The sequence below is a fragment of the Meleagris gallopavo genome, chromosome 8, assembly GCF_905368555.1.
Source record: "Meleagris gallopavo chromosome 8, MGAL_WU_HG_1.1, whole genome shotgun sequence".
Lineage (NCBI taxonomy): Eukaryota > Metazoa > Chordata > Aves > Galliformes > Phasianidae > Meleagris > Meleagris gallopavo.
This window is the reverse complement of record NC_139411.1, coordinates 7,344,729-7,488,003: the sequence shown is the minus strand read 5'-3', so window position 1 is coordinate 7,488,003 and position 143,275 is coordinate 7,344,729. Positions and strand designations below refer to the sequence as shown.

The 143,275-nt window shown below is 40.4% G+C and overlaps 4 protein-coding genes and 2 long non-coding RNA genes across 20 annotated transcripts in view; 4 read left to right on the top strand and 2 right to left on the bottom strand.

The window, feature by feature from the left end:
- The window catches only part of CCDC6 (coiled-coil domain containing 6), a 48,361-nt gene extending 32,478 nt beyond the window's left edge, over positions 1-15,883 (top strand). Inside the window, exons 6-10 of one of the 2 annotated variants that reach the window (XR_014884696.1) lie at positions 798-954; positions 4,135-4,235; positions 7,860-7,984; positions 8,336-8,430; positions 10,342-10,486. Coding sequence is in view for 1 of the 2 variants with exons in the window: in XM_085229412.1 (XP_085085538.1) it covers positions 798-954; positions 4,135-4,235; positions 7,860-7,984; positions 10,342-10,533 (575 nt within the window). In the remaining variant the exon portion in view is untranslated. Of the gene's footprint in view, positions 1-797; positions 955-4,134; positions 4,236-7,859; positions 7,985-8,335; positions 8,431-10,341 lie in introns of both variants that reach the window. The other variant, XM_085229412.1, reaches the window with a different exon arrangement.
- Positions 15,884-29,283: 13,400 nt separating this feature from the next.
- Positions 29,284-50,816, top strand: SLC16A9 (solute carrier family 16 member 9). Of its 7 annotated transcripts, none has more exons than XM_085229990.1 (8): positions 31,761-31,898; positions 36,258-36,317; positions 36,665-36,782; positions 37,462-37,690; positions 45,850-45,993; positions 46,881-46,976; positions 48,689-49,597; positions 49,892-50,816. In XM_085229990.1, the coding sequence occupies exons 4-8, from the start codon at positions 37,495-37,497 to the stop codon at positions 50,068-50,070; spliced, it is 1,524 nt and encodes a 507-aa protein (XP_085086116.1). In that variant the 5' UTR covers positions 31,761-31,898; positions 36,258-36,317; positions 36,665-36,782; positions 37,462-37,494; the 3' UTR covers positions 50,071-50,816. The 7 variants fall into 7 exon arrangements, with proteins under 7 accessions (XP_085086113.1, XP_085086116.1, XP_085086111.1 ...); XM_085229989.1 differs by having other exon boundaries at positions 31,823-31,960; XM_085229987.1 differs by lacking the exons at positions 31,761-31,898; positions 36,665-36,782 and adding an exon at positions 29,284-29,388.
- Positions 50,817-55,387: 4,571 nt separating this feature from the next.
- LOC104911921 (protein FAM13A-like) lies at positions 55,388-85,700 on the top strand. Of its 6 annotated transcripts, XR_014884887.1 has the most exons (13): positions 55,388-56,224; positions 56,950-57,070; positions 61,024-61,219; positions 62,284-62,372; positions 62,945-63,302; positions 65,624-65,795; positions 66,013-66,222; positions 67,713-67,896; positions 73,555-73,690; positions 74,845-75,063; positions 76,998-77,114; positions 80,937-80,998; positions 81,705-85,700. XR_014884887.1 is itself a non-coding variant. In XM_085229995.1 (12 exons), the coding sequence occupies exons 5-11, from the start codon at positions 63,273-63,275 to the stop codon at positions 80,949-80,951; spliced, it is 966 nt and encodes a 321-aa protein (XP_085086121.1). In that variant the 5' UTR covers positions 55,548-56,224; positions 56,950-57,070; positions 61,024-61,219; positions 62,284-62,372; positions 62,945-63,272; the 3' UTR covers positions 80,952-80,998; positions 81,705-85,700. The 6 variants fall into 6 exon arrangements, 4 of the variants coding, with proteins under 4 accessions (XP_085086121.1, XP_085086122.1, XP_085086123.1 ...); XR_014884886.1 differs by having other exon boundaries at positions 55,389-56,224; positions 76,998-80,998; XM_085229995.1 differs by lacking the exon at positions 76,998-77,114 and having other exon boundaries at positions 55,548-56,224.
- Positions 85,701-87,050: 1,350 nt separating this feature from the next.
- On the top strand, positions 87,051-97,649 carry LOC116216878 (uncharacterized). Of its 2 annotated transcripts, XM_085229999.1 has the most exons (12): positions 87,051-89,264; positions 89,741-89,800; positions 90,103-90,201; positions 91,360-91,440; positions 91,513-91,560; positions 91,870-91,962; positions 93,544-93,596; positions 93,668-93,750; positions 94,032-94,328; positions 95,029-95,094; positions 95,622-95,831; positions 96,355-97,649. In XM_085229999.1, exons 2-8 carry the CDS (start codon positions 89,789-89,791, stop codon positions 93,675-93,677), a joined length of 396 nt encoding a protein of 131 aa, XP_085086125.1. In that variant the 5' UTR covers positions 87,051-89,264; positions 89,741-89,788; the 3' UTR covers positions 93,678-93,750; positions 94,032-94,328; positions 95,029-95,094; positions 95,622-95,831; positions 96,355-97,649. The 2 variants fall into 2 exon arrangements, 1 of the variants encoding a protein (XP_085086125.1); XR_014884888.1 differs by lacking the exons at positions 87,051-89,264; positions 89,741-89,800; positions 90,103-90,201 and adding exons at positions 90,680-91,029; positions 91,686-91,732 and having other exon boundaries at positions 91,870-91,961; positions 93,547-93,750.
- Positions 97,650-105,561: 7,912 nt separating this feature from the next.
- LOC104911922 (uncharacterized) lies at positions 105,562-116,725 on the bottom strand. 2 transcript variants are annotated; one of them, XR_794277.3, is made up of 5 exons: positions 116,521-116,725; positions 115,613-115,748; positions 115,384-115,484; positions 114,314-114,388; positions 105,562-110,286 (listed from the first exon to the last, which is right to left on the bottom strand). It is a non-coding gene; the product is annotated as an uncharacterized LOC104911922 (long non-coding RNA). The 2 variants fall into 2 exon arrangements; XR_014884772.1 differs by lacking the exons at positions 105,562-110,286; positions 114,314-114,388 and having other exon boundaries at positions 115,255-115,484.
- Positions 116,726-123,201: 6,476 nt separating this feature from the next.
- Positions 123,202-134,735, bottom strand: LOC146543849 (uncharacterized). The gene is made up of 6 exons (XR_014884778.1): positions 134,572-134,735; positions 134,232-134,345; positions 132,658-132,818; positions 128,375-128,432; positions 126,776-126,954; positions 123,202-126,123 (listed from the first exon to the last, which is right to left on the bottom strand). It is a non-coding gene; the product is annotated as an uncharacterized LOC146543849 (long non-coding RNA).
- Between the last annotated feature and the right edge of the window lie 8,540 nt (positions 134,736-143,275).

Below are 143,275 nucleotides of genomic sequence, written 5' to 3'. Positions count from 1 at the left end.
AAATAACCAGAGAGTAATAGATCACTTCTTTTTTTTATTAACAAGGGATCCATTATATACTCGATCAAATATTAGAAAACCTCACAAAATATGTTACACGTACAGTAAGTTCTGTTTTATTGCAGTAATGTATCAATATGCTGCAAGGCTTTCCTTGATGTAATTTAATCGCTTAAATGATCTGGTAAATGACTTTTCAAGTGATGCTTGATGAACTCTTTTTAGAATTGCAAACTGAGGTTATCTTTTGATTTAGAGAGTAAATCACTGCTTAGCTTTTGATACTGGTAGATGTCCTGCTGGCCAATTGAAAGCATGCTATAAAATATTTTAAGATAGCAATTTAATTGAAGTTGGAGTATTTTGTGTTACAGAACTTGTTTTGTGCTCCTTCCCTTGAAATATACCTTAAATTATTTCTTTAGTAAAATTCTTATAGATGTGCAATAGTTGAATGTGCAATTACTTGAATGGGGCAGCAGTCAGGGTACTGACTTCATGGTTCATGGTTTTGGTTTTATCGTTTTCTTCGTGACTTTTTTTCTTTGCTTTTTGAATTTGTTTAAGTACTTGAAACTTCTTTAGCTTTTTACGCTTGCTTGTAAAATTGCAGTCAGACAGCACTTTGTTTTAGTAGCTACTGTTACAAATTAGCCATAACAGTAATGTCTTATGGATGAGAATCTCGATGATCCATTCTGAACATTTTCTACACCTTCCTTCTTGAAGTAGTGGGGTAAAATTCCTGTCTCTGAAATGGAATTTGAATCAAATTTTAACAGAATTCTGAATTTCAGATTCGGAGAAGATGGCACAGTATTTAGAAGAGGAGCGACATATGAGGGAAGAAAACTTGAGGCTTCAAAGAAAATTACAGAGGGAAATGGAGCGTAGGGAAGCACTCTGCAGGCAACTGTCAGAAAGCGAATCCAGCTTGGAAATGGACGATGAAAGGTGTGTATCTTGTAGCTAATCAGGTATGTTGGTATTGAGCTTGTTAATAATTATGTGTGTTGTGTTTTACGTGCAGAATAAGTACTCATGGAAATAACTTCCATATGGGTTTCATATATGTATAAAATTTCAGCATGGTGCAGGAATACTTTGGTAGAACTATGTCAAACTTGTGTAAAATTGGACTAATTATAACAGTGAGAATTGAAAAAGTTACTTCTAAGGATTATTTAGGGTTTTGATCATGTATATCGAAATAAATATACCTATATGATTGAGCTTGAGGATGCTTAAATCATGGTACCGTTATTTTTCCTCTAACATGATGACTGTAATGAATTCTTTGAGGTAGGTACAATATTCTTACTTGTGGCAAACTTTTCTTTTGCAGAAAATAGGATACATTCTGCCAAATCTAAGGGAGTGATATATAAAGCCTTAGAGAGAGGAGACATTTCCAGAGCTGATGGGTTGTTCTTGAAGTCCAAGACATAACATGCTTGGTGTTTGTTTTTTTTAACTCTACTGCGAAATGCATTGCTTGCGCTGTCCTTACAGATAGTCCAGATCTTTTTATCTTGGTTTTACGTAATGCCTTTTAGTTTTTTTTCACGTGATAGTATTATGACAGCGTTATATTTCGAAGGTGATGTTATCTTATTTCTTCTAGCATGCCCATTATTTGTTCCAATTTTATGTTATTTTGGATTTATGGTTTTAAAAAACAAAACAAAATAAACCCACCCTCACCCTGTGATGTGTTCTGCAGATACTGAGATGATGCTTCTTGTGTCAGCAGTATATTTGTTGTGAGACATAATCTACCAGAAAAGAGTTAGATACTTTGCTTCGAGAAGTGCCCTTAAAATACAAATCAATATTTTCATTTTAATGAAATGCTAGGCAACTGATGTTTGTTGCAGTAGAATCTAGTGTCATGATGTAGTTAATACCATGTAAATAAGGGTGTAGTGAGAAACACAGGATTCTGGTGTTCAGATCTAATTTTAATAGCCTGACCTTTTCCACCAATACTTACATTGCAATAGAAATAGTCAGAATCTCTATTTATATGAATTATCAATATTCATCTAAAAATGTGACATACCTTGACTTTTTTTCCTACCTTTTCCACATAGTGATAGTAGTAAAAATGTGGAAAATAATTAAATAAGAGATTTCATTGTCATATTGTTTTTTTTTTTTTTCTTTTTGGTATTGCAATAACATAAGAGAATCACTCCAAAGCAGGTGTTTGCACTGTTAGTAATGTGAAGTACTTAGGCATGTGTTAGCGTGGTTAGTCTTAGAAGGGAACTGCATAGAGAAAAACTGTAGAACAACATGCAGTAATGACTTAAAATTGTAAATCTGTCAGCTTCCTTTGTTTTCCTAAAAATGATCATGCTGACAGATCAGTTATCCAGATTTTTTAGTTGCACTGCTAGTGGATGATACTTATGTGTGTTTTTTTTTGTGGATGGGGTAGATGAAGATGCTTTACTGGATTAAAAACACATAGTTCTCCCAAAATTTTCTGAACTTGACAGCAGAACCTTTCTTTTTCCTATTACTGAAGAAAATAAGATGGAGATTTCTAAACCCAAGAGGCATACAAATGGTATGTAGTTATTCCATTTGGTGTGCTCTAGGTGACTAGGAGGACTAGACTATTTATCCAGAATAAGATTGAATCGTAAAGACCACTGCCTTGCTGTAATACATATATTGTCTGCATTACAAAGTCTTTTTGTGTTATGAAAGTAACCTAGTCAGTTCAATTTTGCCAGTGCTGCCATTGGCATCTCTTTGGGAAACTGGTATTTAAGTAAAGCCCTAATTTGCCAGCGGTTGTGCCTAATGGCAGCTACTATTGTTACTTTATCTACCTAAGTTTAAACCAACTTCAGCATTGCTACAATCTGTTAGGTGTTGTGGTTTGGTGACTGAATATTTTGATTAAAAATTAATTAAATGCAGTGTCAAAGCATTTATCAGATTGATTAAGAACTGCCATGCAGAGCTCAAAGCTCTGAGTTCCATTGACTAGAAAGATATTATAATATTTTTTTTTACACTTACTGAAAGTAAGTGTAATAACTAAGAATTTCTGAGCAGCACAGTGGTAGATGGAAAAGAGTATTTAGCTAGCTAATTTTGCCTGCTGTTCTGTGAAGTCCAGTAAAGAAACACAGGTAGATGTGCTGTTAATACGAGGCTGTTGATTTGCAGCCTTATGTACAGGCGGAAATGAGCAGAGAAACTTCTGATCTACACAGTGATTGAAAAATCTACAGGGAGGAAGTGTAAGCAAGTAAACCTAAAAGCTAACATTACAATGCTATGGAAAAAATACACAAAATTGCTTCTGAGATAGAAACAGTGAGTGGAACTAGGAGCAAGTGGTATGATTCTTGTCCTGTTATGTTGAGTAGGACTAGCACTTCATGGTTGTGAAGAAACTTTCCTTTATTCAGTGAAGAAAGTACAAATAAAATAGCCACTAAAATAGTTACAGGTGGAATAAAATGCCACCTGTTTATTTTATCAAAATGAAGTGTGGGAGGCATCTTGATACACAACCTACAAGTATCTAACAGGTGAAAGTGCATTCAAAATAGCTCTCTGTTCCTATGGCAAAAGACATGATGGGCAGATGGCTTAATGTTGAAGCTAGATGAATTCAAATAGGAAGCAGGACTATGAGACTGACCTGCTCTTGTAACCAACTGTCAATACTTGAGTGGCTTTTCTCCCTTTTTTGTGATTAAAAATTAATGCTTGAATGTCTTTCTGGCAATAGGTGCATTCCTGTGAGACAAGGTACTGAGTTCAATGTAGAAATTCTAAAATGTAATTGTAAAATGCAAGACTGTAGTGTAGGTCAAATGGAATGATGTGGTCTAAACCCCTGACCTTAATATATATATTATTCCAATTGTGCACAACTTGTACAGTTCAACTGCAAATGACTGTAAGTCCATCTGTTTCCATTGGTAGCTAAGCCAGTATTTGAATGTTCAGCAATGAATTGTTCCTGTCATGGCTTCCCTAAAGGTGACTGGTGTCCTACACTAATCTCATGTGACTCTTACAGGAATTGAAAATGCACAGTGAAACATTTAAAGCGTGGCACATTTTAAAAGTTTAATCTAATTATTCTTTGCCTTTTTTTGTTAGATATTTTAATGAGATGTCTGCACAAGGATTAAGACCTCGCACTGTGTCCAGTCCTATCCCTTATACACCCTCACCAAGTTCTAGCAGACCTATATCACCTGGTAAATATTTTACCCAGTTTCTAAAATTTTTGTATGCATCACATAGTAATGTGCCCTGGGTCAATAGCCTTTCAAAGCTAGTCTGGGGAAAAAGTGCATTGTAAATGTAATAATAGATTTGCCTTTAATTTCTTCTACTGCAGCATGTGTTTTGAATGGTTCTGTTTTATGCTGTGATCAAATTATTAGAGGTCAGTTAAGTAGCTATCATTTTAACTCCTCCCTACCTCCCCTGCCTTCCCCATAGCTGCATTGCTTTCATTCCAGTACTTATCCTGATTCCCCTGACAGACTAGAAGTGAGACTGCTGTTGTGCTTTGAATCAAAATGTCTTGTAGAAATCTAATCTTGGCATACTGGAAATAAGTTCATTTTCATTTCTCTTCACTAGAGAAATGGCTTTGACATTGCTGCCAATTTATGTTTTAAAACAATAACAATAAAATTAAGGATTTCTGTCCATAGTACTTTATGTATTAAAGGCAAACTAACCTTTTCTGACTATAATAAATGGATTATATAGTCCTTGGAATTTCAAAAGAACCTGAATGGATTACATCTGACCTTAGATGATTTCATTTTTAATTACTGAATATATTTTTAAGTCAAAGGAAGTGTATTTGTGTTGACTTATATAAAATTCATTAGAAATGCCACTGGATATTTGTTATAAATTGTTGGCCGTGGATGATAGGTGATGGTCACCTATTCATTTGCATTTAACGAAGTGAATCCTGCATGCTCTTGTTTACAAAGTTCACTTTTAGAGCCTGTCAGAGTCCTACCATAAGAGCAAAGGAGATGTGCTCACTATTGATACATTCTACAGAGTGGGATTTAGACATTTGATTACATAGGTCTGCTAGAACATAAATAGTGTGTTTAAACTCTTTAGATTTCAAGATTGACTTCAGTTTTTCAGAAAGACTGAAAACAGTTTTCATCTTCATGTGGGTAAAAGAGCAAGCATGTATTTTTCTGACTTATGACTGATAGTTTAGTTTTTTTTAAGAGATTTGTTTGAGAGGTGAGCCAGATCACTTGGCTTTTAATGTTCTACTAGATATGCTACCACAGAAATGATACGTACCTTCTTATCCTTTGCCTCTGTGTGTGTGTACAGAGATACAGCCATACTAAAACTGTTCTCTAGCAACTGCTTTGGACGGGTATCTGTGCAGGCTTCATAATAACCCAGTACTCATTTACACATTGCATCTGCAGTCCACACAGTGTGAAAATAATAATAAAAAGTATGTGTGGTGAAAATTCTCTGGCAGCTTATTCTAAGCTTACATGCTGGATTTCCTAGAAATGCATGCTGATGTTTCAGAGCGGGAGTGCTCTTTTGGTTCATTGTTTCTGCACTGGGACTGTGGCAGGTTCCTTGCTTGCTGTGGGCTGTTGGGTCAACTTGCCTCTGCTCATGGGAGGCAGAGTCCTGCGTTCTTGTGGGAGTTATTCCTACAGGCAGGGGATGCTGCAATGCAGTCTGAAATGGAGTTAAAAATAGCATGGCTGAAATCATCATTTCCAACAGAGCTCACAATTTTTTTTGGTGGTTGTACAGAAGATATTCCAACCGAGCACTTCTGCACAGACAGCTATATTGCTCTCCTTCACAACTGATAAATTAATGTCCACAGCTGGAAAGTTTCAGACTTCAGAAAAACAAAAGCAGCAGTTTGCTAGAGAACTAATGAGATCACTAGGGAATTTCACACAGTTGTCTGGTATGTATGAAAGTAGTAATTAATGAAAACAGTTTGTTTTTAGAGTGAAGTAGTAAGACTGCAAGAAGTATCAGCACAGAAAATACGATAAGTGTTTTGCATCAACTGATTATATGACCTGACACATTGGGTTTTTTGAATAAATGATTTGCTTGAATTTTTAGAGACATAATTTGAAACCAGCTAAAAATGGTATAAATTTGTGTTAGTGAGTTGGGATTAACGGGTCAGATTCTGGCTCCTTATTTTTGAAGCCTTTTGAGCTTGTGTGGCTTGAGATGCTGCTTTTGAGGACTCTTTCAAGCAGCACGGCTGCAGTTTATAGCACAGTGCATGAAACTGCTATTCCTAGGCAGTTGGGGAATGGTTGCTGTAATTACTGATTAGTCATTGGTGTAGTTAAAGTGTTGTATGCTTTTCTTCTGCAGCCAGGCTAGATGGGTATTTTAGGCTGCAGAGCTGTGGATGAGCTACCTTGCATGTACATGCATTACTGTTATCACTGATTTGTCTGCCATGCAGATTTGCATTTCTGAAGTTTTTGAAGCTGATGTATCCCAAAGGAATCCAAAATTGTAATATTGCAAAGATGACTTGACATGTTAGTTATAAAATATGTGCTATGCAGACAATTAGATTACATAGTCAAAAATGAAATTAATTTGTTATCTGAGTTGTTTAGCTACTCTAAAGTGATGGATTTGCTCACAGTTTGCACTAGATGTACATTGATAACAAAGCAGAATTAAATGTAGAATAGAAGGAAGCAAGCGTAGCATAATATGTTTTCTTGTACAGCTTTATTAGTGATCTGAAGCTTTTTTGTTGTTTGTTTTTGCTTTTCTGAAATGTCTCATCAAGTACAGGCACAAAAGAGGGTATATGCAGTTAAGGACAAAGCTTTAGTGATGAGGGTGTGTACTGTATCTTTACTTACACTTGATTGTGTTGATGTAGTGTGAGAACTGCTAAATTCAGTGAGGTGTTGTAAAGCAGTTTTTAATTTCTAATAGTAAGCAGCTGAGAAAAGAGTTGTCTACTATCTTACTGACATATTTTCCAGAAGGTGAGGGTGAGCTAAAAGTTTTTGAAAGCTTGCTGTTTTGAGGAATAGTCAAAATGGTCTGAACACTTCCAAGTTTGAATTTCATGCACTTAGCTGCTACTGTTTCTTCTCACCTTGGTTCACCATACAAATACTCTGCATTTTTATAAACTGGGATTTACAGAGAGGAAGTGTTGAGGTGGGAGGACTTGATATTAGCACTTCTGAATATTATGGTCTCTTTAACACATTGATAAAACACATTGTAATTTTAGATGTTGGCTCTTAGTGTGGAATATCATCCCGTAACTCCAAAGATCTTTGGGATTCTGCCTATAAACACCAAGGCAAAAAAGTAGGCAATCTAGGCTGCTATTGGTTTGGATGCAGAGCTGCTCTGCCTTGAAGGAAGCACCTCCAGCCAGTTTCTTTGATGTAGTTTTTAATGTCCCAGTGCTAGATAGCTTTTCCAGACACGACATGTCTACTTCTTCAGAATGCATTTTGTCCAGGGAGTGATTTGTTCCAAGGAGAGATGGAAAGTTGCATGGAATATCTGTGAACTGAAGGTAAACTTACAAGGGAGACTTGTTTATGTTAAGTGAAAATGCATGTTTAATGCTGTGTGATGTGTGTTTTCAAACACCTAGTAGTTTACTACAGGAAAAGAATGAAATAAATCTTGGATCACTCTTTTCAGTGCAATGAATTTTTTTAGGTGTCTAATTTGGCAGCAGTTATTTAACTCATCATTGTTTAAAAATGATCAAAAAACACTCCTAAAACCCCTTTTTTTTAAAAAATAAACAAGAATATTGATGTTACTTTTTTTTTAACAACTTTTAGGTCTGTCATATGCAAGTCACACAGTTGGTTTCACACCACCAACTTCACTGACTAGAGCTGGAATGTCTTACTACAATTCCCCAGGCCTTCATGTGCAACATATGGGTCCATCCCATGGTATTACAGTAAGTATTTTAACAAAGCAAACAGTTGTTGCCAATGTCAGTTTAATTTTTTGTAAGTTATGATTGCTTGTCCTTAAGCTTTGTACAAAACAGTTTTTTTGTGTTTGTTTTTGTCTCCTTACTCCAAGATATCTATTGCTGCTTTCTTCAACCCTGGTTTTCCTCTTCACCCCTCAGAAACTGATTCTTTTTGAAGAACCTTATTTTCCGCAAAAGAATAGGATGTATTATCATCTTAAGGACAGTAATAGGTATCATCTTATGGATCAGCAGGCAGGATGTGAGAAGTGATGTTCTAAGCTACTGAGCCTATCACAGGAAGTAAAAACACTGCTTTCATTTTTCTCCTAGTCTCCACCATCTGACGGATGAGTCATCTGAGGTTGCTCCAAGCTCAGGTTTTCTCCAGGATGGCACACAATGCTACCACCATGTCACTGTAACAGGCAGTTAACTCTTATTTTCTATTCTCATTGGCAAAGAAGAAAGTTAATATAATAAACATTTGCTAGGACAATTTCTCAGTATCTTTCAACTGGATTTATTTCCTTTTTAACACTGTTATTTAATGCATTTCTACCTAATTGAGTTTCTTCTCAGTATTTGTGGAGTTTTATGAGCAAACAGAGGCTGAGTATTAACCATCTTTGGAAAGATGGCTTGTAGTTGGTGTGTCAAGACCATTTTGATTTTTCTCAACAGATATGGTTGAGTATAAATATTATTCTGTAAGGTGTTTTCTCATACTTGTCGTTCTCAGATGTGAAAACTTGTTTCAATAGAGTATTTAGTAGAATGCTAAAATATGTCTGTTTCTAAAATTGCTTAGGTAAACATGCTAAAGTCATGGCTAATTCCAGTGAACAAATGGAAGTGGGAGCTATATACTAGTACTTAAAACAGGAGGCTGGAGCTCAGCAGGAGGGTAGAATCCTAGTCCAGGTCCAGCCCCCTGCTGTAACTAACCCCAGGTTAGCCACAGGAAAATCTTCTGGAAGACCTAAAGCCTAGTTTTATAAGTAAGTTTTTGAAGGAACTTGTTCTCTTCAGTCTCTGTGGAAATGCTAATTCTACTCTTTCATCTAATATAAATTAATTGGGGTCTCACTGAGTCACTATAACAAGGACAACTGCTAGGACAAAATACTGTTTTGAAGAAGGTGCGTTAAGTGGCTCTTGGCTTTGTGTTGATGCTTAGGCCGGTTCCCTTCATGTTATTAGATGTATGCAAAGGCAATAAATGATTTTAAAATGTTTCAGAAACATCAGTCAGTTGTTGATAATCCCTTGACTTTTTCCGTAGAAGGTACAACTAATCTATTGTACATAGTTGTGCAGACAAATAGATACAATATACATTTTTTGATCAAACTGCTATTTGCTTCTTGGTTCTTCATTTTTAACATCCATTATGGAATAAACTGAGTTTATATGTGAAACATTTAGTGTAGCACTGTAACCATTCTTCTCCACAGAGCTGATTGACTTTGGTTGGTTATTAATTGTGGGTGGGTGGTTTGTCATACCATGAAGTTCCGTACTGGTAAGTAGTGACCGTTTCAGTTTCAAAACTGCAGAAGTTAGTTCTGCAGTGTAACTTACAGTTGTCACATTGCTAACTTTTAAGATTCTTTTCTCCTCACTGGCTTGTAAATATAAACTGGGTTTTAAATCTTTGTGTTTAAATGTAGAGGCTGTGGCAGATCTGTGATTTGTGTTGAGGGGGGAGCTTTCTATCAACTGCTTTCTTCTGCAGCTCAAGGGATTGTGGTCTTTGTTGTGTGATATTTGTTCTCAGAGTAAAAACTCGAGTTATGCTTCAGTCTTGCTCCAGTATGCAGGTTAGGAGTCTTTAAGAATGCTAAAGATTCCAGGCAAATGCTTTGGCATTCAGGACATTCCCACACTCAGTCACATACTGCATATTTGGACTTGATGTGCCAGCAGTGTAAATTTAAAAGTTCATCAGTGCCTGCTGTTGGGCTAGCACAACTGAGAAGTACCATCCTTTCGGCGTCTCTTCAAGTCTCTTTTATAGGTTGCAGATCATCAGAGGTAAACATATGTTCAGGACATAATGTCTTACTTTCATTTCCTGCAAGCTGACTGGAAAGAATGCATGTTTTGTTTGATTTCAGAAATACTTCCATTTTCCTTTGCTTTCCGTTTTAGAGAAACAATGTATTTTACATAAAAAATTGTACTGTGATTCTTGCAGTGTTTGAAAGTGATTCTCCCCATGTAATTGTTTTTTTTGTTTTTTTTTTCCTTTGCCAAGCTCAATACATTGATTAGAGGACTTGCACCTAAAGTTGTTAAGGAATGCGTTAAACATAATTTCAATATTTGTTCTGCAGAGGCCTTCACCACGAAGAAGTAACAGCCCTGACAAATTTAAACGTCCCACTCCTCCTCCTTCTCCAAACACGCAGACCCCCGTGCAGCCACCTCCGCCACCACCTCCTCCACCTGTGCAGCCTACGGTCCAATCCGCAGCATCGCAGTCAGCCACTTTTCAACATTCAGTGCATCCCTCCTCTCAGCCTTAGTGCATGTGCTCAGCAGTCTGTATGTCAGAATTGGACTCATAACATGGAGCAGTTTACTAAAGCCAAAGGCTTACTTGGCATATTTGGATTTGACTTATTTGCACTGAGGTTATATAGGCTTCACTGTTAATTGTGTTGTAAACGTTTGTATAAAAATGCAGCCAGTGTTGTGGGTCTACAACACTAACTTAACAAAAATTTCCATCAGTGTTTACTTGAATTACATGTATGTCCATTCTCTGGCTGGAACATTTGCAACTCTGTTTGGTAATACGGCATTATGTCGTTTTGCTTGGCTCCAAAGCTTCATTTTCCTGGCTTCTAGGTTTGTAAAATTAAAGGGATACCTTTCTATATTTTTTCATGACAATTTGCATAAAGTGAAAGGCATGATGGGCTATCTGATAAATTCTGAAACATTACAGTGTTTTACCAAGCTTGTGGAAAATTAGCACTACGTTTCAGTCATTTGAAATAACAGCTTCTAGCGCAAAAGTGAGTCAGTCACCCTAATCAGTGCCCAAGACACATACTCTATTGTATTACATAGTAAATAAGCTTAATTCAGCACACAGGACACATCCATACTTCTGTTTAAAAACACCTCAAACGTATGGTGCAGTCTGAATTTTAAGGAGAGGGAGCTGACTTGCTGGAGTATATGGAATGTACAACTTGTGGACCTTAAGATTTGATTATTTCACTTGACGTTTACATTAACCTGTAAGCTGTCCATACGGTGTGATCTGTCACAGTTAACTTAGAGCTCTAAGTGTGGTCCTGCCCACAGGTTACTGATAGCTGATTGAAGTGTGCTCTTTGATTTTTTTGCTGCAGAAGGCAACATGATTGTAGAAAACAGCTGATTATTTTTTTTTCCTTGTTAAAATATATTAATTGTGATTTCCCTAAAACAAAGATTGAACAAGTATTTGAAATGTTCAAGTCTGTTAGATAATAAGATATACAATGAGCATATAGGAATATATTGGCATAACAGCCAAAAATGTTGTATTACTTGGTAGAAACAGAGTACAAGAAAGTAGCACAACATGGCACTAATGAATGCTTATTTAGCAGCCTAAGCCGGTACAATGTATAAAGAAATGTGTTTCAAATACATTCTTTGCATTCATTTAGCACAAATAAATTGTTTGGTTTCACTTTGCAGTGGAACAAAGTGTCACTTCTTGGTATTGACATCTTGCTCAGTTTTATTTTTCCTGAGGTTCCTGTTGAGTACTGAGGTTTATATATTATTGATGATTTCAAGTGGTTTACCTCATCTATACGGATATGTGGGCCATGGAAAATGACAAGAGAATGTTTATTTTATGAGAATATGTATCTGGCTATAATCAGAGCAGAACGTGAGTAATTTATCTTTTGTTTACAAAAATTTGTTTGACATGCCTAATGCTTTATTAAGGACACTTTTAAGAAGGAAGTACAGCATTCTGGTAGTATAGTAAGACTTGTACGTATATTTTCCATGTTTGCCACTCAACTATTCAGTAAGAGTTGGAGGCTGAATATCTATAAAATCATTGCTCTGAATCAAAGTAGTAAGTTAAAACAGTGTTGTTAAAGGTTCAGCTTAAGGCAAAACTAGAATTTATTCACTGTATCTATGTAGTTTCGGCTCATAGAGAATTTAGAGAAATGCATACCTAGCCTATTACACTTGTTAAACCAGTATGGGATCAAGTGCATTATCAAATTACTTTGGTTATGACAGTGACTTTCTGATAAAGTGATACTCGAGATTGTGGCAGATCTACAATTCAACCAGTGCTTCTATCTGAAAATAACTGCCCGTGGCAGGTGCTCATTTTTCCACAGAGGAAATGCAGCTGTGAGCATTGCAATTAAACACAGCTCCTGAATTGGTGATAGGATTGCATGTGAGAAGATGACAGGCAGTCAGAGGTGAGACTAAGGTCAAGATAGGTAGGATTGGTTTTGTAAGCGGAAGACAAATAAAAAATATATATTCTTTTATAAGCAGGATTCCAGCTAGATCATATCACTGTTAAAAATGGTGTCCTCCTTTCTGAAGTGCTTTGAGATTTTTGGCCGTATGGCTCTATGGAGTGTGAGCCAATAGTAGTACTAGTATAAATGCTGGGGGTGGGGGAAGGCCTTTGATAATGTTGTATAAAGACCTTAAAATAGAAATTTGCCTCGAATAACATTTGATGCATATTCCAAAACTGAATTTGTGTAACTCAAGTTCAGCTGCTGTTATGAAGTGTCTTAGTGAATTCTCCATACTATTCCAATGGAACTGTTACCAGATGAAAGTAAAGAACTGCCAAATGTATACTAAATCCTGAAAATGTAACAAGCCACTAAATTGGCCTTACCTAATTAAGAACGTTGAACAAACTTGTGCTTGCAATCAGAAGTGTTAAACTCTATTTGTAGACTTTTTGAAGAAGAAAAGGAATTGTGCACAACCATGTCCTAATAAATGTAAATGGATTTTCAGTTTTCCTTGTGAATTATAGTCGTGAATTATCATTCTGCAATGGTGATTTTGTGAGAATCTCCCACAGGCTAGAGAAACTCCTTTGACAGAGAGGTCTGGCTTAGCTTCTTTATTTTATCTCAGAAGCATCTGGGTAGGTTTCTGCTGTTGTCATCATTTCTGATGCCTGTGGGTTACACGATGCATCATCGCGAGTTGTGCAAGGTCACAGAAGCGACTTTTAGCCGTGATGAACATTTTGTGAGTGTGCCTGTTTATAGCTAAAGGTTTAAAATAAATAAATAAATCTTGTGGCTGTTTCAGCAGTACTTACTTCTCTGACAACCAAACAGCTTTCTTTTTTACTTTTTCTCTCAAGGGATCTGGTTTCGACACTGGAATGCAGCTGATCTCTGTAGAGCATTGAGTTCATTTTATCCAGAATTTGTTCCAGAGGAGTTCTTTGGAAGAAGAGATGGGATTGTTCGGAGATAGTCTTCCAGCTAAAAGCCAGATAAGATTGTTTTAATTATATCTTATCCTCTAAGAGCATATTCCCAAGGCCAAAAAGGATTATCAGAGATTCCCAAGAAAGTAATGCTCAATCAAATACAGTAAGGTCTGTCTTGCTGTACCAGAGCTAAACAGGACTCCCTGTCCTGTTAAAATGCTCAGGTTCACGAATCCATGTGTCTGAGTGGAACTTCTGTGCACTTCAACTGAATGAAAAGTACAGTCTTGGAAGCAACTAAAATGTTGGAGCTTCCTGGAATCTGTGCAAGCTGCACTGTTAACAGGAGACCATTTAGACTCCATGTATTTTGTTAAATATGGAAGCTGGAAGCTGACCATGGAGCCTTGGCTGGTTTTGGCTTGCAAAGGTCACAATCTTTCATTCTCAATATTGGTTATTGCTTACTAAGAGGATGCATCCAGGGACCTCTTTAAAGTCTTATAGTGGTTTGGTTTGTTTGTTTGTTTGTTTTTTTCCCCTCTAATGTTTAGTTTTACAAGCAGTATAAGTTCTAATACTATTCCATTTTTTTTTTTTCAATGCTTCCTTTGTTTTAGTCATAGCAGATTTTTTCTTTTTGGTCTGTGGGAATCTACAGAGTATGAACTATGCAGAGCATATTTCTCCGGTTCAAGCCATCTCATAAAGAACCAGAAGGCTTATTAGTGTAAGCTATGAAATCTTGATACATGTGTACGTTGCAACAACCTCCCTTAAGGGGAAGGAACTGCCCTCTTCAAGGGAGGGAAAACAAGGCCCATTATTTCCAAATGAACTGTATTCATAGAGACAATCTGGTTTCCTCACTTCTCAAATGAAGTGAATTTCCCTCCCCGTCTTTTTTGGATTTGAACTAGATTTGTTGATTTTTATTTTTCTGTATTTTTTTTTTTTTAATTCTGTGTTTCACTGTAATAAGTACTCAGGATATCTTTGTATTCTCTTTGGATAAAAACCACTAGTCCCAGTACAAACAGAGGTTAAGAGACATTGCCACTTTGTGGATTGGAGAAAGTCACTCAGTGTGCCATCATGTGGTCTTTATGATTCAGTCTTAGTTCAAGTGGGATTATATGCTCATAATATGACTTCTCTTTTAAGAAGCTATTCCTGTGCTTGCATTAGTAATGTGCCCTGAAGAAGAGGGGGAAAATGCAGAGATTTGGTGCTGCATTAATAAGACAGCTGCTACAGTAGGGAGAATAATCTTTGTTCCTTTCCTGTTCAACTAGTTGGGCTCCAAAGAAAAGTACTACCTCGTCTTTATGTTGGGATGATGTGGCTGCAGAGTCAGAAGAAATGTAGCTATGCTAGGTTTTTTTCGGCGTATATTACCCAGACAGGAGTCTTTCCTCACTGCAGCTGGGCTCCAAAGGTTATAAAGCTTTTGTAGATGAGGAGTGGAGAGTTGGCCAGACGTTGAGGTTGAGAAAACTGCGTGTTCCTGTAGTAAGTTGCTGCTCAGAGTACTCTTTGGCTAGGCCTGAACCACAACATTTTTCAAAGAGCTGTGTTGCAGTTGTTTTTGTTTGTTTGTTTGTTTGTTTTTTAAGTTCTTGGTGCTGGTATCTAATTAAAAAAATAAATAATAAAAAAAAGTGATTCCCCTTTCCACAGAAATATTGGAAATAGTGTTCTGCTTGCAAAGGTGAGTTTTCTCACTATATGAATTAATATTGTATCTGTAAACAAAGGCATTTTATTCTAGTGGTAAAGCCTAAGCTGTCCAAGGCACTTTAGTTTGTGATTGCTGACTTTTGTTTTGGCAGGTGTTTCAGATGAAATCTAAGCCTCCTGTGGAGGAAGAAAAAAATCACCTGACAGATGTAGACTGTTCCTTTCCTGCAGAAATTCAGCAATTTCCTCAAATGCAAGTAAAAGTGGAACTAACGTCCTTGAGCTTTTCTGAAGCTTATATTTAATTTCAGTACATCGGTGATTGCTCTTAAGTGTTAAGGGAATCTCTGAAGCCTCATTCTAGGTTGGATGCGTGTCTAATTGGTTATTCCTTTGTTTTCCTGGTCCTAGGGAAGGAAGCCTGTTCAAATTTGGATCCAATTTATAAATACACTAGTCAATAACAACAGTCAAAGTGCAGATTTGTTGAGTGTGAATCCAAGTGGTGACTTAAAAACATTACACTGTGTTGGTGTGAATCAGATCTTATAATTGAAAGAACCTCAGATACAAAAGTTTGTTGTTGTTTTTTTTTAACAGGTTACATTTTATTCCTGTATTAGCTGTATTACTGCTTTGTTGTATATCTCAACGTGTTTACATATATTTGTAATTGTTACAATGTGTCTGTAATCAAGCTCATCTGTGCCTTCATGCAGACTTCCAATAAACACTTGATTTTTTTTGTATTTACTTGTATTGAAAGACTATGGGGTGGATGTATATTTCCTTCTATCTACCAGTCTGCCATCACTGGGGTGAAGAGAATGAAAACTAAGAATCAGAGAAAGATATGTGCTTTTCTACTTTTGCTGTTTTTGATTCTAGTTGGACTGTTTCTGGTATTTTCACTTAAGTGGCTGATTGGAGAATCTGGGGATTACCTTATTTGTATAATAAAGTTTGTACCTGAGATGCTCTTTGCTTTGGGTCAGATGGATATTCAAGGTATAATCAGCCATGCATACTTGATTCCTTCAGCTTTACTTCCATCTTGGAAGAGTGTAGCTCTATCTCTTGAGCTGTTATTGTCGGGAAAAATCATAGACTCATAGAATAGCTTGGGTTGAAAAGAGCCACAATGATCATCTAGTTTCAACCCCCTTGCTAGGTACAGGGTCACCAGCCACCAGACCAGGCTGCCCAGAGCCACATCCAGCCTGGCCTTGAATGCCTGCAGGGATGGGGCACCCAAAATTCTGAGAGCATCTTTCTCCTTCACAGTTAAATATGTACATTTGACCTCCAGCTTCCTTCCAGTTAGATTTCTCTCTCTTTTTTTTTTTTTTTTTTTTTTTTTTTTTTTTTTGCCACAGCAAGAACTTTTGATCTTAGTAGGCCTGCACACCTTACGGGTACTATTTGATTATTTGGGACATGGGCCCCATCGTACATTCTTGGGGTCTAAAGCAGTTTACAGTAGTACAGCTACTTTTCTATTCTGATAACGTTTGTGAGCAGAAGAGAAGGGAAAAATGTTCTTTTGCATGTATTAAAAGGTTTGCTTTCTGTTTTGTAGTTTGGAAGAGAATACCTTCCAGTTTCTTTGCACTGCTAAAGGTTGTAGTGTCTGGTAGTCTGTTTCAGTTTTTTATGATTTTTATCATAAAACATAATCAAACATTGACAGGTAAGTAGTTCTATTTTTGACATAGAACTAGACATATTCTAATGGAGATTTGTCTTAAATACCCACCATAATTTGTACTGTTTTGTCTATGTTAAAGCATTGCATTGATCAATATACATTTATGGATATTTTTGTTATTTGTAGTGAACACTTTGATACTGTGACATTGTGATAACTGTCTTTGAGTGGAAGCAGTGATAAGAACAGTCCTAGCATTCTTACAGCTGCAGTTTGTTGAATTATAAGCCTTAGATACCTAACAGTGGTGGGTATGCATTTCTGAAACTTGTGTAGGTGCTTTGTTTTGTTGTCCCTTGTGAAATCTGTTTTTGTCATCTTCTTATTGTTGTATGCATTCATGCATTAACTTAGCACAGAGTTTGCCTGCATAGCATACTTTTTGTGTACTTTACTGTATTGTCAAGTTTCTGGGCTTAGATCTTAGCCTCGATAGCACTTCTCAGTTGTCCTTTTCTCATATTCTACTCAGCGTCCAAGTCTTACCAAACTGCTTGGATGGATCCACTTGTCCCTGCCTTGGTCAGCTCCTGCTCTGGTACGTATCTGTATGTGCACTCTCTGCTCTGCATTTCCCGTGTTGCCATGTATGAATAAGAGTTGCTGCTTTACTTTGTGCTCTTTTCTCACACTATAAAGAGCGTGTTCTCCTTTTAATCTGGTGACAATATATACAAGAAAATCCCTGTAACATGATGACTGCAGGTTCTTGGGCAGCAGGGACATGTAAGTACTTCTGCAGTGAAATGCTGATCTAGCTCTTCTGTGTTACTCTGTTCCTACAACACAGTATTTCATCAGATGCTTTTATTCTCCTCTCTCCACTGCTGCAAATGCTGAGCAATCTGTTCTGCCTGTCTCCTTGTGAGTATCTTGCTTGACACTGACACACCTGGTGAGAGCGTTAACCAGGTGAATGAGCTGTGCTGGTGCTGTCTGTCTTCATGCCCTTCATCTTTTCTCTGACATTTGTCTGAACTGAAAGGAGTAAATTGAATTCTTCCAGAAGACCAAATGAGAAGAATATGCATGTGATCAGTGTAATTTCAAGTTCCTTTGTCCATGTGATCTCCTCTTTAAGTGATTCTTTTTTATTTCTTCTGGAACTTGTACTGGGAAAGCAGGTTCTCAGCATTGCAGTAATAAAAAATCTGATAAACTGCTGAGAGCAGAAAAGAAACTGCATTGTAAAGTAAGCAATTTTGATAAGCCTAATCCTTCCTCTGTCTAGAATACCAGTAGGAGTATCAAGTTGTTCACGTACTATTATACACCTTTTCTGTGGCAATTATAGGCAATTATATACCTTTTGAGGTGTTAGGTGAGAGGTGAACAAAACATCCTTCAGCACAGAAGCAAGAAGAGATTGAAATCAGCCCTGCATTTCCCAGATGGAGATTTAAGATGTGTGTGAAAGACCATTAGTTCTTCGGAATGCAAAAAACACTAAATGCAAGTATTGGGGAGTACTGCTTTTCAGCCTGCGGGCTCATCATGGAATTGGCTACAGCCTCTTCTGTATCCCTGCAAGGGAGAAAGTCTTGTTGATCAGTGAGTTGGTGGTGGTGCCAGCTGTGACAAACTTTTTTTTTTTTTCCTTTGAGTGATACAGAGTAAAAGATTATTTAGAAATAAGAATAAAAGCTGGAGATCAGGTATTTTAAACAAATTTTGTTTAAAATAAAATCTGTTGTGAATTTAATGAAACCAGAGCAGTGAACTGTGATAGTCTCAGATGTGTGTTTGTGATCATCTCTGTTCTTTCAACAAGGGAAAAGCTCATGTCTAGTGGTTGTGATATAAACAGCACAGATACTTCTCAAGTAGAGATGAGTTGAGGAAATTACAGGGATCTCACAGAACATCTGGATGTGGCCAACTGTGTTTAGGGCGGCCTTGAAGTGTTTAATCCACATCTGCAGTGTTGTATATCAGTAGCATCTTAATGTTGACTGAAACTATCTAGGAATGAGTTTCTGTGGATGAGTGGTTAGAATAAAGTCTTACAATACATCCTTGCATATTCTTACTTATCAAAACATATTTGTATGCAACTGTTGAGTAATCTATTTGCTGGTCCTGCACAGAGAACTTACAGCAAATTTAGTGGATCATAAATATCATAAATTTTATTTAAATTATTTACCTGGGTTTGCATTCCAAAATAAATGTCAGCCATGACAACATATTAAGGAATTAATCCTGTTAAATGTTACTACATTCTTCACGCTATTATGGAGCTCTAGGTTTAGTATGGCTATTGTCTTGACTGTTTAATGAAGGACTTTATTAATGCAGTTAGTTCTTGGAGGTAGTTAAGGATCCCAAAGTTAAGGGTTCTGAAATAACTGTTTTATATTGTGAAAAGTCATGAAGTTTCTTTTAAAAACTTGTGTGTAGACTGAAGTGTCTCTTATTTTTAAGTGTATGAGTACTGGCTCTGAAGTTAATTTCTGAGTTAAGTACAGAGCAAAACCTATTTTTTGGCTGAAATACCCCCAATAGCTCCCCAAAGATGCTCTGGGAATGTGGTGCCCTTTTCCTAGCAGTCTCCCTGATTCAAGTGTCACTGCACTGGATGGATGGTTTGTGAGAGTCAAGACTACAGAGTAAAGCTTTGGCTTTTATTTTTATTGTATGTTGTAGAAACCCACCTAACTGAAAGGAGAGCACTTCGCACTAAATCCATGTTAACTGTAATTTCAGCCCAAATCTTACCTAGATTCTTCTAAACACGTGGTCTCTTGCGAACAGTCACCATTCTTAGCTTATCTGGAATTTAACACGTGTTTGGTGGGCTTGGTTTGTTTTTCTAGAGAGAGATCACAGAATCACAGGAATTGGAAGGGACCTCAAGAGATCATCGAGCCCAAACATCCGTGCCTATATGAATGTGGCTAGAAATATCATCAATGTCCTGCCAGTTTTACCACCTCTCCTAGCTCTGTGCACAAAACAAAGCCCATTTCGGATTCAACACTATCACAGCTTTAGCGCAGCCAGCATGTGAGCTGGAGCCCTCACTGCACAGTCTGTCTGGTCCTGGCTTGTTCCTATCTTTGTGAAGGATGGGGGCAGGGAAGACATATAGAAGAAAAAAAGCAAGAAAAACGGAAGGCAAGTAATTGGCTTCTGTGATTTCACCTCCCACATATACTGAGAGCAAGAATCCCCAACAGGTTTATACACTTCCGACATGCAACACAGACTGCTGCTTCCAGGACAAGACTGTTGGGCAAGGAAGGTTTTAGTTCTTTAGTTTCTGTTTTAATGTATAACAGCTTAACTTCTCTGCCCTCCATTTTACAGAAAGTTATCTGAATAATGAAACAAACCACTAATACGTGACAGCAGTTTGAGTGTGCCAGATGGATAACAAGGGAGGACAGGGCACAATGTGAACAGAGTAAGTTCCTTTATACTGGTTAAAAACCCAGCGAGTGGGAAATCCAGCTCTTTTTTGAACAGGAAATTGACCTTTTTGCTGGAATTAATAGTTGTGGATTTGGTTTTTTTTTTGTTTGTTTGTTTTGTTTTGTTTTCATTAAGTATTTTCATTTCACTATTGAAATATTCTGAGTACTATTCTTACTCTGAAACATATTCTTAGTTTCAGGATGTGTCAAGCCAAACAAGGCATCTCCATTTTCCCAGGTTACGTATTTTTTAAAAATATGAAAGGAAAGTAATTTCCCAAAGATTCCCAGTATTCAGCTAGACAGGATGTCTGATGATAGTAATACGATTTGCTATAAGTTTGCTAGAAAAGCTGTGAAGTGCTGGAAAAACAAGGCACTGATAGAACTGATCATGACTGAGAATCTGTCAGGCTACAAGATTCACTTCTTTAGAAGTTTGTTCTTTTGTTTTTTTTAACATGCTACCAGGTTTGTTTGCCCTTTTCTTCTTTGATCTTCTGCTGCTTGCTTCTCATGCAGATCTGAATCTTTTGTCCATATTGCCTTTTAGCAGTCTCCTATATAGCTGGAGCAGCTTCCTTTTACCACTGCAGAACTGTGTTTCAGTGATTTTTTTTTTTTTTTTTTTTTTTCCTTATAAATGATACTGAAGCTGCCAAACTTAACTGTCATTTCATGGTAGCCCCATTAGCTGCTGGCAGAACAACTTCAATACTCTCATTTTTCAGTTTTCCCCTTGTCTTCCAGATTCCTTCTTAATAAACTGTTCTGGGAAGAAAAGTTTGTAGTGGTTTCCTTATTTTACAGCACAGTCACCTACCTGATATTATCTAAATGTATTATAGCAAGGAATCTTTGTAGATGTAATTGAGCAGACATCAATGAATCTTTGATTCCCAAAATACTAGGATTTATTGATAGCAGAAATTAGCACTTACCTAAATATTGTGGATCAGCTGTTGTTCACACTGGTGAAATAGCAGTTGTAAAATAGTTTGGGAACTAGACAAGTAGAAATGAGAACTGAGTTTCCAAATGGATCAGCGGATTTCAAAATTAGCTTTGAAGTCTTCTACACCTTCCTGAAAAATTCACAGTGATTTCTAAACTGAGCACTTCCTCTGGGGTTCAGATCTCAGTGAAAGGCACGGCAACGTCATTCCTACGGGGCAAAAGGGGCCAACATGCTGCTTTCTCCTTATCTGTCCACTGATACTAAAGTTGCCCTCATGATAATCAGGGTTTACTTTCTTCCTCCACAACCAATCCCCAAAAGTAGAACAAGCAATAAAAACCTAACATGCTCTCGTCTGCTTTCCCATCCCAGCCTTAGGGCTAGGGTGGGGGAGGTCTCAGTGAAGAGGAATGGATCAGCAAAAACTTTTTTTTAGCCCCTTTCCAAGTGTTCTACTCAGAGGCCAGGATCCCACAGCTCCTCTTTGCTTTCCAGAGCACTTGTGTAATTACTGCAGGACATCAAAAGCAGGTAATGGGAGCTGTGAAGGATGATTTCCATCTCTGAACTGGAGAAAGTTAAGGTGCTTTGTCAGCCTACCCTGAGGCAAAAAAAACTTCCCTTTAAAGAAAATAACAATGTTCTGGGATTGCAGGTTTAATTCACTGTCAGCTTATTCAATTTTTAAATTCATATTTATTTACCTGTTTTACTTCAAGCCTTTTGACTGGGGTAGATCTGCTCTGAGATTGTTTTCCTCACTGGTGTTTATTTAAAAAAAAAAAAGAAAAAAAGAAAAAAAACTGCAATATGAAGCAATGGTATTTTGTATGAAGACCTGTACTTAAGATGCAATCTAATTACATATTAAGTCAATGTCAGTTGAACTTTTTGGCTAACTATAATCATAGATACTACTTTTAATAATTATTCAGTGCAGAGGAAAGAGGAAGAAGTAACATATGTGTCAGTTCACAAACATTAACTGTGAGGGAATGCTATGTGTTAAAAATAAATTCTAAGCCTGTGTAGAGATTTTTAAAATAAACTTTCCTTGGTGTCTCAAATATTTCCAAAATACATGAATAAGTATATCCAAATAAGAATGGCCTTCCCCCTCTCTCTTCCCCCCCCCCCCCCCCCCAAGAGAATGTGTTTTTTTGCCTCTCAAATCCCTTTAATATCCTTGCAGATACTTGTGGCTCTTCTGAGGAACTTCTCAGTAATAACCACAAATAGGCCACATAAATCAATGGAGAAATAACTTCAGAAAAACTCTGAGATGAGACTCACAATAGAGAGAAGAAGCTGAACAGTTCAGTTCAAGCTCAATTTTTTCTAACCAATGCTCATTCAAAGCACCTGTAACGTGGTAATTTGATGATACTTTTTTCTGGCTGCTCTGTATGTCATGTACCTAACGAGTTAAGGCTTGTTTGTAGAGCGATGTACTAAAACTTGAGTTTCTTTCAGCGCACATTAACAGTCCTTAGATAGTATTGCTCAAATGCATGAAGAATATGAGGGTTTTTTTAATACTATATGACACGAATTAAAACAATTTAAAAACAATTTACAGTGCAAATCAGCAAGGTCTGTATGGACTAAGTATGGTTACAGAGATTCATATTCTGAGGATGAGGAACAGATAAGAACAGATAGGCTTTTTAATGCTTTAGAAGATCTTTAAAAGCCTGCTTGAATTATCCCCAAATTGCATGCCCCTGCAGAACCATGGCTTAGCCCTCAGTCTCATGGCACTGTTACAAGCATGTGTTGTGCACTTCAAGGTGGGACTCTGTTTCCTGTTGCATACTTGACACAGTGCAACCCTTTCAAGAAGCTTTCCTCTGAAAGTGGTCATTTTTTGTGTGTGTGTATTAAATGCATGCTTTTGCTTTGGGGAAAAACAAAATTGCTCCGAAATGTTGTGAATTCAAGGTAGAGACTTCACTCTGCGTCTTAAAAATTAGATCATGACTCACGTGTAACTTTTTGGACAAAAGTTTATCAGATCTTAACAGCTATTGTAAGAAGATCAAAGCCAGAAACCCTGCAAATGAATGTAGACTGTATGTCAAAATGCTGTGAAATTACCAAGGCAAAATCCATTTATATTTACTAGAGTGTATTTCACTCCTCTGTTCAGAAGTGTCTGAATGCCGTCTAAATCAGTCACTTGGAGCTCTCTTTATGTATATAATGGCACTGGATTTTCTGAGACTGGCATCAGTGCATTGGTCTTTCAGCCTGCCCCTCCTAATCTCACTTTCAAGGTGGGAAGCTTGTGCTTTGGCATTGCCTAGTCTGAAATGCACTGCCAGACGATTTACCTTTGCCTTGCTGATATGCATATTCCACAGCTTGTTTCACCCTCTGTTTCTGAGTGCAGAGATTCTGTAGCTTAAAGGATGCCAAAGCACAGTATATGCCTTTTATATTCCTAGAGGGGGTCTTCTCTTTTGCTTCACTTCACATCTCTTTTTTTGGCCTGTGATACCAGTAAGTCTTAGGATCATTCCTTGTGAGATAAGTGTTAACACCAGCTGTTGAAAACTCAGGTGCCATGAAGAATTTTTTCCTTCCTCTCTCAAAATGAATGACTGTTCTTGAACATTGATGCATTCTGGAGAGCTCATAATTTAAATGATAGTGGTACTCCCACATGATTATTGTTGCATTTGCTGCTTGATTTGCAGGGGCAGCAGATGGTCCATAAGACTTAAGATGTACTGGCCAGGTGATATCGTATAAGGAGTGTTATTTGTGAGAGAGGAGTATTGTACAGATTTGGTCAGAACTCGTTCTGTGGATATGTTGCATTGGTAACTGCTGCAAAGCAAAAACATTCATTAGTTTGTTTTAAGGACAGAAATGAGTATGCAACATGCATACGTGCTAATGACGGTTTTGTTTTCTACTTTGTCTACTTGTTTCACTAGTTGCTGGACAAGTTGAAATATTCTACCTCAAACCAGATTGTAAAGGTTTCAAAGATAGATCTTGTTACGTGATTTCATTGGTAGGTGATGTATCTCAGAGGTGAACACTCGCATTACATTGAGGTCTGGAACCATCCCAGGTGCTGACACTGCACGGCTCTGGCTCTGAGTCAGCACAACAGCACAGTACTCACAGATCTTGGCAGATCTGCTAGTCTGCTGAAATACAGCCTGCAATCAGTCCTGATCTAGTAGTCTGGTAGCAAAGCTGAAAAGTCAAATGAGGTTTATCATAAATATAGTTACACATTTATGCCTGGTTTAAAGAGAGTACAAAGGAGTCTCCAGACTGTTTCAGTGAAAGTATGCTTGTTCACATTTGTACCTTTTCTACTAAGGAAGCTATTGTATGAATAAAATGATCAGCTCTGATCAAGAAAACACACAGAGGTTTCCAATTCTCTTCACAGTCACTGCTGCACAATTAATGCAAGCTTGGAGGGAGTATCAGAGTACTGTGTGGAACCAGTTATGTTTACATTGTAGTTGTCAGAGCAAATAACTTTTAAGCTAATTTAGTGATAGTAAATTGTCCAAGCTCTTCACAGATGTGGCTAGCTTGCTGGTACTTGATACAGATGATTTCAATACAGTTGAGTATTTAGCTGAATACAAGGATTAGCAAGCCAGAGCAAAAGCAAGTATTAGCAAGTGGAGGACAAGAGGCAGGAGTTAGCAGGAACCCCAGGCAGAGGTGGCAGGATTTCTGACTGGGCAGAGCCAGGACCAACACGTGTCCAGCACAAGCTGCCTCCTGCCTGGGGGCATGCAAGCCACTGCAGAAGCTCAAGGAACGTCTGCACAGACCACACTTACCTGTCCTTTGCAAACTATGATGATTTGAAGAACTGGTCTTGAAAGCTGAAGCCCCTTGGTGAGCATGCTACTCATCATGAGAGCCTTCATGGAGCTTCCCAAAGCGCAGATGACAAAGGTACAAGGCCAACAGTAGAGGTAAGCTTTTCTTGGTTATTGTTCCTCCCTACATACATAAACAAGCTTACAAACTTTTATTGGACATTGGTTATGATTGAGTTATCTTGGGCCTGGGTGTGAATGCAAAGCCTCCTTGCTGTTCCTTAGGAACTCTGCGTGTCTGCACTAAATGCAGACTAAGGGTGTTTACTGTAGACAAATCTATATTTAGACAAGCCTGGTGGCAGCTTAACATGGGTTTAAAATAAACCTCTTCCATTGTGGAACCTTCCTTTCCTTTACATCCTTCCACTGAGTTTGTGTTGGCAATACAAAGATAAAAAACACAGGCCCTTGGGGACACTTCACAGGTATTTAGAGATAAATTGTGATTTGCTTTAGAATGTGCTATGTAACAAACTGTAAGCATGACTACAAAAATCCAGTGTAATTTGAAATCTGCCTCAGCCTGTGACAATGCAAGATTAGACTAAGAGCAATATAGGAAATGAGGCTACAACTTAGCTGGCAAGGAAAAAAAAATGACAACATTGAAGTAATGAGATTGCATTGAGATGAATTTAGGTCACTAGTTGTCTCATACTGCTCCTATTAACCTCTCAATCTTGTTGACAGAATATAAATGCCTTCCTCAGTATTTTAATGTAGTTAACTGAGTGAGGGAAAAGCTAACAACTCTATTAACTTAATACTCTGGCAAGATGAAAAGTGTGTGTGTGTAGTCTGCAGAGAGACAAATACATCATCCTTCCTGCCTGATCGATGGATGCCATTACATTTCAGCACGTGGTAGTGGCAAGTAGATGAATTTTCATTAAGAAATAGGCAAACACTGTTTCCGAGAGGCTGTCTCCAGTATCTGTGCCATGCCTTATGACTACCTTGACAAAAATACTTCCTTTGTAGTATGCTGAGATGGTCATTATTTCTGCTCTGGAGTTGAAGTCGTCTCCTTGGACAGAGGCTGCGTTGAAAGAGGGGTGGCCAGCAGGGTAAGGGAGGTGATTGTCTCCCTCTACCCTGCCTTTGTGAGGCTGCAGCCGGAGTACTACATTTAGACCTGGGGCCCCCAGCACAAGAAAGCTGTAGAGTTGTTGGAGTGGGTCCAGAGGAGGGCCACAAGTGCTTGGGCTGAAGCACCTCTCTTAGGAATAAAGGTTGAGGGAGTTGGGCTTGTTTAGCCTAGTGAAGAGAAGGTTCCAGGCGAAACCTCGTTGCCAACTTCCACTACCTGAAGGGAGCTTATAAGCTGGAGGGGGGGCTGTCTTTTTGTACGGTCTGATAGTGATAGGACAAGGGAGAATGACTTTGAACTGTGAGAGGGAAAACTTGGGTTAGATGTTAGGAAGAAACTCCTTATTCAGAGGGTGGTGAGGCACTGGCACAGGCTGCCCAGAGAAGCTGTGGATGCCCCATCCCTGGAGGCATTCAAGGCCGGGTTGGATGGGGCTCTGGGCAGCCTCATTGGGTGGGTGCCAACCCTGCCCATGGCAGAGCATTTGGAACTGGATGATCTTTATGGTCTCTTCCAACCCAAGCCATTCTGAAATTCTAAGCAGTCTTAACAATGACTAACAGCTACCCCCTGAAGAGTACCTGAGCGTTTCTAGAGCAATCAATTGACACAGATTGTACACCGAGTCCCACTGGGAAATCATGAGGCATGTGATGTGTTTGGTAACAGCCCTCTCCATGTCATGCGTTTGACAAGCAGATGCTGGAGATAGTTCTGTGTAACAAAGGTGTCATTGTTTTCTTAAAGGACCTTCTCTAATGCGTTTTTGCCACCTCATCATGCCCTGTGTCATGGCTCTGATTATTGCAGCAGTCAGCCCTGGATTTGTAGCATGGCACCAGAGGGGATGTTCTGGTACTTGCTTTGTAAAGTTAATGCTGCTTTTCAGAAATAGTAAAGACCTGGTTCTTTTATTTTCTGCATAACACGTTTTTACTTTCAGCAGTGGATGAAAAAAGGTCTGATATTTGTGATGGAAAACAAAAAAGCCGATGTCATGTAAGCCAGTCCACCTTCCTATAGGTAAGTAAACTATTCAGATGGCCTATTCAGATATGTACAACAGCTCAGGAAGAGGTGCAGTGCTCAGAAATGGGAAATAGATTTTATTTCCTTGTGAATGCTATTTTCTATGAAGGTGGATTGATTATTTGTATATTATAATTTTCTTTTTTTTTTTTTTTTTTAACATAGAGATATTTTCATTGACATCTGGGTATCTCATGTAACCGTACTTGCATGTATGAGATCTTTTCCCAGGTGGGATGGCTGTGATCCTTGCCTTTCTCCCACAAGAAGCCCTTTTCCAATTTATAGAGGAAATTGAATCTTTTCCCTAAGATCCGAGCTATCCTGGTCTTTCTTAAGTTTTGTTTTACTGTGAGGGATGTTTCATGAGAGGAGTGCAGTAAGAGATGGTTGAAAATCAGAAAATCTCTGTACACCTGTGGTGTATGCTGGCACTGATCTCAGTGAATTTATGGCTAACACAGAGGTCATGAGGGACCTATGCCATAATAAACACATCCTTTGTGTTCAGTGAAAGTGAGTGCTCTGAGAAATTGAACGAATATTTCTTTGGTCAAAGATGTAGTACTGTCATTTTATTTCCATTTTACACAGTTAGCAAATGTTCTTCATGCTACCAGCAGTTATTTATCATTTCACGTATACTATTGCATTTTGGCTGAAAGATAATTTTTTTAAAATGCCTTAAGTTACTGCGATTTTTTTCTTAATGTTCTAATACATAAAATATAATTAATTCAGGAACCCAAATAGTTCATTTCTCAGCAAAGGGAATGAATAGACATAGGGCGATTAGTAAAATTACACTATGGAAAAGTTGTCATAGTTCCCTAGTTTATTACAAAAAACTTATTAAGCATATATAGTTGTGAAATCTTCAGAAGACAGTCCCTGTGACTACCATAGTTGAATGCATTGCATAGCAAAAATATTTAAATGAGAAACAAGTTAAAATTGGTTTTTTTTTTTTTTCAGGCAACATTTTCCTATAATCTTTCCATGGCCTTTTATCACTTAAATGATTAGTGTGAGAACCTAAAAAAAAATCTTATTCAGTAATGCAAAAGCAACAAAGGAGATCATAGATTGTATTTTTCAAACTAAATGACTACTACTTATTTTTTGTTACAAGTTTTGCATGTTCAAAAATGGCATTTATCTGGCACGTGTATTTTTGAAGACTAACTTAGGGAACTTTATTTATCAACATTTCGAAGTACACAGTCTGCCAGACAGCAGTTAGCCTGGTGACGTGTCTGAACACCTGCTTCAGGCCTGGTCCATCTTTCAGGACCTTTCAGAAGACCACAGTGTGGGTGCATTGTGTTGCACGTTGGCAAGACAGATGAAGTGTTTCTGCTGCTGGACCTGGCTCTTTGCACTGCATGCTGAGTTCCCTGTCAGCACAGCCCCGATGGCATTAGGGACTATTGCAGTACCCTTTGGGCAACTGGGGGAAATCAGAGTTCTTTACTGCTTAAGCAATCTTGCTCCCTTTCACACAAATCTTAAAGAAGGTGTAAAGATCCTGTTTAATGTGGTCCAGCAGCTTTGTTTTTTCTGCCTCTCACATGAAAGGTTAAATTATAACATATGATTGTCCTTTAGACTCTGTGACTTTAAACACAGATGTTTAATACATCCACGTAAATTATACTGATTGCTTTCCTCACCTTTTTTTCCCTTCAATCATTAATGAACATTTTCTACAAGTAAGTTAAAACGCCCAAGCAGATGACGAACTTTGGACTTATTAGTTTCAATTTGTGTTCTAGAGTCACTTCACCTACAGAGATCTTGTAAAGACTGCAAGTGTACAAAAGGGTGCTTCCCAGTCTGGACCACAGGTTAGAGGACGATGATAGAGCTATTATGTGGAATAATTCTGTGTTTTGAGGTTTTCTTCCATAGCAGATTATGTACCTTCTGCTAATAAAACAACAGCAAAGAAAAACCACCACTTAAAACTGAGGAAGTAATTCCTTTGGGTTATTCAGCTCACCAGCTGCATTCAGGGCCTGGCAAATACTCCTTCCAGGGGGCTGTATGGATGCACTCTACACTTCTTCTCTATGTCCTCAGGAGCTGCCATTGCTGCACCACCTGCAGAGCAGATCATCTATCTGTAACCCATACAGCTGCAAGTGACCTAGAATTGCACATCCCGAGATCATGCTAGACCAAAATAAGGTAATTTTTTTAACTAAGTGTTGGTCTCATGTCTAGCCATGTTTCATGAGTATCTTTGCCCTTTGGATTCCTAAACCGGAGAGGGTGGGGAGGGATGCTATAGGTGTTATTTGTGCTTCCCTTTGTTTTCTATTTTGGAGCAGAAGTTTGAGAATTCTTCTGGTGATGTATGGGACAAAAGCATAATTATGAAAGATGCAGCTGTGGCACTGTTACAATTTGCTTGTCTTTGAAGGCCCTTTAGGAAGGGTTTCTGATGTGAAGAAATGAGATTAATCACTGATTTGAGAACTAAGCCAAGTGGCAGCTGCCAAAACACTGTAGGCTGTGAGCAAAAACCTGGAATTGGAGGGAGATGTGTTGCTTGTTGCAAGACCAAGGATGAAGCAGACATGAAGAAGGGACTCTTCTCTCTTGCCTTTGGCTTCTATGGCTCATTTTCATAGGTCTGTTTTTTACTAGCAAGGCTGCCCTCTCAAAATTATATGTGCTTGACTGGTTTGTTCATATGAAAGGCAGAGTTAAATTTAAAACAGAGGACTTCTCGATAGGAGGGCATCCAAAAAAAGTTAAGGTAAAGCAACTAGGATCGATATGCACCCATGTAAAGTGCATTTTATTTCTCAAGTGAGGTTTCTCATTTAGGTCCAAAGCTGCTTGCGATCTGAGGTTGGATTGCACATGCCTTGGACCACTTCCTCTGCAGAAAGAGCCAGGTTATTTTAATGTATGCTGTGACTGATGCACAACTCCTTTGAATGTTCCTGTATAGATAAGCCACAACTAACTTTTAGCTTCTTCTGTGCAGATCTACTTGAGAATACAGAAATATTCTTCCTCACCCCTTTTTTTCTGATGCATATAACCAATTTTGGTAGACTGAAGTGTTCTATGTTTAATTTTAGCCCGCAGCGTTGTTTTCTAAGCTTTTGCTTAGAATTCAAAAAGCAAAACACTTCTGTCAAGTGCTGTAATGGGAACTGGGGCATCTGTACGCTTATATGGAAAAAATGAGTTTTTTCATAGTTGTTAGTTTTCTATGACATATAGGAAACAGCACGACTTGAATGGTCATTTCAGAATTGTTATTTTCCAGCTGCTCCTCGTGTGGCTACAGTAAGATTTCAAGTGGCCTTTCCACTTCAGCTGTCGTGGAGCCCAAGGAATGACTGAAGTAAATGGAGACTGTGCTGGCTGGGCAGCTGTCTTCAGTCACTTCTCACTTAGGCAACCCAGTGCGTGTGTTTGTGAAATGCCACGCTCTCCCAGGGAAATCTCTGCCAATACCACACTAACGTTACTTTTCCTAATATGTAGTGCAAAATCCTCTAATGGAGCCGAGGCCCGCTGACCTCTTGATTATGGCTAGCATAAGTTCGTTCCTTTTTCTTTGCAGTGACTTGTTTTATTTTCTGGAAGAATGTTATGTGTCATTCTGCTCTGCCTTCTCTCTAGGTTAAACCCGATATAGTTTTCTCCCATTACCAGTTTTGTAGAGCCCTGATGGTTCTTCTTATGTTGTGGGCTGCTCTTTCTGGTGTGAAGTACACAAACAGAGCCTTTTGCAGTACAGCACTGTCTCAGAAATAAGGCTGGAGTTCATGTCATACATCTGTCACTCCTTCTGGCAGCGTCTCTTTATTTTCTTGAACACTCTGAGGTAGATTTAAGCACCCTAAGAAACCGCTGAAGTTCATGGACCTTTACAAATTGTGCATGGAAGAGGCAGTCTGGACTGCCAGTACGAAAGAGGACTTCTGCCATGCCTGTCACTGCTGTGGAGGCTGTGAACGTTTTAAATTGCTTCAGAATGTCAGCAGCCACTCGTCTGTGGGAATATTTCTATTCCCAGCTGCAGCTGATGCGGATGCTAGAACCGGCCTGGCGGGGCAGCGGCACGGCTGTCACACGGGCCGCGCAGGCTGTGGTGTCGGGCAGCTTCTGCAGCGGGTGTCGCAGACCGTGGCGCGAAAGCCGCAGCGCGCCGAACGGGGGGAGCTCGGGGCCGGCCGCGATGCCGCAAGGAAGCGCCTGCGGTCACCCGGCGGCGCGGCCGCGATCCCCTGCTGCCTCGGGGAGGCTGCTGCGTGCACCGGGCGCGTTAGAAGCGAGAGAAGCGGCGATCGTGCCTGCGACGCTTCGCCACAGACGCGTCAATAAAAAACGGCGGAGGCAGCGAGACTTGGCGGCGAGGCCGGGGGCCGCCCGGAACGCGGATAAGGGCCGAGGCCGCGGCGGAGGCGAGCGGGGCGCTCGCCCGAAGTGGTCGCTCGGGGCCCGCGGGGCCGGGGCCGTGCCTGCGGCCGGGCAACCTCCTCTCCACCCCCCCGCCCCGAGGCTGCGGGAGGAGGCGGCGGCGGCGGCGGCCCCCGGCGACTCCTCCCCCCGCCAAGTTACAACCGGTTCGGGCTGGCACCGGCCGCGGCCGCGCCCCGCCCCGCCGCGCTGGGGATGCGGGGCTGCCCCAGCGATCCCGGGGGCGGCTCCTGCCCCCTGCCCCCGCCGCGCAGGTAACCGAGGACGGCGCCGGGCCGGGCCGGAGGGCCCCGCGCGGAGGCGCCGCCGTTCCGGGGTGAGGCGGGGCCGCGGCGGGGAGCCGGGCGGGGGCGGGGGGCCTCGCGCGGGGTGTCCGGCATCGCGCCCCGCCGGGACGGGGCAACGCGGGGCTCCCCGCGGTACTCGGCACGAGACAGTTCCGCCGTCGCGCCGTCCCTCGCAGGTGCCCGTCGGCGTGCAGACGCCCGCTGGTTTCCGCTGCACGAACCCGGCGGTGTCCGCGGCAGGTGCCCGTCGCCCAGGTGCCCGTCGCGGAGCGCCCTCGGCGTCTTGGGAGGGCGTGCGCCCGTCTCCCTGCTCGCGTGACGTTGGGCGCCGCTGAGAGGAACGCGCCGAGGATGCCCTCTTGCCGTTCCTCGGCCGCTGCGCGGGCCCGGGCGGAAGGCACCGTGCGTAACTTGGCCCTTGGCCCGGCGAGCGGGCTGGCCCGGGGGCGTGGGAAGGGGCCAGGCGAGCCGGGGCCATAAAAGCGCGTCCGTCCCGCAGAGGCGGCCGAGGGACGCGGGCCGGTGAGGGAGCGCCGCACGGCAGCCCTCGCAGGTAGCGATGCGTACGGACAGGCGCGCTCATCTTCCCAGTGAGGCTGGCTTGCGGCTGGCTTTACCTCTGTCTGCTCTCTGACGGCTGGTTATACTGCAGAGGGGGGGTTCCCGCATCCTCTGGGGCGGTGGGGCTGAGAACAGGTAGGACTGGTTGCGCTGAGCTGACGGACCTGTACAAAGCTGGCTGGGCCCTGTGCTGCCCTGACGGACCCTTCTTTGTGTGAACTTGGTGAGCGCAATGGGAAAAATGTTATTACGTTGTCAGGAAGTTTTGTTCCAGTGTTTTGTTTTAAGCCCCGTGGTACTGCTCGGGCAAAAATGGAAGGAAGTGTTTATGTTGAGGAACCTCCTGTGTGAGCTGCCAAAGGGAAAGTGGAATATGATAGATACGTAAACCTGAATGCTGAGAACTGAGAGGACGCTTGTGTGCTCAGGGTGGATCTACTTAAAGACAAGTATTAAAGTGTGGGGAGCTATTATAGCTCAAACATCAGTTCAAGTCTGGCTTGTCAAAGTACAGACAAGCCTTTTTCAGTGCGTTTAACGCAATGCCTGTACATGCCATAGCATCTGTGACTGGAAAATAAAGCCCCAAAGATCCACCTGAAATCGAATCCTCTTTAAAAAGAGGGATGCTATCATTCTGCCTGCTTCTGTCTCTGTTCGTACCAGTGCGTTGCCAGACTGGAAGAGCTGTTAATCATGCAGATTCTGCTGACCTCAGCCTTCCTTGCAGCCATATGCTGCTCACAGAAAGCAGCGTGCTTAATGAGCTTCCAGTTGCACGCATAACAAACTGAAAGCAATCCTTTTGCTACTGCTTTTCTCAAGATTCCCTTTGCCACAGATTGATACAAGTTTCTGTGCTGAGGGCCAGAGTTTCAATTGTGATCATACCGTTTAAGTCAACTTGTGTTTTTGCGTGTCAGTGCTCATCTGTCATCTTTAAGCTGAATTTTAACATTTCTACAAAAAGGGTTTGGTGTTGTGAGGAAATCAGCTATACAAAGTAAAGCAGTTGCAGTGGGTCACCACTATCTTACATTTTAACTGTCGTTTAGTTTGTTCTCTAGGGTTTATTTTTCTTTTCTTGCTATTGTTAAAGGCCTTCATCAAACAGCTCTCTTCCTCCGATTCTTGTTGTGAGTACAACTCATTGAAAAGCTTTTTCTAACCACGCTTCCAGTTACTGTTTAACTCTTTTTGCTTTATTTCTCCATTTCTGTCATTTTGAAGTGACTAGGTTTCCTGCAGTCCAAAACAACATCCTCAGTTCTTCTGAACAGTAAGATTTGCAAAATGGTTCCCACCTAAATTCTGGTGTTAACAGTTGTTCATTGTCCATTAAACTCTCTTCTGTATGAGCATCTGCTTCTTCATTTTTCATGATTTAGTACTGTCTGTGTATTCCTCTTGCCTACAGACAGAAAACATTGGGAGGCACTTTGCATCCCTCTCAGGCAGATGCACAGATTGGATGCCCATCTAGGCAGTGTTGGGAGTAACAACTCTTTAACTCCTACTGTCAGCTCTTGGCCATCCTACTGGATTTTTATCATAGTATCGTTTGAGTTGAAAGTGACCTTTAAAGGTCATCTATCCAACTCCTCTGCAGTGAACAGGGACATCTACAGCTAGATCAGGTTGCTCAGGTTGAATGTCTCCAGGGTCGAGGTATCCACCACCTCTCTGGGCAGCTTGTTCCAGCACCTCACCACCCTTATTGCAAAAAAAAACTTCTTCCTTACATCCAATCTCAATCTCCACTCGTTTAGTTTGAAACCATTTCCCTTGTCCTGTCACGACAAACTCTGCTAAAGTGTCTGTTCCTTTCTTCAATATAGCCCCCCTTTAGATACTGGAAGGTCTCTATCAAGTCTCCCTGGGGTCTTCTCTTCTCCAGGCTGCACAACCCCAGCTCTCTCAGCCTGTCCTTATAGTGGAGGTGTTCCATCCCTTGGATCATATTTGTAGCCCCCCTCTGGAGGTGCTCCAACAGCTCTGTGTCTCTCCCCTACTGAGGTCTCCACATCTGAATGCAGTGCTCTAACTGAGGTCTCACCAACGTGGAGTAGAAGGGCAGGATCAACTCCCTCGTCCTGCTGGCCATGCTGCTTTGGATACAGCTCGAGATACGGTTTGCTTTCTGGGCTGCAAGGGTACCTTTCTGGCTCACATCCAGTTTGCCATCCTTCAGTACCCCAACGCCTTTTTAGCAGGGCTCTGCTAAATAATTCTGTATTCCAACTTGCCATTTGCAGGGAAGTATTAAATGACGTACCAATAAAAGGTACCTTGATATCCACAATCATGATAATAGCCTTGGTTTACTGGAGTACCTTTAACCATGTACCGTAGCAGAAAGCTCCAGGGGACAGGCTCTTTGTACATGGTTCTTGGCTAACACCCTGTCCACGGGAGAACTTCATGCCTTCAGGGAAGTAAGAAAATGTGCCTTGTTATAGATAATTAGGCACACAGCAATGTCCCTATGGGGACCTGCAAGAGAGGGAAAGAAAAGCCGGGTCATGGTAGCTGGTAAAAACAATCTGTGGATTTGGTAAACCCTTTTTTTTTTTTTTTTTACTACAAGGATGATTTCTGTGGGGGAAGTGATGGTGATTTTCACTTTGTGTTTGACAGTTGCCTGTAGATGGCCTGAAGTGCTTAGAAGAGAGATATTTTTGCTGTCTATAAATCTGTCATTTTAGCTAAAAGATGTGAAAGAAAACTGCTGTGCAAAATAGGAGGCTTCTGGGAAGTCAAAGATCAGCTCTTTTGCCTCCCTAACTTGGCAGAACTCTGTTAAAGTTGATAGCCATGCAGACAAGAGGCAGATGAGGAGCTGGCCCAAATTTTCTGTTAACCTTTCTATTAGAAAAGACCGAAGGCTGTGAAAACTTCATCACCTGCCCTCCCTTCCTCCCCATCATATCAAAGAATAGCAGAACTGAGGTCGGTAAGGGTTGTTTCTTTGCAAAGTTTTAGTGTGAGCATAACAGCTAGCATGTATTGGTTTCTAGAGACTTTAAACAAATAAGAGTTGGGTTTATTCATTGTACATATCTATATTTTGGTGAGTTTTCAAAATCTACAATGTGATTTTTTATTTTTTTATTTTTTTCCCAGTGGAATTGTCTTTTCTTGAAGCTGTAACTAATTTCCACCATTTTTACCCCATTCAGGGACAAAGCAAACACTTCTTTAGTGCAAGAAGAGGTGCATGTGCCCAGTCTTCTTATGACTGTATACATGTAGTGTATTTTGTTTAGAGATAGGGAAGATCCTCTGTTGCGTGATTATAAGGGTTATTGTTGGAAGATACTTATCAACAGACTAAAAAGCTGCTTATACCTTATGGTATCCTGTGATTTCAGACAGCTATCACCTTGGCATCCAATGTGATCAAGGGACAGTTGCCAGACATTTGAAGGAGTAAATCAGAATTTAGATTTGTAGCTGAAAGAAAACTTCATGATGATTGTAACTGGAAATACTGTATCATGAAGGACAGTTATTATGTTAAAACCATAAATCTTTTCCCAAAGACCTTGAATGTCAAGGCTTATTTTATGTTAGTAGGTCATGTTATTGTTATTTGGTGCTCAAGGCTGCTGTCAGCAGTTGATTAATTGGGGGGGGGGATCAGTGTTTCTCCACTGAGGTAACTCCGTAACTTGAATTCTTCTGAAGTTCCTCTGTAAAGATACTGTTTCCACTGTTGCAGTGATACTTGGGCTGAAAAGTTGCTTTGCTGTTCTTTTTCTGCAGGTAGAGCTGGCGCATGAAGCTGCATTTGTAGTTGGCTGAAGGACTTGCGTGTTGTCATCTGTAAGTATCTACTCCTAAAGTAGCTTTTTTTTTTTTTTTTTTGTGAGTTTTCCACATGAATCCTTAAAAACTGATCATGAAGAGTCTGGGCAGCTTGAATGGGACTTCTGATACTGTCTACTCATTTAGATCATTACTTTCATAAAGCAGTCATTTTTTTTCCCCTCTCACTGAAAAATGTTCAAGAACTGGCACCTCTTCACAAACAGACAATAAGACCTGCTTATGTTGTTGCTTTGCCCCCGGGTCTCCCGGAGCAGAACCGTTACTGCAGCACTCTTACTGCTTAAGCTGTGATAATGTCCTGAAGGAAACAGAGTGAGATCTTATCTGTCTCTGTCTTACAGGGTAAAGAAAATAAAATGGTTGAGAATCACACATCTGGTTAGTGAGAGAGCCAGGAACAGAACATGGGTTTTGTGATCATCAGTTTAGCAGATTGCTCCCTAAAGAGAGGGAGGGCAGGTTAGTTGCATGCGTGGGAACTCACATATCACTGGAGTCATCCAAACTCCAAAGCAATTTAGCCTGGAAACTTATAAATCCTTTGCTACAAGTTAGAGGCACTACTCTCTACACTCAGAAACTAGTACCAAGAAGGTGAGACAGTTAGTTATTTAAAGCTGAGATGCACAGATGGTGAATCTTGCCATGCCTTGAACTAATATTTTTATGCTTGTGAATTTTTTTCATGCCTAAATTATTTATTGGAGTTATTTTATACTTGTAGTCGTCCTTTGGGCCTGTGTACTTGCTTAGGATAACCAAGGGCATAACTGCTAGTGGCCTAATGTTTCTCTTGCTGCACTGCACCATGTATTGGTGCCTGAAGTCTTCACGAAGCTTCCGTAGCATTCAGAAAACAAAATGTGATCCATTTCTGCAATGCAGTGCTGACGGATGTGTGACATACTATAATGTATGACTCGCACTGTACCACGGGAGCAATATATAATGATGAAGGGTCAGAAATACCAAATGGCAACTCATCTTCATTGCCTGTATGCTGCTTTTTGTTATATTTCTTGAAGTTTCGTTGGCAGTATCTCACTTCTACAGTTCAGTTGTATTAGCAAGCCCAATTTCTAATGCTCTGTTCTGACTCTTTGTTTGTTTGTTTGTTTGTTTGTTTTTGTTTGCACAGGGTCTACTTATCCATCTATGCTCATCTGACAAGATGGTGTTTCGGAAACCACCCGATGGTGGCTGGGGCTGGGTGATTGTTATAGTTTCCTTCTTTACTCAGTTCTTGTGTTACGGATCACCGCTGGCAGTGGGAGTCTTGTATTTAGAATGGTTGGATGCTTTTGGAGAAGGGAAAGGCAAGACTGCTTGGGTTGGATCACTAGCAAATGGAATCGGATTGCTTGCCAGTAAGTATAGATGCAGTATCTATCTTAAATGGAAACATTTCCTTTATAACAGCTGCTTTCATCTGCGTGTGCTTTTGGAACTGTATTAAACACAGCTATAAATGATGAAAGAGCATGAGGGATAGTGTATTTTTGTTTCATATCAAGATAGGTAAGAACATTGCATTTATAGTTACACTTTGAATAAACCAAAACAATGGTAAAATAGCAAAAGAAGTATTAACCTTATGAAATTCAAAATGACTGTATCTGAATAATCTACAAATACCAAACTATACTTGAGAAACTGAATGGCAATTTTGTTGATAGGACTTTTTTTTTTTTTTTTTTTTCAATGTGGCTATGGCTAACATTTGCATTAGTGCCTTTAAAATCAGGGCAAACTGCTTGTCTGAAATGTCTCGAGTGCTTCAGAAAAAAATGTCAATTATAAGCTAGTAAGTAGATAAACTAGTAAAGTAATAAACAAGTAAAGTAGATTTGGGCTCTCTTGCTGTTTGTTTGAAGTGAAAAAAGCTGCTCTTGAAGGTTTTAGAGCCATGTATAAAAGTGGCATTAAATAAAATAATTTCACTGGAAGGTTGGTTTTTTTCTTTTTTAGTACGACATTGTCTTGAAGAGGAACAGCGGGGTTTTCTGAAAATTAAGCACCACTTTGAAAGTCCATAGGTTCATTTTGCTGTTGTTGTTTTACTACTGAGCCATGGGTACTCTACTGGTAACATCGCTAACTTCTGCTTTTCAAAGATTTGTCAAGGGAGCTATTACCTTTTTGCTGAATCTGGACAAAAAAAATGGCCCATCAGCAGAAATATTGCTATGGGCAAAAGCATTCAAGTAGCTTAATGGCTGAAATCTAGTTCAGGATTCTGAGGAAATCTCTCCTGAAAAGAGAACTGACACTCAAATCATGATACAGAACTGAGTAGAAGGCCACTACTTTATACAACTCTAAATGGCCAAATACTGTTCTTGATTTGTGTTAGGGATTTACATCACAAGGCAGAACAGAAAGAGGTGAAGGCAGATGGATCACCACACAACTATATTCAGTCTCAGGGTGCATGAGGCTATTCTTCTGTTATAGAATTTTGTTTTTCTGTTTTGAGGGTGTTAACTCTTATTATGAAAGGATTAAAGCCTTAATAAACTTGTGGGAGAAAATAAGGCCAAACAAGATAGTTACTGGAGGAAAACTAGGCAGAAGGGGGTTACAAGAGAAGGAGTGAGGAAAAACCTCTCTGGAGACTGGAAGTCTTTGGCTCACTCCTCTAATGAGAGCCTCAGACCCTTTCTTCATATGGCAACACTGTGCTAATTTCCAGCTTTCTTAGTTCCCTCTGCCTTGCCTCTGTGATCAGCTGTCAGTAATGTGCTTTTAGGCAAATAGAAACTTCTGTGACTGAATAGTGCAGGAAAAAAGTGCTGTTATAAATTGCTTTGGTATGGAATGATTAAATTGCTTGAAATTTTGACAGTCTGTCACTATGATTTTATTCTTTCAGTTTGGGATTTGGAAGCTTAATAGTAATTTGTAATTTTAGCTCAGAGAAAAGTACGGAGAAATACTTTAATTGCATTGAAGTTATCAGAGTTGACTGAAAACAAGAGTTATTTTCCCTGCTCTATGTTAAATGGAAGATCCTGCTGTCTTGTCAAGCTGGGATCTGACCTTAGTGGCAACTCTACTTGACGTACACTTATTGTAGGGCACTGTGAGCATCCTAACCTCTACTGAAAACTAGAATGCTTTTGAGGGTTTACAATTCTGTGATGTGCTGGTATCCTACTGGAAAATTCCCCCAGTATCCTTTAAATTGAAATATGTAAAAGTTTCTCTGTGGGGCTAACATAAACACAGTAATGATGATGTTGTCCAGTCGGCTTGGTGTTCACAGCAGGAAATAAGGGAAAAATCCTGTTGTTCTTTTATATGAAATCTTATGTCTTGAGGGAGAAACTTCTGGCTCTGACGATAAAAGCTCTTTATTGCAAATAAGGGATTTATGAAGGAGTTTTAGCAAGGACTAAAATAATGAAATTGATGATGCTCATTTGTCTGTGCACCCATCATATCTTCTGTTGCTCTTTGTGGGAGATCTGTTCCTCTTTCCTTGCTGTGTAAGAAGGATGCATTGGTGTCAGTGACTATAAAGCTCATCAGAATGCTTTCATGTTGCGTAAAAAGTGATCTTAAAAACTGTAATTCTCTAAAAGTGTTTTTATTAAAGATCAGCTCATTTAAGAGCAGGAATGGCTACAAAAAGCTCATAAAAAGATATGGTTATTTAATCCTTTTTTTCATTTGTAGGAATGTCTCGATCTCTTATCATGTTAAGATTCCAAGGGCTTCAGTAGATTAGCCTTCTAGATTGGTACAAGGAGTATTTTCATTCTAGTTTGTGGAACATGCAGTCTCTTAGAGAAACTGTTTTTCCTGCAGAGTTCATAGCAGGAAAGACCCAGTCACTAGTGCAAAGAGCACTAGTGTTTTTAGTGCAAAAGCAGTGGTATAACACACTGCAGTGTTCATGAACTTTTCATGAACATAGAACAAGTGAACTTGTTTCTGTTACCAATTCTGCTGTTGCAGATTCTAGTATTACAGGCCAGATGCATAGGACCATTGTGTGTTGTAGGCTATGTTAAATAGATGATCTGGCTAATAGATGTTTTTCTAAATTATCAGGAAGTGTTTGTTTAGCACATTCTCCATCTCTTGTAACTTTTCTCAGTAGTTAATTGCTTCCTTGAGAGTATGTAATCTTATCATAGATGTTGCTTAGTTTTAACTTTCAGCTGATTAACAAGTTGATCTTTAAAAATGGTGTATTTGAAGTGTCCAGAATAAGTGTGGTTTGTGTTTGGAGATTGCAATGTAATTATTTTTTCTTTTAAGCCTGTATACTTTGATTCAGTCTCTTTTTGTCACTGATACCAGTCTTCTGTTGTTTTTTTGTTTTGCTTTGTTTTGTTTTGTTTTCTCATTAACAGCACTGAAAAATACATTAGATAACTTCTGTGACAGTGAGTGGTATGTCTAGTGAATTTGCTAGATTGATACTGTAATTTAACTGAAAGCAGGACTATGTCCTTATGTGAAAGATAGCTGGCAGTGAGAAAAGTTTCTGTCCTGTCTGTAAATGTAGTTTTAAACATTTTTTAAAGTAGTAGATGCTGGTGAGTGCTGTTACATTTGCTTTGCTGACATCCTTTCTATAGTGTTTACTCTGCTTGTGTGAGAGCTAAACTTAGACCAAGACATAGAAACCTAGTACAGCACCTTGTTTATTGAGATGAATTCCCTGGTATCCTGGTGTTCAGTTTCTGTCCCCTTGTAGCACAGGCTGTGTGGCTAAGGCCAGTGTCCACCTCTGAGTTGAAGAGCTCATCAGCTGGAAAAGGAAGTGGGACAGGGACCTGACTGATTGTTTCTTTGCGAGATGACTCAAGTTGGAACTTTCTGTGACCGTGAGTTGAAAGAAGCATGTGTAAGAAAAAAAAAAAAAGACAATGCATCAGTGTCATTGTACAGGGCAGTGGTGAGACAATGTCTACAACATGAGATAGCATAACACTGATAGGCTATCATAGATGTGGGAGATGGCTCCCGGGATGATGTAGGACTTGTTGTGTAGGAAGCGCTATGTTTTGCTTGGTAAAGCAAGCCAGAGGAAAATATGTAAAATGTTCTTGAAGATTGTTTCTCCTGCACCAAGTGTTCTTAATTTGACATCCATTTGGAGCCTGAAATTAAATTAGATCCATGTTATACTTGTTAAAAGCAAAACAAAGACCTTGGCACCCGTAGTTGGCACCACAGCTGTTTACGGTAAGCCAGCAGTATGTCTCCCATTCCCACTTCCCTTTATTGATGGATTAAGAACAAAGGGAAGATTTTCTTGGAAGGCATGTCTTGATAAATTAATGGAGTGTTTCTGCTGGCCTAAGGTACTTTGTTTTAAATCTCTAAAAAAAACGGTGAGCTTTTGTATTATCAAGCAATATTTGTACAACTCTACAAAAGATCATCTACAGACTCTTGGACAAAAACCTTGCACATGGGTAGCTCCCACCCAAGGCTGTGGAAGCTGTACAGAACATGGAAGGAGTGGAGAGGGTTCCCAGATTCCTCTAAAGAGAAGCCCAGTCCATTTAGTAATTTTATCAAAAGGGAGTGATCTTCTTTGATGAGTTGGAGAGGGATTGCTTTTTCTTATCTACGTTCTTATACAAACTCTTAGGGGATGTTGTGTTTGTGTGCAGCGGGTTTTAGCAATGCTTGTAATATGCAAAAAATGTTCTTGTGTTATGTCTAGTGGATTTTACTTATAGTTTATGAGCATTGCTCTTACTCTGCTGTTTCAACGAGCTAGTACAGATACTGACAGGTAGGGTGGGCCAGATTAATGCAGGCGATAAGAAAAAGAACTGTTGTCCAGCATTGTTTGTTTAGTAGCGTGAGGGAGGGAGGACTGTAGATATGAGAGGGTGGAGGAAGAGCATATTTGTTTGCAGTATTTTTTTTGCTCTGTGTGAGAACGTTGAGGAAGAGAGTGTTAGCTCTTGATGTCATAAAAGAAAACAGCTCTGTAGTGAAATTGCAGACGGAAGCATCTGTTTGGAAGGAGTGTGTCTACAGAGGTCAGAAGATCACAGTAGTTGTGAAGATCTTGCATTAGCAGCATATGGCTTGTTTTCACATTTCATGAAGGAATCACTGTCACATCCAGATCTCACTGAGTGTAAAATCTTTTATTTATTTAGAAAATCCTAATGAAAGTATCAGTGTATGCTTGATTCTTTTCTGGAGTTCTTTCCCTTTGATCATTTTCCATCAAGAGAAAGCGTGTCTTTTCTGCTACCTCTTCCAATTTTTTTTCTAGGGAGCATCTGGACCACTCTTCTGCATATAGAACAATTACCAGGCAGTTGATCATTGATAGGTTGTGTGCAGAACACCACTGGCAGTCCCAGTGCTGCATTTGAAGTCTTTCAGAGAACTCAGTTTTCTTGCTAGAGTTAGCTACCCTTCTGGTAAAGTGGGCTGGTTTCTTCCTGATAGACTTTACTTGGAAGAAAAAAACCCTCTGAGGTTTAATTTGTAAAAGAGGTATATGGTGAGCCATGTCTTCAAATATTATTCCAATACTAGCTCTAACCCCTGGAGTTGCTTAGCAAACTGAAGAAAATCCTGGCCTACAAAATGTTACCTGTGCTTCCTATTGAGGATTGCCACTGGGATTCTATTTTCTGTTGTTCACGTTATGATGGGAAATGTATTATCAGTAGAAGGATTCTTCTGAAACATTTGACTAAATAAAAACCTTTACACTGCCTGTAAAGCTTTTTGCTGTGTGATTGTACGTTGACTCTTACATTCTTGAGAATACAAGCATCCACTTTGAACAAAATCCACAGGGCAGGAGTTCACAGAGCAAGTCTCAGTCCCACTCTGGGAAAGCTGAATGTTCGACCAGACTTAACTGCTTTGAACCCATTGTGCTTGAATTACTTGTAGAGAATGACATGTTTGTGTACAGTCCTGTCCTGTCCTGCGCAAATACCATGGTAATAACCAAACATACTTTGCCTATTGAAAAAAGTGCAAGCTCTTTGGGAAACAGAGTTAAGAACTGTGGAGAGGCAGGAAAATGAAACAAAGATGCTTGCTCTTGTGGGGGTTTTCTTTTGTGACTTATTTTCTAGCAGTATAATAATGGGAGTGAGAAAGTAAGGACTTCTGTGGAAGAGAAGATGGATCTGTTTTTCTTCTCATTCTGGAGATCTATAACTGCTTTAATAGTTATTCTGGTGCTCCCTCTTATAAACAGAGCCATTGCTGAGATGCCAAATCTCTTGCTGTGTGAGATGACATTAATTCTGAACTTACTGGAATGAATTATTTAGTTTTGTGCAGGTTGTTTTCCATGTCAAGATCTCTGTATATTCTATTCTCTTTTGGGATTATTTTTTGTGATTGGGAAGAAGATGGAAGAACATCTCCTTGGACCCTGTCAGAGCTGCTTCTGATAATGTTCCAGAGAGGAGTGCCCTTGTCACAGTATGCAGATGTTTTCCTTGGTTCTGTCTCCCCCCACTTCCTCTGGCTGGATTCCAGAAGATCCCATTTTACTTTGAATCCTTTGCTAGCAACCAGTGCAATCCATATCAGCACTGCAGGCTGGGCAGAGAGCTTCTGAAAGAAGAATATGTCACAATATAGAGACAATGCGTAAAGGAAATACTGTTTGTTTCAGCAGGGCAGTGGGTAAGAAATAATGGATAGAAAGCGTGCAAATTCCTCTGCTTAATTGAATTATGTTATCACTGCCTAACGTTCTTTCAGTGTATGTTTTTTTTTTTTTTTTTAATGTGATGCAGATTCAATCCTTTATTTATTATAAACCCTGCAGTTTTAAGAAACATGCCAATCTTAATTTGCCAGTTCTTGTAAGTAATTCTAGGAATCAGCATCAATCTAACACTCTCAGCTTTTGTCCTTGGCAGGTTGCTCTGCCCAAGTTATTCTGGCTGGCTTTCATTCCCACAGCGTGCTGGTTCTTGAGAAGCAGCAAGTGCTTATATCTTCCTTTCTCATTGTTTCCAGAATGCACGTAAACCCAACTTCCCCAGAAGATTTTCTCCTCTCTTTAACTCTGACTTTTTGCCTAGTTAAGCCTCAGTTCAAGCTGTGTTCTCTTTAAGTTCCCTAAACAAACAGCTTTCACACAGGGCAGAAGTTCTGACCTGCTTTCCATCTGAGGGCTGTTTCACCTGCTAACGAATCAGTGCTCCTGCCTGCCAGAACTCCTTGTCCCATGGCTGCTAACCACACAAACACCTTGTCTGCATTCCCAGCTGCTAGCTCCTGTCTGTAAACCTAGGCAAGCACCGTCATCAGCTCCAAGTGTTGTTGTTCACCTTATATCATGTCTGGGCTCAGCTCCCATCTGCTGGGAATCGTAGTTCTGTGTGAGTCGGAGAACCGACCTGAAAAAGAGCAGATTCTGAAATTACTGCTTTCGCAGATTCTACTGACTGTGAGGTGCTTTTCTATCAATGTGAACACGATGCAAAGATGGTGAGGGGTTTTTGTTTTGTTTCGTTCTTTAAATGGTGTCATTCGAATGTATATCAAACTTCTAATTTCATGGCTGACAAATTTAGGATTGTGGGTCTGAGATATGTCTATGAATGTTTGGAACTGGGGGGTTTCAGAAGAGAATTTGTTTTTTGTGAGCCAAGTCCCATGCTGGTTACTTATTTATGCAGGATGCCGAGCTTGCATGCTAAAAGGTCACACAACAGAAAATTAAATGTTTGTTCTACAACTTCTGTGAGAAGAAGAACTGATTCAGTAGAGGCAGAGTATGGCTGTTGCCTGTATTTTCTTCTTGTTTTGAAAAACCAACTAACCAGGAAATATTGGGGAACAAAGAGAAGGAGAAACCTCTTGCAAACTTCGTGAACATTGCTCTGGACATTCTCAATAAATGACTTCTATTTTCCATAATTTTACAATAGTAGTCAAGATAGGTAATGAACAGTTATTTAGTAAAATACTGACTGGCAGATATTCCCTCGAAAATCAGGGAAGAGTACCATTGGCCTTTATGTGCTACATCAGCAGATGTTTCCTCTGTCTAAGCACCAGGTGGCATTGTTAATGTGATTATGATCAGATGTTTTCCATTTCACTTTTCTACCTTTCATCTTATATCAAGATGACTACTGATACTCTTTTCTGAAACACCATTTTTTTGTTTCTACTAAAAAAGGTCTGCTTGGCTAAAGCCTGGCTGAGGGTCTAAATTTTTTGGTACGTAAAGATGAAGGCTCTTTTTCAGAACTTTTGTACAAGTCCTTAGGTTTGTAGTCACAGTATTATAGTCTAGAATGTATGTATCACCCTATTTTTAAATTATGTTTTGCACTCGCCCTTCCTCCCTGCTCTTATAATTTTGCATTCCTTGAGCAGAATTCTTGCAAGCCTGATCTTTTATGTTTTTTATAACCTACTCTTAAAGAATCCTGTATGTACTCAATTGTTTTTAGTGTTATTATATATTTATTATAACAAGGAACATTGACTGAGGTTTTTGTATTTCTTCCTGTTACTGCTATTTACAAGACTGTTTTTCCTGCTTTTTACCTAGGTCCTGTGTGCAGCATATGCGTATCATCCTTTGGAGCAAGACCAGTAGCAATCTTCAGTGGCTTTATGGTGGCTGGTGGCCTCATGATGAGCAGTTTTGCACCTAACATATACTTTCTCTATCTTTCATATGGCATTGTTGTTGGTAAGAAACAGCTCCCTTTCATATAGAGACTTAGAGCTTGTTAAGACTTGGTTTGGTAATCTGAAAGAAGAAGCTGATTCACAGAGGCAGCTATAGTCTGGGACTTGAGTTACCACAGAGTAACTTACTTCAGGGTGGATCACACAGCCTGCTACCATGTTGTGAAAGACAAAGGCAATGCATATGTTCTTCAGGATTTAAAAGCAGTTTGTTCTCTGTTAATATGATTACTAGAGATGGAAAGACTCATTTATCGTGAGAGAGGGGTAGATTCAAGCAGGTCTTCTGTGGGCGGGAAGCACTAATCTTAAAAGAATAAAATCCCTTCAGGAATTTTGTACTCATTTACTCATTCTAACTTTGTAAATTAGAGATCATTAAGGAGCGGTGTTGTTCCCACATGACTGGTTTGAACCTAAGGTGCTCTGCTAAAGGCATGAAATTGCTGTTCTCCTGGTGGGAGGGGGGCTGTCTTTTTGCTGCAGAGGGCTGCTGTGGGTGGTTATCAAATTTCCAATTAACTGTGTCAAGAATCTAGATGCTTTACTGGCCGTCAGGACCCAGCAGGGTGTCCTGGCTTGGTACAGTGCCATGCAGACAAAGCTGCACTGTTGGCCCAGGCCAGCCATTTAACTGCTTCCACATAGCATAAAATGTGAGCTGGTGAACTGCTCAAACTGAGCCAGCTTCATGCAGATTTGGGAACTTGGACTGGCTGTAGGGAGAGAAGGTTTGAACAGTGCTGGCAGTCTAATGTCACTGTGATGGGTGCTGAGTCAGGTTTAAAAGTATCTCTGTGTCTAGGGTACACCACTGCATCATTTAGGGAATAAACGGGTGTTCATTGCCCTGAATACAGTGTATGCCTTATTTCTCTTTCTTTGCAGGACTCGGATGTGGCCTTCTGTATACTGCAACAGTTACCATCACTTGCCAGTATTTTGACAAACGCAGAGGCCTTGCACTTGGTCTGATTTCAACAGGTATGATTTTTAATTGCCATTCTCTCTAACTTTTCAGTGCTAACACAGCTAACATTATTCTGGCAGTAGAAAAACAGAGCATTATATTTTTCTCAGCTACTTCCTGAAGCGAAAGCCTCAGTAGCAATGAGCATGTAACAGCTGGCTTCAGATAAATTAGTATCTACATCTGCAGTTATATGGTCATGTGGATTATCCATAGAGATGAGAAAAGGCAATTCACCAAAATGAAAGTAGATTATGAGTAGCTTGGGCTGTGTGCCATGAGGGGAAACTTTCTACACAGCTCTCTTCTCTCTCTTTGTATTTACACGAGATTATGAATAAAAGAGACTGGAGATACAAATATAAATGCTGGATTAACATAATCTCACATCAACTATTTCCTAAAAACTGGAGTTAAAGTTTGGGCTTAGTTTTGTTTTTGTTTTTGTTTTTTTTCCTTTTCAGTATAAAAGGAAGATGAATATCTGAAAGATTCCAAAAGCTCATCCCACCTTTTATCCATACATGTGAAAGGGATATTAGAAGAATGAACCTCTGATAATACAAGGGAAATTCTTTGAAGGCTGCTGAGCAGCCTTTCTCAGTCTTTAGGTTGTGTGGTGTTGTACTTTTTACCAAGAGAAATTAACTTAATGAACCAAATAGAAATAGTTAAAGAAGCGTACTGTTCCACATCTGTCTTTCTGTGTCGTATTGTGTCTTTCCTTTGATCCTTTTTCTCAAGCAGTGGTTAGTTAAGAGGGGCCTGGTCAGTACCGTTAGTACTGCAAGTTATATACAGTTGACCTACACTGGTGTAATAAGGGGGAACCACTACTGCATTGTGTCCTGGAAATATCTTTAGTGGCTTTTATTGGGTTCGCAGGCAGTTGGCTGTGGGACTTGATCTTATTGAGTGTTAGTTAGTTCATACATTCAAGTGTATGGATTACTTTTATAAAACCTAGAGATTGTTCAGAAAATCATTTTAAAGCTTGTCTTTAAATTGACTTGAAAAATCAGTGCTTTGCATTTGTGAGTGGGTATTCATTGATTATACAATGAATCTATGCTCACTTTAGCCAAGAGAGTATACTTTACATTGGTAGGATTGCATAAAATGTTTGTGCTCATTGTAATTGCTTACCCTTCAATTTTTTTCTGAGTAGTCAGATTTTTCAAATGCATATTTGGACCTGTAGGGCTTCAGAAGTGCCTCTGGAGTAAATTTACCTGTAGGCTCTGAGCTATTCTCTTTAAACACCAGACAGTCACCTGCTGTTTGTAGAAAGGCTCTTGGTGAACCACTGGTCTCCTTCTGCCTTAGCAGAAGTGAGCAGTGAGGAGAAAGGAGATAATGATCTTGTGTGAAATTCTAACAGAACTGATTCAAAGTGTTACTGAACGTGGTACCTAAAGGGATACATGTATGTATGTGTATGGCAGAAGGATATTATATTTTTCATCAGACACTGTATGGATTCTACTTGTTTCTAAAAGTGTCTGCTGGTGTTAATCATCATGAATTCTCCAATGTTTTGAAAAACATTTTGTGCGTAATCAATCAAGAAACTGACTTAAACAGGGAAGGTAACCAGTTTATTAGGTTGAGAATAGAGGAGCACAAATGACTTCTGCATTTCAACAACTACAAAATATACTGTCACGGGAATGTTAAGTTCTTATTGGTGAACAAAGTTCTCAGCTATGTCATTCTTGTTTTATAGGCTCAAGTGTTGGACTCTTTATATATGCAGCATTACAAAGAGAGCTTATTGAGCTGTATGGACTGGATGGTTGCCTGCTAATAGTTGGTGCACTCTCTCTAAATATATTAGCATGTGGCAGCTTAATGAGACCGTTGGAGTCATCTGATTCCCCTTCACCAGAAAAAGCACGTATAGACAAAGTCCCAGATCAATACTTTGTTTACCATGAAAAAGAAAAGACTGTTGAAGAAAATATAAGCATCCTTGAAAAGGGCTACACTGATGAGAAATGCACAAACAATGTGCCTGACTACAAACAAGATAACATTTTAAATAAGAATGTATTAAGCTCAATAAATGTAAATGAGAAAGACACTTATAAAAAGAAAGTTGTGGAACAGACAAACTTCTGCAAGCAACTAGCCAAAAGAAAATGGCAGCTCTATTTGAACTACTGGGAGGAAACTGTGGTTCTTTTTAAGAACAGAGTATTTTCAGCTCTCTTTTTTGCCATCTTGCTCTTTGATATTGGTGGATTTCCTCCTTCTCTGCTCATGGAAGATATAGCAAGAAGTGCAAACATCAATGAAGAAGACTATCATATGCCCCTTGTTTCCATTATAGGCATTATGACTGCTATTGGCAAACTTATTTTAGGAATACTAGCAGATTTTAAGTGGGTTAACACATTGTATCTATATGTACTTACCTTACTAATGATGGGAGCAGCCTTGCTTGCAATTCCATTTGCCAGAAGTTACTTTACATTAGCAGTACTTTCTGGGATTCTGGGTTTTCTGACTGGGAACTGGTCAATTTTTCCATATGTAACAACAAAGACTGTGGGAATTGAGAAACTGACTCATGCTTATGGGATACTGATGTTCTTTGCTGGACTTGGAAACAGCCTCGGACCACCAATTGTAGGTAAGGTCAAGTTAAAATTAACACAAGATTATCAGAACCCCATTTGTATGCAAGTAGTCCTACTTCATTCTAAAAACAATAGAAAGGTGATATGAAAATATTAAAAATTAAAGCCTGTTTCTCCAGATTTTGTTCTGTTTTTGGCTTTACTTAAAAGCACATTTCATGTGTAAGTGGTCATAGTGTGCATTAGATTAAACCTTTTGTTTTATCCCCATGATTTTCCTTTGATTTACAGTGCTATGTTCTGTTTAACTCCTCACTGATGCTCTTCTCTTTTATTTTCACCCTCAGGTTGGTTTTATGACTGGACGCAGGAGTATGACACTGCATTCTATTTCAGTGGCTTTTGTGTTTTACTGGGAGGATTTCTTCTGCTGTTGGCAGCATTACCCTGCTGGAATGCCTGTACCAATCAGAGCTCAAAGCTGCCTCCAAATACTTACTCCTACAAAGTTGCATCTAGTGCTTAGGTGACAACTGGAAAACACTACTTTATGCCTTTTTTTATATATTATATAGCAAAGGATTTTAGTAATTTTTCACTTATTTATGAAGTCCAAAAATCCACTAGAAAAATTCTATTGCTGTTTATGTTCAGTTTTTTTTTCTTTTTTTATCCTTTCTTCCCCCTTCCCCCCTCCCTTTTTTTTTTTTTTTTAAGAACAGTCTTATTCTGTCTACTGTGCACTGTGTTTTCTGCCTTTGTCTACTGCAATTTCCTCTCAGCCTGTAATGGATATATTGTGCTGTATTATTGTCTGTACTGTTTTTGTTGTTGTTTTTTAAGGGATAGGGAGTGTGGAAGGTTGAAGACATGGAAGCAAAAATGAAGGCCTATCTCTTATTGGAGAAGACTGGCATTTCTGTCGCCTTTTATAGGTCTCCAAGTTGCACAATCAGACTTTATAAAACAAAAATTTGCCTTATGAGAATATAATGCTATGGCAAGGTGCTTGTAACATCATGTTTAGATTAACTTTCTGACTTTTTAAAGTTTCTCCAATTTACAATGAAGTGCCAATGAGGGAGGAAGAACAAAACCATCCTTCTGTTGCATTAATGAATTTTACGATGAAAGTAAAGATTCTTACTACCACTGCGACTGAGGACTATGTTTATAATTATTGCACTTTTGGTGAAGTTTGTTTATGATACTGTTGAACCAAAATCTTTTAAACCAAGGAATAAACATGATTTTTGAAACCATGTAAAGAAATGCTGACTTAGTTATACAAGCTGAAAGTCTTCAGATTGAAGTTGGAGATGTGTTCACAGAAGCCCTCAGGTGAGTGTTTCTAAGCCAGTTGCTGCAGTCTGGCAGTACCAGGGGCATCTCTTGTTGCACAATTGCAGTTTAGTTGGCTGGGCCTGCTGAAGAGAGCTTGTGATGAGTCAGAGAGCTTTCAACAAAGCGGATTTGACTGAAAAAGGAAAAAATGTGATGCCAATCTTATTTTTGCTGTTATTTGCTGAATGGATATAGCAAGGAGAGGAGCAAATAAAAGGGATCAATAAAATATGTGTGGGAGGGATAATAGAGGAGATAAGGGGCGAGAGTTGCAACACTGGAATGCCAAGCAGGCCCTGAATGAGCTCCTGGAACTGCTGCCCGAAACTCTCTCACTGCAGTCCAGCTCTATATGCCTGTGTTGCTTTTTGCTTAACCCAAGGTTGGTGTGACTCGGGGGATGCTGTGTGAGGTGGAGGCTTTTCCTGAGCAAGGCAGGAAGGCTCAGCTGGGCCTGCTCTGCTTTCAGTGCCCTGTGCAGTAGCTTCTGTTGCTTCTCCCACTGCAGGCTTGTCTCATTGTTCTTACATCATAGTCACAGCAATTTCCTGTCCACCAGTGGCACATCCTGTGTGCTTTGGCTTCTTGTAGGCTTGAAGTTTACTGGAACATGTTGGGAAGCCTTGTATGATTTGGATATTTTTAGTTTTTTCCTGATTTACATACTGCTCTCTACATACAGATGCATATGTACTTCTCTGCCATAGTATGTTCTTCAAATGTGTGCTGTGATTCTGGCTCACAAATAATTCTTAAGATAAAAAGAAATGCATGTAATGAGCAGCCTTTGTTGTCAAAGTACTATGAACAGAGTTGCTATTTTTTCAGAATGAATTATGCAAGAGTCAAATATCCCTTAAGTGGGGCAGATATAAGAGCCAGTGAAGTTCCTTTTCTGGCCCAAGGTGGAAAAAAGCAGTTTGCCTTCAAACATTTTCTGCTAGCTTTCTGAGACTCTTATTTCTGTTTGTATAAAGTCTGACAGAAAGTTCAGTAATTTGGCCTTCTGTTCTTTGCTCCACATGTCAACTGGGTGTTCTTTATTTCTTAGATTTCTTGTTCAGTGCATGTGGGGGGAAAAAATATTGAGTACTCATTATATGCAGAAATGCAACTCCAATTCCAATTTGGTGGCCTGCAAATCTGAAGTGGATTTGCACCTGCAGTCAGCTTTCACTGCACTCATGTGGAGGTAGAACCATTCTACGCATCTCAGAGACACTGCAGTGGTATACTGGATGTGATCAGGATGCATGTGCCTGCATGTTAATATCTTAAAAGTATTTCACTTTCTGCTAACAGTGCATTCTGAATATGTTAAATATGAAACTGGTGTTACATTATTTATCAATTTCTGGAAAAAGTCAGCTACAATTAATGTTAACGATTGGGCAACAAGTAGTACTCTTCTGCAATGGAAATAGTGTCTATAATTAGGCAGCTTGATGTGTTTGGAAATCTGGCTAGTGATTTGTGACAGTTTCCTGATATAACATTACCCGTGTATGAGGAAAGAAGCCAGGCTGTGGAGTGACCTTATATTGCCACTGCAGTCAATGTGTTAGGACTGCTAATCCTAACCAGATGGTTGAGCGCTGTGCCCATACTAACTGATAAACAAGAGCAAGGACTTAGTGTTTCAGCTTTCACTTTTACTTCTCTAGTTTTGACTGGGGGAGGGGTAGGTTCATTTCATGAAAAGATTTTCAGGGATGCTGAAAGCATTTACTTCTGACTGGAAGACTTCATTTACATTGAGCAATAGGCTCAAATGGGGTTGGGTTTTTTTTATTTTTGTTTGTTTGTTTTTGTTTTTGAAGGTTGCAGGAGAGGTACAACATGTTTATCTTTGCCTCTCTTGTTTGATTGTATGGTCATCCGTGTTGACAGGCTCTTAGAGGTAGGCAAATATACAGTTCTGCCATGTAGAATTAAATTCTGCATCTCCTTGAATCTTACCATTGCTGCCAAACAGATGTGGGACAGAAAAATTTCAACGCTTAGATAATTATTCTTCATTCTAAAATAAATGTATTACTTGTTACCTAAATTAATGTGGCGTCAGTCATGAACAGAACATTTATCTCCTTATTTGCAGATCTTCAGAAAATGTATTGCAGTTACCAAAATCCAATACAAATGAAACATCTGAGTTCTGTTAGATTTATAGTCTAATATGTGCCTTGCTTAATTGATAGTTTTTATGGTTAGCTGCAAAAAATGATTGCATTCCTTTGGTAGCTGTTAATTTGTTTACATCATGCTGATACCGGATTCCAGCATTGCATACTGCCATTGAACAATGAGCTGAGTCAGGGCTACAGATGATGTGTAGTATTATACTGACATTGCAGTATTTTTTATTGAAAGATGTTTCACAAAAGGCTCCTTTCAAGGGCAAGTTTGAATATGTTGGGCTGAGCATGATGCTGATCAGATTAAAACTGGCAACGCATGAATGATACAGAAATTGGACCAGTATCTCAAAGGGACAGGCAAAAGCTTCTGTCTAGTACAAAATATAATTCTTTAAGTTCAAAGGACTATTTTATTGAAGTTTTGCTGTAGACTAAAAGGAATTATGCTTAAAGAGCCAAGTTAAAGGCTTGTCAGACTTCTATCCAGAAGACTCTCTGCTACAGAACTAAAACCAAGTATGACTGGTATGAATGCAGATCTCCCAACTTTTCTGCCTGCAGATGTTCAAGGCTTCATTTAATGAAGGAATGGGGGTCTTGAACATGCTTAATGAAGACAAGTAAAGGTGGGACAAATGACTTGGCTCCAGGGTCTCACCACGGATCTTTTCATTTGGATCTCCCATGTCGTATGTGACCTGAACGTGAACTAGCATAAGGTGCTGCATTGTGAACCCATCCAGAAATCCCCTTGGAAATGCTTCTTTTTATAGCTGAGATTAGCTAGTTGTCTTTAAAGTATGGGTTCATGCGTAACTGCTAGCTTGGTAAACAACGGCATGCCAGTGTGAAGATTGGACTGAGCTTGGAGTAATTTCTTTGGAAACTGTTGTGGCCATGCAGCCTACATCATGTCTTAGACTGCAAGCTGAGCCTTACTTTGTCATAGTTAAACTTACCAAGATGTTTTCTTATAATTCAAATTAATGTGTTGGTTTTTTTTTTCCCCCTGTTTCTCTCATTACAGGCTGAAAATCACCTGACTAAACTCTTTCCACTTTTGTTGGTGTCATAGTTCACATTGAAAAGTAAACATGTTTTTCTGTGATTAACAGCAATGACTTGGACTTGGGGATGTTGCTGAGTAACAAGATGAATGCCTACCCACCTGTTTTGTAAATGGCCAGTGCTCAGACCAACTCTATATTTAGAGATCGTATCTAGATTTTGTGCTTTTTTTTTTTTTTTTTTTGTGATTATGACTTTAAAATTTGGTAACATGACATGCATATCAAGTTGCACTGGGCCGTGCTGTCTTCTGTTGGAATTAAATTACTTTGCCGTTTAGTTAAAATGTCCCTGGGTTACAGTGGCTGTCTCTCTGCTTTCAGTTACTTAGGAAGCTGTCCTTGCAAATCAGAGTAACAGAAATGATCTGATACGTTCTGAATTACAATAAATAACATGTATGAGGGCAAGTGTTCATTTAAAAAAAAAAAAAAAAAAAACTTGTATTATTTAATATTTGCTCCAAATGAAACAGGTTTATGTGAAGGTGTTGTCATAGGATAAGGGACAAAAAATTTACAAGACTAGGCTTGACTGTCTGGTGTCTCCATAGGCACTGTTATTGTAGAAAATAGAACTAAATAGTCACTGGGGTGTATGATGGCTACTGAAAATGGGGAGAGAGAGATGAGGAAAAGGGAATTCTCACTGAACTCACTGTGTACCTTGTTGCCTCAGAAATTGGAGGCTTTAATTTGAATATGATGGACACAATTACTGAAAACAGTTTCTTCATCTTGCCTGGAATGGGGAGGACTAGTGGAGCTGCTGCTGCAATGTGAGTTTCATAGAGGGAAGATGTCATTTTAGAGTGCCTTCCATCTTTTCTGAGTTATTTCTAATTTTGCTCAAGAACAAGAATCACTAGGTTGCAGAAGACAGAGTTAATGCTCAGGTGAAATCATTTGAAATGATACTAATCAGTAAAGACCAAAGGTATCAATATGCTACTGGAGAAATACAGATAGAAACCTGCCTCTGCCTGGCTTCCACGTGTGTTTGGACAATGTTTATGGTGCAGGAAGATGCTGAAGTCTCCTCTTGCTGTATTCCTGCTGTTTTTTTTTTTCAGTTCCCACTTCAGATGTTGTTCAAGATAGATGGAGAGAGCAGGCAAGGACTAACTGTGTTTTATTTCTTTGCAGCTCTTCAAAGATTTCTTCAAAGAGATAATATTGTGCTAGAACTATCATTTATGTAAAATGGCAGCATGTCATGCCAGAGATGATTACTTCAAATAGTTGTCCATAGTCCATGAGCTGTATAGAGCTGTAGGTGGGAGAGGTGGGAGTCAGGTTTCTTATCAGCCATGGAAAGTCATCAGAAAGTGGTGACCAGGTTCTAGATGGAGCCTCACGTGTTGGTCTGTGCAGATGTTTCTTCCTGGGAGGATGACTGGGGCTGCAGGAAATGGGCTGGTCCTTAACATCTTTAACTAACGCTAGTCCAGCGATTCAAATATGTTATGAAAATGAACAGATAGGGAACAAGCCATAATTATGAGTATTTTGTTTTCCTTCAAGTTTCGTTCTTTAGATTCTTGTTTCTTGGAGAAGCAAACCTGGGATCAGCCAAACTGAATGAAAATTCTCCTTAGTTATCATTTCCTGATTACATTTGAATTTGAATTACATATTCAGTAATTGCATGTCAGTCACCTTCATTCAAATATTGCTGAAGTGCATTAGCAGAAAATCTAGGTGCCCTTAACTGTGCAGGAAAATACCCATAACTGCAGCAAAGGCCAAATGTTATTGAGATGTTTTCTGTACTCTGGTGCAATTGCAATGCTAGAAATACTAACTTCTACTGCTGTAATCTAACACTCACTTTGAAGTGAAAAAGACAGCTTAGGAAATTCAGAGCAGAGAGAAATGAGGCAACCATTAGCAAATGGCAGAGAAATCTGTTTGGAAAGAAGAAAAAGTTCTCCTCTTTTACAAACACAGTCTTTCATACCAAGCCCCTGTTCCCATAACTTCTTTTTTGTGTGTGTGGACTGCACCAAGAAGCAGTTGAGTATTTGTCTGCGGAGAGAGAATGGTTTTCTTTCCCACTGAGTATTTCTTTGTGTCTTTTCCAGTAAGAGATGCTGTATGTACTGACATATGAAGTATAATAAGGAGCATGGTAAGTGTCTAGTTGCAGAAAACCTTTGCATCTATGCTCAATTTTTACTGCACAGAACCTTTACTGGTAAGAAATATTACCCCCAGCTATTTTGGAAATACTTTTCCTCTCAAATTTACCATCTGTGTCAAAGTTTGGGATTTACTTTCACTCAATTCATTCCCTGAATATAGAGCTCAGTTATCAGCCTTATTCATATGCATTTTGAACTTTGTGATATAACTTAAAAGAGTTTTAAATAACTCGTTAGTCTTGAAAAGAACTTTTCTTCCTCCATACCCACAGCTGGTTTTCCAGCTCTTGCTTTGCTCTTTAGCAGCAAGAGCAAGACAGTGCCTTTAGATAATGAAGCAATACTGAATTTTGAATGCTGACTTGCTTTCTCTGGAACAGCATTAAGAAATTTAAGAGGTTTGAGTGCCAGATGGAGATTAGAGGAAGAAAACTAATTTGAAGTCAGGAAGTAGAGAGAGGCAGGCTCCAGCTCACCTTAATACCATTTCTCCCTAAGTGGAGAAGAGCACTGTCAGCAATTGACCTGCCACATGGTGCTTGTAATTCTGCAAAAAGTGCCAAGCAAGTATGCCATTTTCTAAAGCTTATGATTTTCTAAAGCCTTTGAAAGAAAAAATGCTGGAGAGTTTAAACAGGGGAAGGGGGTGCGGGGAGCTGGGGTAAGTGATCAAGCATTCCTAACATGTGCCTCCTGCTGTTTTGTTGGACAGTTCTCCACATGCCTGTAATTCAGCTGCCTGGAAACAGGTTCTGCTGAGCCACTGCAGGGCACCAACACATTCACTGCCAGAGATGAGTGCAGATAGAGGAAAGCAACTGCAAACTTGCCAGGTGGGTTAATGTAGTGCTGCGTCTACAGTAATAAATAATAGCCTTGCCGTGACTCAGGAGATATTTGCTCAGGCACAGCACTGGACTGGTACGTGCCTGGCTGATGGAGAAGGAGGCAGTTTCCTTGCACATGTCTGGCCATGTGGCATGGAGATGTACCTGCCTTTGTCCCTCAGGCATCCACATCCCAAGGAGACCACCTCATCAGCTGTGAGCAGAAATAAAATTGTGTTGGGGGGCGGGGGACATTGCTGGCAGCTGTTGAGCTTGCCTGGTAGGAGGGATTGTGGCCGGTATACTCTCTCCACAAGTAGATGAAAAGCAATGCAACAGGGGAGAGCTTCTTTCTTGTCAGGACAGCAACATCTGACAATTGAGTTTGGTGAGCAGGCATGCCTGGTAGTCAAAATGTTGTGATGGGGGATGTGTGGCAACCATTCTTTTAAGTCTATACTATGGATTTTAGCAGCTAAATTATGGAGAAAAGTATTATATCTTTATACAGTAGTGATTAAAATAGAAATACCATTTTTTTTTCATGCCTCATTTCTAGCCAGTGGTTACTTAATTCATGCATTTTTTTCCTGCATTTCAGTACTGATTGTCACTCATATTCCCATTTGAAAGATCCAGTAGAGTTTCACCACCAGCTCCACCTAATTGCCTTTAAAATACAAGATTTTTTTATAACGTACTCATTTTTCAGTTTCAAGTGGTTCATGATTAGTTGGAATAAAATAGATGACTGCTGTGTGTCTGGGGTGTCAATGAAACCTGCGCTGGGAGCCAGTAAGATGGGTTCATCTGAAGGAAACTTCTCTGTATATATCTGACCCTGAATGTTCTCTGTGATAATCAAAGGATACTTTTATATGGGGTAAGCACAAAAGAGTTGTCAAGCCCCAGATGGTGCAACTATTGCATCATAGTGAATTTAGCAAGGGGTCATGATGTTCCTGAAAGATTCGGTAGAAAGAAAACAAAATACATTCCTGAACTGGACAGTTTTGAAGATTTTGAGCCAGGGAATGGACAACAGAATTCTGTCTGTGTTTTCCTTCTGTTCACACAAATCAGGGGGCCTTTCGGTGTTTCCAGTCTTACTTTCTGAAGCTGTCAGCTGTAAGAGGTCAGCACGCTCTGATGGGTGCTGGCATGGGTTTGTGTGCCTGTCATGGTGCTTTATCCTATTTTTAGAAAGCTATATGGATTGCAAAGTCAGGGCAATTGCATCCCTGCTTATGCAAGTGACTTTTCTCTAAGCTCCCCACCCACAACAAACTGTGCTTTTCAAAATGGCTCTGAGTACAGCAGAGCAATTTGTTGGAGTCCTGTATGCCCTGCTTTACACCATCAGCTTCTTACGCTGTCTCATCTCACCGTGCCTTCCCCGCCTCCCTCAGCTCCCACAGGTCTGCCCTTTTTTTGTGCTGCACTGCCCTAAGGCCCAGCACTGGGATGGGCAAGAGGCATTGTTATGGGTCTCACAGCTGCAGGGTACTGCTTGGGTGCATGCACTGATCGGCCTGCTGGCAACTGTAAAAACAAACAAACAAACAAAAAAAAAAAACAACAAAAAAGGCAGCACCTTTAATTGTAAGATCCTCTGAGATGCTGCCCAGTGGGCTTTTCCACCTGGCATTTGTTTTGAGACATGGAAATGAAAAGATTGTTAAAGCAGCTGAAATGACTTGGATGTTGATTACGTGGAATTGTAATATCCACTGTTCTGGATACCACACAGTTCATAATTTTCCTGTAGCAACAGCATACTTTAGCATCTCTACCAGAGCAGTCATAGAAGTCTGGAGTGTTTAGTACAGATGTAACAAATTTTGTGCTGTTTTCAAGAGTTGGTTAATTTGCATTTAGGCTGTTATCTGACCTTCTCACTCAGAGCAGCGGTTCTTCTTCACTGCAGTTATCCATGTGAAAAACAATGTAAAAGACCTAAACACTACATATGACAAGGCAACGACACAAAATCAGGGAATCGTAAGTTCTGTTTTAAGATGACATGATACCAGAAGACAAGCAGTATGACCAAAACACAGCATTTTGGTGTGGACAGTGCTTTAAATGAGTGCTGCTTTTTCACTGGCATTGTGTTTCTATGGATCCTTGGAAAAAGCTGCTGTGAAGTTTTCACTAATGAGGATCGTGTCATGGAAGGGCTGGCTAACAGTTGCAGTTGGATTGAATTTCTTTGCTTTAGACCAAACTTTGTTTATTTTTGAACCCTGCTGTTCTCCTCTGATCTTGAGCATCTAGCATCCGTGGTTTGCAAGCGACTCTTCAGCTGGGATCAGCAGGGCTGCCTTCCCCAGTGTTTGCTTCTAACCCAGAGCCACTGCAGCCTCTCCAGCTGGACCTGGTCCAAGGCAGAGCAAGCGGCATGGCAGGGCTACCCACACTGCGACCCCACCATGGTCTCTCTGCAGGGCATGTGCTCTGGCTGTGATGGCTCTTGTCCACCAAGAAGGGCTTTCTTTCCTATCTGACTGCATGCTATGAGACGCCTGAAGCTGGTCTTACTGGATCAGCAGAACAGCTGCTTGTAGTTTTGGAGGAAAACTCTAACTAAACCATAAAGTTCAGTTAATTATTTTACTTGCTTCTGTTGTTTTTTGTTTTTCCTGCTGCTGACAGTCTATTTACCACAGCTACCTCTGCCCTTTCCCACAGGGATACTGTTGTTTCTAAAGCTTCTACTAAAAAAAAATAATAATAATTAAAAAAAATTGTTTCCTAAGGAAGAAAATGAAACTTTTGTATTTTCCTTCCGTGTTTATTGCTGTATATTGTTCCTCTCTTTTCAAGACATCAGCAGGCCTCAGAAGCAGCCCTTCTGAAGCTGGAGGTCATTTCCCAGTGAAAAAAGTACAAAAGCAACCCCTAATGCTCCCCCAGCCTCCTTGCACCACCCAGGCCAGGGCACTGTCTTTTCTCAGTAGCCTTCCCCAGGTCAGTGGGGTGTTAGGAGACGAAAGTTTTGGTTTTAATTTAGATGCAGCCCTTGAAATAGGGGTGGCTGCTCAGAGTGCTGTGCATTGCACTCAGACAGCAGAAGTCTTACAGGAATTCACTTTGATCAGAACAAGGGCTTGAGCTGAAATATGTTTCATTTGTCATGTCTGTTGCCTTCTGTTCTTCGTACAACATCAGAATGAGAAATCATCCCTTTGAACTGTGTTACTTTGTATGGAAGGAAAATTCTGTCCAGGCCTTAGGTTTCCTTGCTGTGTCTGCAGTGAGGGTTGCAGGACCACCTCTGCAGCATGCCTCGTGTGCCCTCTAGCTGCTGCAGGCTATCTGGAGAACTGAAATATCTCAGTTTTACATAAGCCTCACATGCTGCATTTTAGTTTTGGGCTCAGCAGGCAGGTTTTGAAAACAAATTCTTGGACAATTGCGGTTAAGGGCACAGTAGAGAGCAAGTGACTGATTATAGTCACTACTGCCTTGTTTGCACTGCTACTGCTGTGATAATTCAATAGACAAAACTTGTGCTTGCTGCTCAGGCAGGGAATTTGATGCTTTAAAAGGTATGTGCTTAGAGTTTACATGTTCAGCTGAAGCAGGGGGAGCAATGTGTCAGCTGTGACACATTCTGCGAAATAGAGAGAGATGAGGGGTTAGAAATGCTCTATGTGGCAGGAAACAGCGGGTTAGGGGGTTTTGGCTCAGGTTTTTGTTTCTCTGTGGACAGCAAATAGCTACCAGCCTGCAGGCACAGTTAGCTGGGGAGCTGCTGGCTCTGACTGTTTTATGCTTTTGTCTGTCCCAAAGGAGATTCAACACAACAAAATACCACTGTAACCTCTCAGATATAAGCGCTGGACAGCCACATAGCTGTGACAGAGAAGAGTAGTCACACCATGGGGTATTGCAGGACCAAAGCGTTCTGTTGTCTTTTTTTAATCAGTCTTTTTGTGTGGTTTCTTTTCTTGAAGGTAAACATCCATGAGCTGTACTTGTTTGTCCTGCTCCATGGCCATCTGTTCTTGCCAGTACTGTATCTCTGCAGTTCATCTGGACGGGGCGTTGATGCAATCTGTGAGGATGTGAATGAACCCTCTCAGTGCTACTGCTAGTTGCAGAGCTGCAGTCTTTCCCATGTCAGTCGTCGTTTCACAATCATGCTTGGAGGTGAGGCACAGAATGACTGTCAGCTGCAGGCAGGACATATGCTGCTTGGGGGTATGGTACTACCAGCCTGGGTGCTGCCTGCAGGGACAAGAGCTGTGAAATTGGTCATTTCATAGGGCGGCAGTGCTGGAGGTATCCAGAAAGGTTTAGAGCCTCTCAGACAGCTGTAGCTGTGGGCCCAGGTGGAGCACATCAGTGGTGAGGGGATGCTGCTCAGCTGGCTGGACACCAGAAGGTAGCAATGGTGGGGTCTCCTCTCTTGCCATTCTGGGGAAGGCTGCACTGCTGGAAAAGAGACATCAGCCCCCTGTTCAGCCCATGGACAGAGCATGTGAGGGGTCTCTGTGGCTATGGCTGTGTGTGCAGCCCAGGATGGCACAAGGGCAAAAGAGAGCTGGGCTGTAGTCTACACAACTGTTTCTCTTGCAGCTGTCTTCTGAGTTTTTCCTTCACAAACACATAGGGAGAGTGTCCTTCACTTTCCCAGAGCATCTTCAAGGCCTGCTTTTCTGGTGCTGGAGGAAAGCCTAGCTGTTACTGCCTGCTAGTTCCTGTACAATATCTGCCTAGCAGGAGGAGAAGGCAATAGTAGAACCGTGCTTGCATACTCCTCTCTTCCACCCCAGTATTCTGACAGAAAATAACAGAGGGACTTTGAACAAAAGGAAACGTGACTCACTTTGTTTCAAGCAGTCACCTTGCCACTGCTGCTGTGTGCCAGAACTGGCTGTCCCTTCATACCCTGCATTGGGACACTGATACTAAATGGGCTTTGGGGGAGCTCTCTGGGCTGTGGAATAGCATGTGCACCATGAAGCAAAGAGATTAAATGCCCATTGGGGTGGCTAAATCTGCTAGCCTCTTCTGTTGCAAAGAAAGGTAAATGTCCGATAGTCCAAGTGCTAAAAAAACCCAGATCTGGAACATGCCAAGACAGCAGTGTGAATATGAACCCTGCTTACTACAGATTTGGCCATGTCCTCGCTGCACCTGAGTGCAATGGTGGTAGCGGACGTGCCCCAATGTGAAAGCGGGGTCCTCACCTGTGTGCCTCGTTGTTTCAGACCAGCTGATTAGGAAAACCTTGGATCATATGGCAAGAAAGCCTTAAATTGAAGCATTTCCAGTGAGCGGCACTGGACTTTGTGGAGAGGTAAGTGAGCTAAAAATCTGCATTATATTTAAGTGGTATTCCCTCTACTAAGGAAGACAGACTTTCCATCTGTGCTTAAACCACTAATCCGGTGTGCTGATAAAATAATTCATTTTTGTAGCACCCTACAAAGGAAGTTCCTTTACTCTGTTTATCATTTTGTGTGTTCTGTTTATTGCTTTCTATGTACCTGATTACAAAATTGACTAAATTTGTGTTAAGAATCTATCACAGTTACTTTTAATTGCAATATTAACTGCTTTGTTTTGGCTTATTTCATAGGATTTAATTAATTATCTGAAGGAATTATAATAGAATGTGTTGGTCTTAACAGCATCTGTGTCTTCTTTATTTCTAAGATTGGATGGATCCTTGCTCATATGCTTACCAAAATGTTTGTGTAGGTGTTATATAAATGTATATCTATAATATGCATATGCTGTGGGCCACCTCAAAATATTTTATTGCTGCTGGCAGACAGAGCCAACAGCAGGCAATATGAGTATTTGCAAATTTGCATTGGCAAAGCTGCTCAAAACTAAATAACAAACAGATGATGTATGGGTTTTCAGGAAGCTGTGCCATTGTGTGTTAGGTGCCATGGAGACATCTCTTAATGGTAATACATCCGTGAACTTTTGCAATATGACCCTGGAGGAAAGTGTTGGCTACAAAGAATTCTCCTCTGCTAGGAGTTAGCTTCTACCTGAGACACACTCGGGGTGAAACTGCTGATGAAGATGATTCTTAGCTACCATGCTGTGATAAGTTAATTACAGAGGAACAGCCCGATGGATGCAGTTTGTCTTGGCTGCACTGCACAGATTTATAATGGGAAGAAAGGTGATGGTATCTTCCGAGCAGCACAGCTGAATTACTGCTATTCTCCTGCAGGCTAATATGGGAGCAAGTGCCTCCCTTTCAGTTTGTGTAAGTGAACTTATGTCTGGCTTTGTGAGTCTCTCTCATGTCTTCTCTTGTTTTCTGAGAAAGATGCTCTTCTTTTCTCAACCCAGCTGTTGTATCTGAGACATTTAGAGTAAAATATCATAGATATTTTTAAAATAGAGACTTTTTTAACACGTCACAACTTATACAGAAAAAAAATGTTTAAAATATGTTAATTTTTCTATACTTTTTCTTTTTTTGTAGTGATCATTAACTCTTTAGCATTAATATCATGTTCTAACCTTGCTTATTATGTACTGAAAGAGCAGAATAAGGTTTAGTTTTTTCAGTTTGTGCACATTTGCCATGGCAACAAGGCTGACCAGAAGCCAAGTCAACAGTGCCACAAGCCAGAACTTGAAGGTGTGCATTTTATAAGCTGCTTTTTCTGTAGCAATTCAGCTACGAATCTGTGAGAAAGTCTTTCCTTTTTCCTTTTGTAAACATAGTAATAAGAACATTTAAGAAGGTTTTGTAATGTGTTGGGATGGCACTATTAAAACATAAACATCAGAATCCTCCTTTAAAATGAAATGTGGATGTTTGTTTAAATCTTCCTGATGCAGAACAGATACCAGCATGTAAATCTGGATGTTCTGGGTTTAGAATTCTGCTTTCACCGTGCTGTGTAAAACTTTGAATAAATGAGTCCTTTCCTATGTAATAAAGCATGGCCTGCATGACAGAAAAATGAGAACAAAATACAGCATAGTGGATAATTCACATCACAGAATCATAGAATAGCTTGGGTTGGAAGGGACCTCAAGGATCATCAAGTTCCAACCCCTCTGCCACATGCATACAGGGATACCAATTTCCACACTTAATACTAGGCCAGGCTGCCCAGGTCCCCATCCAAACTCACCTTGAACACCTCCAGGGACTTCATAAGGCAAAATGCAGGGGGATGGGTATGAGGAAGGAAGGAGAGTAAGGGAGTGGGGGCGTTTTCCCCTTTGCTAGGTCTGATACTGGTTGACTTTTACTTGTATTTTGCTGGGAAATTCAGAGGTCAGTTTGTGGACAGAGAAGTGTGCTGATAGCAGGTGCCTGCAGCAAACTTTGGGTTTGGTTGGGTACTGCTACGAACACGATGTGTTTTCACACGTTAGATGGCTAAGAGTGTGTCAGCATATGTGCTGAGAATATGGATTTCCATTAGTTAGGATCTATGGAAAGTTGCATTTTTCGGATTTGATATGCTGAATGTAGGGGTTAAGTTTGTATTGCTTAGGAGCAAGAGATAAGGAGGGAAGGCGACAGTTGGTGCTTGAGGCTCCCTGGCTTTGTGTATTTTAGTAGCTGAGGTAATGCTGTGCCTGCATTACACAGGAACCCAGTTTCCAAAGCAGGTGGTTTGATTGCCAGGGAGGCTGGTGTAGTGTTGGCAATGCTCAGGAGTGTTCTCGTGGAACAGCTGACCTAAATAACGCACGTACCTCTCAGGGCTTCAGGTTAAGCTTGTGGCCACCCAGGTTTGAATACAGAAGCAATGGGAGGCTCGTGGAGCTCAGAACGACTGCTGCTGTGCCATGTTGCTCCTCTCGTCAGCAGGCTGTGGTGAAGGCCCCGTCAATAGGACCTCCCAAGAGACCTACAGCTACTACTCACAGCCCTCTATGTTTTAAGATTCCTTGGCTTGATCTCTTGCTGAACTGTAGCATTAGGTTGTGTCTATATGCAGTTATAGGCATGTCCATGTGGAAGCCACAATAAGCATTAGCTGAGCATCTGGCTCCATGGGCCTGAACAGCTCCTTGCTGCTGCTCTCCAGGGCTCTTCAAACACCATCTGTATCTGGATTTTTATGGTCAAAGTGTTTACAGGTCCTGTCTCAGCTCCAAAGAAGGAAGATATTAACAATCTAGAATGTTAGGAATGTGCATGGAGGTAAAACTTGAGCAAAGAGCCTCTACTGTGAGCTGGTGCAGTCTCACCTTGAGCACTGTGTGCTGCAATGTCAGAGGGATATAAGACTATTACAGAGCTTCCAAGTATCAGGAAAAAGTTTTGGACCGGAGGGTAGTGGGCATGGAAAAGGATTCCCAGAGCTGTGATCAGGGCCCCAGGCTGGCCAGAGATCAAGGGGCTTTTGGATGATGCTCTCAGAAATGGAGCTTGATTTTGGATGGTCCTTTGTGGAACCTCAGGAGTTGGACTCAGTGTTCCTTGTGGGTCCCATTCAGCTCTGGATATTCTATGATTCTAATGAGCACAATAATTGTAACTAAAATGCTAGCTCTTCAACCTTAAAATGGTGAAAATCAACTACCTCTTCTATCTTGCCTGTTTTAATTCCCCAGAAATCATTATCTTCTATTCAAGTCAGGCACACAACAAGTAAAGTCTCACCAGATCCACAGTTCAGCAGAGAAAGAGCGTTCGGTATACCTCTAGAGGCTCTCACAAAGAATGCAACACAGTGTGGAGTCCCCTTTCTTGTCACACAGATGGTAGAGTATCTAGAAGTATTTGGTAAGTTAATGTTTTGTCTTCTCTGCTCTCTTAGAACTGTTTTTTTGTTTTTTTTTGTTTTTTTGCATAAACTGTACATTTAAGCTGCAAATACTCAGCACTTCCGTCATCTTTGTCTATTACTGTGCTTTTTTAAAGAACTTTTTAAGATGCAGTTCTCACCACACAGGTATGATATACGACTGTTGCTTACTGCTTCATATTTCTTCTTGAGCAGGTCTGCAGCGTGTTGGTATATTTCGAATCAGTGGCTCAGTGAATAAAATCAAGGAACTGAAGCAGAAGTACAATCAGGGAGAAGAAGTAGACCTCATTAATCATGGAGATGTTGATTCCGTAGCCAGCCTTCTGAAACTGTTTCTAAATGAACTGCCAGTGGCTGTTCTTCCAGACAACGTCTGTGCTGGCATGCTAAAAACTTTCCAAGGTACAGAATAGACACTTCTAAGCCTCCTTCTCCGAAAAGTTCACTGCTTTACTAACTGCTTAGATACCATTTTTTAATGTAATCACCATAATATTACATTTATATATCTACTGCCTCACATCTCTCTTTCCAAAGCCAAATCTTCTCTATTTCACATTTCCTTGTACAGCAGCCTTTTTATTCCCTGTTCTCATGTAGTACTTTTTACCAGTTTTCTTACCATCTTCCTAGCAGTAGCGGGTGGCTTAGAGCAACGCTGTCTAGTTCCCTGTTCACGCTGATAGTTCTTAATGTTTAAAATAAAATAAAATTCTACTGTGGATGGTAGCTAATGCTTTCAGGCAGTTACAGCAAGTGCTTTTCAGTGATAACCAGTTAAAGTGATTGCGTACAAATAAGTGTGTTTTATGGGTTAGACTGCAGGTTGCTCTTGTTCAAACTTCATCTGCTAAATTCCAGATTATGTAAATATTTACAGGAAAAAAAAAACAAACAAAAACCAAACCAAAAATGATGACCAAAAAAGACCACAGAAAATCACTTTCATCAACTCTAAAAGATTGCTGAAACTGAAAGATCTTTCTGTTTCTACAAATTTTTGCAATCATCTTGCAAAAACCAGTGCAGTTTTGACTACCCTGAATAGTCTTACTGTTCTTTCTTTTTTTTTCCTCCTCCATTCCAACCCCTTTTCATTAATGCGTTGAGCAGCATGGATCTTAATTTTTATGGAATGTATTTGTTAGGGTTAGAATTGCCCTAAAGGATGAAATTTGCTCTACACAGTACTAAACCTACACAGATGTGTCTTGGAGATCTATGGCAAATTTGAGCATCAGCTGCCAGTTACTAAGCAGCACTGCCATTTCAGTTCTAATATCAGGAGACTTTATCACTCTAATTCTGAATTGCTGATCAAACAGAGAGATGATTTTGCCTTGTAACACTCCTTTGAAGAATGAGAATCAAGGAAGTGCCAAGTATCCACAATTTACTTTTTTTGAGCATCTCTTGTGTAACTACACTCATGTATTTATAGAGCAAAAATGTTTTGAGATGGAAAGCTACTAATTAGTCAGGAAATGGAGGTGAGTTGGGGCTGAAGGGGTACAATTTCTTACACCTCTTAATGAGAGGCGAACAGCATGTGTCAGATCTCTGCGGAAAATCAAGGCTGATAACCTTACATCCTTAAGGCAGCTTTAAGGATTCATGTACATGATTTCTGCCTGTTATCAGCTTTACTAAAAAAGCAACAAGTACTATCTTCTTCTGTCCTAGCAGGAAGAATAGCATAAACAGTGCATATAAAACTTGTTATCTGGGAAACCCATGAAAATAGTTACTAAAATTTAGTAACTATTAGTAGAAATTCTTCATTTAGAATACATACTAAGAGTAAAGCACAGGATAACTATTTTAAGGTCTCTGGTGAGATTGTTATTACCAGGAATATCTATGTAATAACTTTTTTTTTTTTTTTAATACAGAGCACAGGATCAACACAACAGAATGCATAAAGAATCTGAGACAGTTAATTAGCTGTCTTCCCAAAGCACATCAAAACCTTCTCCAGTTCCTATCTGCATTCCTGTTAAAGGTAGCAACGTACAGTGCAGTGAATTGCATGACTCTGGAAAATTTAGCCATTGTGTTTGGACCTGCTCTTTTCAAGTGAGTACTACACGATCACAGCTTAAAAAGATGATTTGTCATAACCATATATCCAATAGTAAGCACAGCATTTTGAAAGTTAAATGTCTATACAGAATATTATGGGCTAGTGTCTCTCCAAGATGCAAAAGTAATTCATTGTATCCTTTGTGGAGAGAGATTTGGATATATTGGTGCCACTAAACTGCATGTTGATACCTGAACAGTGGGCAGCTTTGCTTGCAAGCAGTAGGTGCTGAAGCTGCTGGAGGTGCATTTGAAATGGTAGAGGCCAGACACTAAACCAGATGCTAAAAAAGAAAGGTGGGAGAGCATATGTCAGGCCAGTCAAGGTGGTGAGAAGCAGCAGCCTGGAATGGTCTGACCGTGCTGGGTTTCCCAGAGAAACTGAAATCTTAGCGCTTCATCCTATCCTTCACACTGACACAGAAAAGTGATGAAGTGTTTATACTTGTATCAAAATTTGTAGACTTTTGTTTCAGTGGATCAGTCATTCCAGCTTAGTGTGAATTACAAGCTAATTGTCTATGTGCAAAATTTTGTTAACTATTAGCATTTTCTATACAGCAATAAAACCCTTGCGTTTTTTTCCCCCCACTTTTTAATGAGGCAAATCAAGGAAATTTTTAAAAAACACATTCAGCAAAACTGGTACCATGTATGTTAGAAAGTAATTACAGTCTTTGTTTTGGGGAACTGTGCTCAGCATTTTAAGGGTGTTCCATGTCTGTTTCTCTGCTTTGTGAGCTTAATACAGGGTGTAACAGCTTATAAACCTTGCAGGTGATAGTAATAAAAGGAACTTTAAAAAAAAAAAACAGCTGGAGAGACTTATCTAGCAGTGTGTAGTGTGAGGGGACTTATAGCATTCACTCTTGCAAGAATAGTCTTCACCATGGAGCCTACTCCATGAGGCTCCTGTGAAACAAGCAGCTGTACAACAAAACCCCTTGACATCTGTGTACTGAAAGTAGTTAATAAGTGTAGGCAAATGAGATTTGCTCCAAGTGTCTGGGCTAGTTGCATGATACTTAGAATAGGTAAAAAAGATTGATGCTAAAAAACCTTCATCAAAAATCCAGACCTCACCCCATGCTAAACTCAACAAGGACTGCACTGACTGTCACACTTCTGTCCTAAGGCACATTTGCCATCACATTTAGCTTGTGTGCATGTACTCATAATGTTTTATTACTCTTTTTTCCCAAATTATTTGAATGTATGTCCACAGATTTTTTAATCTCCGCAGAAGAACCAAGTGGGTTCCATTTTTAATTGATAAGCACTTCCAGTTTTCAAGCATCCTAGCCTATTTTGGGAGATCCTCAAGCTAGTTCCAATCATGCCTGTTTGTTTGGGTCTTTTTTAGAGTTCACTTACTGCTAAGCTAAATGTTTGTGGCAGTGATTTGTATGAGAAGCTTTAGAAATTATCAGCTTTGAGTTTTCCTGCCAGAGTGATTTATTGAGACAGCACAGCCACCATAAATAAAAGTATATCTACCCAATGAAAGTGAATGTTAATGCTTTTTACAGTCATTCTGATCTCACCAGCTCTGGGAGAGGTAAACCAGTAGGTCATTTTCTTTTTTGTGAAGTGTGTAGCTAGTGCTGTCCTTGAGAGATACTTTCTAGAACTGTGAAAAATCAACTTTCTGGTAATTGGGTGGGGAGGAGAGCCTTTCAACTGGCATTTTCTTTCAGTAAGATTGCTGTACTTCTTCCTGCTGAGTGGCCTGAGGCCTCCAAGATTCAGAACAAACTGCTGTATTTTCCTGTACAAAATTAATTTCTAGGTAGTCAAGCATGGCACAGGGAATAAAGCCATACATTACCATTAAGCCTCTCAAAGAAGGACTTTGCACGATTAGCTGCAACATCATTAAACGTTTGGCGCCTAGGATACGGACAAACAGGAAAGTGAGACATATTGAGTACTCCTTGCCACAGTTTGAATATAGTCCTGCTTCAGAACACATAGGTTGTAGAAAATACAATTTTAATTCTAGTCTACAGAAACATATACCCCATGCTATTGTTGGGAATAGCTTCCTGGATGTAACATTAACTGTGGTTGTGACATTAATTTGTTGCAGGTGTTAACTGTTCTTCATCCATACTGGCACTCTTCATTTTTGGTACAATAATGTCTTCTTGCTTTTATGTTGGGTTATTTATTAAACTGATCTACTTTAGTTTTTGATCTGTTGATATTCAAGCATAAATTCAATCTCTGATTATTACCTGTCTCAATCTGTTGACGGTTTTATTGTGGAGTCCTGTCATGTTCATAGTTCACTGTAGCAACTGGGCAAATCAATATGATGGGAAGATCAGCCTGATAGAAAGGCGCTATAAGAAAAGGGAAAAAGATTGCTTACCTGTATCAGAAGATTCCAGGTTCACAGGGGAAAGCTCCACTAGGGAGAGTTCTCCAGGAAGAAATTTTCCTCTGTGGCAGTCAGCCCTTAAATGGGGTCTAAGAGAGGTGTAGCCAGGCTCCATGCCTTCCAGTCACACAGCTGAATTGCCTTCACCTGTGCTCCCAGGGCTAACCGGGTCCTTTCCACAGGTACTCAATCAGCGCTTCAGGCCGTGACTCAACAGCTCCCATACACTTCACTAAAGTGATGGAGTTTGGTATTTCAGTAATTGGACCGTGGAGCAGTTACAGACTTTGGGACACAAAATTAGAATATAAAACTTGTTGCTAATTACACCTTACTAACCTAAACTGCGTATACTGAGCAGTTATTAAGTACATTATCTCGACATAGAAATTACATGCCTTAGCATAGGCGTTACGTTGGAAGACTAGTTACAAGAACACAGAAAACTTATTACCTTGAATTTTAAATGCTAAAAAAAATCACCATGTGAAAACTGGATATTAAATGTCACTTCTCTGTTCTTAATCTGTTGCAACACTTTATCTTAGCCCTGCTTATTTTGAATGTTTGACTGAAAACATCTTCATACTGGAGTTATTCTGCTATGATATTAGTAGCACATATACTTCCTGTCCCTGTTTGGTGTGATAGGACAAAAAGTGTCTATAAAAAAAGAAGGTATGTATCAGAAAAAATGGTAACTGAGTAAAACATTCTAATTTTACTTCAGTCTTCATAAACCAGCTTCTGGTCTTTTCATCCTGTGACACCATTCTCTTAGATTTTGAGCCTGGCATGTGTTTCTTGCTTTTTGAAACTTCAGCATTAAAATCTGCACAATGCAGCTGTCGTGTCCTCACCTCCTTGTATGTGAGGGAGCCAAAAACATAGCTCATAGGTCAAGAGTTATGCTGGTTACTCCCTAGATTTTCTTTGCTGAGACCCACTCTTCTTTCAGTTTCCACTGGTGAATTCTTTCTGCTCATCCTCTGAACTGTTCATTTCTATTGCTATTCATCCTTCTTGTGAGCTGTTTCACGTCCTGTTAGCCTGCACAAGTGCTGAGAAGAGAGAACGTTGCTTTTCTTTTATCAGAGATTTGACCTGTGTTACTTAGATTTCTGTGTGTACTTCGGTATGCCTCATCTTGCTAAAGAGATTTTTGCTAACCGCAGTTAGAAGTTCTTGGATGTGTGCGTAAGGATGCTAGCCAACTATCTGTTTGCGTCTATTCATTTTGACTCATTCTTTCTGTAAATTTACAGCACGTCTTACATGTAAGCTTCTGCCAGCAAGGAACTTTGGCACGTCTCCGGAACAAAACCAACTCAAATCGTGTATGAATTTTCTAGCTTGTGCTTTGTAGCAAAGCAACTTTGAAAGATTTAGGCTTTCTCAAGGAAAACATTAGTTGATTCCTGATGATCAAGTCTTATTTCTCATTTTTCGAGTTCTTTTGTGTTTCATTTATACTACAAATGAGTTTTTGAGCTGAAGTGCAGAATGTGCTCCAGTAGCTATGCCCTTCCTAGGAACATATTCCTGGTCAGTGCAGTGTGAACGCAGCTCCTCTATTGTCAGCCTGATGATTGGTTTCTGCTAGAAGCAGAAGTGTCTGAAGAGGCAGGAAGTGCTTGTTTTGCAGAACTAATTGAAACTGAATGTGGAATGTGGCTGCAGAGAAAACTAAAAATGTTCTTTCTATATTTGGAATCCTCATGTGTTGCCACCTGTGAATGTCTGCAGATATCTGATATTCAGAGTTAGCTGTAGGGTTGCTTTCTGAGTACAGCTTTGGTTTGTCCAAAGCTGACTTGAGAATGGAACACTCAGTAGTACTGTGCGAACGTGAGCCCCAGTAAATATGGAAAGAGCTGTTTGTCTTCATGGATGGCTTGTGGCGTTCTCCATGCTAACGAAGTAAAAAGTTGGTAAATTAGAGAACAAATGTTTAAGTTGATGAAAAAGAAGGCAGGGAACAGAAAAGATTCCTTGTAGCAACTGTGAATTGAGGGTATTAATGTTTGGGTAAATAGTCTATGGAGTTGCTATGTGCCCTGTTAACCAGCCTTAAAAAGAGGATTTTTCTTTTTATTTTGCTTTGTTTTTTGAGAAATTGACAAAGTTTTGAGAAAAAGAGGAATTCAAGAGGGGCAATTGTTAGCCAGTCCTGAAGAAAGAAGTGCTGATCAGGCAGCTTATCCAGTACATCTAAGTTATATCCGCCTGTAACTCTGTTTAAAACATTCTCCTTTAAAAGGAGCCCAACCTCTTACAGAAACAACAGTAGGTAAAAGTAAAACGTGAATGAAAGCACTTGAACTGGACCTGGTGCGTATATCTGTACTTCAGAATTGCAAATGAGTAATGAACGTACTGATTTGGCAAACAGAAGACTGGTGTGTGCATTTCTCTTCTTTATTCTCCAGAGTTTATGAATTTCTTGTTTAAATATTAATATCGTGCTGCGTAGAATTGAGTTGATGCAGCATAACTAGGGAAGCTGGATTAGGCAACAAATTTATGTGTAAATGTCCTCCGAGCCTCCAGATAGCTCACAATGGGAATACACAGTCCTTTCAGGGAATGAGATTACAATGCCACATAATGAATCCCCAGATTTAAATTAAATTATTCCAACTTAGTCTACTTGTGCAGATAGAACAAGTTAAACTACCGCTTATTTAATAATAATAAAAAATCCCATTATGGACAATCTATTATTGGAAGCACCTGGAAATTCTGCTACATGTGCCCAAAGTCTATGAAATTACAAATTATTATACTGAAACACTGTCTTACTTACAATTTTTTTTCCCCCACGGACTGTTCTCTTAATATTTCAGTCATCAAAATTCACCTTCAGAAGCTGAATCAGCAAAACAGCTCTTTAAGCCCTTGTGCCTTTGAGTAGTGGCAGATTTTTGAGGCTTTTTTTTTTTTTTTTTGTCCTCTTCGTCCTTGATTTTATGAACTTCACAGCTGAGAAACTGTCAGGTTCTAGCTATATTGTTGCACTGCATCAAAGATTCAGTGTGATGTGAGTAGCTGTAGCAAACTGAGACTCCATCACTGTGACCTCCAGCAAATGAAGATGATTCCTGTCCCAACAATCACGTATTAGGAAGAGGGCTGGAACACTTGTTTTATCCAGTTGTTCAACAGGCTGCATTCTGAATTGTTTGGGGTATTAGGGGTGCTCCCTGCATGACTTATCACTAGCCCTGATCTCAGAGCTCTGAAACTTGATCTATCTGTTCTTCCCTTAGGATTCCTGTCAGTCCCTTGGCTTGTGAAGAACAAAGGCTTTACAATGGCCTCCTGCTGTATTTGCTTCAGCACTATGAGATGCTTTTTGTTGATGTGAGCCCTTGTTTCTCACCAAGACAAGCAGATGGCCTCCAGGTAAAAAAGTTACGTGAACTGATTCAGCAAGGAATCAAATGTGCTTCATTGAGTTGTAAGCTACAAATGGAAATGATTTACTTTGTATGTAGTTTAAGTACTGACCACAGCTACTTACGAGTACTGTGAGTACTTATTCATCATATGCATAAGCTAGAGGGGAAACAGAAGTTAAAATTCTGATTTTTGAAAAAAATGCAAATGTAATAGAATAAGAACAGAGTCAAGAATAGAATTCCAACATTTTCCATTTTAAATATCTTAATGCAGAACTTTGTTAGATCAAAGCCACTGAATTTTTCCTCTGCTGGAACTCTTTATATTGTGTTGCTATACTTTGGTGAGTCAGGGGAGCAAATACAGAAGAGTGAAACCCATTTCATCTTTCTATATGGGTGACATGTTCTTCTTGAAAAGAATGTTAGTACTTTGATTTCTTGTTGGCCACATTTGTCAAAAATCTCCTGGTGGAAGAACCTTGATAGACTACTGTTGCTTTAGGGGGAAGGTCAATATAAGTTTTGTTTTCAGTTTATGAGGTCACATATCATTACTGCTTAATTTGAAATTGATTTTTTTAGAAAATGACTGGAGGGGCATGTAGTCTCATACTACACCATGAAGTTACCACAAATCCTTGCAAGTCATGCCTAGATGATTGGAAGGGTAACAGATCATGTTGATATTATTAAATAGATTTAAATTGTATGTAATTGAAGCTCACGAGTCTCACATTTGTGACTCCTTATTTTTGGCTTCTTTCTTAATTTTCTGCATTAAGGAAAAATCAGCAGACTTTTATAATGCTAAGTCACAGTTCATATGTAGTGCATGTTCTATGTCTGCAAGGAGAATATTGGGACTGTCATTCTTCTTGGAACACCTCTCTATAAAAAAAAATCCTGAAAAATTCTGTATAATCATAGGTACAGAGAACAGAAGACACCAGTGCAAGGACATTTATGAAATGATTCCAAATCTAAAACCCTAGTCGATTCACATAGATAGCATCGAAGCACACACTTCTATCTCCTGTCATACACTCTATGTCACTGCTATCCTTGAGAATCCCTGAAACGTGTACTCAAATGAGTGTGCAAGACCATCCAAGTGTATATGCTTCTACTCACAATAACTATGTATTTTTACAGTAGCAAGAGGAAATTGGAAATGTTTTGGAAAAGCCAAGAGACTTGGCATTCTATTTCAATGACTGTTTTAGAAGGAACTTCACTCCCTGTAATTCTGCAGAATGTCACAATCTGTCTAGGCTTGTGGTGATGTGGGAAAGAAGTATTGTGAAAAAAATCCTTTCAAGTTCTTTAATAAAAGCCCAGATGAAGCATAGCCATGAGGCACTCTCCTGCTCTGAGGTAAGCTTATGAAAGAAATCCCATCTGTGGTGAGAAGGGAATTCAGAATTCTGTGGTTGATCTTGCTTTTGTAATTTCTGGCAGGAAATCCAGCATATTGGATAGGTACTCTTCATCTTTCATAATATAACAATTGCTAAAAGTCCACCAAATGAGAAACATGAAAGTTAGGTTTACAAAGTAAACACAATCAACGTGCGTGAACTAGTTCCAGCAAAGCAAGCAAAAAGTGAAATGGCAAACCTGGCTCAGATCCTTCGTTGCTTCCTGGAAATGAAACTTGCTTTTATTGGCAGTTTCTCCTGAAGTAACTTGAAGCAGTTACATTGATGTTTGCATTTTCAACTATTTAATTTGAAGGATCTTTTTATTGTTGTTGGGGTGTGCTTTTCGTAGAAGATTACTCCATAGAAGCTAATTAAATTATAAATCAAACCTTGCGAGTAGTGATTTGTCATATACTTTGTCATCATCATCTCCAAATCTTATATTCTGGATTAAGAAATGACTGTATTATATATTTATTTATTTATTTATTTATTTATTTTGCATGGAGTTTTAGAGTGCTTTTTCATATTTCATCTCTGTGCTGAAGAATGGCAGATAAATCCTTCCTGAACTAAGCAAACAGAAGCACGACTTTTTGGGTGTGTGCATACCACTGCATCCCATCCTTCAGTTAATTAGAAGAAAAGCTAAAACCCTGAGGAAATAACTCTAATTTATTGTTTTATCTTCTTCCTATGACCTTTACGTATGCTTTCCTTTTTATCAGCAAGGCTGCAGAGACTATGTAGTTATTCTCTGCAATAGTGGAGCTCTACTGAAAGGGGATTGCAGAGAGCTATTGCTGGGAGAGCGGAGCTAAACACTCTTCCAGTCCTTCAGAAAGACCACAGACACCTCAAAGTGGATTTCTGAAACTATAGAATGTGGTTTGAGTTGGTCGGCTTACTGCAGCTAAATATTTTATGGAGTCTTTATCTATTTCACTTACGGTTTTATTGAGACGGCTCTTTGTGGTTTAGGGAGTTTTGTTAGTATCAGGTTTTTAGCATTTTTCAAAGAGGGTTGTGGATGTTTCCACATTAACCGATTTGTTTTTTAAAAAAAAAAAAGTCGGTGCTTTACTTTCGTTTGAATTTGATATAAAAAAGATTTGCAGTCTTCCAAGTGGACTGCCCTCAATTTCAAGGACAACTCATAATTTAAATGATGTTTTCCTTTGCTAATCCCATGATAATGCTTTTGAAATTAGTTGAAACCTTTCAAAAACAAAACAAATGTGATCTTATGATTTAGTAAACTCAAGCTTCCAGGTTAGACTAAAGCATCCTGTCAGTGTAATTTTTCATGGATAGAGTCTCATAGTTCCGATTCACATTTGTGGGTTTAGCATTTTTTCCGAACTTTAAACTGATACAGATCCTGATTATTTTCTTTCACGTAAGGTCTTTGCATTGCAAAGATAACTTTTAGTTGAGTTTAGATGTGAACACAGCGAGTCCTGTGTGTAGCACTTGAACTGCCAAGAGATTTGTCAATGCTTCCGTAGGGCTTGCTGTTATGTTATAGAAAGATTTCTTTATATCACTTCCCATTCCACAAGAAAAGTATTTTTCCTGACCTTTGTAAATTTTGTGAAAGCTTGGGCTTATTAAACATTAAGTTCTAAGTTGTGTTTGGGAGCTGTCCAAACCAGAAGACTGGATTAAAAATGCTGCACATTGAGAATCAGAGTGGGACTTGGATCTCCACAAAAATTATGGGTAATATATTGTGAATTTTTTTTTTTTTCTTCTTCTGGATAAACAAAGAAAAATATTTTACTGACTGCAAGCATAAGGATTTGATAAAGAGCACTGTATTAGGCAGTTGTGACTTAAAAAGACTTACAAACTGGAGGTGGCTGGAATATTCATCACTCATTCTAGGTCTTCAATGGCAGAGCCTTCCCATTGAGAGGTGAAGAGCAGAGAGGATATGGTGATGTATGATGTTATTTCTGAGCCGTGCCTATGTTCTTCAGTAGACCCGCCTTTGTGGTGGAGGTCTGTAAGTCTGAAGTGACAAATGTGTCTGGTCTCTGTTTTTAGCAAACTGCAAGCTGCGGAGTGAATGTGACACATTTAACATTTGCTCTAGCATTGTTGGGGCTTTCTCCTGCCTTCCTGTATGAGTGCTGTCACACTTAAATCCTTTCTGTGACTTAGTGGGTTTTGCCACTACCTCCACTACCTCCCTGCTCCCTGTGACACCTAGACAAAGTTACTTTTATTTTTCTTTGGCTGGTGAAAGTTGTGCTAGGAGAGAATAGGGGCAGGAGAAGGTGTGTTCTGTAGGCTTCGAAGCACACTCTCAGCTGTGCTTTACTTCAGCAAGTGACTTGAACATGAAGAGGGAAGCCGGTTACGTCGATGTCCTGATTCTTTAATGCGATGAATAATTCAAAAATAGCGCTCAAGTGATTGCACAAGCTGATGACATTGATCGCCATCAGCCATTCAATAATGGCATAAAGAATGTGAGTGGGGAAAGTCTTTTTAAAACTGATTGCTGACAGATGCCTTTCCTGAACTGGAAAAATGCTGTGAGGTGATATGCTGTACAGAAACAAACTAAGCAGTAGTGGAAATTCACCTTTGTTACCTCTCAGTCTGTGAGGTAACAGTCAGTCAGTTTTCAATTTTGCTGTGAACAGAGCATCTTGAAAGCTCCTACCACAGCCAGACTTGCAGACCGTATGTTGATTACAGATTGAAGAGTCTTATTTGCAATTCACAAAGGAGAGAAATATCTGATGTGTTTAGAGTGGCAGGTGGTTGTGTTGCTTATTAAGGCCAGCTACAACACAGGGAAGAGACTCAATTAGTATAGTGAACATGTTAGGATAACACAAAGTTCTACTTTCAGAGGACTATGTGGCCTTCCTCTGATGTTTATTAAAATTTACTGCATCTAAACGGAAGACTTGTGGCTCAGAGATCTATCTCAAGTTTGCAGCAGCATTTTCTTCCACTTGGTGTCAGCATTGTTCTCCCTGGCTCCTGAGCTGTATTTGCTTTGAACATAACCCTTTAATACGTTCTGAGCACCTATCTTAAAAGTACGTATTAAATTTCTATTTTTGTAACATATCAGCAGACCATCCTGTTCCTTCCTCAGATAATTGCCGATGTCAGAGAAGCATGAAGGAAGGGTATGAACTCACCTCCAAATCGCTGTGAAATGCAATTCTTTTTCATTTTATGTTCATGTCACCTTATTTAACTTGGCAAGACTACCAATAATGTCTGTTATTGCTTTTGTATTCATTTTCTTTGGTGAACACGAGCACTTGATTTGTTCCATATATTCTGATGATCAGGGCGTTTTGAGAAAACATCAGAAGTGAAGTTTTCTTCACTTCTGGAAACTCCTCCCTTGGGAAATGAAAAGTATTTTTATTGAAAGACTTGTGATATGAACGCATCAAAACATTTCAGTCTTTTACTCGATTTTTTTTTTCCTGTTATTGTAGCAAAAAAAATTTGACATTTCTTTTAAACTTTTCGTGGCTTTTCAGTTTATATTAGGATAGGGTTGGGAAAGGGAAATGTTTTCAGAGAAGCAGATGAAATGTAAAATAAAAACTTTAAAATATCCACTGTTAGGAATGGAAAAAAAGATCCTGTTTTTCATTTTTCTGTAGTTTTCATGGAAAGTTGGGCTTTCTGCTATGCAGTAGTGAATTTAATAGATGTTTTCTGAATGCAGTGCTCCCTCCCATCCGACCCAAATTCTTAGACCACTTTTTTCTTCTTTAGTGAGTTTCTCATCTACCCTAGCAAGTATGCAAACATGCTGAAGTACTTAACATCACTTTGCCAGAAGAATATGCCAGCACTTATCACAGTTGCAAGAAGAAAAGCTTGGCTGAATCTTGAAAGCGTATTAGTGTGCTAATAGATTAATGCAGTTTCACTCCCAACTTATTTGGATTTTTGCTGTAGAGCAGTCTCTGTGGTATTTAATTTCTTTCCTTCAAGTGAAAAGGAAATGTGTATTCACGAGTCAGCACTGCTATTAAATAGTTTCCACAGCTATCAAACTAAAGACTGGGTAACTTCTTATTTCACTATGAAAAAAGAAAGAGGTAGAATGTGCTTATAAGGAGAACACAAATGCAGCTGAACTGAAAATATGAAAAACCAGGTGAAATATGTGGCTCAAATGCATGCTACTCCTGTTTCCCAGAGGTCAAGGTTAGAAAAGTTTAGTTGGAGTTGTCCTGATTCACTGATACATCTTCATTTTCTTGGGGGAAAAAAAAAATTGGAAAAGATTTATGGAAAAAGGAAAGAGGAAGAGGGAAAAAATAGTGGGAACTAGCTGTAGGAATGTTTTAGAAAAATGGATGTTTCAGAAAGCTATAGTAAGAACAACACACAATCCTATATGCTTTTTTCTAGATTCATTTCTAGTCTTTTCAAAGCCACTTTTAATTTAAACAAATGTTACAGCACTTTGGCTTTGCCCACGTGAGTTGACTTGCATGGGTATGGCAGTTTATATTCTTGAAGCCACGGTCCTATCAACAACCTTTTTTCTGACCTTTGAATTTTCACTGTCCAGCCCCTTTAATTTGATGTAGCTCTATTCCCACAGAGCCACAGATGAGCATACCTTTCCTTACTGGATAGACTCCTTAATACTGTATGCCTTACTCTGTTCTCACAAGTGGCACAAATGTGCTGTGGGATGACTGTATTAAAGGGTGCTGGTCAGTAATGCATTTTTTTGGTAAATTGTAGAACAGTTAAATACTTGATGAGGGGCTGCTGCAGCACGAGGCAGCACTGCTTCCAGTATGTGACTGGAGCTTTACCGGGAGTTGCTGGTGTCACTGGCTGTAGACAAAAGCAGAGCTAGGAGCTCAGGTTTCAGTTAATTTTGGAGAGCCCTCTGCCAGCATCCAGGTTCTGGGAGCTTGGTTTTGCCCCTCCGTCATGGAACCAGGCCAAGCCAGGCTGAACTGTGACAGAGCTGATATATGTAAGTTAAGTATTGGGGGTCCAAGTAGAGGAGAACAAATGGTATGCAAGATTCTTTAGGATTTTGGTTTTTTCCCCCATTTTTATACACTGAATTAAGAAATCTATTACCATTACAAAAAACAAAAACAAAAACAAACAAACAAACAAAAAAGTTGGGGAAAAAAGAACCCTTTACGTACATTTACGTTTATGTGATGGCTTTAGGATTTTCAAAAAGTTGTGCTGAAGATCAAGGGAGCAAGGGAAGAAATTGCAACTTAGTACTTTCTCTGATATTATTTCAGTTGTTAGCTTTTTAATGCTTTTTTCAAACATCAGAATTGTGTGGATAGCTTTCACAGAGCCACAGAGTATCCCAAGTTGGAAGGGGATCAAATCCAACTCGTGATACTTTGAACTACCTAATCTTTTTTACCATTATATAGGAGAGGGCTATGCCACAATAATAAACAGTGAGCTGAGTTTATGCAGCACACTGTAACTCAAAGCCATACGCTACTTCTAAAAATGTTTGTCTTTTGCATATTTTCACTAGGAAAGTATAGCAAGCAATCTACCACTTCATTGCAAGGAATGATGGATGAACAAAGTATTTCCTTGGCTACTTTACTTTTCTTTCAACTCTTCCTTTCATGTCCTTGAAGTTTCATCTAAGCAAATTCTTAGCTGTTTTACTAACCATATTCCATAATTCTTTCCATGTTTAAACAGAATGCTGGCTGGTGGGTGGACAAAAGGGGAAGCAAAAGATAAAACTGCGTTCAAGGTTAATATTAAATGGGGTATAGAACAATGCAGACAACCTGTAGCTGCATAATTATGTTTTGCAATCAACAGGGACAGATCATGTAAGAAGTTGAGCAACTCGTGAAAGCTGCTGCTGCTGGAACACCAAGCTGGTATGTTCTAGATAATCAGTAAGCTCTGTGTTCCTTTCTTTTTGACTGCCCTGGCTAATTTGGGTGTTACAGAGAAAATAGTCTTCTATTTCTGTAAGTTGTAGAATAAAAATGCTCCTAGCAAATTTGCAATTGCAGGCAGGCTTGTGAGCTAAAACAAAATTTCTGTCTGGATATGTGTGCAGTGAGTTACTGGCATCAGCGCTGCTGACTTCTTTTCCCATGTTGCTTATTCCTTATATGGATTTGGTAGCAATGTCACTGTGAATTCTAACCAGAGAGAGCACAAGCAGATGAAATCTAAATCTAGATCCATGTCAATGTCAATCCTTGTAAAACTTTGCTTCTAGTATATATTGCAAAACCATATCCATGTAATTGTCATTCTTTATGAAGCTAAATTAAAAGAAAAAATATCAAAATCTCTATGTATAGAAGAGGACAGCATTTTTTTTTTTTTTATATTGTTATGAAGCTGTCTCTACTGGGAAGCTTGGCATTTCTTCAGGCACTCTGGATAAGGAAAGAAATTCTTCAAAACAGGATATGATAATTTCAGTGAACAGACAGGTCAGCTCTTAAGAATACTGAGGGGAAATTATAGTTCTCTTCAGTTCGACTTCTTCCTACTCAGCAGATTCTGCAATATATATTGTTCCCTCTTTGGAATCCTTACATAACATGGGTTTTCTTTTTTTAATCAAAGTTGACTTTGGAGTTGAAGGGCTGCTGCTGTCCCTGTATGGTCTTCAGTATGGCTTTTCTATTAGTTGAAAGGAAGAAAAAAGAATTGCAGTGGAAAAGAGAAGAATAAATTACTTCTTCAGTATCAACTCATTAATAATCAAATGAAGCTGGGAGTTGTGTCCCTATCTCACCCTTCTGCAGCTCTTCCATTCGTAGAAAAATAATAGTTTTGGAAACTGCTACATGATCCTTATATATACACAGGTCACTCTGAAAGTAGTGCCTCCTATTTATTTCCATGGAAATTACAGCAGATACAAAGAGCGCAATGACATTATGTGAGACAGAAAATGGTCAGCTACAAAGAACTCTCTTCAACATAACCACCACCAGCAGCTATGCATTTTCACCGGCTATGAACAAGAGCCTGCATGCCGTGCTCGTACAAACTTGCACCAGTGGATGTGACCCACTGTCACCACTGCTGAAACGCAGCTGAAACGCAGCACCCACCGCCTCTCTGTGCTCACATCCACTGCTTGGTGTTCAGAAATGTTCAGCAAACGTCAGTGAATGTCTGTTGGTGCCACTTCTGCATGGAGCCACCCCTTTGCTTCATTTGCACTTCCATGTCAGATGCCATTCCGTCAGACTGCCCCTCTGCTGCTATTTGTCACACAGCAACAAAATATAATAGAATCTTAGCAGAAACGTGCAACCTCTACTGCCATACCACCAACATTTGCCTCTGACGTCACGAGCCGACATAATAAAATAGAAGACATTACTTTTGGAGTAGCTCTCGTATATTTTTTCTCCCCTCCTCTTCCAACAGTTTTCTTGAAAGTGTCTGCCAGTGCCTGCAGCTTATTCTTTCCCTGCTTTTTCAACACTTCAAGACATGCTTGCAATGAGAAACACTTCAAGGATTCAAGTCGAAGTGTCAAGTTCAATGCCGTTGTTGAAGAGCACCAATACTTAAGCTCGTTGTTTACTACAGGCCTCTCTTGCTTTACTTCTGAAAACATTGAATACCGACTGCAACCTTGAAAAGGAGCAGGACACAACTGGTGCGCCCTATAATCTATTCAAAGCCTCTTATACTGTAACATTTCTGTTTCTTTGAAATACAAAGCCACAGATCTGTATTTTGGTTTCTAATTTTTGGTGGATTGTGTTTCTGGGAATTGCCAAACAATTTACACTGAGGTGGTTTTTTTTTTGTTTTTTTTTTTTTGTTTTTTTTTTGAGAAACTGTAATTGCTGTCTTTAGTTTTGTTCTCCTTTTCTTCTCTTGGTAGTATATAAGGCTTTCGTTTTATGTTTGTATTATCAACGCATTGCTTGAGAATGTGTTTACTTGAGTAGTTCTGGATAGCAAATTACCAACGGAAATACTACATGCTATAATGCTGTTGTTATATACAATGTATACTATGTTTATATTCTATGCTAATTATACTATTCCCTTTACAATATAGTTCCCCTAAGGCCAGTGAAATCACATAGTTCAGAACTATTAGGACATCCTAAGCAGTCTGAAGGTTCTGAATGAGTAGGTCAGCTCCTGAAAGTCATTTTCATGGGAGACCCACTGGAAAACCATTTTGGAAAACCATTGGCAGCTGCTAATGCCTGGGAAATGGGTTATATGATACGTATGACAGAGTTTAAAGAGCCAAGCAAAGCATTTTGATTACGAAAAGGGAAGGAAACTGCCCCTAGGAATACTGAGGCGCTCGAGGTAGGAAGCCTTTCCAGTTTTCCAAATGTTTGTCATAGTTCTGACTGTAATTCTTTTCTCACGAAGAGAGGTGGATTGGTTGGAAAGGTGTTTGTCTGTAGTTTGCCTGCTATTATCAAAAACGACTTGTGTTTTTTCTACCCGTACATCGCTTTGGAAGCAATTCCTTTGGAGTTGTCATGTATTAAGCATTATATTAGTAATTGCAGTGAATTGTTAATTTGTAACACTTTGAAAACTAAGTAAAACCACCTCTAGGTGATTTTACTTTTTTCCCCCTGCTATTATCCCTACTAGTGTTGCTTCTACACATACGTAACGGTACTATACTGATACAACCTATCTGACTAAATGAAATAATGCTTCCTTTTCAGCATTCAGAGCGCAGCCCTTAATCAGCCTGTATTTCTAAACCTAATCCTCGAGTTAGGAACAAGTATTTTTCAGTTTGATTGTTTATCTTCATGAGCAACAGATTTGTTTCTCGTATAACGGTATTGCTAAATGAATAATGCTGTACTGGATGTTTTACGGGGCTGTCACTGTGATTATGGAAACTGTTAAAAACACGGAAGTGAATTACTGCTTGTGGTACACCAGCATGCAGCACTGATCTGTAACAATAACTTAGTTACTTGAATATTGGCAAGAATGCCGATGGCTGTAGTTACCTAAGCATGGCGTGAAAGTAGCAAAAGGATAGGAATTTTGGGAAAACAAGTAATGTCTGCATCCGGCTGAGCATGCTAGTCAGATCAGGCTTATAAGATGCTTGATACTTTTCTACTTTTCACAATTGCAGGAGAGAAAACAATTGTTTTACTACTTGCATGCATAGTAGTTTTTTATGACACTTTCAGCTAGTTTAGTTTTACTAACCTATTAAATTGTACTAGCAGATAGAGTTAAAAGGAACTCCAAGGCACGTATTCAGAGGTTCGTGTTCTCAAAACTTGGAGAAATAATTTCCCTCTTCCTGATCTTCTGTGCAGGAACTCTTGCACGTGGGATAGCGGATTGGGTTTCCCCAGGATTAATGCCAGAATTAACTGAAACCCCAGAGATGCAGATCGATCACTGCTTCTGAAGCTGCCCTTCTGATTTACTCTGTTCTCTAATCCACTGTCTTCTGTTGTGATAATGCTGATCCTAAAGCAGAATATGAGCTTGAAAGTGCTGTAGTTTAAAATTACAATTGAGATAGTGGATGTATTTCTGTTGCATACATAGTGTTCAAAACTAATAGGCTTTGTTTTTTACTTTTCCTTTCTTTCTTTTTTTTTTCCACCTGCTACATTAAGATAATTCAGCAGAAACATTTAATTAGTTCTTATATTTTACTCCAATGCTGCTGTTGTCTATGGGGCAGTAGAAATAAGTTGTTTTATACAGTTTATACTATCTGTGGTATTAGGTCTGCAGAATTTAATGAAATGCAAAGCTGTCTTGCGATCAAGCTTCTCATTTTTTTTTCCCTACATCTTAGGAAATACTTGAGCAGGTGAGTTCAAATGCAGAGTTGAATAGTTAAACATCTTATTTGGGAAATGATCAGGCTGAATGACCTGGTAAAGAAAAGTCCTGAGTTTGATGAATGAAAAATATACCTTTTAAGAGAACTTCAGCTTGCTTAAGTAGTTTTATGTTAAGTGCATTTCTAAACTGCTTGTGATAGCACATCTAACATGTGTGAATGTAAACGTGAAGGTCAAGATTCTACATAGCCCTTCTTGTCATTGTTAATGAAGAATTTCCAGGGTTGTGTCATAGTTTCATGATTTTTGTCCCTGTTTTTCCACATCATGAGATCGTGTGGTGCACTGGGAGTTAAGGTGTTAACGCTGCGGATCTGTGGATTGTTCATAGTTCCTGGTATACCTGTCTCAGAAGAGAAGGAGAACTACACATCCCAGAGGACTGTTCACTGTTCTGTTTCCATTTTCCATTGAGAGGTTAAAGATAAAACTGTTCACAGGTCAAGACGTCCCCTTTTCCCTTCCTGCTCGACTCCGCGGTGCGTGGTCCCCAGCCATCTCACCTTCAGCATTATACTAAGGCCTTTGGTTTTGGACACTCTCTCATTTTATTTGAATTATTAGCTTCAATTCCTATTATGTTGTACTGTATCGCCTGCTGTAGGGGGCCTGCTTTGCTGGGGGCTGGACTTGATGGTCTCTAGTGGTCCCTTCAGGCTTCCACAATTCTGTGACTCTGTACTGTGTTATCTTGCATTCTGATAGTTTATATTTAGTAAATTAGCTTTCCTCCTCAGATTGTTGCTGCTGTTTTGTTCTTAGGCCCATCTCCTTACCCTTTCTCCTTTTCCCCTTTTCCCGGGGCGTGGATCCGTGGGTCCCCCTGCCTCATTAGTCACGGAACTGGGTCGAACCAGCCCATAAACCGTCTACAATGAGTACAATAAATGCTTTCATGCACTGCAAGTTTGCAGAGATAAGCTCTGGAGCAAATGCCAGCGTTAAGCTACATGCAAACAAACCCACAACCCCCCAAACCTGAAATATTTGTGCCTCATAGTGACAACAGAAAATGATGTGTCCATGGCAAAGACAAAACTGGATCTTTCTCAAAATGCCTAGATCCTTCCTCTCAGATGCCACAGTTCCGAAACACTTCTCTATCCTAAGCAAACAGCTAGGAGGCATGAAAATAATCCCAAATATTCAGTTAGTAGAATGAAATATTCAGGTAGAATGAAAGTAAAAGAAGCAGATGCAGTCCGTCAGTGTTGCTTTACTAGTTTGTAAAAGCAAAAATTGACAGACATCTCATTAAATTACGTTCTCTTTGGAACCATGCACAAAATTGGTGAGGAACAAATAACAAATGTAAAGTCATTTACTTACAGAAACATTAATTGGCTTCCAGTGTCTGCCTTGCTAAGAAGCATCTGATCGTCTCAATTATGAGAAGTCAAATAGGTATCAATATTTACTGTCCTTCTATCACTGTTTTGCGATGATCCCACTAGTGAAGTTCTGAGAGAATTGAAGGACAAGGTTTTCTAAATTTATGATAGCTTTTTTACCCAACTTGTATTTCAAACAGAAATCTGCAGTATGGTTATTCTGCCTTGCATTATAATGAAAGAGTGGAACAGTCAGCAGGCTATACATTAGGGATGAAGAGGTTTGAATTTTGAACTAGGTCAACTACTGGCTTAATGCATGGAAACAAGATATTTGAGTCCCCTGTGATTCAGTCTCCTGCCTTTGAAAAGACAAAATATTTACATGATCCATCGAACTGCTCTTTGAAGCAGAGTTAAACACCTCACATTCCCATCCGAGCTAGTTGAGGGGCTGATCTCTTGAGATGCAGCACATTTTTCACCAAATGCCACCCTTACGTTGGAACATTTCAACTTGCCAAATGTCAGTGATGTGCAACAACCAGGGATCCAATCCACAGAGCTCACTTAAAGCAGTTCTGTATTGTAAAGATATTATCTCTTCAAATGAACTGGAACCTGAAATGAGTATTGTCCATTCTCATTAATAATAATAATCACCATCGTCATAACACATTAACAGAAAACAGGCCAATAAGAAACGGCTGGCCAATTTTGGTATTTGATTCCTATTAAGAAATACTTTCACGTCTATTGATGATGATCATAATTAGTGTTTAAATAAGATGCCTGAAAAAGAGCAGACATCAAGTCTGCCCTTCTTAGGACTGCTGTGAAATCGCTGAAAGTTGTTATTGATGCAGCACAGAAAGAATAATGTGTAAACTCTGAAAAACTGCTCACAAAGATACGTAGGTGTTGGTTTAATGCAAATCACATCATGCGTGGCACAAAAACAAATGATTATTTTAAATATTTGAGAATGTTTAACCAAATTGTTCCTGAAACACTAAATGAGAACTATTTCCAGAGATTACAAACCTCATAAAAGAGCACTACGACCCCAAACGGTTCACAGTTGGATTGAGTCTGAAAGCTAATGGTAAGGGTCAGCATTAAGGTGAATCTATTTTTGCATTTGTTGCAACGTAAAGCTAATAAATTCTGTGAATCTGGGGGCAGTGAGAGACACCATGTTGTCTGACGGATTAGCATGTGAAGGAAAGGAAAAACAGAAATGACCGCTAGCACGATCAAATTCAGGTTTAAAATGCACCCTGGAATTATATCACAGAAAAGCTTCAACGACAAATAATTCACTGATTTCCGAAAGGGCAGGAGGTTGCATATTGCACCTAATCAATCAGCTGTGCCCCTCCACTGAAATACAAGAGATAAAGAGCTAAAAGTGACTGAAATAAAATTAAGTTATGAAAAGAAAGTGACAGTATATAACTAGGGTCACAGGTTGCAGCGTTTAAAGATAGAGGAAGCAGCACTAGAAGCAGGTACTAGAAGAGATCCACAGCGATCCATTTATTTTGGAAAATCAGAGCACTCTTGTATGCTGAAGAAACCAGACACGATGTCCTTGTTTCCATATCGCTAGGAACGTTCTTGTAACTAGCAAACCGCTACTTAGAGTCACTGAATCATAGAATTGCTCAAGTTGGAAAACACCTTAATCAAGTCCAACCACAACCCAACCATACTACCCTAATTCTAACAACTCTCCACTAAATCATGTCCCCAAGCACCACATCCAAATAGTTTTTAAAAAACATTCAGGGATGGTGACTCAACCACCCCCCTGGGGAGCCTATTGCAGTGCTTAACCGAAATAGACTTCTTTCTGTAAAGTTTTTCCTGATATCCACCCTAAGATTACCCTGGCACAATTTAAGGCCATTTCCCCTCATCCTGTCACCTGTCACCAGTGAGGAGACCAGCCCTGCTCTCTTGTAAGCACCTTTCAGGTATTGTAAGAGAGCAATAAGGTCTCCCCCTAGCCTCCTCTTCCTCAGACTGAACAGCCCCAGTTCCTTCAGTCTCTCCTCACAGGGCATATTCTCCAAGCCCTTCACAAGTCTTGTTGCCCTTCTTTGGACCTGCTCCAGCACCTCGATGTCCTTTCTGTACTGAGGTGCCCAAAACTGAACACAGCACTCGAGATGAGGCCTCACCAGTGCCGAGTACAGGAGCAGGATTACACCATTCCTCATCCAAGCCAGGATGCCACTGGCCTTCTGGCCACTTGGGCCAATTTTTAGTTTCGGGCAGTAGCTCTTACAAGCGTTTAACGTCCACGTATCCCCCAAGACCTTCTCATTCCAAGTACAGAGTCAGAGGGACTCTTTTCAACTCATCCTGTGCATACAACTGATTGTAACTCAAATGTTCGGTTCCTCCTATCGTTTGCCCATCAGACAATCAGATAAGTGATGTGAAGCGTTTTCTGGGAGTCTGGTGAAGATCTCTCTCAAAGAACTATGAAGTCCTTTCACACCATCCTTCCACCAGTTCAAAACTAGGAGTTCCTTGTGGCACTGATTTGGAAGGGAAGTTCTTTGGAAGGGCGTCACGTCAGATGCAAAGCGATCCATTTGAATTAGGCACAATTATGTAACTTATTAATGAATCCCACAGCGAGGTGAGGAGAAGCGAGTAACAAACTTTAATTAAAAGTGCGATTTAAGACCCTAATTCAGATCTAGAGTCCGCATGTCTAACTGTCAGGGCCCCCGGCCGGCGCTAACGGGACAACGACTCCCAGGTGCTGCGGGGCCGCGGCCAACCGGGCACAGCTGCGCCTCGTCGGCAGCCCGGGGCGGGTCCGCCCCACCGCCTCTTAAGCTCCGCCGTAGTCCGTCAGGAACCACGAGAGCTGCCGGGGTTCATTGCCGGTTGGAGCCGGAGCGGGCTCCGGTCTTTTGTCTGGTCCTAGCGCTGCTGATGCTGCTTTTAAAGTGAGTGCTTTGGATTCTGTGTAATGTTCTCGTTATGTTGTTTTGTTTCAGGCTGCGGAGAGATTTCTCGCGGTAAGGATCAGCCCGAACCGGTGAGCCGTTCCGGTAGCAACGGGACCGCGGAGGCGGCGAGGGCTCGGGAGCCGTCCGGGGCCGTCCGCCCGCAGCAGGAGGCCGCCGGGCCGCGCTCCGTTGGGGACCGGCGCGGGTCTCCAGCTGGGCTCCCCAGCCGGGCTCCTCCGGCTTCTCGGAGCCGTCATAGCGTCGCCGCCTGGCTGCCGGCGCGTTTTCGGAGGGTGCCGCCGCTCGGTTCTCCGAACCCTAGCGCAGCCCAGGGCTGTATAGTAGGGGCTTCAGTTCCTCCCGCTCTCATGGTTGGGAGCGAGCGGGACGGGGCCGTATTCCTGCAGCTTCGGTGCTGCTGGGAGTAAGAAACAACGCCAAGGGCTGCTGGAACAAGTTTTCTCCTATTGCAGGCTGAGCGTGGGCTGCGGCAGAATCTCTCGTTATCCCGAACCGGTGAGATGGTGGAAGCGGTGAGTGTTTGGAAGTCACTAGGTAAGCTGTGTCTTCTTGAGACACACACGTAGGGTCGCCGCTCGGCTACATCTGTTCGGGTCCGGCACGGCGCTTTCGCCAGGCTCCCACGTGGCCTTTTTAGAAGAGCCGGCGCGGGGTCGCCGCCGAACCGCCCGAGACCGAGCGCGACCCGGGGCGGTCTCGGCCCCTGGAAGGGTTTTGCGGGTCCTTCAGCCTCTCCCGCTTCAAGCGGTGGGAGCGAGTAGGATGAGACTATGTATTTCTATTTCCCCCCCCCCCACCTTATTTGTAATTTCAGGAGCGTGATCCCATTCCCCTCATGGAGACGCGGTGGGACAGCTTGAATGACTGGAATGCTGTTGTGGATGGCTGCGTTCTTTATAGGAGAGACAGACAGGTGAGGTGGTGGAGTTGCTCTTCCAGAGAGAGAAGTGGAATGTATTGAGCTCTGCTGAGGGATGAATGAAGAAGCAGGGGAGCAGTGATGTGTGAGGCTCAAGAGGCAGTAAGTGTGGGTAACATCACTGGGTGTGTTGGTTACAGATGAGGAAGCTGAAAAGATCATCTGCACACAGTTGACAGTAAGCTCACAGCTGTGGATGTCAGTTATCACAGTAGATTTGAACCAGCCTGCCATTTGTTAATGAAGCAGAGCTGTCAGGTGTACCTCATTCCAGGAGGTTTCTGCAGGTGTCAAAGATAAATTTTCTGTCAGAGGTGATGGAGGAGTCAATGAGGAGAGAGGCGCTGCTGGATCTTGTACTCAGTATGGAGGAAGGGCCGGTCAGGGATGCGAAGACCAAGGCAGCCTCAAGCACAGCAGTTGCAAGCTGGTGGAGTTTGGGATGTATGTAGAAGATGCAAAGCAGTAAGTAGGATTCAGGCAAAATCAATGCCTGCAGATCTCTGGGCTCTAATCAGATATGCCTGCGCGTGCCAAGGGAGTTGGTAGAAGCAATTGTCAAAGCTCTCTATCCTATTCCATATGCTCTTTCCTGTTGGAAAGGTGCTTGAAGACGGGAGGATAGTCACATTCTCACAGCCTTCAGAAAGGGTGAGAAGGATGGCCTGTGCAACTACAGGCCAGCCAGCTTTACCTCCCTCCTCAGCAAGGTGATGGGACAGCTTGGTCTAGGTGACATCTCCAAATGATTTGATAAAGAAAATATTTCTAAGGAGTTGCTGCGGTGGATTCAGTGAGGGGAAATGATGCTGGACCAACCTGGTAGCCTTCTGCGTTGTGACTGTTTCTTTAGATAAGAGAAGGGTAGTGGATGTGGGGAGGGGGAGGAAATATCACTACTATCAGTGAATCTCTGAAGTGCAGGAGTCTATTTGTTGGGGATGGGCTTGTTCTCACACTGATGGGAGGTGTGTGGTGGCAGAATGGGGGCAATGTTCACGGTCTTGAACATCAGAAGTAAGAATGCTTTTTCTGTGAGAGTGATAGAACAGGCTGCCTGGAGAGGTGGCAGAGTCACCTTCTCTAGGGATATTCAAGTCTTGTCTGGATGCTTTCTTGGGTGATGTGTGGGACTGGATGTCATTGTTGCAGGGTGAGTGCCACAATGGAGCATTTAGCAGTGAGGATCTGCCTGAGTGTGGAAGCGCTTTCATCAGCGGTGGGATGAAAGAGGTGAGCGATGGGGGACCCAGGGATGTGAGCCTTGTGCCCCCTTGGAAGCGACTCATGGAGCTCTTCATACAGGTTCAGGGCTGGAGTGGGGATCCTGCTAATGAGAGTCTATGGAGCGAGGTAAGTGGTGTTCTTGCGTCCCTGACCAGTGTGCGCTGCCCCTGGGCTGGATTTTTCTGGCTGGGACCGTGTATCAGGGAAAAAAGTCCTTTCTGTTTGAGGGTGATGGCGTATGTTGATTTCAGCCCTAATGGTGTGTGGCAGATCAGCTCCTGGAGGAATGGAGTGAGAGGTGAGAAGCGCAGCCTGCAGGGCACTGGCAACAGCTTTTTGTGGGAGCTTGGAGTCCTGGTGCTGTTTCCTGTAGCGGGGTGGTCTGTTGTCTTGGTTGGTGAGGTGCAGCACTCCCAAGCTGGTTTCTTCCCTCAGATCCTGGTGGAGCTGGTGTCCCGAAAGGAAGGTCCTTCTCCTAGACTGGGAGCTGTGCTGCACATGAGGAAGAAGCAGAGGAGATCTACCAGGTGGGCACTGTTTGTTGTGTGTTGTAGGTGGTCCTCCTTGGGTAGATCTCTGGTCCTCTTGGTGGGTGTCTTTTTTTTTTTTTTTTTGTGTGTGTGTGTGTGTGTGTGTGTGTGTGTGTGTGTGTGTACTCCCTTGGCCCTGGAGCCCCTGTTTGGATCCCTTAAAGAAGGTGGCTTTTGTGGGTGTAAAGGTGAGCTTGTGGTGTTCAGGAGAGGCATCTTGGTGTATTTGGCTTTGTGTGGCTGGGCAGTTGGGTGTGTGTAGTGTGGCATGAAGTAGTGGCTTCTGTGGAGTTGTTTTGTGTGCTTGGTATTTCCTATGGGGGAAAAGCACAGCTCACATCCTGTGCGAGCTGTGCTTTTGCCCCTGGGCATGGGGATGTTGACTGGGGTTTGCAGTGTCTTGTAGAGATGGTTTTTTGTAGGGTGGGAGGGTTGGGAGCTGAGGGGGGACCCCCCTCCTGTCTACTGGCTGTGTTCTTTATAGGAGAGACAGACAGGTGAGGTGGTGGAGTTGCTCTTCCAGAGAGAGAAGTGGAATGTATTGAGCTCTGCTGAGGGATGAATGAAGAAGCAGGGGAGCAGTGATGTGTGAGGCTCGAGAGGCAGTAAGTGTGGGTAACATCACTGGGTGTGTTGGTTACAGATGAGGAAGCTGAAAAGATCATCTGCACACAGTTGACAGTAAGCTCACAGCTGTGGATGTCAGTTATCACAGTAGATTTGAACCAGCCTGCCATTTGTTAATGAAGCAGAGCTGTCAGGTGTACCTCATTCCAGGAGGTTTCTGCAGGTGTCAAAGATAAATTTTCTGTCAGAGGTGATGGAGGAGCCAATGAGGAGAGAGGTGCTGCTGGATCTTGTACTCAGTATGGAGGAAGGGCCGGTCGGGGATGTGAAGACCGGGGCAGCCTCAAGCGCAGCTGTTGCGAGCTGGTGGAGTTCGGGATGTATGCAGAAGATGCAAAGCAATAAGTAGGACTGAAACCTCAGACTTTGAGGGAGCCAACTTTGTCCTCTTGAAGGACCACCTTGGAGGTATTCCTTGGGTTAGAGCACTGAAAGGGGTCCTGCCAGAGGCTCCTGACTCCGCATTACTTGTTTGCGCTCAGGAGGGTGCATCCCTAAGGGTAAGAAATAGAGCAGCAGTGACAGGAGACCTGCACGGGTGAAGGAGGAGGTCATAGATAAACCGGAAGAGAAAAAGGAAGGTTAAGGCCCCCTTAGCATCACCTTTGGGGAAGAAGGTGAAGGCTCACTCAAGTTGGCAAACCCGCAAACAGGGAAATAGAGAGCAGGGAATGTGTGGGCCTGCTGTTATCGGGGGCCCCCACCTTGCAGAACAGGGAATGTGAGAAGGTAGCTGTGCCAGATGCTTTCTCGGCTTCAGCAGTTACTGCTGCTCATGGGGTATATCAGATGAAAGAGTCTTTGAGGAAGGATGACTTTGTTTTGAGTGTGGGAGAGCTGTTCAAATTTCATTTGGGTGAAATCGATGCCTGCAAAATCCCAGACTCTTATGGGATGTGCCTATGTGTGCCGAGGGAGCTGGCAGAAGTGACTGCTTTTTTTTTCTTACACGAAGGGTGCCAGAGAACTGAAGGAGAGCCACCATCACAGCAGTCTTCAGGAAGGGTGAGAAGGACGGCCTGTGCAACTCTAGGTTGGTCAGCGTCGCCTCCCTCCCTGGCACTGTGCTGGGACAGCTTGTTGTAGATGTTATCTCGGAGCAACTGGAAGGGGAGTTACTTCTTGAGCAGTCATGGCAGATTCAGCGAGGGGAAGTGAGGTGAGACTGAGATGGTAGCCTTGCGTGATGTTGTGATTGTCTGATTAGATGAGGGAATGGCAGTGGCTGTTGTGGAATATTGCATCTGTTAGTAAGTATCTAAGTGAAGGAGTGTAGTTGATGGGGATGGGTGGTAGAACGGGGGCAGTGTTCTGAGACTGGAAGTTCTGTATGAAGAAGAATGATTTCACTGTGAGAGGGATGGAATAAGCTGCTTGGAGAGGTTGTGGAGTCTCCTTCCTTGTGAATTTTCAAGTTGTGCCTGGCTGATCTTGTTACAGGGTGAGCGTCACACAGGAGCATTCAGCAGTGAGGATCAGTGTGGAGTTGTGAGCCCTCTGCCCCACCCACCCTGTGGCACCTCAGAAGCAGTTTGTGGAGTTGTTCCTGCAGACATTGCATTGGTGTGACTCTGGAGCGAGGTGAGCTGTGTGTGCTGCTCCTAGGTGGTGGAATTTGTTTTTGTTTGAAGGTGTGGCACGTCCACTTGTGGAGGGAGAGTGAGAAGTGGTGCCTGCAGGAGTCTGAGTTGTAGCACTTGAGTGGTTTTGTTCCCTGAGGACCTGCTGCCCCAAGAGGTAAGTGTGGGTTGTTTAGGGGTGCCTTGCAGGTGATCCCTTGGCAGAATTCCTGTGCTGCTGGGGAAGGGCTCTGAGTGGCTGTTTGATGGAGTAGAGATGAGTCAACTCAGGTTTTGGTGGTAGGGGGGAGAAGGGTGCAGCCCACTCTGAGTGGGCTGCACCCTCCTCCCCTCTGGGTAGGGGCTGTTGAGTGGGGTTTGCACTATCTCAGAGAGATTATTTTTTTTTAGGGCGGGAGGGTTGGGTGCAGGTCAGTAATGGAAATTTTTCTGTCTGGGCTGGAGACCGCCTGCCCGGTGGGGCCCCCCCCTCCCGCCTGCCCGGTGGGGCCCTCCCCTCCCGCCTGCCCGGTGGGGCCCCCCCCTCTGCCCGGTGGGGCCCCCCCTCCCGCCTGCCCGGTGGGGCCCCCCCCTCCCGCCTGCCCGGTGGGGCCCCCCCCTCCCGCCTGCCCGGTGGGGCCCCCCCCTCCCGCCTGCCCGGTGGGGCCCCCCCCTCCCGCCTGCCCGGTGGGGCCCCCCCCCGCTCCCCCTCCCGCCTGCCCGGTGGGGCCCCCCCCTCCCGCCTGCCCGGTGGGGCCCCCCCCTCCCGCCTGCCCGGTGGGGCCCCCCCCTCCCTGGTGAAGGGCTCTCTTCTGTGGGTCCTGGAGTGGCTCCTGTGTGGTGATGGCTTCTTTGTGGTGTTGCTCCTGGTCCTGAAGGTGAGAGATGGAGTGTGGAGGAGCTGGGTCCTGCTGAAGGAGAAAACCATTCATTTTAATCCTCAGGTAAAGCCTTTTCGAAACAACTCTTGCTCTGTGACTTAAGAAATTTCTTGCTCTGTGTGGTAACTGACTATGCTCAGGGGGTGTGGGGATTTCCCTTTTGAAAGGACTGGGCTAAGTGTGGCTGGAGATCAAATACAGCTGTGGTGTACGCGTCTTGTAATGTCACTAAAAGGGAAGGGCTAGGCTTAGGTAACTCAAGTTTTTTGATGAAGTGGGTATCTGTCTGTCTCTGACTTAAAACAACAATAAATCCTCGCTTACCGCAAAAAAAGCCAAGGATGCGCCTTCTATTTCTGCTCTTGGGCCTTGTTCCTTTGCTGTTGATGTTATTTACCTTGGGAAGACAAAAAAGGGAGAAAAATCCCTTGAGCAGTTGACTACATAGCATTGCACCTTTGGGGAAAAAAGAAACAAATCAATACCAAACATTTTTACAAGTTACCTACTGCAAAAATACAGTGTGTCAGGCTTGCTTTACTGGGTAAGTGAAAAGGCCAATTATGTTGCCACTGTTTGTACTGTTGCAGAGATGTCCAGAGACCAGTGTTTCTCGAGCTCGGTAGAGCTTCTTGAGCTCGCGGGTGGGTGTGCCAGCCCAAGAGCAGATGGCAGTGACTGTCTTGCAAAAGAAACTTCTGCTTTCCATTTGTAAGATGAGTTCACTGAGAATCTCTCTGGTTTCTTGCTAAGTGACCTGAGCCGGTGCTTCACCGTGAAACCCTTTGTCTTGAGTCTCGGTAAGTTAGTTTCTGTAAACCTTCATCCCGTGCTGAGACTGAATTCTTCTAACACTATGCAAATACATTGTGATCTGCATTGAGCTTCTCAGTAACAGCGATGGAACTGCCGTTGGGGTTCTGCTTTTGCACTGAATGTTAGTGAATGGTGTACTGCAATATATTGCAGTGTAGTTTATGCAAGAGTCCACAATTATTAATTGGCTTCATATTTAATCAGTTAATAATTGAATTCTGCCATTCGCATGCAGCGTGTGGATGATTCAAGATAGAAAATGGAGTTCATCCAGTTAGATGTGATACTACTTAGCTAATGACTTCAGTGGAGTTTCAATGAGTTGTCAGGTCATTCTACTCACAAGTTCAAGATGTAGGCAGGTGATGAAGCATCGGTCCTTGTGATAAATGGAACGGAGGCTTATTTTCCGCAGGGCTGTCTAGAATGTATGTTACCGAGATGAGAGGACAAGTGAAGAAACAAATACACAAATTCAGTGAAATGTCTGTCTCATTTTGTTCACAGAATCGGAAGGAGGGACTTGCAACTCCTAGCTCTGCGTGAAACTGCCCAGACTTGGACTGCTGTGGCTGAGACCAGCGTCCAAATGCTTTGCCAACTGTCAGTGCTGGGGGCTGTAACTGCTCCCTCAGGGAAGCCTGTTCTGATATCTCATCCCTCTTTCTCCCAAGTTTTTCTTCATCTGCAACCTCTGCCTCCTCTGCTCCAACTTGCAGGCCGTTCCCATCTCATCCCAGGCTAGCTGGGGGAAAAGCTGACCCCCTCCTTGCTACAGCCTCCTTTTGGCTAGTTGGAGGGAGTTTGGGGCCTTTCTTGAATGCTGCTGGAGAGCTTTATTTCTTCTTTAATAGATAGTGGAGGGCCCAGAACTGCATGCGATGCTCACGGTTGAGGCCTTACCTCTGTGGTGCAGAGGGGGATGATCCCTTCCTTTGGCTGGGAGTGGTGGGCCTGATGTGCCCCAGGCTGTGGCCAGCCCTCCTAATGATTTAACTTGCTGTCAGCTGTGGCACCCAGATTCCTTTCCCCAGGGCAGCTCTCTGGCCTCATCCCCTGGCTGTAGCTGGGGTTGGCCCCTCTCAGGTGCGGAATCAGGTGCTGGCTGCAGTCTAACTTCACTTGGCTGGCAATTGTATGGCCTGCTCCTGGGTAGAGGTAACTCAGCAAAGCCCTTCTATCCCTGGGGAGTACATAGCTCCTCCTACTGTACTGTAATCAGCAAACATACTTAATACACATTTGACTCCTTGTGTCCTGATTGCTTACAGCAATACTGAAGAGAACTGCCCCCACAAGAAGCCCCTGGAATCTGACTGGCGCCTGTCTCACAGCTTCTCCTGATCTCATTTATTCTAACAAATGCTTGGAGCCTCTTTTGTATGGGGCAAGTCAGTGCTTAGCCCTCTGTTTGTTTTAAGAGGTACAAGTAGGAAGGGCTGTTTTCTGGCACAGGATTTAGTTTCTGGGTCCCCTCACATGACAAGAATTTCCCTTACCTCCTCAAAGAGGCAATACATGCTTGAAACTGGACCACAGGCAGAGATGTCGCACTTTTGTAATATGGGTGTTTTCTCACATTCCCACATGGTGGGAGGATGCCAATTAGTGCCAATAAACTTGTAGGAACTGTTAAACAGAGGATACAGCAATTATTGACTCAGGAGGTGTTAGACAGTTGATGTTAATAGAAACATCCCTCTAGTAGATGAATCGAGTACAATCTGTAATGTATCAGATTATTGTATCTGTATATTTAAGGTCTGTAATAAATCACTAATAAATACATAGCTACAAATAAACACTTTCTTCCTAAAGCTGGGTATTTTTAACTGCTACAATCCAATTCATTTTACTGTTCACATTATCTGCATAGTAACATTATTAGTGGTAGCCTACCATTACTATCCAGAATGGCTGAGCAAGAAGTATGGTTTGCAGCTTCAAAGCCTAAAGCTGCCAAAAAAGACCCCTATCAGTGGTTCCTGGGTGACAGCACTCAGAAGGTGACTTCCAATGTATGTACCAGTCTTTGTCATGTCTTCCATTACAAACCAAGTTATAAACTCTTTACCCTCACTTTGACCAGACCATAAGAGTATATTCCTCCATCAGTGAAGAGAAAAAAGGCTTTTCTTCCTTATTTTTATGATCAATCAGAAACAAAAGCAGTAATCCTTAATTCATATGAGCTTCACAACCACCAGCATTTTACCATGAGTGGTTTCAAAAAATCTGAACTTTGTTCTGTCCTTGTTTCTATAGAACACCAATCCCTCATCACACAACACAGCACACTTGGTGTGCTCACTTGTGGTGCTCACTTGTGGTAATAACATCCACAGTCCATCTCCCTTCTGCATCAACTCAAGTTCCCAAGCTGAGAAGATAAATCCCTCCCCACCCAAACCTACGCACTGAATGTCAAACTAAGGATTTTTTTTTTTACTTCAAAAGCAATAAAAATTAAACTGCGCAAGGACAATAGGAGATCTTTTAAACTCCTTTACCTGATTTAGTCTTTCTCAGTGGTTCGTAGGTTCGTAAGTAAAGAACAAGGCTTCAGATTTCATCTTCATAACTGCCATGAGACAGGCACAATGAGAAACTGTCGCAAAAAGAAAAGTGCACACACACATCCAAAGTCCAAGGCTCATGAAACAACTCCGCAAAGGAGGGTTCTCCTGAAAGAGATCCTTCCTCAGTGGCAGTCAGCCCTTAAATGGGGTCTAAGAGGGGTAGAGCCTGGCTCCACCCCTTGCCCTCCACAGTCAAATTGCCCTCACCTGTGCTCCCAGGCCTGACCTGGTCTCTCCCAGGTGCTCAATCAGTGATTCGGGCCCTGCCTTGCAGTTCCCTTACAGTCATGCAAATCTCACTGCTTACACTATAAGCTACTCAGACTGCTGAGACATGCCTGCCTCGAGAGGTCAGACAGAACTGCTTCCTGGAGGGAAGTGGAACCACTTACCCTTCTTAACTATTTACACTAAAGTAGAAGGCAAAATCTGAGGTCTCGCTTAGAAAAGCTGCAGGAAGAATTTGCGTGGTTCCCAGACAGGGCAATCATCTACCTCTTGAAAGAAATTTAATTGCCGTATCTTCAGGAACTGACTGCTTTCCAACACATCTGATTTCTGGATGGGAGTTTGCAGTGGCAGTACTCCAACTCAGACTATTTTACTAACTTTTCTAAAAATAAATAAAAAAAAAATCTTAGCAAATACCCTTTTATGCAGCCCAACTCATTAGCACCTCAGTACATCCTGTGCTCCGAGCAGTGTGACTTTAATTTATCCCACACAAGATGCATACCATTAAGAAGGCCAATCTGCAAAAACAGACAAGAATTTCAGAAAAAATTTATATATATATGTATATTTTATATATATATACACACACACACACACACACACACACACACAATTACATATTTTTCATATATATATACATATATATTCTCAAATGCTGAATTATAAAAGGGCACAAAAGGGACTCCTTAAGGATACCTTTCTGAGAGCACGACAGTTCTCCAGCCCCAATCCTAGAAACTGGGCACAGAAGGCAGGAAACCAGCACGCGACAGAACAATGATCGGCCGGGGAAAAAGCAGGAGGGAAAAGGTAAAAGGAAAGGCGGGGGAGACGGACTCATCACCCGGGAAGAATGCAAGACTGCTTTCCACAAGTCAACCAGCAGAGGTGAAACTGAACTTGGTAGGAGATTTTAAAACATAACAAGAAGGGATTTCCATGGGTACGCTATTCAGAAGGGAAAGTTTGAGGAAAGCGTGCTCCCTCCGATAAGCCACGAAGGAGAACAGGCAACAACGTACGTAGGTAAGGCTGAGGCACTCAGCAAGTCCTTCGCCTCAATCTCTGCTGAGAGTCTGGCATCCCGTATCTCCCAGTCCCTAAACTTCTGGGCGGGGGCTGTGGCAGTAAAATCCCTCCCACTGTAAGAAAAGAGCGAGTCTGAGACTACTCCATGAGACTGAGTGTGCTCAGGTCGATCAGGCCTGATAACATGCATCCCGGAGCCCCAAAGGAACCCTGATGCGATGGCCACGCTGCTTTCCAGCAAACTTGATAAGTCATGGTTGTCAGGCAACTCCCCGGTGATGAGAGGAACATCACATACCCATTTTTAAGAATCTTGGAGAAGAAAAGGCCTCACTGGGGGCTTTTAGCACTTGAAGGAAGATTATACACAGGAGGGAGACCAGCTTTATATGTGGTCTGTGTAATGCTAAAACATAATTGAAAGCACAGTGACAATATAAGGCTGGTAAAGTCCTAGGCTGCAGCAAATGAAGACAAACCCAAACAGAGGAGCTGCCACAGATGCAGAAAGAAAGAAAAGAAGATGTTTACCTTCACAAAACCTCCAATAAGCCAGGACCTCCAGCAAGGTGGCCTCACCTCTGCTGCCAAGCCTTAAATGAGGCCTGGGAAGGGGTGGATCTTGGTTCCACCCCTTCCTGTCACTCAGCTGCGTTGCGTGCACCTGAGCTCCCCTGGGATGGCCCCGCCTGCCTGCCAGGTGCTCAATCACTGGCTCCATCCCTGACTGAGCATTTCTGCTACAGCCTGATAGTGACGGGACAAAGTGGAATGGCTTTAAACTAACAGAGAGGAGATTCTGGTTAGATATTAAGAGGCAGGAATTTTTTACTCGGGGTGGTGAGGCGCTGGCACGGGATGACCGGAGAAGTCGTGACGGCCCATTGTCCAGAGGCGTTCCAGGCTGGGTTGGTGGAGCTCTGGGCAGCCTGATCGAGTGGGTGGCGGCCCTGCCTATGGCACAGCTGTTTGAACCAGATGATCTTTAAGGTCCTTTACCACCTGAGCCACTCTATGTTAGAAATGGACCAACTGAGGCTGAGCCAATTTTTTTCTTTTTAACATTCATAATGTATGATTGCATAGAGATACAACATCGTAAGCCGTTCCTAAGTTGAGAGCAGAATGTTGACGTGGCTTTTCATCCAGTTTGCTTTTGATAAAATTTTATTCAGCTTCAGAACTGTGTTCATTGTTCAAGTGATGCGTCAGGATCTCTGTCGACTTTCAAGTCCCCAGCAAGTCTAGGTGCTCAAGTTAGTCAGTGATCGCATTGCTGAATTCACGTACAATTTATTTTTTTCTAACAAACGTTCTAACAAGTAATAAAGTACAGACCACAAACTCGCCTTGAAATGCAACTCCACAGTTGGTAAAAGGACTATATACGCACTCAAAATAAACAAGAAAATCATGCAAAACTTACAAAAAAAATTACCTTCTCTATTGTCAGGGCAAGCATACACAGGTGGTACTTAATATCACATAGGTCACGTCACCGATGCACAACAGAAAGTTTTCAGTTATCGCAGAAGTCATACTCTCTGGCTTCGTCATGAAATATTTTCTAGGTTAATTGCAAGTGAATAAGTATTCACAGCTATTGAATGCATACTGTCTTCTTGATGTATTCCTTCACGCAAATTGATTCTCTCGGCGATGGGAAATAACAGTTTCTCATTTCTAGGCTGTCATTTTTGTACCGCTTCAGTCAAACTCAAAATATCATTCTGAACTAAGTTTAATAAACTAAGGGCTACCTATTTAACTGCTACCTATTATTTCTTAGTCTAGCAAAGACAGATGACAAGATATGTGGTTCCTTTTTGTCTGGAAGTACGTAAAAGTGAACTGACTTCAATCATGACTGGAGCAAAGCTTTGGTTGCTCTATTTCTTTCCAGTGAAGTGGCTGAGTGTCTGCGCTGATGCTGTGGTGAGTTGGCCGCAGCTAACAGATGTGCTCCCGCCCAGTCGGTCTCTTGGTGCCTCTCTTCATTGGGAACTGAATCTAGAAATCTCTGGGCAACAAAAGAATGAGGAGATCGCTTACCAGTTGTGCTGTGAGAAAAACAGACTTGGCTTGGGAAAATTACCTGGCTGTCCTTTAAAATAAATAATTGCTGATTTGAGTAGTAGAAAATAGTAATAAAAACAATTATATGCTTTGGGAAAACACTTTTCTCCTCCCCCTTTCCTGGGCTTAACTTCTCACTAAGGACCTGGCTAGTATTGCTACGGGTTACGCTCAGACCCTTCTGAGATGGAATAGACAGCAAAGGATTACGTTGTGGTTTCTCTCTGCTGTTCCTTCCCTCTTGCTCCTTTCCTCTGCTCCAGCATAGGCCTCCCGTATGCTGTCATCTCTTTGGGGTGTACCTGCTCCAGTGGGGCTCATCTGTGGGCAGTGGACCCTTTGGTGAAGAAACTCTTCTTGGGTGAGTTACGTGTGCGTGTGTTGCCTACTCCTCTGCTCCTTCCCACTCACTTTGTATCCCTGTGCGGTTCTTTCTGTCCTTTCGTAAATTCCTTAATTTCTTTCCACCAACAGCTCTGCTAAAGAAATCATCTAGGTCCTGGGATAGGTCCAGTGCAGAGCGGGCTGAAACCAATTGTAATAATCGCAGGCATCCCGTAATATCTCACAGAGATGACTCCTGCTACTCTCCTTCCTTCGAAAAACCCAATACAGATAGCAATATCTATTAGTGGGGGGGAGGGAGAGGGAGGGGAATCTTAGCTGGATTTTCTGAAAAAAAATAATAAAATAGTGCCACTTTGATTCAATACTAGAAAGAGTGCTGTTTAATATGAGTATATGAGTTAAGAAAATTGGGTAGATCGTAGGTTTAGATCTCAAAAATCTTTTAAAGTGACCACTAGCTGTGAGAATACTTTCCCTGGGTCACTGACTGAAAATCAGTGCTATTCCTAATTCATGAATGATGAATTGGTTACCCAAATGTCCGTTTGGGTAACTGAGAGATAAAGGGTAATCTTTGTTTTGTCAGTTTAGTCATGCTATACTTCTGTTATGCAATGTGATTTAAATGTAAAGTGGGGAAAATTGATTCAAATTGCCTTAAAAATAGAAACATTTTAAAACAGAAAAACATTTATGTCATGTATGACCATCTCAAAACTGACCAAAAAAACCAAACAAAAACCAAAAAGAAACAAAAAACACTAATACCCTAACCCTAATTTGGAGTAAAAGTCAAAATCAGTTTCTTTATATTTTTAGTTATATTAAAGACAATTTTCCTGCACTTCTTTTGAGTGTTCATTAACACTCTGCCCTTCCATCCAAAATACTTGTTTTGTAACCAGATCCTTAGCCCAAACACAGCAGCTGAGATAATGCTCCGACTGTGGGTTTACATTCATGCAAGTAGCAGAGCACTGAAACAGAGCACTGCTTTAGAGAAAAGAAAGAAAGATTGTAACATAGCCTTAGGAGTGATTTTTGGAGGACAAGGAAATCAGTTGGGGAAAAAAAAAGAATTTTCCTATCTGGATGCCTTCTTGCTCTTTCTTTCTCAGAGCTCCAAATCCGTGTCCTTTGTATAAAGTAAGGACTGGGAAGTCAGGTGATATACTCTTAAAATAATTAGCTATTTAGAAAACAATTGGATTCCACTTAATGACAGTGTGCTAGGAGGACACGGTGACGTAGCTGCTACAAAGGGTTCTGCTCGGCTGCTTTAAGAGTGCAAATTGGGGTGATTTTTTGGCATAGATTCCCCATATTCTGTATTCCTTCCTCACTTCACTGACTTTGATATAAGAAGTTTTGATAAGCACTCCTGTTCTCATGGCTGTTAACTTCCCTTGTTTGTTTGTTAAAAACAAAACAACAAAAACAAACCTCAACACAAATCAGACATAGAAATCATAAGAAAACCTGCAGCTCAAACCCAAATTCCTACAGGGGATTTGACTTAACAAAACGGAGCAAGAAGAGTTTTATTGATGAGATGTGTCACTCTTCTGGGACTTGAGATTCCATTTGTACACACTTTGGTTCACCCATTTCTTAACAATTAACACTGAGAACTTTTGATAGGAAATATTACTGCGATTCCTGTCTCCTTTCTTTTTAAAATGGCATTTTTTAATAGCTTACTATGTGAAGCAATCTTTTAATGGTAACTTGAAAGGCCATGGAGAAGAATTTCATGACAATTGGGGCTGTCGAGCAGTATTGCCACTCTCTGACTCACTTGTGTCACATCTCTAGTTACTCACTCTTTGAAGGTCTCCTTAGAGATGCCTGAAAATCGTATTAGATTTCTGTTTATTATTGCAGAATAATCACACATACTAACCAGTTATTTGGGTAAAAATAGCTTCAGTATCTTGTATTATAAACTTGTAAAGAAATACTAACATCAGCATTATCTATTTTAGGCTACTGTAAATAATTTCTGCAATGATTCTCTTCTGCCAATAGAAAAAAATTATTCTCCAATTAAACCATCTGGCACAAAATGTATTTATGTCACAAAATGTGTGCTGAAAGAATTTAGAAAAAAATAAATGATATCTTCTGTAAAACATGAAGAAATAAATGCATTTAGTACCAAAAGAAACAAGCCCACCGAAATGAGTTAGAAGCTTAGTTCTGGCATAGTTATGAAATGTACTCTCCAGAGACGTGTTTTTCATTGAAACACAAAGATGAAAAATCGTACATCACTATTCTTAATTAAACTACTTTGAGTCCCTCATATTGCCCTGTCATGGGCCTCAGAGCCATCTTTTATCATCATAATTTCCATTACATTATGACTTTTATTAGGAGGAGTCGGAAATTCTTATTGCCCTTGCATAACTATTGAAAGACAATGCCCAGGAAATGTGGAAGATATCCAAGTGCTTCGATGTTGTAGGATATACGTCCCTAGCTCTCCAATGGGGAGTGTATCCTTGCTCCCAAGCTTTTGCAGCAATCGGTACCTAAGTAGCTTCCCAACAGGCAGAAGCCCTAATATTAAGATGAGAGAAAGGGCAGTGGGGGCAGCTGACCTGCATAGAAACATGCAAGGCAACTATCTTGCATACTTTCTCAGTCTTCCCAGGGCCAGTAGTTATCTGATACAGTATTTGAATTGTGAGATCTGTTTCTCTGTTGGAAATACCTCAGAGAAGGCTGGCAATCCATTTGACTTTCATTCAAAAGAAAATAAGAGGAAATAAAGCACCTTTATTTCAAAATTTTCTGAATGCAAAAATCAGTGAAGAATCAGAAGCCCAATTTTGAAACATCCTCTCAACACTATGTACAGTCAGTTTGTAATATATATACAGGAACAAACAAGAAAACAAGCCTTCAGTATGTTAATTATCTGATATATAAGTGAAAGCCAGAAACTCATCTTACAACTTTGTGCAAAACTACATAAAGGACACCCTCAAGAATCAACAGCGAGCTCTGATTTTTGGCCAACATCACAGATGCAAAATTAGTTCACACGCTGCATATGAAACATCTGATTTCCAGTTACTAAAGCCCTTCTTGTGTTGCTAGGATACTTAGACTAATACCCAGACCACACACAGGAGCATCAGGACAGTACATCCCTTATTTTTATTAATATTACTTTGCAAATGATGACTGGCATCTGTTGGTATTTATGCAATCAATCATCTGATAGAGAAATTTAACTTCATAACACATTGAAAAGATACAGAGTGTAATATAAATGCATTCTCAATGGGAAAAATAATATGCTTTCAAGCTGTACTTTGTGAAGCTCTTACTAGAGATCAGTATGCTTTTCTGAGCGCACCTTATGAAGTCTCTCTCCATTATATTAATTTTACTTGCTACAATACAATGCAAGAAGAAATCCTCTTTGGGGAACATGTATTGTAACATTTTGAAGGGGCTCTGAGGCATTTTTCAGCTGCTGTTTTAACCAACCACACAATTTCAGAGCACGGTTTTCAGTTAAAAATTGCACTTTCAGTGTGATGAAACTGACACGCGTGGAGTCACCTGAAATGACAGAAAGGAACATCACACAACAAAAAGGTGGAAATAAATGTTTATTTTTGAATTCTTACACCATCTGACAAAATCCTCATTTATGTAAGAAAGCAGAAAGTTCAGAAATAGTGCCTTTAAACAGTTTAGCATTTATTAGTTGATGGTGAGAAAGAAAAATAATTCCATGAAAGCATCTGAAACTGGGGATTCAGAAGAAGAAGAAAAACACAGTAAGGGATGTTCTGTGTTACACAGAGAACCATTTAGAATTTGGCATGATCCTGCAAAGAATCCCTTATGTTATTCATCTGTTTTCAAATCACATCATTTACTCAAATCCCACAGAAGAACGCCAGTCAATACCGAGATTTCAATTCACACATGTACATCAGCACTCCAAAGGAAACGCTATCAGGCAGCGCGTTGCATCCAGCAGAAGTGCACTGAGACCGGGATAACCTGAATGTGTTAAAATTCAGTGTTAGTCAGAAATTGTCTTTCAGTTTACCACTGTACAAACAACGTTATTTATCCATAAATGGTAACATTAGAAATAATCACAGCCCAACCAGAAGGCACAACACTAGGAAATTATACAGATTACTCATTTATACTGCATTGTAATCTGTTGGGCATTTCATTTGGCAACTTTTTTTTTTTATTTGTCTAGGGCTTCTCAGCTTTTCCTTTCTCCCTTTGTGAGATTTCCTATTTGTTTCCTCAGTTCACTTCTCTGTGGCCCGTCCACATTCTCCTCTCTTCAACAATTTAATTCCCATCATCATGAGTGAAGCACCATTAGGCTTCTTGTTAGGAGGAATCTGTTTCAACTTCACACTTTGTTCAGATTTGTGGAATGCCTTCTGAAATTCATCCAGAAGAAACTCACTCAAACAGATTAAAAGCAGAGAGAAACAAGCTCACTTTCAAAGAAGAGAAGACACAGACTTTCTGATTTATGTCCATAAATATAAAATTTAAAAAGGTACTGGGTACAGTTCATTCCTCTGCCTTCAGGAAACATTGTCTTGTCGGGGGTGTGGTGGATGACAAGGCTTTAACCAGCCTTTCTTTTTAATAGAAGATCATTTTGTAACCAAAAAAGAAAAAACCCACATTTAGAAGTGAATTAGCAGTTCTACTAAGTGTTTTAAGCTCTCCTTTTCTCTATCCACTCCTCTTCAGCATCTCTGTAGAAGAGCAATACATGGTTTCGTCACTGCTTGGGAGATGTTGAGATGAAGAAAGCGCTTCCACTCGTGGAAAACTCAGGATCCCTCAAAAAATGTCACCAGCCTGTTACAGTAGGTCAGATGTGGTCCCAGTGCTTAGTTTTCTTATCTGGAATCCAAGTGAAACAGACTGAAGTGCCTACCTGCGGTAGGCTGATTTTGGGTGGCTGTTTTTCTTCATTTAGATGAGAATTTATGCACTGGATGAAGGAAAGGTTAGCAGTGAAAGTCATTTGAAAGTTGAAAATAAAGAAGAGAACGGAAAGGAATTGTTTTAGTGGAACATTTTTTCCAACTACAGCCCTTGTGTGGGAAATATTTCCAAAAACCTGTAGTCTTTTTGCTACCTGACTACAGTCTCTGGTCTGTTTGGTGTCTAAACCCTGCACTGTATGACCAAGATTCTGCTGGCTTTGGGTACATCTCTGAAGCCACGTATAATCTGCAGTCACAGCGTTTTTATTAGAGAGAAAAGTGCTGAACTTTATTTCCCATTACTTACACTGCTGAAATTCAGGAACTGCTTCATGGCAGGAAACGTTACCACGATGTCTTTAAGTTTGCACCAGTAGTCCCAACTCCCACATATATATATATATATATATATATATATATATATATATATATATATATATATATATACAAATAAGAATGTAAATTACTGCCCCAACAAAAAATGAATGGATAACCCTTGGATCCTGGAAACAGATGGCCCATTCCAACCTCAGTTGTTTTGTGCTCACAGTTCAGGTAAACAGATCTTGTCAACTACTGATATTAACTGAAGTTAGTGATATATTGTCTTTGAATATTTTTTTCTCAAAAAAAAATTTGTTCTGTCAAAGACAAACTGAAGACTCAGTTTGGAATATCCAAATCTGAGTACACTGATGCTCCAGTAGCAAGACTTTCTAGCTCATATATTTATCTCTAAGCTGATTTTCAGTTTAGAAGGTGGATAACAAATCAGTCTCCCATTTTTAGGAGGAAGTCTATATAGAAACCTTGCCCCTTGATTTTCTTTTGCTTCACTCTCTGAATATTCCTATGTTGTTATTGTTCTTGCAGTAACATGGATTTTGACAAAATTATTGTCAAAATTATGGGGAAACTTGTAGTCTGAACAATTGACTTGTTAAAAGATGAAAACAAATTTATTCTCTTCTTTACAAAAAAGAAAAGGAGGAAGTAGCTTAAACGTGTGCCCTGGGCTGACACTTCCAGAGTTCTCCTAAGTTTCAACTGGCACAGATAAAAGAAATATGGAAGTAAAGAACTCAAGAAAGAGACAGCTAGTAATATGCACTCATCACTCTGCAACAACCAAACTACCTGTATGCTATTAACACTGTCTCAGCTACCATCATAATTGCTAATGCTGTTTGCTAACATTATAATTGAAATTTATAGAAAGAATATTCAACGCAGAATAGCGCAACTGATATCTATGTCTCTAAGTTGATTTTCCTTGCTCTTTTGAAATGAAGGTATACTTCCTTCAGAAGGCCTGTAAGGTCCAGAAATAAGAAGGGATCTCCAGATTAGAAACCCTCACCTCCACTGTCAACCCTTAAATGAGGTCTGGTGCATGGCATACACCTGAGCTCCCCTGGATTGGCCCTGCCTTTCCTGCAGGTGCTCCATCACTGGTTCAGGCTGTGACTTAGCATTTCCACTACAGCTAGATTATTTCATTCAGTTAGTAGTAAAAGGTGCATGACTTGAACACATTGACTTCCATAACTGACACACTAGCAGTCTTTGAAGAATCTATCTATCTACGTATCTATCTATTTATCTCAAATATACATAGCTTGCTCCAAAAGTAATGCTTCCTATTTATAGCCAGGGAACTACAGTGGATACAAAGAGCACAATAACACTATTTGATAGAACACATTCTCAGCTTCAAAACACTATTTTTTAACATAGTCGCCATGACTAACTGTGCATTTTCACCAGCAATGAACAAGAGCCTGCATGCCACACTAGGCAAAATCTGCACCAGCAAATTGCAAAGCAGCCTTTGTGTGTATGTATAGGCAGACATGAACTCAATCGTATCAAACTCTACAGCAAGCAGAGATGACCAAGACTGTACAAACATTTTTCAAGTTCTCCAATACCATCAGCCACAAACAAGTCTCTTTCATTTACTGGCCTCTCCTTTATAAGAATATTTGATGCAGACAGTTATACAACTAAAACAAGTAATGCAGGAAATAAATTGCTGACCACCTCAGTAAAAAAAAAAAAATAAAAATGCCAGCAGAGCAGAGGCAAGCGTATGCAAACAGCAGGTATGCAAAAAGGTAACTCAAAGACAGTCTAACAGATTGAAAACAATACCAAAAAATAAAAAAGATTTAGTGAGGATAAAGCTCCCCATTTTACATCTGTTATGCCCGAAATTCCGAGTTGCAATCTCAAAAAGCCTACAGATGGACTAGTTTAACAAGCATCTAAAGATAGAAATGAATTGTGTAAGATTTTACTAAGCAACATGTATAATATGAGAGGTGATGGCGAGCTGAGATTTTTTTTTTCTTCTATAAGTATTATCAGTTTCTTAAACTCCTTATCTCAACAGCTTAGCCAATCTTCTTGTGAATCATCTTTTCTTTGTGAGAAGACTACTCTCCTCACTGGATGAGGATTGAAGAATCAGCTGTTCGTATGGATGAGGGCAATCTGAGACATCATTTTGAACTATTGCTACTGCTCAAAAGAAAAGGCAAGATAAAATCCACATGCGATGCTTGTAGAACAGTCACTTGGCATCTCGGGTTTTCTTTCTGAACAAAATCTGTCATCTCATCTTCACTGAGTACCTCAAATGCAGAAAAGTGATTTTAGAGGAAATTTTGTTTAATGTTGGTCAGGTGTGACTAAAGGTGCATGAAACAAGTGACAGAAGGTAAAGCATCAGACATTTAAATTTCACAAAGTAAAGTGATACAAAGATACCTACTCAAATGTTATCTAAGATTAAAGACCATAAGCGGCCACCTGGACAATTCATGAAAAGGGTAGAATAAAGATTTAATAATAGTCAAAAGGGTTTTTTAAAGTACTTTTTAAAGCCGTCTCTGTTTTTAATCAAAAACTTTGTCATTAATTACATCCTAAAATCTGAGGAACATTCAGGGCTCTGCAATTTGAATCAAGTCTTCTGAGGTAGAAGTATTTTTTAGACTTTAAAGTGTGGCATTCTGCTAGATTTTCTCTGCTATTTCTCTTAACCTTAATCAAACATATTTGTAATGCAGGATTACATCTAATATACTGATGGATTTATCCTAAACACTTCCTCTCTTTTGAACTCCAGTAATGTTTCCGCTGGCAACAACTCACCAAGTGGAAAAGAATCCATCCTATAGGAAAAACAGAGAAGAAAAAAGTAACATATTGAGAAAAAGAGTTATTAATTGAACATATTGAGATTAAAGAAAAACACACTATTAAAACACTAAAGCGTAGGGATGAATACTTCTGCAATCTTTCCTCCTTGAAAATCATTTTCTAGAAAGGATTATTTGGACATTTTGAGTGACATTTGGACATTTTGAGTGACACTGGAGGGGGGAGGGAGAGGGAGGGGCAGGAGAAAGGATAAATGTCCTCAAAACAGCCGACTTAGCAAACACACTTCCATGACAACAAAATAAGTGAGATGGAAAAAAAAAAAAAAGACAAACAGAAGGACATTAAGGAACCAGAAATAATATTGTATTATGCTGATTTCTGATGAGTGGAAAACATTATAAACATTATGAATTGCTAATTAGCAATGCTGAAAACAGGTTAATCTGAAACAAGCTAAATTCATAACACTCACTTCACTGTATGTGCTTTTTTCTTGGAAGAGATGGCAAATCAGGAGACAGAATCCTCTGCTGTGTCATGTCTAAATAAAATTATTTTACTACTACCTTCAAGAACTTAGTACTTTAAAAGGAAAACAAATTTATTTTCTTATAGTATATCTCTACCACACAATCAGCACTGAGTCATTTTGCTGTGATTTTCTATCTTTGAAAGATCACTTGGCATGAAAATTTTCTAAAAAAATAGAAAAGTGACAGGTTTTAAGTTGGCTTGGGATGTTTTCCTGGTTAAACTACATTTATATTAAGGACTTTATTTAACCAAACCATGTATACCACTGAAATATGACAGCCACTGTGCAGGATGTTACTGTGTAAATATAAACTCTGAAAAGACACCTTAAAAATAGTAATTGAGAGGGGAACTCTTCTCAACAAAAAATAAATAGCCAGTGACGAAAAGTATGACCTGATAATGTGATGAAAGAATCATAGAATCACAGAATCATAGAATGGTTTGGAGTGGGACCTCAAGAATCATCAAGCTCCAACCCGCTTGCTAAAGCCTATTAATTGAATGTTTGCCATGAGCAAATACTGAATAACGTCCATTATAAATGTCTTCAGAAAAATAGAACCTTGCTAATTAAAGTAGAAAATGCACAAGAGGAAAGAAAATTGCAAAGGAATGAAAAGTAGTGGATATAAGATATCCACTGCCACTAAGATATAATAGCAGTTCCTTGGCAACTAAGATCCCATTTTAGATCCCATGTTAATAGAAATTAACTTACGTGCTGAAGTGAATGATTTCAACTTTTTTTTTTTTTTTTTTTTTTAACCTCATTTAAATGGCTCAGGACTGAGATTCAGTAATCACTACAGAGGAATGAATGGTGACTTCTACTACTCAGAAAAGAAAACTGTGTTTCAGAACATTGAATGGAGCAGGGAAAAACTTTTCAAAAGGGGCTGTTTCAAGATGGATTTTTCTGCTTGGAAACACATAGGATGGATAAGATAACCAGACTTGGTCATAGCAAAAGTAGAAAGGATTCCTAAATTATAAGAAACACTAAGAATAACCAGAGAGAATAACTGCATTTTAGGAGATGGAATCTAAGTGGTCTTAAAGAAGATAAGTTCACAAATTTGCAAACTGCTCTAAACTTTTTGTTTAGTTTTAGCATTTCAGTTCAAAACTTCAGAAATCCAGAAGAATACATCCAGTGAAACTAACTGAAAATATCAGTAAAATAAAGTGGTTATCAACATGAACCTAATTAGCTTTTGGAAATCTTTTTCACAAGGTATAATCAAGGCCAAGAGCTTAAAAGGATTAAAAATACTAAAGCAAATGGAGAAAGATAATCATTGAATCTAGAATCACAATAGCAAATTAATTCATGTGGTTATTTCAGAACTGCAAGGAATTTTTCATCTTTTACCAGCATGTGGCATTGGTCACTTCCTGGTAATGATTTCCACATAAACAGAAAAACAACATTTCTCTTGTTTATGTGCTGAAGAAATAGTAAATATTTTAAAACTAACAAAAAAAAAAAAAAAAAAAACAAACCCAAATTACTGTGTGCTGAAGAAAAGCCTCAATGCCGAGGCAGTTAGTAAGATTTCCCAAAAAATCCCAGTGCAGAGAACCCTGGACAAGATCCCTTATCTCTGATACACATGATATCAGATTAAATGAACAAAACGATCCCCAGCTGGAATTAAAAACCTACCAGTAGCTCTAATTTAATGATATGTTATAGCTTCATAAACATATACGGGAGGACAGCAGCAAAGATTTTGCCTTCCCAATTCCCTATGCATTGTACTACAGACAAACAAGGAACAGAAGATTTTTTTCTCCCTTCCCTCGTCTTTTATTCTATGTATGGGCAGGAGGATGTAAGAGGAAGTTCTTTCTGACTTTCGACAGGCAGTTACTATGAAATGCTTGAGAGGGTATGTGCAAAGTACAACAATGTTGAAAGAATGCATAATAAGCTTATAAACTTATATGTTCCATAAACACATGAGATAAATGAGAAGTATTAGATAGTATGACTCGATATTCTCAGAAGGAAGCTAGTTTGGAATTATTTTTTTTTTAAATGTATTTGGCAAACTAACCTTTTTTTATTATTCATTTTAAAAATATCGAGTACATTAGGCAATAGACACAAGCGCTTATTACTGATGTCTAGACTTCTGCAGCATCTAATTCAATTTTATTATCTAATAATAGCTACAAGTGAATTTAATCACAGTTCCAAAAATTGAAAACAAAGCAGGATGACCCAATTACAAAGAACAGCCTCACAACCAGCCTTGTGGTCACTCCAATCCCTGTGATATGTCCCACAGTTCAACCAAAGAACCAACCAGTGCCTGTAACTGCTGTCCCTTATAAGCAAGAAGAAAAAATATCTAAAAAAGCTGGAACATTTAACAAGGAGAGAAACTCACAAGGTAAGATGAAGGTAGAGCAAGGCTATGACTAAAATGGGAGGAGAAGAAAGAGAAAGAAACTGTCTGACTCCTAATATTAAGTGAACTATGAGATCTGTGACTGCTGTTGACAAGTCAAGCACCACAGTCCTGCAACGGTGGAAGCAACCACCAGATGGCTGGCAACAGACCCCATGCACATTGCTACTGCCCAAAGTACTATCCTGGGCCCTGAAAAGCAAACCTTCTGGTGACACAGCATCCCAGGAAGAACTGAGTCAGAAAACATTACTCATTTCTGAAACAATCTCATAATCACCTGGGCAAAAGAGCACAGCAATGAGTTGGTATATCACATCCCCTACCATGCACGGCGTCTGGAAAAATCAAATGATACACTGGCATATTAAAGACAACCTTAAGAGCCATGGGTGCATTCCATTCAAACTCTGGGACACATATTTAGCAAAAGGTGCCTGGATAGTCAACACTCAGATCTGCAGGCACGTGGTGGGTAAAGCAGAATGAGGGGTGTCTGTTTTGTACCTCCCAGGGATTTGATGCTGTGCAAGAATAAATAAAAATACATATCGTATGATATCAGTTGCTACACAATACTGCATGCCATCATCACTATGGTTGTTGTAGACCTTGATTACACTATTACAGTAAGAACCACTCCAACTGAAGAAGAACAAATCCTGATGAAGTCAGAACTAGCTTAGAAAGCAGTAATCCAAAAATGGATCCTCTCTCTTGTACTGAAGGACTGCTATGACAGATACAGCCCAAAATAATGAACTAAATAAATTTCATGGACAGATAATTTACACGGATGGACCACAGGCTATGGGAATTAGATGAGTATACACATCAAAAAGTAAGACAGGAGATAATAATTAATTAGGACATATAAAATTGTTACAAGACTTCAGCATAACACAAATGCGACAGGACAAGAGGTGGGTATTGTCTTAGTTTCAGCAGGCACAGAGTACTTCCTCTTTAAAGTGGCTGATATAATGCTACATTCTGGAAAAGTACAATGCTGATAACACACCTATGTTTTCAGTTGTTACAGAGTAGTTTTGAACAGAGTGAATGACGTTCATTTTCTCACCTTCTCCTACATTACAGGAAGAGGGCTGGGAGCAACACAGGGAGCTGGGACAGAATCAGGATAGCTGACCTAAAACTGAACAAGGCAATATTCCATATTATATGCCATGATATGTAAGGAAAGTTTGAAAAACAGGAGAAAGTTCAAGAGGGCAACTGATGCTTGGGGACTGGCTGGGCACCAGTTAGTAGGGGCTGAGCAATTGTGTGGGCATCAATTGTTAGTCATAAATATACGAGTCAATGTATCATAGTCATTATCCACTTTTCCTTTTCTCTACATTAATAATTTTTTTTTTTTTAACCTCAGTCCACTAGTTCTACATCCACCCCATTCCTCCCCAGTGAAGACTCCTGTGGGAAGCAGGGGAGGGAGCCATAGGGCTAAACTACCTGCCAAATTAAATCACAACACATCAGAGAAGCAAAATTACCAGCCACACTGATCAGGGCGACTTCACAGCAGTGTGCAATAAGATAACGTTCAAATAAAGAGGAGGAATAAGGCACCAGCAGAGAGAACCACACTAACAGTTGGTGGGGAACCATGCACATATAACCACCTCTGAGCATAATGCATTCATCCCAGAAATTCAAACAGATGTCTAGCATTTGGCAGACACCAGTGAAAAACAGCAATGGAAGAGCTCCACAAAAGTGTTCCTGGAAGTGAGGCAACTTACTTGGCTGAAAACATAAATACGGCCCTGCTTGACAGAGGACATGGGTGAGATTTAGGGAAGAGCTGTGCCATATCAGTTACATCTACACCCCAAAGGAAGGCATTAAAAAAATACTCAGCTCAGATAAAAGGATATTCCTTATGGGTTAAGTAAAGAAAATAGTGAGTGCCTGGGAACTCAATCAGTAAGAAGCAGCTTAATGCTAAGAGGCATAATTTAATACCAAAGTTAAATGCATACCAGAGATTAAAAACAGATATCACTGGAACAAACATATGCAAACACATTTTATTCACAAGGTTTATGGAGGCAGTAGGGAGCTAATGAGAGAAATACACAAATTTCAACTGTGGCTCCAATAGAGAAAAGATAATTGAATGATATTTACAATCAACAGCATCCTCTTCAAGCATGCTCCTGCCACCCAGGTCCCAACGCTGCTGCTTCTTCCTTCTGCAGCAGCTCCTGAAACATCAGCAGGAACACCACCTGAAGGAAGAGGGAAACCCAGCATCGCAAAGGAACTCGGCACGCGACCACCCAGCCCAGCAAGGACTTGCAACGCCCCTCTCCCCCGTTCATCCCAGCAAAAAACTGTTTTGAGCAGCTTTTCTCACCTCAGTGACGCACGGCGGACTTCCAGCAGGTGCTGCGGAGGATCACAGAGGCGGGCAGACTGGGCAAGTGGGGCTGGGCACACAAAAAGCAGCGGCCAAAGAGTCAGCTTCCCTGCTTACAGGTGACGCATAGTGTCTGCTTCCATTGGAAAGACAATAGCCCACATTACTGTAATTTTTCCGTACGAATTCAACCACTGTGCCATCTTGGCACTACTGAATTGTGACTGCCTCCTATTTTACAGGTAGGTTCGTCTGTCCCCTGTTCCTCTTCTCTTGTTGATTTGAGATCCAGGCTACAATGAATTCATCTCATTTCTCTTTCATCAGCTCATGGCAGCTTACTGGCAGAAAGTTACAAGGGAGAGTTCCTACTTGGAACATCTACGGCTGTGGATTGTTTTTATGTAGGAATACGAAATTTGACTTTCCTGTCTAAATTTTTCTCTGAGCATCCACTGTTTCCCCCCTACAGAGCTTCTTTAACCCATTTATTTTCTTAAACAGTGGAGCACTACTTCTGTGCTTCCCCCTTTACATCATCAATGCACCTCCACTGAACTGCCCCATTACCACCACCCCATTTGTGTAAAGCAAAAACAACCGCACAGATCAACGCTGAGATAGCAGTTACTTTTGGTTTATTATTGCTGCTCACTGTTGCCTCGGAGTGTCTTCTTACACTTGGCAACTTGCACCGCTTGACGTAGCTCCATCCCTCCTCTCGCAGCCCGCCCAGAGCCCGCGCGGCAGCCCTGCCGCGGCTCCCTCCGCCCTCTATCGGAGCCCAAAGACGGCCCCGGCTCCTTCCCCCATCCTGCATCGAAGCCCGCAACCCATCCCCGACTGTCCCCTATCGGAGCCCGCGCGGCAGCGGCAGTCCCGGCCCCGACCCAGCCCCGCCCCACCTTGGCTCTGGAGACCGCTTGCCGCCGTCGTCGTCGCCACCGCCGCCTTTCCCTCACAGCACCCCTTTTATTCTCGCACGCTGAAGAGAATGTCTTGCTCAGCTGCGCCCGCGCGCCCCTTATATAGGTGCCCATACAGCCCACCAGCCAATAGGAGCCCAGAACGCCGCTGTCGCTTTCCCGCCGTTTTTCTTCCCGCCGCGTTTTCTTCCCCCCCCCCCCACCCTTCCCGCCTTTTTCACTGAGAGCAGCAGCCCCAAGTCACCTGCCGGTCACAGGCAGGGTCACTTGTAGGTCACCGCCCCTCCAGGCAGAGCTGCCCCACAGGTGATCTCACCTCACTAAGCGAGCACCTGCAGAGCTGCCTTTCAGAACTTATTTCTTCCATTTCAATGTTTCCTTTGACATCCATAAATGATTTACATGTTCTTCTCTGTGTAGTAAATATAAACAAATGATTAAAATAAATATTTATTCTAAAAGGATTCTTCACCATGACACCTCCCATCTCTGCCCTACAGCAAAAATCCTTTCTCAGAAATACTGTTACTAAGGGGAAAGATTGAGAAAAGCTGATACCTTAAGTAGGAAGGATACAATTTCTCTGTCAGCTCAGGCTGTTCTTGTTTTATAGAGCTGCTTGTATTTTGTAACTTACTTACGCATCTTGCTTGGAAATACTCACCTAATTGCTATGCACTGCAGTGTGTGTTTGCTAAATGCCTTTCATTCTGTCCTTGACTATATTCTCATTCTAGCAATCGTACAAAAAAAGAGCTATGGAAGTGATCAAATGATGGATACAGAATATATGCTGCTCCCACCCATCGGCTATGCCAAAATAGGGTGCAGCAGTAGTGCAAATGACTGAGCTGTGAGGAAAAGGTTCCCTTAAGGGTAACTTTCCCCTGGCATGTAACCTAGGCAAATAGACTGCCCTGGAGAAAGGTACCCAGGAGCTGAGGGAACCAGCTGTGGTACCACTGGTACATATCATGGGCATCCAACCTTTTGGCTTCCCTAGACTGCATTGAGTGAAGGAGACTTGTCCTGGGACACACGTTTGCTCCAAAAGTAATGCCTTCTATTTATTTTCATGGAAATTACAACAGAAAATTAGCACAGTAATTCTGTTACTTAGAGGAAATTCTCAGCTACAAAATGCTGTTTTGTCAACAGTCACCACTCTTAGCCATGCATTTTTGCCAGCAATGAACATGAGGCTGCATGCTGTGCTCATCAAAATCTGCACCAGCACACGTGACCCACAGTCACTGTCAGCACAGCTGAAGTGCACTACACACCACCACTCTGTGCACACAGCCACAAGCATTCAGCAAGAACCTAGTGGGTGCCATTTACTCCACACAGAGGAATTCAGTGACACAGCTTTGCTTCATACACACTTCCTGGATGTCAGGCACCATTTTGTCAGAGTGCTCCTCTGCTGCCATCTGTCACACAGCAACAACATGTAATGGAACACTGGTCGAAGATTCAACCTGTGCCATACCACTGAAATTCACTTTTGATGTCATTGGCCAACATTAACTCTTTAACTCCCAGTGCACTACATGATGTGAAATAGCAACAACAAACAATTGTAAAGCCACAAGAAGGAATTAACCTGAGAGAGCACATGAGAAGAGCAATAATAGCAACACACTGAGGTATTTCTCAGGATCTTGTCACCTTCACTCAGTTTTACATGTGGTTTCGGCCCTGGACTAGCCAAAGCATTTTTCAGGATCACAATAGTAAGATGATCAAGGTAGTAGAACCATCATCCCAGAAACCCAAACAGCAGCAGAACTGCCAGTTTGTATTTATTCAAGGATCATCAGGCTTGGTCATTTCTAGGGTTTAAATTTTACTGACCCTTCTAATAGCTATATTCTAGATTGGATTTGGTAACAACTGTGAGAGAACAAACTGAGTGATATCTTCGGTAGCAAATGTAATCATCTGCTATCAAAATGTATATTTTCTGTTGATTGTTACTGTAAAATGTTTCAAAGTATCTGAAGGTCAATATTTTCAGAAGTACCTAAGCAGCTTAAAAGCCTAAGTTCTTTTTAGGCACTTAGAATCAAACTTAGCTTTTATACAAAAAGAAAACATTACCACTCCCCCAAAAAATGCGTTCCAACACAATGAGGAACAGCCTCCATTTTAGAGGATATATCAACCCTCCTTGATTTCCATTATCAGCTTGCAGAGGATGAGTCAAATTCTGGATGTGTTTCTAAGTGATTCCAAGACTTAAATATCTTCCCTGCCTTGCTATCAATAATCATAAGGAACTAGTACAAACTCTGGACCCAGTGTCAGATGATACCCAGTACAGTCACTTTCATCCTTCAATTTCTGCACATATAACTGACATCGCCTACAAGACAGAAGTTTTCTCTTGTCTGAAAGGTGTCATGAATTGAGGTGTAATTCATCAGAAAGCTAAACTCCACCAACATATAGATGGAAGACTGTATTTTTACTGGTAGCTCACTCTTTTCCAAAAAGCTACAAGGAACAATATTTTCCAGTATGTTTTTACATCCTCAAGCAATCACTAAGTGGATGTCATCAGTAACATAGTGAATTTCTGATCCAAATGCAAGACATCTTGATGTTGTCTCTAGCACGTTCTTCTAAAACTAAAACAACTGTGCAACCAGAACAACAAAATTCTACTCACTAGAACACACTGGCCTCCTGGGAGGAAAGAAACGAAACAACAGATGAACATAGGAACTGATGCACAATTAAGAGACACTCTGATACTGGAAGAACAAGTGAGATTTAACAAGTTCATCCTTCTACTGCTTTAATTTTATGAGTTATATTAATGGATAAAGTAGGAACTTTCTACAGCACAAGTATAAAAACATGATATGGACACTGGCTCTAGAGCTTCCCACAGTTACATTGCATTCTACACATTTGAATACTTTATGAAAATACTAATTTTTCATATTAATTTTAATAAGGAATAAAACATGTAACCCACTAAACCCTCAAGAAGTCAGTCAGGTTGACCCTTTCTTAGATGCATTGATTTCAACAAAACTTGAAACAAGAAAAAAATTCCTTGCCATCAGGAGTCAAGATAAATTCCTGATCAAAGGCAATAGGAAAGGGACAGAGTACGCAGATCTTTCAGAAGGAAAAACTGACAAATACAAATGCTCTAAGGCTGAAAGATTCTCTGTGAAATTTTCCAATTTTCCATTGCAAAAGCAATGTACAAATCTGTATAAACAAACCAAAGTTGGAAGGTAGTAGGTGTCTCCTAAATGGTAGCATATCTCCCCTAAGAGAGAAAAACATGCAGAAACATCATTTGATGCTTATAAAACTATAAACAGATTGTTAAATGATTTTATCCATCTTAAGATAAAGGATGTTGTGCATTTCTAAAGCTTAGCATATGGCAATTCTTATATGATTTTCAAAACAATATTGTGTGAATACATCAGCATCTTTTATGCTCAATTAATATCACCCTCCTGTCGTTTTACCTGCAAATTGCTAAATAGAACAGGTTTTCACTAACAATATCAATTCTCCCAATAGGATATAAAAAAACCCAAAATAATCAATTGTCAATGCCACTACTACATGAAATCCATATAAATGCTTTTTTAATTTTTGTTTAAGAAAAATTTGAACTGTTGGAACAAATATGATGACCTTCACTGCTCAAAGGGATTGCAAATCAAAGTAAAACAAGGGGCCAGAAAAATCATGGTACTCTACAGCCTTAATTTAATAAAAAATAGCAGAATCCACCAGAGTAGCACGAAATTCAGAAGCCTTTTGTCAGACAGTAACATTATGGACTGGCTGGCAAGTTTGGAAAGATTCTAAAATGTAACTCCTATTGCCCATAGAATTCGCTGTTAAACACTTTGAAGATACAAAGTGACAGCCAACTGGATGAATAGGGGAACGTATGTAAACACCCAGAACAGACCCAGGCCAGCACAGCTGGGTTTGGATTAAGCACTCAGAGAAAGTTCAGACATTTATACATGCTTTTAATACTCAAATTAATTTCCACAGGGACATCACTTAGTTAAAGTGAGCTGTACAAAATTCATCGCATTTCCCTTTATATTCCATTCCGTATTTAATATATGTTACAAGAGAGGTACTACACCATGCTTCATTACTTCAATCACTGTCCTGCCCTACTGTAGTTCAACAATACATGCAAGTGCACTAATCTTGTTAGAGGCATGGACCAAAGAAGACAATAGAGGAGAAGAACAGCATTTCTATTTCACCTGCTTCCTTTCATCCAGTAACCTTGGATGCCACCTAAGTTTTCAGACAGAATACTGCCAGGCATACTTATCAGAATAAGTAAATAATTGTACGCTGTAACTGCCATTGCTAATTTGGGGCAAACACTCTAGAAGTGTGTATACAGATGAATGTATTCAAGTACAGCCTGCATGAAAACTTTATTTTAATACCCTTAGTACTCTTCTAGAATACTTCTTTACATTTAGAAGAAATATAGATTACTCTGTTCTTAAAATGGATCTTCTTGGTATCAGCAGGTTATCCAACATGGTCTGTTTTCATAATGCATGGACTGACAATACTCAAGGCTGTTCAAGTCTTTAACTTTCAAGTAGGTTAGATCATCTTCTGCCCACAAAACTTTTAGAATATGTTGCTGCCTTAACATGTAAACTAGCTCTTAAAGGTTTGTTTGGACATACTCTAGTAGTATTCACTGCCTACTTACCACAGAGATACTCTTTGTGAAGGGCAGGCCCCAGCCTCATTTCCACTTCGAAGCAGAGAAACCATTCTCAGAGCTGTAGTATCAGTAGTTCACTCAAATGATACTTACCTGAGTTCAGGTAAGAGAGTTTATGGAAAAGTGTCAAGAAATGACTCTACTAACTCCTTTTCATCTACAGCTTGATACTGAAGAACAGCAATGATTTCTCCTTCTAGTGTTACTCTATCTTTCTTCCTATTTGCTTCGTGCTCTTCTCTAGAGATCTGAACTCTGGAAAAGCAGAGAAATAGTACCAATGGAACATAGCTCTTATTCTAGAGAGTGATTTTCTAAGCTAATTACACCATAAGAACTATTACTGGGAAGACGAATGCATAGATTGCCAAGGATATAAAATTATCTGAGTTGGAAGGGACCTCCCCTGCACTGAACAGGGATACCTACAGCTAGATTAGGTAACTAAGAGCCCTGACCTTGGAAGTCTCCAGGGATGGACTGCATCCACCACCTCTCTAGAAAAAAAACCTGTTCCAGTGCCTCACCGCCCTTATTTTAAAGCACCTTTTTCTTGTATCCAATCTACACCTCTCCTCTGTTAGTTTGTAACTATTTCCTATCACAACAGATCCTGATAAAGAGTCTGTCCCCTTATTTCTCATTGCCCTACTTTACATACTGAAAGGCTGCTATCAAGTCACCTCAGAGCTCTCTCTTCTCCAGGCTTAACAGCCCCAGCTCTCTCAGACTGTCCTTATAGTAGTGGTGTTCCCTTGGATTTGTGTGGCCCTTCCCTGGATGTTCTTCAACAGGTTCATGTCTCTGATGTACTGAGGATTCCACATCTGGATGCAGAACTCTAATTGAGGTCTCACCAGTGGAGAGCAGAGGAATAGGACCACCTCCCTTGTCCTGATGACTATGCTTCTTTCAATGCAGCCCAGATACAGTTGACTTTCTGAGCTGAGGGCACATTTCTGGCTCATGTTCAGCTTGCTGTGCAGCAGTACTCCCAGATCCTTTTCCACAGGGCAGTGCACAATCCTTTTGTCCCCTGGCATGTAATGATAGCAAGTGTTGGCATGACTATGGTACAAAACCTTGCACTGGGCTTGCTTGAACCTCATGAGGTTCACTCAATCCCTACTGCTCAAGCCTGTTTCTGCCCTGAAATAGAGTAGCTGGTTTACTCACCTTTAAAGAAGTTTTCAATAAATACAAAATGCCACAACTTGTGCTCCTCATAAAACCACTTAAGTTATTGACAAGAAGAATAGGCATCTCAAAACCACAGAGCTATTATGTGTTGTGTAACACAAGTACATCTTCAGATTAATCTTCAGGGAATGATAAAGTCAGTTGCTAAAGATAGGATATATTTCCCTTGAGCATAAAAGAGTGATTTACAAAAATGATATAGTCCTTTTAGATCTCTTCTTTGTCCCTTTCCTGTGAACTGTCTGACCTGCAAGACCCAATGAGTAACAAGGACAATGTAATCAGGCTTCTTATATTTAGCAGTGAGATTTCCCATTGGAATCGGTAGAGTTTAAAGAGTCTGTCTTAAGACAATTCATAACTGCCTACAGCAAAGACTCTCCATGTTTGGTAGGAACAATTTGCTGGATGTTTTTCCTAACATCAGAGTCAAAAGTAACATCACAGCTGCAGTTTTTGTTCTTAGGACTAAATGAATAATAGAAAGTAAATGACAAACCGAAGTACTTAGCTATTATTCCTGATAAGATCACAAATCGAAGCAGAAGGTCACTTTCACCTGATTGTTCCCAAGACCTGGCAGACAGTTATATCTTTGATATTCATAAGGAAGAATGACACTAATGATTATTGCACTAATGATTCATTTCAGAGCTCCAGCAATGTCTTTTAGACTATTTTCAATTGTACAGGTGTCTTTTTTTGTTGTTGATGTTTGGTTTTGTTTGTTTTTCAGTTCTTCTGTGCATTACAGTCAGAAACTAAAAATGGAACATTATTACTACTTTACTCCAAATTTAGCTGATTCATGCTCTGCTGGGACCCCGAGAGTTTATCTTCTAGTTTAATTTCTTCCTAAGGGAATCCAATTCTAGCCATACTGACCAAAACACGATAACTAGGATAAATTAAGTAGTATTCTGCCTGCTTTTATTCTCTCCAGCAATAAGGCTGTTTTAAGGTGTAACTATACAAGGAAACTTTATGCAATTTCTACTAATGTTAATTCTGTTGCCTATAACTGTTAACATTCATGCAACTTATAGCTTTGAGCAAACAACGTAATAGAAAAATCTCATTGATTTTTATTATCATCAGATAAGTATAAAGGACTTCATAAAGTAATCATAGTGATTGAATAAAATATCTATACGCATCACCACAGCAGTAACTCATTTGTTGCATTTCAAGAGTATAGCAGGGCACCAAGCAACATTTCAAAAAATAAAACTTCCTGAGAATTCTTCGGCAGACCACTGAATTGTAAAAAAAAAAAAAACCTGTACAAAACCAATATATTCTTAACGTCACTGCTTTAAGGGCATTCCTCTCTGAGAATATCTGAATGATTCTTCTGATAAAAGGTGCTGTAAAGATAGATTCAGCATACTGCATGTACTCAAAATATAGATACTGTGTCTTTAATGTCACTTGTGCACTGACCTGAGAGCATATTCAGATAAATTACTTCTATTTCAAAACTAACTTGCAAAAAATGTGAGCTGCACAGTACATAGAATGAGCAAACGATCAAAAAATGAAAATTAGGTCCAAGATTTCAAATAAAAATCCCACTTGTTTGACAACCTAGTAGGTCCATAACTATCACTGCATGTGTGAAGGCAATATAGAGGAAACACCAAAAAGTCCAGCACATCTCAGCCATCATACAGTCCTATCAAAACACAAAGAGAAAACCATCACCATATAGAGATAGTTTGTACTACTATGTGGTCCTCTGCTTAGCAAAGTCACATTTGTCAAGACATGGGTCCATCACATCTCAACCTTACACATTTGAGTAGTGGCTATTTCTGCACTACCTCGGCAAGTGGTGGTGCATGCCACTGATGGGTATCCACAACATACCAGTTCTCAGTCGATTTACTAATTTGTAATGACATAAATTGGTTAATAAGGACCAAGTGTAGAGAAGTCTAAGCTTCAGCAATAATACTTCAACAGCAGTAAGTAGATAGGGTGAAACCATCCTATGTCAGACTTAGATAGATTTTCTTCAAGCTGATAGATTATGAGTATAGGAGTCTGCTGAAGATCATTCAAACTCACGAAGACTTTATTAACAGAGGCAAACAGAAACAAGATGCAAAATACTGGATACATAGGTTCTATTGCAAAATCCAAGACGATTTCAATTTGGCCTCAAAGACTTCAAATATATCCTGGGAAGAAGCCATACACCTTCTGCAATTCACGTATCACTGTCTCACCTGATGCCTATTATCACAGAATCACAGAACTGTAGGGGTTGGAAGGGACCTATAGAGATTGTGTCCAAACCTCCTTCCAAAGCAGGCTTCCTACAACAGGCTGCACATGTGCATCTGCAGAGGAGACTCCACAACCTCTGTGGTTAGCCCATTCCAGTGCTCCATCACCCTCCATCTTTCACATATTTGTACAAAACTTCCCATGCTCCAGCTAATGGCCAATTCCCCTTGTCCTGTTCCCACAGACTACTGAAAAGTGGTTGGCCACGTCCCTTTTTCTCCCACACTTAAGATATTTATAAACATTAATCAGATCCCCTCTCGATCTTCTTTTCTCAAGGTTGTACAGACCCAGGTAACCCAATCTTTCCTCAGAGAGGAGGTGCCCCAGGCACTTTTACCATCTTTGTGGCCCTCTGCTGGACTCTTTCCAGGAGATCTGTCTTTTTTGCACTGCAGAGCCCAGAACTGGATGCAATACTCCAGGTGAGGCCTCATCAGGGCAGAGTAGAGGGGGAAGACAACATCTCTTGACCTGCTGGCCATGCTCCTTTTAGTGCACTCAAGGATTCCATTGACACTCTTGGCCACAAGGGCATACTGCTGGCTTATGGCCAACCTGTTCATCCACCAGGACCTGCAGATCCTTCTCTGCAGAGCTCCTCTCCAGCAGGTCATGCACCAACCTTTACTGATACATGCAGTTATTTCTTCCCAGGTGCAAGACTCTACACCTGCTTTTATTAAACCTCATCTTGTTTCTTACTACTCAGCTCTCCAGTCTGTCCAGGTCATGCTGAATGGCAGCACAGCCATCAGGTGCATCAGACACTCCTCCCAGCTTTTTATCATCAGCATACTTGCTGAGAGCAGACACTATCTCCTCATCAAAGTCTTCAATGAAGCTATTGAACAAGACCAGATCCATCACCAACCTCTAAGGGAACACTGCTAGTCACAGGTCTCCAACTGGACTCTGCACCACTGATCACCATTCTCTGAGTTTAGCCAGTTCTCGTCCCATCTCACTGTCCACTCATCTATCCCACACTTTCTCAACTTTTTTATCAGGTTGAGATGGGAGACAGTACCAAAAGCCTTGGTAAAGTCAACATAAACAGTATCACTGCTCTCTCCCCATCTACCCAGCCAGAGATGCCATCATAGAAGGCTACAAAGTTGGTTGAGCATAATTTTGCCTTGGTGAATCCATCCTGACTACTACTATAACTTCCTCTTCTAATTGCTTGGAGATGCATCCAGATCAAGCTGTTCCGTCACTTTCCCAGGGACAGAGGTAAGACTGACTGGCCTATAGTTTCCAAGATCCTCCTTCTTGCCCTTTCTGTATTGACAATGGCTACCCTCCAGTCTTCAGGCACCTCTTCTGTTCTCCAAGACCTGTCAAAGACAACCGAGAGCAGTTCAGCAATCACCTATCAGGTCCCCCAGCACATGTGGACATCCCACACCCATGACAGATCTCTCCTCCCTCAGGACCCAGAGGGAACTCCAGATACCAGAGCTCCTCACAGTCAACAGTCTGGACTGAGCTTCTCCCCTTGGGATCACCACCTGGGTGCCCATGCAAGCCCAGAGAGGCTGTGCCCCCTTGATCTGAGTTGCTGCACCAACCCAGTTTCTGTGACAGGTGCCAACCATGGTAATTATAAGAGGCAGCAACAATTTAGAGTTCTCAGAAGAGGAGAGAGGAGGGGAGAGAGAAGGAGAGGGGAAGAGAGGAAAGGACCTCCCCTGCTTGCCCTCCCCACCCCATGAGAACAGCCTGTGCTAACTGCCAAGCACTCCCATCTGACAAGCAGACGGTGTTTGCATGTCCTGCTTGTGGTGCTCCTGTGTTGCTGCACTCCCTAAGGGGAGCTGCTTTTATACAGCTGCCTGTATGTTGGCAGGGGTTGGCAGCCATCACTCCCAACTCCGCTAACACCACAGCGGCACAAGCACAGCTCCTGCCAGATCGGGGCATGGGGGGGGAACCTGGGAGCTGCCATGCTGATGAAGGGCCGCAGTTTTGGGTGTTGATTCTGTTTACCTCTCTGCCAGGATCCCCTCTTGCAGTCGATTCATGTGAAGTCCTCACTAAAACAGCCATTACATCACTGTTACTTTTGGGGTAGCTCGTGTTTTCACAGTTCATGTGTAGAGTAGCAGGAGTAATTTTGCAATTGACAAAATTTGAAAGAGATATCTTCAATTTGCAGATTTAAGTATCTGTGAATAAGATTTAAGAACAATTCATTTACTGTATTTCCAGTAATTCTTTATATCTCCTATGACATTAAGTCCTATCTTATCCTTTTAAAAAATTTATCTTATATACCGTAAAGTAGGCATCAATTTTATAGTGGCTTTATAAATGAAAAAAATTACCAGAAAAAAAACAAGAAATCTAAGTATACACAATAGCCACTCATTTTCTATACAGTGTCCGTGTATACAACAAATGAATAATTAAGGTATTTATATTCCATATACAGAGCCATGCAGATATTCACATAAGTGTCCATACAGTGGCAGCAGCTTGATGCTTACAGCAGCTTAGCTGCTTAGTGCTGCAGTTAAACTGAGCACCTCTTGGCAGATATTTTACTATTGGTTTCAGAGCAGAGAACTGGAAACAACTCAGAACTCTCAATACTTAATAATAAGCAAAGTAAGGACATTTTTCTTAATAATGCTTTATCCTTCACTACTGAAGTATTCAGAAAGTATTGAAATACACATTTATAAATAGAAAAGAGATCCCACTAACATCTATGTACAAGTAATACTGGAGATTCCAAGATCTGAAGAGTAAAGAAAAACATTTATAAATCACACAGTAAAAAAAAACAAAAAACAAAAAAACTCAGAATTAAGGTAGGTCTTAATATGCTGTTGCTAGCCTCACCATATGAAAATCACATACTACTGCCTAATCTGAATTTTATTATTTTGCTCTGAAAGAAGGTGATTAGAATATTGACTTAGGTCTCTCAGATCAAGCTCCTTATAAAATATTGTTTTCTTTTATTTTTTTCTCTGAAGACAACCACAATAAAAATATCTGTTCTGTTTTTAAATGTTACAGAGAATCAAAAACACCTCCCAAAAGCAGGACTAAGTCCCAGATATCTGTATCTCCTATATGACGTTCTTATCCAGTAAGCAAGCAAATTTCAATGAGGAAGTCTCATTTTTTCTTGACTGTTCTACCATGAGGATTACTAATTCTGGCTGTTATATGAACAAGATATTTATAACTTTTTTCTATGAAAGAACTAAGGTATGGCACATAAAGACATTAGACAGAAAATTCAAAATGAACTAAGAAATATCTTCATATCTTCAAACCATTCGCAATTAATTTGCCATAGGATTTTTATGCTCATTTAAATTTAGACATTGAAAAAGAGTTATTACATATGCAAAGGCTGCTAAACACAGGGAGCTACCTATGGCTAAGCCAGGCACTGAACTGCAGCTTTCTGAAGGATGGAAGGATACCTTGTGAAATGTACACTACAAGTTTCTCGTTTGGTGTTTCCTAAGCATTTGCTGCAGGCTGCTGTTAGACATAGGATAACGGGCTAGCTGAACTATTGAACTCTATATGGACAATCTTTTACTCTTAAATGTTAACCTTACATACTTGCAGTACTTGATTTCAGCATTTCGAGTATTCCACAGGGGAGAAAAGACACCCACACCTGCAAGATAGGAGAAGTTGAAATATATTCCATATAGACAGGAAAAATCACTGTAACATTTAATTAAAATCATGAGTTCACCGTGCATCAGCACTAATATTAATTATAACTACAGCTGAAAGTAGGACAAGACAGTCTGGAGGTAGAAATCCATTACCTTCAGTCTGTACTCTAAGGAATAAGACTGTCCTCTCGCATTCTAATAATATTTGGACAAATTTATTTCATCTTTCTGTAACAGTTTTCTAGAATAACAATCTCTTCTGAGAATTCTGGATTGCAACATAAACTTAAGGCAAAACAAACTGATTCATGTTCATTTAGGAATACTTAACTATATATTGATGCACCTAGACAGCAGCTCAACACTACTCATAATGAAAAGTTAAATTAAAACAGACAAAATTAAAGGCATGGGAAGATAAATTTGCAAATGTAACAAACAGAGGAAAGCTAGCAGATAGTTTTTGATTTCTCTTTAAGTGTCTCTTCAAGTGTCTCTCAGGTTGTACACAGGCAATTAAGATTTCACTGGGCTTCATTTTACAGCTGAGGACAGTTGAAAATGTGAGGCTTTAGGAAGATTAAAGGAAATTCTGTGTTGTTTTTGTTTTTTGTTTAAAGAATATGGTGAAAGTTACTGTAGTATGAACCCAGACTTTAAGGAACAAAGAAAATGACTAGCACTTCTTTGAATAAGTATTATTTGTAGGTCATAGCTTCTTTGAAGTACAGTTCTGTAACACAGTATAGCAATATATTAAGTCATCACCGAACAAACATCATACGTTTACCAGGAAATATCAGTGAAGAATCATAAAATGCACCAGTATTTTTCTTCCATTAATTCCATGAACCGTTATGGGCACAGAGATCTGAAGTCCAATCAGTAGTCGAACTATTAAATCATGAATTACACAAAATCAGTTGCCTCTCAGAGAAATTAAGTTTCTCTATAGTTAAAAATGTTTAATCAGTTTATCCTTCGTTGATTTGTCATTCTTTCCCAGAATGAGTGCAGTGCATTAAAAGCTGTATCATCCTGGGGCAGTAAGTTTCATAGATGTCATGCTGAGGTAGACTTAATTCTGACTCAACCCAGTCACAGCTTCCAAATACTGAGTGCAGACGTCACAGGAGTTGCCATAGTAGTCACTGTCTTAATATACTACTGCTGAATGGACAATATCACTGGGGACACAGTGTATCTTCAGCAAGTTTTTAAGTCATATGAAAAAAACACAAAGCAGTAGAAACTGACTGTTCATCACCAGTTAATAGTAAAACGAATATTAACCAGCATTTCAGGGGGGTTGGAGATTCATGATCCTTGATGTCCCTTCCAACCCTGGCCTTTCTGTGATTCTGTGAAGCAAACAGGAAATTTGTGAAAACATTCCTTTTTTTCTTTTCTTCAAGTACACTGGGAGGACCACACGCTAACCCATATGATAGTCTCATCTCAGTAACCTTCAGGACAAAGAACCCTCAAGGCAGCACGAAATTAGGTTGTGGCCCTAATTGTTTTCTCAGGTCCTAGGTTTTCCAGCTCACATAGAGCGCAGTTACTTAAGATCTAAATCTAACAAGAAACATCTACAGAGGCTTATCGTGAGACTTAATCCCTTAATGTTTATATTGTTACTTCCATCAGCGTGGGTATTATAGGGGAGAAAGTCATAACAGTATTTAATGAACACTGTTCCCCCATTGCAAGAGGGAAAAAAAATCATGGTGTAAATGCACAGACTTCACTTTTCGTTTTTTCTTACCCTCCAGTTTGTGCGCTGCAAAGGCTCATTCATCACTCTTGAGTTCTCATCTCCCTAGCGGTTGTTCTAGTTCCTCAGGAACTTTTAAGCATCTTTTTATAGTAAATTCAATAGAAAACTTTTCTCAGAAGAATTACAGGAAAAAAGGCATCTACTCTTTTGGAAATTGTGCTTCTTAAAGAGTGGGCAAAATCTCTAATAAAATAAACCTTGAGTCAAACATAGTACACATATATTAAGCTTCTCCAAGCACTACTGTAGTATTTAAGGCACAAAAACATAACTGTTAGAATCTTTGCAAGAGTATTTCCAAGTTAAGCAAAATCTAATGAACTCAATCTTTTTTCTTCTTTTTTAAGTAACTGTGTCAAGTGTATTTTCTCCTTAACATGCCATTATTATTATTATTTTTTGAGTGTTTATTCATACATGGAAGTGGCAGGAGCATTTTCATTTTAAGTCAGAGTTAAGCAGTTCAGAGTAATCCAACCATAACTCTTTCCTTACTAAATAAACTCCTGAGCACTTCACAAAACATACTGGTAGATAGCACAACTTCAAGCTCAAAATAATCCAATACTCAAGTAAATTTGAGTATTGGAGGCAGGTACAGTATAAACCTTTGCAGAGACTGAAATTTACACTTCACTTTCAAAACATCACTCCACGGGACAGTTTTTCAGATAGTGAGTTCAATGAAGGGACAGCTAGCATTCAACACTCATTAAAATAATAATAGAGAGGTAGAAAGGATCACCAGTCCACTTTTTCAGAATGGAAGGATAAAACCCAAACAGAGTAGCTTCACTTAAAAACAGAAAGTCATCCTGAAATAAACTGATCACATACGTTTATGCAGACTAGTAACACAAACAAATCCATACTGGATTAGGATCCAGCAGTTTGATAAACATTCATCTTATGCATTTAAACATTTAGACCATTTTAAAAATGAAATTTCATCTATTCCAATCTTTATGTCCCTTTTTCAGAAAGCATCCATCCTGATTTGAGACCTAAAGATCCACCTAATCAGTTGCTACCATTTGGTATCTAAGACCAAAAACATTCAGCAGTATTAAAGTGAGGGAGAATAAATAATACTTTTATAAAAAGTATAGCAAAAGTTCTGTCCAGAAAAAGATAAGTTGTTCAGTACTTCCAGGAAACCTTTCAGGCTGTAGGTGATTACAGCACATTTTTGTCTCATTTGTTTTCTCCAAGGTACAAGGCATATTCTTAAAGTTACTACAGCCTGGATTTAATATCAGTGAAGTGCCATAGCCATTTCTACAGCAGTTTACTCAACTGCTGTAGCAGTCTGGCTATACAGGATATATTTTGATGCTTGGAGATCAACAAGATCTCCATGGAACATAAAAGGAGCCAGAATATGTGTTTTTAACATTATAGACATATCTGTTATTAGCAACCTTCTTAATTTAGCTGTGCCTTTTTTAACCTTACTGTAGCTAACTAGTAGCAAGGTGGATGGAGCCAGCCAACTTCTACCTGTTACACTAGTTGTTCACAGCCTCAAGAAGTATATTCCAACTGCAATTTCAATTCTTCCTGTTCAGTGTGATTCACTTTTGAGTTTGTGCCCTAAAGCCCAGGTGGCAAGCAGGAAGGCTCCTTGGTGGCCAGCAGACTTTTCAGCTGACTCAATCCCCTGCTCTCCCCATTAGAATGGCATGCTACATCATTTCAGTTCATACTATTATAGTTACAAATTGAGTTTCGACTTTCACCTTTTAAAAATAAACAATTTCTAATCCCATGTCACTCAGTGTGTCACCTACCCTTTTCTTGAAAAAACTCCAGGTATGGAGAAAATATTTGAAAATATGACAAAATAGAAAAATGACTTGTAATATTACAATTTAAACTATAAATATTCAGTTATTTAAATCACATAAATGAAACCTGGTCTTCATAGAAATAAAATGGTTCAGATAGGTTGTTAATTCCATTTGCATCTCTCCAACTATTAACATGCATTTTGTTTGGTGTGTGGTATGCTTCACTCGAGTTGACAAAAAAAAAAACAACAAAACAATGGACTCCATTTCTCACAAAAATAAATCCTTCCAATTTGCATTTGATCAACATTTACAGCCAAGCAGCTCCTACTATTGCATGCACAAGTTACCTTAGAACACACCAAGGGACCACCCCAACCTAGTCATGTCATCTAATCACAAGAGCAGGTCCAAGCAGAAACAGCACACCTTAAAAAAAAAAGCTATCAAAAACAAAGGCACAAAGAGATGGAAACATATTTACATGATTGGTAGATGCTATTCATCTCCTTCCAGAATTTACATACTTAAATAACCTTCAAACAATTACCATTTACTTTTTTGTTCTGTTTTGAAGCCTTCTTTTTGTTCCCAACACCTAGTCAGTTGCTTTCCCCCCCCCCCGTAAACAACAACCTAGAAACAGCATACCTAATTTTGGTTGAAGATGTCAGCCTAATGTAGCATCAGTGACTGTGCATTCTATTCTAATAGTCACAGGACTTCTTCAGTGTGGTCCCTTAAGCCGTATATGTTATCCTGCAAATTACAGGTGGGTAGATGTCCAAGAGAAAGTTTTCAGGGTTCTAGGGCTAAGAAAAAGAAAAAAAGTTAAGAAATACTTATAGATTCAGAATGGGAGTTCTATAACACAAAACACTGCACTGTACTTAAAAATAAAACAAAGAAATTTGAAGAATTGTTCTTTTCTGCAGTATAATTGTATTAAAGATTACTCCTTCTGAACCAGAATTTATTATCTGGAATAAAGTAGTGTTTGCTGCTATATATAAACAAGTAGTACAAACCAGCTATACTCATATCCTCAGGCACATTTAATTTTGATGAGACAATACACTTGCCAACCAGTCAAATCCTATTTTTTCACATTTGGCTAAAAGATCTCTCCCAGTATGCCATACACTGTGCCTCTGTTTTCGTATAAATTGATGTGTCTGGACACAGAATTACATTTCTCTAAAACTGCAAACTCAATATTTTATGCAGCTGATTAATTTTAGCTTTTCTATAGTAATGCACAACTCCTTTCTCACTGCATATCTAGTATTATTTAACATAAGCAGAAAACTATCTAGAAGTATCTGCTGCATTTACTTGGCTTCTGTGGTGAGCAGATGTCCCCAGAAATCAACAAACAACTGCGAACTATTTGTTCTGGAAAGCTTTCATCCATCCTTTTCCCTCAACAGCTCCTCCATTGAAAGCCAAAACAAAACTGCAGAGAAGCATTCGCTCTCAGGATGGCTTCAGCTTTCATCCCTCTGCTTTTTCAAGCAGAATGCCAAGGTAGAAATCCCAATTAGCAATCTGAAAGAACTGCACAGGCAAAGAATACTTAGGTATGCCACCAGATTTGTAATATTTGCACACTGTTCCAGCAACTGGTGATTACAAAACGAGAACGCTTTTTAGTCTGCCTTTCAACCTTGTAGCAGTGAAAGGAAAGCTGCTATCTAAAAGCTACTGATTTTCTATATGCTGTGCTCTACTGGCTTGCCATGTGTATGCAACACAGCTGTCAGATTTAATAACCATGTCAGTCTGCATTCCCCATATAGCAGCAGAGAGATGACAGGATGAAGATGCAGCCAGTGTTTTAACCTGCAGCGGTGGCCACATTAAGCCCTGAATCAACATCATTTATTAAGAAAATAACAGTCAATACTATTTTCAAAAAAGTGCAGAAGGATTTCAGAAATGTGAATCCATACTTGCCTCCACAGACACTGAAGTACATTTAAGAAATGGCTCCTTTTTTCATCAGCTAACAAATCCTAAAACTTGAGTTAATTCCTTCTCAAAACATCCTGATCTTTAATTACACGTTTTGCAAAGCAACATGTGCTTGTACCCCAAAAGAACAGAATCATTAACTGACAAATTAGTTGAGAATACTCCTCTCCAGAAGGAATTATTTCCATACCTGTCTTTGCTGACTTCTTACAGAAAAGCAGAGTTAAAACAAGATGGAAATTCTTACTTACCACTTAAATCCTCCCATGCACAGCAGTTCCAAAAAACTCAGGACTTCCTTATCAGATGTGGCTACTTCACTGCCAACACAGAGCATTTCTGTACCTCCATACGCACAACCAATTCTATAGAAGGGAGGAGCAGACAAAATTAATGTGTCAAGAGAAGGTGTCAGTCATACAGTCCAGATCTACAAACTAAATAAATCCAGAAATGTATGGCTGAATTTGCAACAATTCCGCAGAGATCATACGACAAACATGCACAATTCCCTCTCACTCTCTCTTTTCCCTTCACTTCCCCTGGAAGCACCTGTCTCAGCTGGGAATGGTTCCTGTGGAAACTACTCACAGTCAGCATTCCCCTTGGAGAAAGTGTTACTGCGTGGGAAGTGAGAAGGAAAGAAGGCATTCAGCTGACATGGAACAATGCAGCAGTCAATACGGCATATTGAATTGCAGAGGATTTTTCAGTCTATTTATCCTTCCAGCAACAGGGATCTCTCTACATCTACTCTGTTTGAAACTGAACTATCAGCCACAATTGTTCTTAATACATATTATGAAATGGTGCCACATTGTAACTCAAGGAAGTGCCTGAAAGGAACTGTACAAGTCATTGAGGCATGGTGTGCAGTGGAGCAAAATTTTAAAAGACAAATTGCTGCCTATATGGCTTTTCTCTGAGCTCGGAGGAGGCAAACTCACCCACAACCACAGCAGGGAGAGCAGATCTGATGGATCCTATCTTTCATGAGGGTGGATAGTGATAGGACAAAGGGGAATGGTTTAAAACTAAGACGGGTAGTTACGTTAGATATTAGGAGGAAGTTCTTCACACAAAGATTGGTAATGCAGTGGAGCAGGTTGCCCAAGGACATTGTAGATGCTCCATCCATGGAGGCATTCAAGGCCAAGCTGAATGGGGCTCTGGGTAGCCTGGTCCGGTGGTTGGCGACCCTGCAGATAGCAGGGGGGTTGAAACTAGATGATCATTGTGGCCCTTTTCAACCCAGGCCATTCTATGATTCTATCTGAGAGATGGAAAGATGAAATCCCTGGTACTGGGGCTGTGCAGTCTGAGAAGGGCTTTGCCTTCTAAACCCGCAGCTGAAGATGTGCATGGCTGGGAATGACATGAAGTAGTGGTCATGTAACATGGTTAGTGAGCCCTGTGAAACAGGTAGGGACTGTGCCTCCCTGCCAGCCACACCTGCAGATAGCCTCTTTACTGGCAAGAGAAATCACAAATCAAATGATTAAGAAATCAGAGCTACCTGTTTACACATAAATCAGTGACTTCAGTTTGAAGAATATTGCTGGGCAAGTGCTGTGGTTTAACCTGGCACATTGCTAAACAGCACAGTTGCTGGCTCACTCCCCTTACCTCCCAGAGGGCTGGGTGAGAGAATCAGAAAAAGAAATCAAGGAGAACTCATGGGTTGAGATAAACATATTTACTTAGAGAACAGTAAAAGGACAACAATTATGAATATATATATATATATATATGAATGTATATAACAAGTGAGGCACAAAGCAATTGCTCACCAGCTCCTGACCTATACCCAGCTAGCTCCATGAGCAGCAGAAGAAAGCCCAGTGAACTCCCACCTCCCTTCAAAACTCCTTCCACATGTCATATGGTATGGAATATGCCTTTGGCCAGTTTCAGCCAACTCTCCTAATTCTGTTTCCTCCCAGTTCCTTGAGCCCTTCAAGACCATGTCCTTGGTTCTCTACAACACTGCATTGCAGCAACTATAGATATCAGTGTGTTATCAACATAGTTTTTCTTTTAGAGCCAAAACATACCAATATACCAAAACACTCTGAAGAAAACAATTCCATCCCAGTTGAAACAAAGACAGGAAAATAAATACAGCTCTACCTTTGAGGTATCTGTGTTATGACTCAGCAGATCACTTTTTTCAGACCTGCTAATCTCACAGCTTATATTGGCACAACATGCATTAATACACATGGGCACTGATTTTCCTCTTCTACACATACTCAAAAGATGAACAAGAGAGAATAGCCTGCCTACAAAATATTTTCTGAAAGCTTAACTAAGATCGTCCTGCACTGCGCAAAGGAACATTCACTGTAGATGGGCAGTGAAGGCAAGATGCATTGCTTCAAACTACACACTGCCTTTTCATTCCTATCTTGCATACATGGACAACTCATGCTGCCTGAAGGCAGGTGCTGATTGGGGTGTTGCTTCTCCAAAGCAGCTATTCAAGAACCAAGTCCAGGCAGTCACAAAAAAAAAAAAGCAGTAGCTGATTCAAGTGGCTGAAACATGCTCTAAGCCAAGCCCTCCACAACAGGAATTCTCTGTTCTCATGCAGAGGACAAACACACTACAGTATATTACAGGTGATCTTTTGCTTTCTAAAATAAGAAAGCAATTAGAAGTAATTTTATTCCCCTTCTGAATTAATCCTACATACAAATTACATAGTAATTAGATAATGTCTACTGAAACATTTATTTAGAGTCCTAGGAAAGACAGCATACTCAAAAGAAAAGCAATAAAATGAGAAGACTCTGTGATCTGGTTAGAAAGAGCTAATCTGACCCCTAAATTCATGTACTTCTGACATTTTGCAGTGTAAAACCTTGAACTTCAGAGTACACTGTACGAAGATAGCAAAAGGGATAAATTGAGAAATGAATATTATTAGAAGTGAAGCTAGTAACTTTTTCTTTTTCTAGGCAAACATTTGACATAAAATGAGAAAACTCAAATAATTCTCATAGCTGTATCAGTTCTCCTAACATGGATTATCAGCTTAAGCACAGTAATAGACCAAGTTAAGTAACATCTTCCCAACTCAACATGGAGGCAGCACGAACCTGGATCCATCTTTACTTATTGATGCAAATATTTAATTTGTGGTCACTTGCTGCTTCTTCAAGCATATGATAGGGGCATTAGGCATCTCACTACTACCAGTGTACTTCCATCAAGTCAGCCTAAGAAGGAACAAAACAGAACTCACACTTAGTTACTCGGGGATTTCAAGCTACACAGATTTCTGATCTCACAAGTGACTTTGGCTGAGATACTGCTGAGAAGGCAGTTAGACTAACAAGAGATATTTCCATATACAGCAGGACTCAGGCATACAGAGATGCAGCTGTAACTTGTGAACTTGCTGTTTCCTTCCAGCACAGACTTATCTCACCCCAGGAGTACCAGCTTTACTTGACAGCTCAGGATGTGCAATAATGGTCTCAGAGAATAAGCTCAGAAAACATGGAATTGAGTTATTGTGACCTGGACATTGTTTGGCACGTCACTAAACATGACAGCTATCCTTCAGTTGAGAAAGGCAGACTTCCAGTGGTTATCTAAAACTATGTCAGCAGTATTTATATTTTCCATATCTTTTCCCATGTCACTACATCAGCTCTATAAAAAAAATAACAATGCTACAAATAACAATATTACGAACAGCCTTACTCAAAGGTAGAGAGAAGTGTCAGTAGAAATGCTTGTACAAAATTACATTTCTTATTCCAGATACTTCTCTATTTCACATGCCATCTCATTTCATGCTAGACTTTTACATAGAGAAGCTATATATAATTCCAAGATACTGACCATTTATCAGATAATTTGCTTTTGATGCTACAATCTCTTCCCTCCCATAGTCCTCTTATCAAAAAAAGGTCCTTTTTTGTCTCTACTTAGATTGATGCAATTTGGACGGGGAAAAAATCTTAGCAGAAAATAAAGGGAGAGATAGATTCACAGAGAAAAAGGGGAGGTCTGGGTGTCAGTTTCTAACTGCATGACTCACAGCCTCCAGATCCCCTTGTCAAGACTTCTGTGCTTAAATAATTTGTAGGGATGACACTCACAAAAGCCACCATGTTAGCAGAGAGCTGTCTGATGCCGCTAATGGGAATACCAAGAAAGAAATCTTGACATCCCTTCATGAACTGGGCATCCTCATCTGAGTTACAGGAAAATACTCTCTCCATATGGAATTCAAACATAACCATTATCTTGAATTCTCTGCTTACACCTATCCTTTCTCACAAAGGCTGACTTGCAAAGAGACAGGAGGCAACTGCAGTACTCAAAGATTCAGTAATCAGCTCCACTAGCAAGGGTTCCTGAACACTAGCCTACACCACAGAGTAGATAGTGATCAGGCTGCACCTGATCTCAGTCCCAGCACAGATCTTGCTTGAGTTCAGCAAGGAAATGGCCATTATGGGAATAAAACTGAGCTGATTGCATCTAGCCTAGAACACACAGGATATAGATCAAAGGTGGATTTCTGTTTGAGTGCCTCACAGATATTATGATATTTTTTTTCCCCCCAATGCAAAGTCCATAATTCTCATCATTTGAGACTTCCCCCCTTCCCACCCCCATAAATATTTGAAATCTGTCTCCTCCCCTTTATTGGATCAAGTAGTATTATATCAGTATGTCAGTAATCAGGTTTCCCCGACTTCTTTCTCCTTGGTGCAAGGTTGTCTTGCCTTGGACCTAAAACAGCAATCTAGTTCTACCGTCTACTTATGACCTGATGGTTTTCCCTGCTGCACAGAGTGATGGATCCAGAGTTTCTAATCAAAGGCTGCAGGATAATATTTTCCTTTTCAATTCAAAATACTTTAAAGAGTGCCCAATTTTCTCTTCTATCACTGGACCAGATAAAAGGTTCCAATACCAAATATTGCCACTTCACACTGCTTTATTTGATTCTTTTTGTACTCATACTATCTAAATCAAATGCATATGGAACCAAATGTTTTACAACGATTTTTTTTTAAAGCCACACAACATCATAAGAACTATATTAGCTAGCTATCTTGGTCTGGTTTGTAGAGACAGAATGGATGCAATAGAAAGAGTTTGCACTGAGTTCATACAACTCAAGTAGAGGAGGCTACATTAAAGTGACAACAAACAGAAGAGTAGAATTTGACATTTACCATCTGAAACTGTAGCGTTCTAGCATTCATCCATGCTCCCTACTTTACCTAGAGAGGCAGGAGGAACAGATACATAGCCATTAACATTATAACTGAAGAGTGGGAAACAGTTACGCAAGATAGAGAGAATTCCTAATTCAGTCAGAACTGTTCAAGTTTCTTTCTCTGCTAAGACCTGGATTGTACTGATCAGCAGAAGTCCAGAAGACAAAAAAAACTGTTGATGTTGTCTCATACCCAGACAGCACCACAACTAAGGGGCAGAGCTTCTTTCTGTTCTGCAGATTTAGCCTTATCTAAGACTTCCACTGTTGCAGGTTCTGCTTTTGACAGCCATTCACAATCTAAAACACAGTTGAAAATGTTTTAACAAGATTACCACTAGTAAGGAACTCTTGAATACAGTACATGCAGCATCCCGTTTGCAGGAATCTACTCAGCCTTTGTTATTAAATAGTGTTTGGTTTGCTTACCATTACTAAAGGACAGCAGGCAGAACTGAGTTATTATTGTATACACACTCAGGGAGAAAGTCTAGCCTGCCTCAGTCTCTACTGACAAGAGGCCCATAGGGCAGCAGGTTAAACCAAGTGGAAAAAAATAAACCTAACAGCCTAGCTTCTCACGACACATATAGCCTCCAAACCCCATTATGATCACACTATTTTCTCTACTTTGTTATGTGTCACAAATTATCATATTTAGTAGGTACGATTCCTACCTTGTGGAAACTCACTACAATTATATACACGTATATACAATGCACAAATATTTAATTGTACACAGTACACAGAAATACCCCAGTAAGACTTTTCTGAGTGGCTAGATGATCATGGGAACAAACCTCACATTTTTCAAATAGCCAATTTTAGTCTGCTTATCTCCTCAATTCTGTTCATATAAGTGAAAAAATTATCTCCACGGACACTGTAAAACAATTGAACTAGAGGCTAAGATTCACACAAGTCACCTGTCAGCCCTTTCAAGCAAGACTTCACTCTACAGCAAGTAGCTTCACACCATCCTGACTAGAAATGGGACTTTGATGTATAATACAAAGAAATAAATATGTGTAGAAAGGCCCACTTGTAATTCATGGAGGAAAGATAAACAGCAAGAAAAGAATCTCCAGCCCAGAAATGACTCTCACATCTTCATTTACAAAATATTACTGCCTTCGTCCATAATCCAAGCCCTTTTAACCTTCCTCCATCCATAAGGAAATGTTATCCTTTGTCTTAGAACTGGAGCTGTGAATGTAGAAAGCTCAAATTTTTGTAAAGTGCTTCACCCATGTGTGGCAGCTTTCCATGACTGCATTCTTCTGTGAAAACAGGATTAATTTCCCCAAGCAGCAGTCATTTGCCCTCAAGCACTCACCACTATAGTCCACTGAGGGATCTACAGTTAAAAACATGGGAAATATTATAGGCTTTTTTTTTTAAACACCTCTGTACATATTTCAGTGAAACTGATACACACTTATCAATTCCCTAGATATTCAAAGATAACCCAAAGCCTCTGATTACAATGCTTTCTGTTTTAAAGATCCAACAGCACCCCAGTATAGCACAAAAGAAAGTACAGCAATAACAGATCAGCAAGGTACCAGGCTACAACATACAAGGATTTACCCAAATACAACAATCAAATAAAAGAACCAACTCACACTCAGAAGACCTCAGCTCCACAAGGAACTTCAGAAAGAAACCTCTGCTGCCAACCCTTAAATGAAGTCTGGGGAAGGCGTGGATCCTGGCTCCAGCCCTTCTGGTCACTTACATTCACTGCATGCACCTGAGCTCCCCTGGGTTGGCTCTGCCTTGCCACCAGATGCTCAATCACTGCTTCAAGCTGTGACTTAGCATTTCCACTACACCCAGAAAGTAAAAACACACAAATAAAAGCATCTGTCAAAGGAACCTCCTATAAAATTCCATTACAAAAATTAACCATTCATTTAGGACTTGTAGGACCACATGCTGCTTAATGAGACAAACCAAACAGTATAAATCAGTGAGTCAGTCCCACAGCATTCTTTCTTCTGCAACAAGCCACCTAAAGGTTGTGCTTACAAAGATGTGTTCGTTTAACCTGTGGCATGGGTGCACAAAGGAGACCAACATGAGAGAGTAGATGGAAGAATGCAGATAAAAGAAGAATATTTTGTGAGAATCTAGGCAAAATCCAGCTAAGATGATTAATAGCAGGAAAGTTCTCTTAAGAAGGGCTAGTAATTTCAAATTAGGACAGTAAAACTGATTCATAATACTGTGAGGTTGAAAAGCAAATGGGAAGACATGCAATGGAAATAGGCAATCCTATCTCACTATGCATGCATTATTCGAGGAAGGAAAGAAACTGAGCTAAAATCTGTGCTTTGCTGCTTGCAGTGTTTGCTAGCTGGCGAATAGATATTAACTGAGTGAGATATTTAGGGATTTGACACTCGTTGGCAAGGAGAAACATAACCATCTGCATTCTTTGCAGCTGCTGATACTCAGCCAACACACCCCTACTCTGATGTCAGTGGTCTGAATGAGGGCCATACCCTAACTGACAGTTTAGTCCCGGGAAATCTCTGTTGAATAATTAGCTAAGGATCCAACTTCCAGAACTGTGTACTGCTCCTCAAGCAAACCAGAGATTTCCTAGTGTTCAGTTCGGACAAGGAGGATTCTGCAACCATTAAACCCTGCTCAAAAAACTAAACACTTTCAATGCAGGTCTTTTTACACATATTCACCACCAGCATATGCCCTCAGCTAAAAGAACAGAATTGCCCAGTCCTTTGGGTGATTAGAACTGTATTGTGTCCATAATAATTATTAACTGTCACAAAATACCACTGAAGGAAAGCATTCAAAATAGTAGAAAATAGTACAACACTACTTCATCTTCTCCTTCTCTGGCTGGGAAGTTGGTCTGTTCAGCTTTCAATCTCTAGCAGACACAATCATTTATATATAAATGGAAAACCTGTTCATGACTATTTGTCTGTATTACCAACTGCATGTTTTAGTCCAGTAGCCAAGTGTCCATTATGTGGGCTACTAAGTGATTTACAGTGATTGAATATGCACTGTGTGTGGCTATTGCACATTTTATACACTGGCTGTAGAATGAATGCATGCTGATTATGCTCCAAATAGCAATGATCCCCATTACCTAAGCCACTAACTCCCAATAAGAAAGCCAGAAAAACAGCTGTTGCTTCACTACCTTAAAGAAACATTTGCTATTTTGCTCTCGAACTACTGTACACTGAAATAAATGACAGATTTATATCAGTGAAGAACTGGCCTGTGACTTGAAATTGTTTCTTTTAATAACTGTTGATTTCTTGGGTTTCACAGCTTGTATTCCAGAGAGAGATCTTGCCTCAGATACAGGAAAACAGACAAGAATTCAACTACTTCATGAATGTGAATGACTTATTAAGATGGAGCCACGAGGATTAAAAGTCTGGGGAAAAAATAGATAAGTTTCAGAGTTGAAACCTAAGGATGTTTCTGAAACATCTTCCTGTAAAAAAAAAATGAGTCCTGTCACACACAGCTAGAATGGATTTGCTGTAAGGAACAGCTGAGAATGACTACAGAGGAATTACTTGATAAAAAAATTTTGGTTGAAAGCAATGCATGGAGGTCATCTAGCTCAGAAATGTTTTCCACACAGTACTAACTTCAGTTCAAGTTTTAAGGGCCTTGCCTCTCTGAGTTCCAATGTGCAAGGTCTGCTCTGAAAGTAATGCCTCCTATTTTACAGCAGTAGGCCTTTACGTGTACAAGAACAATGAGATATGATCACCACAGGAAACAGCTACAGCTTTATAGATTGAGGACAGCTAGAAATTTAGTCAAGAGCCTCACTTAATAAGTTCATATTGCACTTCAGGGCTCTGATGCACATGCAGTTGTCTGACACCACTACACAACCCTGCATTCACAACACTGCTGAGACTGCTTAAAGGAAGATCTTAAAGCTAGGACTGGAAAAACAGGAAAATCAGAGGAGAATGAAGAACAAGCTTATTCTTCAGTTCACTGAGCGAGTACTTCTCAAAGTACTTCTCCCACTCATGAGTGGCAGAT

Excerpts from the sequence above, each read along its gene's own strand:
- SLC16A9 (XM_085229987.1), top strand. The coding sequence starts at position 37,495 with ATGGTGTTTCGGAAACCACCCGATGGTGGCTGGGGCTGGGTGATTGTT. Across the intron at positions 37,691-45,849 it reads TGGAATCGGATTGCTTGCCA|GTCCTGTGTGCAGCATATGC; the intron begins GTAAGTATAGAT and ends CTTTTTACCTAG. Across the intron at positions 49,598-49,891 it reads CCTCGGACCACCAATTGTAG|GTTGGTTTTATGACTGGACG; the intron begins GTAAGGTCAAGT and ends TTTCACCCTCAG.
- LOC116216878 (XM_085229999.1), top strand. Across the intron at positions 90,202-91,359 it reads TTTATAGGAGAGACAGACAG|GGTGAGTGCCACAATGGAGC; the intron begins GTGAGGTGGTGG and ends TCATTGTTGCAG. Across the intron at positions 91,561-91,869 it reads ATGAGAGTCTATGGAGCGAG|ATCCTGGTGGAGCTGGTGTC; the intron begins GTAAGTGGTGTT and ends TTCTTCCCTCAG.
- LOC104911921 (XM_085229995.1), top strand. The coding sequence starts at position 63,273 with ATGGGAGCAAGTGCCTCCCTTTCAGTTTGT. Across the intron at positions 63,303-65,623 it reads GTGCCTCCCTTTCAGTTTGT|AAATCATTATCTTCTATTCA; the intron begins GTAAGTGAACTT and ends TTAATTCCCCAG. Across the intron at positions 66,223-67,712 it reads CATGCTAAAAACTTTCCAAG|AGCACAGGATCAACACAACA; the intron begins GTACAGAATAGA and ends TTTTTAATACAG.